Genomic DNA, 142,697 nt, shown 5'->3' on the forward strand with positions numbered 1-142,697 from the left:
TCCCCCCCGCCCTTCGCCTCCGGGGCTTTTCCAGGCGGCCCCGGCCCGGCCCCGCTCCCGCCGCCGCCCCGGCCCGCCCGTGGGGCGGGGGCCACGCGTGCCCCGGCGCCGCCCCGCCCCTCCCCGCCGCGCACTCGCTCGGCGGCAGCCACAGCCCGCCCAGCCGCCGGGGCCGCGGGAGCCGGCGATCCTGGGCCGCCATGGCCGCGGTGGGTGCCGGCCGGGGGGCGGCGGGGGCGGGCGGGGCGGGCGGTGGGGACGAGCCCCTGATGTCTTGGCCTCCCCCGGGGCAGGTGGCGAGGGGCACGGCGACCCGCCGCAGCCGGCTGAAGCGCTCCGACGGCAGCACCACCTCCACCAGCTTCATCCTGCGGCAGGTGAGGGGCGGGCGGCGGGCGCGGGCGCTGCCCCGGCCTCCGTGCCGCCGGTCCGAGGCGTCTGTGTGGGGGGTGGCTGTGGGATTTTGGATTTTCCTTTTATTCTTCACAAAGCGCCGCGGTCCGTGGGGTTCGGTCGCGCCGGGCGATGCTCTGGCCCCAGCGCCGGGGGCGGCAGAAGTTGGGGGGCTCCGCTCCCAAAGCCGGGGGAGTTCGGGCGCGGGTCGGAGCTGGGCGTAAAGCTCCCGACCCCGGGAGCTGCAGGGTTTAGGAGAGGGGCCTAACGCACCCGACTGAAGTCATAATTTGTTCCGATAAACGCGTGTATCGCCGTTGCGTCCGGTTCCCCGAGCTGCGGTTTAGACGTCGGGCCGATTCTCTAGCCCTTCCCTGTGACAGCGAGGGGAAGAAATCCACTTTTCTTAACGAAAGGAAGCTGAGACTTCACCGATCTTCTGACTCGAGGATTTCTAGGGGGAAAAAAAAAAAAAAAAAAAAGGCTTGTAAAGGTGTCAGGAGCATCGCCCATCTGAGTTCGGGGCTGGGGGCTCGTCGGTGCTAATTACGCAGCAGCCGTCCTTCCCCTGGCACCGCGGGAGCGGCGTTACCCATCTGGGTGAGACCTGCTCACAGTTCGCCTTGCCTCTTCTACTGCCAGCGTTCTGCTCTCGCCTGCCAGCTCTCCCTCGCTAAAATAAAGGCTAACATCCCGAGTCTCACTGAAGCACCGCTCGCTCTCCTCAAAGGTGCTTCTGAGAGCAAATACTAAATTTGCTTGAAAAGTAGAGGGGGTAGAACAGTTCTTGGAGCTCAAACCTGCATCCCACCCCCCCCCCCCCCCCCCCCCAGATTCCTCAGTGACTTTAGCGGAAATTTAAGGCAGCGCAAAGGAAAGCCGAACAGGGCCCTTGACAAATTCGGGGACGCTTGGCACGCGTGGACGTGTGTTTTGCTCAGGACGTGGAAGTTGTGAAGCCGGTCTGTCGGAGAAAGAGATTTAAATAACCCAGGGAAGTTTGATGTTGCTTTGCGGTGTCTCCTCGCCACCGGAGCAGAGCCGCGGCGGTGTCGGGCTGGCAGCCCCCGTTTCCAGCACGCAGTAAGAGTCTGACGTTTTAATGTGAGCTCGGCCACGTAAGCGAGAGCTGAAGCAAGGCTCGGTGAACACAAAGGTAGTTTTAGCCCGCGTCGGTCTGTCGTGGCGGCTGAGGAGATGTTGCAGGCGGCTGTGGGCCCTTCCTGGAGACATCCTGGGGAATCTTTCAGCCTGTCAGAAGCGTTGCAAGAGGTGGATTTCATGCCATGCCCACGCGGAAACCGAGGGCTTGTGATTTTGGCAAGTGAAGGGTAACGGGCATCGTCCGGAGCGCTCGGTGTCTGAGGGAGCCAGGATGCGACGTGGGATTTTGAAAACCTCGCACGTGGAAGCGCTCGCACCGGCCGCCGGGGAAAGCCGCCGCGCGTGGGGGGGAGCCTGGCTCCTCAGCCGGGCGCGCTGGGCGTCAGGGCCGAGTCAGCCGGGCGGCAGCGCGCGCCCCAGTCGCGTGCACAGCGCGCGGGCGTGTTTTTGTGCTTTGCGCCTTTCCGTCCTGTGCCTCGTGCTGCGCGCTTCGACGCCTGGTTGTCTGTCGTCTTTTTTGGGGGAAGATGGGGAGACTCGCGTTTACTTCAGCTCCTCCCCGCCCCGAGGGATTGCTTTACGTTCCATGACACGTTCGAGGGGCGCTGCCCATTAATAATAGGAAAATGGGGTGGTGGGATGTTCTTCCTTCCGTCGCGGTTGCAGAGCCGAGGGGTCCCGCAGTGCATCCACGCCGGGGCTCTTTCTGCACCCAGCATCTCTCTGCGCTGCCCTGGCAGCGGACGATGCTGCGTGGGCTGAACCTACCACATCAATATCATTTCCTCTCCGTGCGATATATAGTAAAATGAATTGATCCGCACCGGAACCTGCTTATCCCACATGAGAAGGGAGCAGACAAATTGCGGTCACCTTGTAAGGTGACGTTTCAGACCAAGATTTAAAACAGCAAAAAGTCCCGAGTGATTGACTGCCTTGAGACCTTTCGAACAGGCAAGTGCAGTAGCTCTCTTCGTGATACCGGTGCGAAGATTTAATTTGAATCGCGTGAGCTGAGCAACCGAACCAACTCGGGGATCGCCTCCCCCTTGCTGGGGGGAGCGCGGCGGGCCTGAGCGGGAGATGTGCCGGGGCGACGTCTCGCTGCTCCTTCCCTGGACTTCACGTGACGTTCCTCGCCGGGGGGTGATTCGGCTCCTCAGGACGGTGTTTCCTTCGCACAAGGGTGTTTCTGCCGCTCCTTTGGTGCGAGAATGAGACCGTTTTCGTGACCTTTGCGGTTAGTGGTTTTTCTTTGAGAGGGGGATTTTGGCTCCGCAGATGTAGAGCAGTTCCCGCTGCCTGGCGTTGCTGTCCTCTCCTCCCGCTGCGAGGTTTTCCCTAATAACAGTCAGGCTTCTGAGCCATAAGTGGAAAAAAAAAAAAAAAAGCCCTAATAGCAGGGATTAACTTCAAGTAACATTGTGATGGTTGTGTGTGTAATTTTTAAGAAACTGAAATTCTGTCAGTAAGATGTGCCATAAGTGTCCAAAAGAGTTTAAAACTTTTCATGATCTGGTACGTGTTAAAAGTTGTGCGCCGGCTTCTTGCCCAAGTCCAAAATACCGATGGAAATTTTATCATGGGTTTCCTTTTGTGTCAGGAGAGGTGCAGGTCCCCCCGATTTGAACTCTAAAGAGTTGACTTGCATTGACTTTGACACTTGACATTGACTTGACTTGACTTTGCATTATGTTGCGTTTAAGTTTTGGTTTCAATCCATCGGTCAATCTAATTTAGTAAGGGAATAATGTTGGGACGAGCTTTTGAATTGGCAGATTTGTCAACACCGCACAGCGATAAGCAAAGACGGTCCGTCGTGCCGAGTGCCGTGCGCGTGTCAGCAAGGGCAGAGCGCGGGATGCTGGCAGTGCCCGAAATTGCCTCTTGCTGTGGGAAATGCTGCGCTGGAAGGCACAGGTCGAGTGATGTACAAGTGGGAACAAGTAGGTATGTGCTGAAAATGATGAGGCTGGTATAAAAAAAATTTAAAAAAACCCCAACGACCTACTCCAGTGAGTAAGATCACTAGTGTCCTGGAGCGACCCGGGGTGCGGGATGTTCCCAGGTTGGTGGATGGGCACCTCTGTCTCCAGCGGCATGGCCAAGGCTGCGAGTAAACCTGGCGCCGAAGCTGTTAAATGTGGTATTTGAGCAAGGAGCGGGTGTACAAAATTGTTCCTCTTTACGTGGCAGGTGCCGCTCAATTATATTTAAGAAGCCCCTTAAGGGACAGAAGTCAATTATAAGACAATAAGTAGGTCAGCTGAAAACATATGCTTATAATTTTGCAAAATGCTGTAATAATAATTCATTGTTGGGTTTTTTTTTCTGGAAAACTTTACTTTTCCACCACTTATTTTGACAGGGTGTGACTTGTGAATATATGGGTTTTTCTCTTTTTTGTTTCCCCTTCGACTTCTGGTAGCATCGGTTTTGTTGCTTGTGGTTTTTAATAGAATTTATTTCACTGAGAAAAGTTAAGTGACCTGTGAAGAACAGCAGCAGTCACACAAAGATCATGTGAGAGCATCACTTCTTGTCCAAGGCAAGCGCGGCGATGGCTGCTTTTTACTGCAGGTGGTCCCGGTGAGTTAGCGGGACCGCGGCTGCAGCTATAGTATGCGTGCCAGAAGTCATTAAAACCTTCTGTGCCTGTGACGGTCCAATTTTGGGAGGGAGAAGCCACACGGTAAATGGCTCCAGCTGCGTAACGGGACTGGAATCCGCAGGGGAAGGCCAGCGTCTGAGAGGGGCTTTTACGCCGGGAGGTGGGCTGGCGGGGGGCTGAGCCGGGCTCCCGTGGTGCTGGAGGTGGAGGTTCGGCCTCCTTCCTCCTCTACCTCGCTCCTCAACTCGGCCGGGCGTCTGCCCGCGGCGGTGCCCGTCTGCCTGCTCTGACCGGGAGCGCGTGAAATGTTGATGCATTTTGTTAACCGAACTGCAGCCCTTAGCGCCGGCACGATTGCACGTCTCCTTATTCTAGGTCTGCCTTCAGCGTGCCCTTCCTCATTTAAAGAAGGTTTTGTGCAATTAAGTTTCAGGAGGTGATGAAGAGGTGTCGAGTCAGAGTAGCTCTGCTTCTGAAGATGCAACGAAAGCTGAGGTTGGGTGGTGGACTGATGGTTTGGTCCCTAGCGGGGCCGTTACTTCTCTGCTCGTCTGCCTCGCTGTATAATTAATATATATATATATATATATATAACACGCTCAAAGTGAAATACAGAGTTATCTGCTCTTCGATATCAGCAGGGCCTTGTAACAAAATCTTGCAACACTCATAGTATCGGTGGAAATCCTTTCCAGCTCATGCCAGAGACTTGAAATAAAGCCACCGAGTGTACCTGTTCCGTCCAAGCACGTTGAGCTTTACATAAAATTGTATTTAGAGATGCAGTATATTTCTGGAAGGTTTTTGATGCTTATATTTAGAGCTTACATTTAGAGATAGTTGAAGTTAAAGTCAATTTCCTTTTAAGACGTAGTTACACCTAGTGTTGCATCTCTGGCAATGCTTGTGCTTTTAAATACCAGTTTTCCTATGTAATACTGAGAGGAAAAGAAAACCAGCATTTTCTGTTATTAGACCAGCTCTCAAGCTGTAACTTTAAAAAAGTTAATGACATTCTGACCAGAAAAAAGCAAAAATCTTTCAAGAGTTTTGTTGCTTAGTTTTCAGATGAGGTTTTTTGTGTGTGTGTGGAGATGCGGTGTCCTTCCCACAGGACCAAGCGGTGGACTCTAGCTGGACGTTGGCATCTGCATTCAGATACCTTCTTGTTTACTCGAGAAAAAAATAGTTGTAGGTCAGATTTGGGAAGCTTTAAGGGTGTCTGAGTTTCATTTATAAAGTCTGAAACCCTTTCCCTTGGCACAGGGGACGTACGGCCGGTTCCCACCTCAGGTGTGCCTTTGCAGATGCAAAGCAGACGAGGTTGCTGAGCGGCTCTGGCAGACGTTAGCTTAATTACGTACACCGACGTTTTCCAGAGCGATGCATGGCCTGAAGTACAGGACTGAGTTCTGTAGCTGATGTGTTTTGCTGACCGTCCTGTAAAGGACTGATGGGAATTAGGGGGAATCAACCTTTGGTCTTTGCTCGTCAGCGATGTACGTAGGCAGCTTCAGTGACCGTTTCTTCACAAACTTTTTAATGTGCATTTGATTTCTTCCTTCAATTCTGCATTTTTTCTCTGTTGAAATAATTTTCCTCAGAATGAAATGAGACCTCAGTTGATGCTCTTGAGATTTTGGTCTTCCGTTAACACAAGTTTTCTGGTACGCAGGAGGTGGATGATGCCGAGCGGCGTTGTCCATTCCAGCCTAGGTATGCAATGAACCAGGCATTTCTCAAAATCAAATGCTGATTAGATTGGTAAAATATATATCTGCAAAGGAGCAGATTAGAATTTCAGTAATTTACCAAGATGAGCTCAATTCTACGATGAGTCATTAATTTCTAAAATATAACTTACTGTCACAGAATATGATTATTCCTTAGACACAGGACTGGATCGTTATTTTTCTCCATAAAGCGTTTAGAAACTGTTAAAGCGTTTGACAGGTGAATAAAAGATTCAGCCCTTTCTCCAAAGAACATAAGCCTTGTCTGCATGGCAGGGTGACATTGTTTTAACTCGCCTTTCTTCTTAAATCGATGTCGTTAACTAATGCAACAGTTGAGTCTTTCAAGTTAAACTGTGCTTAAGACCAGTTTACTTCCATTTAACCTAAATATGGAGATTTACAATAGGGCAAAGTAAGGCGTGCTTGAACTGAAATAACTGTCCGCGGAGCATCTAGCTCTAGTACCCCAACAGCCATTTGACTTTGAGGCCGGTTTGCAGTTTTCTCTTGTGTCCAGCACCATGGAGTAAATTTACAAAAGGTCCTGTGAGCGTCGGGAGAAATCGGTGTTTTCCACCGATGTCATTGTGGCCCGAATTTCATTTCCAAATCACAGAGGTGGTTTGTGAGGACAGCCTGCTCCTGGAGGACAGCGATGAGGCCATCCCTTGTGTCGGCGTCGGCTGTGCGCTACGTAGGGGCTGCACCCGGGTCGCTGCAGGAGCCCATGGATAGTCCCGAGTGGTGCAGCGTGGCACTGGGACAATCTGAGCCACCACAGCTGGATTTGCTTGCCGTGGGTTGGAGAGCTTGCATGGAGTTGTCTCCTGCCAGCTGGAGAGAGACCGTCGGAGTGATGAGCACAGCCGGGTTTGGAAGACGTGGTCTGTTGCGACCCTTGCTGCGGCTCGTAATGACAACTGCGATTAGGAGAAGTACTGCAACGATGAAGGCTGTCAAACAGAACCACGCTTTGCTGCTGCTGCGCGTTTCAGTGATGGACGGTGCTACATCTGAGCAGCTTCTAACCACCGGGCTCGCCGGTGCTGATGACTGTTAGATGACATCTCTCCTCTCCGTAACTTCCTATGGGATGCTGCCTGTGCGGATTAAGTCAGAGTCACGGGCTGCGCAGCTGAGAGCTTTTCTGGAGTAGTCTTCTGATACGGCTTGAGAGGCTGATGGACTTGGAGCATGTCCCCCGTTCTCGGCTTCCCTGTTGGTAACAGCTGGTGGCGTGTGGCTGTCGGATGTACACGTGCATGTCCGCCTTCCCGAAAACTGCCTTGTCCTATCTGACGGTGTTGCTTTGATCCCAGGCACCCCAAAATCCTGCCTCGGTTGGGTTTCTCCTTGCACGGTTGGGAGGAGGAGGTGGGTGGGGAACAAGCTTCACAAGGTTGAAATAACAGTAGAAGGAAACTTAAATGGACTTTTTTATTAGAAGACAAAGAGTAGGAATGTTGGCTTCTCTCCTTAATTCTGCCATCACTTCATCTGACCATAAAGAAGCCAGCAGACTTCTGCGAGTTTCGTTTCTTCATCTGGAAAGCGAGTGTAGCGTGTATCTCTGTGTCACCAGGAAGCTTAACTGAATGTTTCTTAACGTACTAATTGAATCTCAGATTATGTTCCCACTTACTTAATGTTCCGTTAGAAAAGGAAAAAGATTTTTTTTGTGTGTGTGTGTGAGTCTGTTTGCAAGCAAATAATGATCATGATTGCGTTCTTTAAAAAAAAAAAAAAATCCCCCAGTTGTGTTTTTGTTTTTGTTTGGAGCCATCTGTCAACCTTTTAGGCAGGTTCACTGGATTATGTTCACAATAAGCTGTTGTCCTCACCACTCCGAGAGCGTGGCCGGTGCAGCACGTGGAAGCGGAAGATGATTCATCTCCTCAGCGTGCCAGTGCTTGTAGCGCTGCAGTCTCTGCGAGCGGCTCCTGGTGCACAATCACAGCTAATAAGATTGTCAGAAACCTGGCAGGTGACAGCTAACTAAATTAACAGGATCCCTTATGTGGATTTGATGGAGTCATTGGCGCGGATTCATGAAAGTCTGAGCCTTTGAAGTTCTCACTTTAAAAATTTTATGTCCTGTTCTTCAGCAGATGTGCTGACCGGCTTATTGTCTCCATGGTAACAAGGTTTCGTTTTTAAAATAGCCTAAAGTCACAAAAGAGAAGTCAGATATTAATAGCATAAGCAGCGTAGGTACGAATAAAAAAATAGGATTTGGCTATTCCTCATCCAAAATTTCTTGTATCTGGGAGTTGTCTGTCTCTTTGTACATACTGTGGGTGTTTGTTTAAATGTATTTTTCTGGTGTGACCTATAAAATTAATTCTCTTTATTCCTGCAGTGTTGTTACAAGGAAATATTTACATGGCACTTAGAATACTAGCACAATACCAAATGCATAATATTTAACAGGTAACCATTAAACAAATATCTTTACAAACACGCACGGCGTACAACGGTGTAAATGCAAGGTGCTCCTCCTGTCCCCCTTCCTGTGACGGGGAGGCTGGAGGCAGGAGTGCTACGTAACTTGATAAAACCTGTGTTAAACCCGGGGCTCCAGCGCCTTGGGCAGCTCCGTTCCCGCCTCCCATCGTCCGCCACCTTCCACCAGTCTCACCGGTCTTTTTTTACCCCCGATATTTTTGCTGTACAGTCACAGAATGTGCAAAACTCCAGTTGTGCGATTATAGTGTAACACCACACGCTAGAGCCATTTTAGCAGATTTCGGGAGCTCGAGCCACGCACAGGCTCTGCCTGCGTTCGCTGTCATGCAGTTTCTATGGACACCAATGGTTTGTGTCAAATGCAATCTTGATGCGATTGTCTGTGCTGAATATAGAGGAAGCAGAGATGATTACATGGGACTCCAAACCTGTATTTGCTAAAATACGTTCTGTTGCTTTGAAAAGAATATGGTAGAGACAGAAATAGCTTTTTCCTAAAATCCCTAGGTCTTGGGTGACCTGCAGAGTTGGAAAAATAGCTTCTTAACTCCTTTCTGTTGGTTTCAGGGTTATATGGGAAAGCCTGACGTGTATAATCTCCACAATTCTGCTTTAAACAATAATAGAGCTCTAGGAAAATAAAATCTAGATGGGAACTTCTTTGGCCACTTGCGATGTTAAAAAGATCTCCTGTTAAAGACAGTTTCTGGCTAACCGTCAAATGTAATAAAAACAATCAGAAGGCGACGCTGATAATCTGATAATTGAGAAGGGGTGTCAGAAATGTGTTTGGAGAGTCTGCGTAACAACGTGTCTCTTGTCTGTTGTATGAGTTTTTGGCTGCTTGTAATGAGGTCTCCAGGTGTCCCCGGTGTTTTGGGGCAAGGTGGGACGGGTGATAGATAGGGGTCATGGGCTTTCCCCTATCCCTCTAGTCAAAACTGGAAGCTTTCTTAAAACACGGGGAGGAGGGACGGAGATCCCTTCCTGCCCCAGTTCTCTGTCCCTGCAAGTCACCTGTGGTGTGTACAAAGAAAGAGTAGTTTTGCCGCTGACGGACTTGGCGACCTTTCACAAATCGCGTGGCTTGTAGAAGGGTGCCGTTCCTGTAGGGCTGCCGGGAGTTTCGGTGTCGGCATTCCCAGGGGTAACTCCTTGTGTGAGAGCGGTCCCACACCAATCTCTGTGGTTTCTGCTTTTTGCAAAGCGACTCGCACGTGGGTTTTGTGAGATCTGGGCCGTAGCGTGTTAAATGCTTTAAGGTACGAGGGTAGAAATACATCTTAGTAGGTACACTCCAGCCACATTCCCTCTTAATAATAAACCCTCTTTGGACGCTGTTCCCTTGACACTTTTTTACAATGAGGATCAAGGTTTTTGGGAAAACCTTTTTTTGTCCTAAACAAGAGATTTAATGTTCTTAAGTAAGAGTCACTTTTGAATTCTGGATCCCGACGGCTTTGTGTTGCTTGGGTCTGGGTTATGACATCTTTTCTTGCACAGAATGAGCAATATTCTAGCTGTAATCTTCATTTGGTTTTACTTGGATTCTGTTTCTGCTATCATTTTGTATTTTTATGACGGTCATTCTCTGCACTGAGGGTTTCAGTGCTTAACTAGCGACTTTTTCCCAGCTTATATAATAGATCATTTTTCCATTTATACGTACGGACAGCAGGAACTGTCCCTTATGTCTCGATATTTCTTTAGGTTAATACACTTAATGCATTTTTATATCCCTTGCAAAATTTGATATCCTGATTCAGATAATGCAGTAAAATACTGCAGGTCAGGATTTTGAAAATGCCTTTTGAAGCGCTTGTTTCTTTGAAAGTCAAGATCATCCTTTTATTGGGATAATCTGGTGTCACTACCCAGTGATACTCCATGAATTTTGCGCACTTCACCTGTAGAAAGATTTCCAGTGGCTTATTCTCTGGGAGGAAGAAGAGGCAGCGCGGGGAGGCAGCGAGCTGCACGTGGGCAGCTCTGTAATCCAGTTCCCATCGGATCTGGGAGAAACGTGTCCTGCTGAAGCGCTCCTCCTGCGGTGGTTATTTTGTGCGGGGAATTATCTTTCAGCTGAAGTTGTAGGGTTCTGCTTTTTCTGGCAAAATAGCGAATTCTCACTGTGTAATGCTTACAACAGTTAGTTCTTTATTATTATAAGCATTTCATGAAGAAAATGCATCTTTGGGGTTTTTTTGCGTGGCCTTAAGCTTACATCCTACCGGGTGTTTTGGGACATTCCCAGTATTGCTGACTGTGCTTCATGTGGCCCTTTGGTTTTGTTTCTTGCGCTTTCCGTGAAGAGCTGCTCTCGTACCACTCGTTGGGTGGGAATACACCGGGTCCTGTGAGCTAAAACCCTAAACCCAAGCTTATACCTGAATTACCGTTGGCAGGAGAGGCTTGTAAGGCACTTATCTGTGTGCTGAGAGAGGAGGTGGCACTTCTGGCGTGGTTTTGGGAAGCCGAGCTGTTTCACGGTGCACTCTGCAGTGGTGGGACACAGCGGGCAGGAGTCACTTGCCTCAGCTCTGGTGCCTGGTCCCACATTGGACATCCCAGGCTCTCCCCGCTGAGAGCATCCAAGGACAGCATGCTGTGGCAGGTAGGAGGTAGGGTCTGGGCACCTGTGGAAGACCATCACCCTGCTGCAGCCCCACGGGATTTGCTGGGTGATCTGAAACAACCTTAGACACCTGAGTTTAAGCAGGAGAATCCCACCCACCATGTTACGGAGGAAAACCTACGTCAAGCTCCTCACTTGTGACTTCAGTAAGCCTTGATAACTACAGGGTTCCATGTCTCTTTCTGAAGAGAAAGGTAGATTATGATTTTCCAACCAAATTATATCTTCGATTTGGATTTTGCTTGCCCAAATTCTTGTGGTGAGATGTATTCTTCACTTCCTACCTTATAGGTTCAGTGGTACCTTGTCCTGTACAAGACCTTCCTGGTGACAACACGCACGTCATACGTAAATGTTCTACTCCAACTTTTGTAAAGTGTTTTTGGAGCCTTTTATGACAAAGGTACTATGTACCTTGAAGTTCATGAGTGGAAGTTTTGTATTAGGAATTAGTTGAAATCAAATTCTGCTGAAATTGGGCTGCAAGTTCTGCTAAAGCATCTATGGGTGTTATGGCCATTTTTGTGATCGTGCTTTGAAGTGAAGGATGTATCTATAAATAATGCAGAAGCACAGTCGTTATACTTAGAAATGGAGATCCCTTTCCCCTGCCTCCCCCAGCTAATACAACAGCTCAGACACTCCTGAGCCCCTCCAGCGGCAGATTTTCCGTGGCCAGCCAACAGCACAGCCCTGGTCACAGACGCTGAACCACAAAATGGATGGTTTCTTCTTAAATACAGAAGATGTGGAGGACTGAAAGGAAACCTAGTCCAAACTCAGTTCTTACTGTAGACTGGTTGGCCTGGCCTGCTGTGCCTGGAGGGGTGTTCGTTCCTTGGGTGATCTCTTCTTAGCAGTTGAAACTGATTTTCCCATTAGGAGACATTTCATAAGCTGGTGTGGGTTTTTTTTTTCCTCTCTTTTATTCATCTTAGAGTGATAAAAATGACCTCGGCACTAAGCATTTCCTAGGGCTTAATGACCAGTTGGGGTTAATGTCCCGAGATATATTAAATGCCCAGCCAGTCATTAATCTTCAAAGTGCCTGGTAGCAATTATGGCTTTAATATTCTTCTCCTGTTTTGGCTTTGATCATCTGGGGCCATTAGGAGCATCTTCGCCTCCCTCTCCCCACTCCCCACATTGGGATCATGGGGAGAAAACATCCATCCCGCGGGGCGATAACGCAAGCGGCTCCGACACGCTGGCTGTGGATGTACGAGATGCGTGACCTGGGGGAGTTAAGATGGGAGAGCTGGTGGTGGCAGTGCTGGTGGCAGCAGTAATGAAGCTTATCTTCACGTTTCTGCAGACTGTGATAAGAGGAGAGGGAATCCAGGACTGCCGAATGTAACCTACTTCCTTGGAGAAAAAGGTCAGGTCGGAGACACAGAGAAATGAAGAATGAGATGGGGTTAAAAAGGCATCGGGAAGGGGAAAGAGGAGGAGATGGGAGAGCCAGGACCGCAGTTGGAGCATGGGTTGAGTGGTGGGTGGGAAGGATATTTGTGAAATGAAGGGCGGATTGAGCAAGTTTGGAAGTGAGATTCTGGAGGTACGGGTGAATGGGCATCGCCATGTGCCAGAAGAGACCTTTGCACCATGCTTTCCTTCCTGCCACATTCACCCTTTTTTAACTAACATCCCTCTTCTGCCGTTGTTCCGCCTCCCTTCGCTGAGCTGCCGGCCTTCCATGGCTTGCCCTTGTAGTGCTCCTGCACTGCCTCCTGCAGCTCGTGGCCCTGTTTCTCCTCTGTCCTCTTCCAACTCTGCTGTTGGCATTCTTGTCCTCTTCCGAACGCTCGCTCTGGTCACCGGCCTTGGCTTGTCTGTCTCCTTTCTCACCCCATGTGCCCCTCATTCTTCTGCGCTGAATTTCAGCAGCTGCCTTCGTTACCCAGTTTTGTACAAGACAAAAAGAGTAGGAAGAGGGGAAATCACAAATTTTTACTGAAGTAACTATTTAAATTTGACTAAGGACAGTATGTGGGATTTTTTTGTTTGCTTTTTTCCTGGGAATGTTGTTATTCTCTTTATCTCACGTTCCGTATGTCACATCTTGTATTCCTCTCTTAAAACTGACAGTGGACTCAGCGTGTTGTGACACTCGCTCCCCGGCTAATGAGAGCTGCCCAGTATACAGGATGGCAGCTGTCAAATTAGCCAAGTGAAGAGATAAAGAGGTTAAAAAAAAAAAAAAAGACACCCTCCCACCCCTCAACCCCAACAAAAAACAGGGGCAGAGAGAAAGGTGAGAGGAAGTAGAAAAGGGGGGAAAAGGAGAGACTAAGAAGAAGAGGCACAATATGTCTCTAGCCGGTTGGCAGAACAAAGACTATATGAACTAAAAAAGTTACTAGCGGCTTGCCAGAATGGGTGGCTCTTGTATAACTGTCGTCTTCTATGCCTTTATTCTCCCCTGTTCATAGGTATTCTGGAAAAAAGGTTTTCTCTTTTCCTTTAAGGGGCAGTTAGACGCATCCTAGCCACGCTAGCTGGTACTGTAATAGGCTCCTCTGTTTTCTTCCCTGTTTTTCTTTCTCTTTTCTTTTTTTCTTTGATCCCTTGTCTTTTTCTTTCTCCCTGTACAGTTAGGGAGAGGATTGGTAGAAATACTGGCAACAAGGAGAGAGCAGGAAGGCCTCTCTGCCATGTGATGGCCTTCTTAAGGGCACTCTTGATGTCAAACCTCTGCTATTCTCTTTTTTCAAGGTATTTTTCCAGGCCTGGGATGTAGTTTGTAAGGCTTCTGCAAGGCACTCTGATTTTTCCCAGCAGGCTTGACATCACCACATATGGTCCTGTTTTCTCAGAGGCGATGACAAGGTTACTCCGTGACCAAACCTTCGGAAAGCCGAGCAAAGTTTACTTGGCCCAAAAGCCTTACCAAAACCAGCCCCCTCCAATCAATACGTGCCTATATTGCATGCCTGCCTTCTCGGGCACTCATCCATATTCCCCATGAGGGTCTCTTGGGATGACTCCAGTGCCTCACACGCTCCTTTGGGGTCTGTCCCCACGGTTCCATGTTGGCTCACTGTGCCGGGTGTTGGTTTGAGCAGAAGTCTCCTTTCTTCTCAGATCATAGAATCATAGAACCATGGAATGGTTTGGGTGGGCAGGGCCCTTCAGAGCCCACCCAGCCCAGCCCCTGCAGTGCCAGGGACAGCTTTAACCAGCCCAGGGTGCTCAGAGCCCCGTCCAGCCTGGCCTGGGATGGTGCCAGGGATGGGGCCTCCACCGCCTCTCTGGGCAACCTGGGCCAGTGATGGTCATTTTGTTTTGCTTCAGGCTCTTTGCCTTGTCACATGTCTCTTGTTCGAGGTAAAATTAACATGAGTAGTTTTCTCTGGGAGTGAGACCACAAAGGGTTAGGTGCTGCTGCTATTCCAGCATTGAGGATTTACTTGAGTTATTTCATATGGACTTCACCTCTTGAAGGGAGGTCACCACTCAGCCAAGAATAAGATCCTTATTTACCACAGAAAGATTCGTTATGAAACAAAATGAAGATGGAGTAGGTCTTAAAAAGTTACTGCAATAATCCTAGAATCCTGGCCTGTTCCAGCCATGTACTGTCCTGGCGCAGAACTGGCCCGGCATGGAGGATCCAAGGGTGAGCTGCATGACTTTCAGTAGGCTGCATGGCAGAATGGTAGGATGCAGAAGGAAATGAAAGACAGAAAGACAGCTGTTGCTCTTTGTATTACGCTTTTTGCCATTCTCTTTTTTTTCTTTGGTTTTTTTTCAAGTGAAAGCATGAGTTACCAATCTTAATGTTGAGCCCCCAAATGCCAACCTCAAGGAGAGAAGACTGATTAGGAAAGGGTGCTTTATTCTTAGCCATATTCAGTAGTCAGGAGGTAGACAGCAAATGCTGTCAAACAGATGATTTTCAGAGCCCTGAAGTACATTAAAAAAAAAAAAAATTAAAAAAATGATGTAAGCATTGCCGAGCAGAGCACACCCATCTGTTTGACTGAATACCCAGGCCCTCCTTATGATTTTTATAATTAACTTGCTTCTCATGGTAAATGCTGAAATAAGTATTACGTTGGCTGATTTTGTCTTCTGAAGAATGGTATGAAGAGTAGCGTACACACGGTGTGCCCCTGCTGTGCAGCGCGCCTCCTTCATCCTCATCTGTTTCTCTTTCCGTTCCTTTCCAATGCACTGTCCTCTTGCCAGATGTGGTGGCACAAATGTATCACTGATGTCGCCGGCGTATGTCTTGGTGCAAGCTTCGTATTTCCTGTCTATTGCCCAGCTTCTCGTTGAACAACTGGAACACGGTTGCTTGTCTCTTCTCCCCATCTTTGCTTAGAGGGAAGGCTGGAGGACTCAACAGAGGCCGTGCTGCTCGTATTGCAAGGCAGCGGCTGTGCGTTTTGCACTCCCTTCAGTCAGCTGGGTAATTGCTCATAACGGAGCTTTTATTCTGTGTATCAGATTCATGTGGGCTTTATTCTTGTTGGAAGCAAAGGTGTTTTACTTGTTCATTTAATGCACTAAAGGATTTTTTCTGCTTTAGACCATTAACAAGTAATTGAGCTGCTTACATCCCTCCATGACAAACGTCCTGATTAATTTTAAACTTCTGCATGATCTTGTGCTTTGGGTCCTCTCTGAGATTAGTGCTGGTGATTTAGAAAGACTTCTCTATTCTGTTGGTAACTGCGGTCATTGAAAATGAACTAACTGAAAGGTCGTCACACAGCCAACCCCTCGCAGAAAAGGGCACCTTTCCAGTTCTCTGGACCACGCGCGTGTGTCAGACTTGCAGTGCTTTCATCTGTAAATACTTCACCTTCCTTGTTGCAGATGGCTCTGTTTTCTCTGATCGTTAAATGAGAGGTTACCACTTACATGCAGGAAAAACAGAAGTGTGATGAATTACAAGCCAGTGTAATTTATGCAGAAGCAGTGTGGGGGAAACTGCAGCCCACTCCTGTTCCACATAAATTATGCATGTACCTCCTTGAAAATAGCTACAGAGGGTGTTCAGGTTTTTTTGGCTAATGAATCATGCCCTAAATTTCTACAGTACATACATTGACTCAAATGTCTCCCTTTTGCCCCACCTTTATTTTTAGATCATCTGTAAACTTTTGCTGAACGTGCAGTTCCGGATGTTTCTTTATTTTCCTTACAACAGACCTGTTCTTTGAAGACCCTGTTTTGAAAAGGGGCTCCTAAATTTACTACTTCTCCCAGAGCCCTCCCACGTGAGAGTTACATCTTATGCTTTGGAGATCTCTGAAGAGATCCCTTGGCTGTTGTAGTAAGGATATACGTGAATAACTGTGGGCTTATGAAGATGCAGCCTGCTCTTGTGTGCAGTCATCTCCCTGCAAACCATGGCTGTAGGCTTCTTTGGAGCTGTAGCCTTCTCTCGTGGGTCATGGGCGACACGAAACCTTTGAACCTGAGCGCTGAAATGAGGAAGTTGCAAAGAATCCACGAAGAAAGCAAAGTATGATGCTGTCCACCATATAATAGTTGCTTGGCATAACATAAAAAAAAATATTTGGCCGTAAGCTAGTGAAGCTTGGGGATGGTTAGAGGAACGCTGCACATAGCCCTAGCCACTTAGCCACCAGTGATAACTGGGGAGCAGCAGGGCCATGGTCTGGTCTTCTCCTCCACCTCGGGAGCAGTTGCAAAGCCGGAGCTCCCTCCACAAGACAGAAGTAGTAAGAGCACCAACCAGCAGCAAGAAGCAATTTTGGAAGAGCTTGGAGAAGAATAGTGCTTTGAGGGGGGTTTGGAAGGTAAAGAACGGTTGTTTGGAACATGAGAAGATGGAACAGCTTTGGACCTAAAATCAGCTTTCTACAAGGATACAGAATGTTACGGAAAGAACGAGTCAAAGAAAGAGAAGTGTGATTTTCGTTGTAATAAAGGTGTGGGTGGACCAGCGTAGGCAAGCCTGGGAGAGGGGGTGGCACGAGGCTCCGGCTGGAGCGCAGGAGCAGGGATGTGAGGGAGCAAAGGCTTTAGTGGTGAGGAAGGCGGGGCAGTCACGGGAGACCATTTTGATTTTGTCACGGATGCGGAAAAAGGAATTTCGAGATGCCAAAGAGAGATACTCGGTATATTTTATTGTCGTATGTTAGGAGCCTGCCTAGGCTATATATAGTTGATCTCATGTGTGCTTTCTTGAGGATTTTTCTCTGTTTTTTCCCGTTTTATGTTAGTTTTTAAGTACAATTATTTATCTTCCTTTGATGCGTCTAAGCAAACAGTGATTGCATATTTGGGTCCAAATCTCTCTTGCCTCTGTCCTGCTCCAGCTGAAATCAATGAGTGTCTTCCATGTGCAAAGCGAGCAGGATTGCATGAGCTAACAACACAAGCAGATTTTTTTTTCCCCCCTGTCTGCCATTGTTGGTAAAATTGAAGTTTGCTGCCCCTGCACATCTATGTTTTGATAAACGAATGTGGGAATGGCACCAAAACCAATTTGGTTCCCAACAGAAAAATGAAATATGATTGGCCTGGGGGAATGATGTACGACATCAGTTGGCTGTTCGTATTTCAAAAGTGATGTGGTTAGAAAAAGTAGTTTTCATGTGGTCTGCTCTTCTAGGTAGCACTAGGCTGATGAACCCTTCTGTTGATGATCTGTGTGGTAAAAACAGCGCTAGGTCTTGCAACTTGACTTCTAAGGGCTCCGTGTGGATGGGTAATACACCATTTTACTCGGCGGTGAGAATAATTGTCTTTGGCAGTTGTTGAGCGCTGTCTTTCAGGCAGGGAACTCCTTGCCACAGGGTGCTGCAGATGCAAAAAAGCCTCAAAATAAATCAAATCAAAAAGGGAGTGGACAAACCAGCAGGAGAGAAATCTTTTCACAGGCTGTCAAGTACTTGGCTAGAATTCCCGGCTCTGGGATGGAGCCAAATCCCGGGCGCTCTGAGCACACGGCGGCGTGCTTGGCCTCTTCCTACGCTCTCCCTGGAAGGGCGCTGGTGGTCACCAGTACAGGCAGGGGACTGGGACAGGCAGATCTTTGTTCTGGCCTAAGGCAGCTTTTCTTCCCTGTGTAAGAAAGACATTTCTTGATAAACTAATTAAACCGTATTTCATACCTCTCTTCTCAGGGCACATATGCAGAGCTTTTATGATTTCTGTAGTTCATTTCTGGACTCCTTCTAATTTTTAGCATCCTTCTCCCAGTGTGGATGACGGAAGATGGCATGCCCAGGAGTGACCTCAGCCATGCCCTAAGCAAGGTCATGCCGTGTCTCCCCTGTGGCTACTTGATGCTCTGTTTTTGCTTGGGGTTTGGGTTTTTTTTGTTCTTTTGGTTGTGTGCAGGCCCCCGGGGGCTGCGTTCCCCAGTGTTGTGGAGCTGCTTATTCAGCCTTGTCCTCCCCAAATCCCCCCAATCAGTGTCGCTGTGTTTTAGAGTTTGTCTCCAGTCTTACATAGGCAAATATTACGTCTTGAAGGCACACAGACCTTTTGCCTGCTTATACAAAAACAGATACTTGGAAGCTGCATTCCCTCTGTGCTTGATACTCATGTTAAGCAATTTTACAGCAGTTTACACGTAATGGAACGTTATAATATTTTTGTCACAACCTGTGTTTAGTACAAAGAGAAGGCGTATGGCCGTCATTAATGAAGAGGGTGCTACAAAAGGGAAGTTAAGGGAAGGTCTGTTCTGACCGGAGGCGTGCGTGCTCAGTGAAAGCAAGGCAAAGGCTTGGAGCGTGCGGAGGAGAGGGCTCCGTGGGTTGGGAAGAGGTGAACGTGCTCCGGGCTCGCACTGTCCCATGGCTGCAGCATCTCTCCTTATAGGTGTTTCAGTAACTTTTAACAGCGACGTTACTGAGATCTGTGGATTAACCATTTTCTCATCTCTTTAATGTTAGACTCTTGATTTTTGGACAGAGCAGCCCTTTTACCAGAATGTCAGGCAGATCTCAATCAAATACCAGTATATCTGAAAGAAAATGTTATCAACCTGTTTTTACAAGTTGTTTGATGAAAACCATTCACAGTCTGTTTTACTTTCAGTGAAATCATGACGATTTACATTATTGTGCTAATTCTCTTCAATTCTTCAGTGATAGTGTTGCACGTCAGGATTCCCTTTGTATGTTTTGGAAATTATCCCTGTTTATGTATTTACACAATGCTACTTTTCTCCTAGTCCTTAGAAAGCTCTTCAGTATTTAAAGACTTATTTTAAAAGAAAAAAAAACCCAAACCAGTCAACCTTTAACAATTCAGGGAGCCCTTTAGCCAATTTTACTAATATCTGGGTGAAAATCGTCTTTTCCAACTACCTGAAAAGTAATAGGTGTTGTTTCACTCTGTTCCTAGATATTCACAGAGGAAAGAAAAGACGTATTACTGTGCGGTGTGAATACATCATATCACTTATCTCCAGATACAAGACAGTAGTTTTTATTAAATAGTCATATCGTTTCTGCCTTAGGACTCCGTTGCACCGCAACATCACCATTACCGCTTTTACTATTATTAAAGCTACACGGTAAGTTGTTTTTACAATGTGTTTAAATATCTGTTCTCAATATACATTGAAATTGCTCTTAAACCTAGGTTGGCCAACTAGCACCGTTGCCCTTCCTTACAGCCTGCCGTTCTCTGCGGGTTGCCTCTGCTTCTGGCCATTGGTTTCACGATTTCTCATCTGCTTTGCTTCCAGTTGCCGCTCCCACTCCCCGTCCTCCCTGGGCTGGGCTGGGTCTCCAGCCTAAGATGCTGCTCGGGCAGCTTCAGGCTTGAGCGTTCCCCGCTCCTCGCTGTTCACGTGGTTTTGTTCGTGTCTTATTCTCGCTTGATCCCAGGTTTGGAGGGAAGGTTGCTGCGGCGCAGCAAGACTCTGCTCCTGGCTGGGGCCGTGCTGGGTTCGCGCAGCACAGGCAAGGAGAGCACGGCCACTCGCGGGATGCCAGCCATCACCGTTTCACTTCCACATCCAGCGTAGTCTTTGTCATATACTTAAATACTGAAGTTCAGGCCCTGGAAGTACGCTAATCTAACTGCTAACGAGCATTCAGAATGCATGGTATTAACTCACAGCATTAATTCTGTGGGGTTTTTGGCGTTCAGCTAAATATGGCTTTTAGAGGTGGATAAAAATTACTGTACGCAACAGTTTCAAGCCATATTCTTTTTTCCTCATTCAATTCTATTATTAGAACACTTACTTGCTACAATATAGTTTAATGCAATTGCAAAACAAAATGCACTGTACAGGTGGTTACTGACTCTCCGGTATCCACGTTTGGGACTATGCCCGTTAATTAGTTCTGCTGTGTTCACCTACACGTTACTGTTTTGTAGGAGGAAAAATGTTATCTTTTGTACCTAAAAAGCAACTTCTTAGGGTTGGACAAACTTGCGTTATTCCTATGGAAACAAAATGCTGTGCAAAGAAAGGAAGAAAAAAAAAATTTCCAAACATCATTGGAAATTTGTGACCATCTGGAGGGCGAAGCTGTGTAGCGAGATGGCCGTGCGTTCACACGACAACGGGAGCAAGGCACAGATGCTGCCGCGCCTTGAACAGCGGCTCCCGGGGGGTTTGGCTGCTCCCTCCGGGGTCTGCCTCCCCAACTTGCCACGGTGCTTCTGCGCCATGGGGAGCATTGGGGACTGCCGACGTCCTGGGGGCTGGCCCGCCGCCGGAGTTGGGAGCGCTGACGGCAACGGCTGCTTCGTCCGGCTCTGATTCTGCATCTTCCGGGGCCAAATGTTGCTGGCTTCGCCTTGGCACGCTTGTCTCGGCACTGGATTTGCCACTGGGGTTTCTTTATAGCTGCAGTGTAATTAGTGGTGTTATTTGACCCCAAATCCAGTGGCATCCAGCTGGGCTTGGAAGATCGCAAGTCCAGCTTCCCTTTACGAGTCTTTGACATTTCTAATAGACCACATGACCCCTTACGCTCTTGGATATCGTATTCTATAAGGTGTCTACTGCATAGTTCTTAATCGACCAACCTTCCCACGCGGTGGGTATGTGCTCAGGCCGCAGCGCCCAGCGCTGCGTGCTCCGTTACAAGGCGTGCAACTTACTGGATGGCCGTGCCGCAGTCCTTGCCGCTCTGCCCATCCTCCTTACGCGTTATCCCTGCCGTGGCCGGTGCGAGTCGAACCCGTACATACCCTCTTGTAATTACAGGGGGTGATTTGCAGGAGTCACCTCCTGGGGCGTAAGCAGGCTTTTAGGTCTTCTGCGCATGAGGGGGAGTGGACACAACGACCTTGCTTTTCTGACAGATAGCCAGCAGTAATAATAATCTTCCCAAATGTAAGGTTTTGACAGAAATAAATAATGTGCCTTCCCTGTAATGGGGGCTGGGACCATTTGGGCTGTCGAGGCAGAATCGTAGGGTGAAGGCTGGGGGGATGCTGCTGGCTCGTAGATCACGCAACCGGCTATTGCCGTGCTCATGTCCTCGTCCTCGGTCCCTTGTTACTCGGATCCAACGCAGGAGTTGAGCACAAAACAGCTGGGCTGTTGTATAAACATCAAATTCCGATTTAGGCTTCAGAAATGCTTTTTTTTTTTTGGTGGTTGTTGCCGATTTCTATCTTGTCGCGCTGCAGGTTGGAAGACTGGCTGAAGCTGGGTGCTGTCAACAGCGCATCAACTCGGGTCCCTGCCCTGTGGATGGGCTCAGCTGGCAGTGAGCTTGTGTTGATGCTGTCTCGCATTTTTGTAGTCTTTCCACCCTAATGCCATCAGTCGAGGTGTTTTGTAAGGACAGACAACACCAAATTTGGTGGGAATGAAGTATCTCATCCTAGGAAAAACTGGAGCGGTGTTTCACATAAGAGTTTTAGACCTCTGGGCCAGCTGTTCACTTACATAGAAAGTCATTAATTATTACGCTTACACATTTTAAAAGCCTCTTTTGACAAAATTCTTTCTTAGTATTTCAGGCAAGAATAACCTGGAAAATCCTGGTTCATCTGGTGAGTACGGTTTTTGATAGGCGAATGTGAATATAGTTACGAAGGGTATTCGAGTCCGTCAGCGCTGTACGGACAAGTGGTTGGGGGTTCTGCGCTCTTGTATTCTTGCGGCAGCGTTAAGATGAAGATAAAGATCCTCTTGATTTACTAAAAGGTGTTTCGCCACGTATCAAACACAATTCCCATTTCTTTATAACCTCAGATAAAGTCATATAAAAATACTTTTCTAACAATTGCATGCAGGAAAACGTGCCATGTGTCTTGACGCCGTTATCGGACGGCGTGAGCTAAAAAAGGTGGGCTAAAAAATCTGCAGTTCTGGTAAAAGCCACAGGGTGGGGTTGTTACTTTAAAGTAATACTTTAATCCTTGAGCACCAAGTTTGGAGTCCTGATATGTCCTTTTACTAATTTAAATGCGGTTCGTTATACTTCTCAAGTTTTTCAGAAAAGAGCTTGGCTCAGGCAAGCCCAATATAATTAATTTCCAAAGAGTTGCTTCTGCTGATTTTGGGGGAATAATTTGCAGTGCTGGATGTCTGGTAAGACGCCTAGGTTATCTCCAGAGAAAGGAGTTAGCTGGAGCTGCAAGGAGTGCTGCTTCCAGGAGTTTCTGATTTTTGTAGCCCAGGTAAGAAAGATACAAGTTCTGACTCTTGCTTTGAATTTACATTTATAGGTGTTGAGCTTGCAGGCTGCACGAGACAAAGCGACCGCTCAACAATTACGAAGCATTTGTTAACTTCTTAAATGAAATATTTCCCGTACCATTAAGCCACAAAAGGGAGATGTCGATCAGAATTTCTGGGCGGGATTCACACCACTTTGTGGCTGCGTGAACTGAGCTGCAAAAAACCCCAAATAAATAAAAAAACTCCACCAGGCTCCCAAACTGCTCCTTTATAGCCACGCTTTGGCCGTGGCCAGGCCAGGCTCTGGCTCCCAGCACACAGAGCTACCCTAGCTCTTGTGACTTCTGAATTCTGACACCACAGCTGCCGCCTTCCTCTTCCGACTCCGTTTCTACCCCTACAACTCTAACGGGGATCCTAATGACAAGGATTTTGCTTTTTTAGCACCTCTCAATAAACGCGTGCAAATGACTAACACGTGCGGTTAACTGCGCCTGAGCAGGGTGGGTTTTTACCTTCCATATGCAAAATGGTACATAAGGGATAGTCGTAGGTCACATTTGCATATATTAAGGATTAATGTTCTATAAGGAATAGTCAAGATATTTTTGAGACATCTTGTTTTGACGATGGGACCTGTAAGAGGCTAGACCTCTTCCCCTTGCCTGCCTTCATCCTGAGCCTGCTTCCTCCTGCCTGCGGGTTAAGCTGTCGGATAGAAACCTCGTGTTGGTACACAAATGGAAAATCCTCTCGAGCCACTCAGGTGGACTCTTCTGCTCTTCTTTATTCTCCATATTAAGTCTTTTTCCTGGAAAGAGCATTTTTTTCTTAGGTACTCACTGTTCACAACAGACCATCGCGTAAGCTGTGGTCTGTTTTCTAGGTGCCTAGGAAAGCTGATCCTATTTCAACTCAAGTGGGTAAGGAGCCTGGTTCTGATTACTGTCGTGTATCTCCCAGAGACAGGTTTGATTGTTGTTGTTGTTGTTGTTTTCTTTTTTTTCCCCCCTTTCTTTCATTTGTACTCTCTGTTTTCTTCCCATAGTTACTGGACAAACTCACAGATTAAAACCAACCAAACAAAAAAAACCCTCTGCTTGGATAAAGGCACTTTAAAAGGTGCAAACCCAAATAAACATTGGCGCTGTGCTGTCTTTGGAATGTGTCCTCTGAAGGGGAGATGTGTTAAGAAACATTTTCTATGATTGATTAATGTTCTTTGGGCATGCAATAAAAATTGCTTCTTCAATTCCACGTTTAGGACTCCGCTGACATGCGTTCCTGTGTACATCTCTTTCTCAGTCCCAAGCAAATATAACCCCCTTGTCTTCATGCCACCAAGCCAGGAAACATGAAATTAATTATTACTTCACCCTTAATTGGTCTAGTGGTGGATTTGGCAGTGTTAGGTTAATGGCTGGACTGGATGATCTTAAAGGTCTTTTCCAACCTAAATGATTCTAGGATTCTACGCCAAGGGCTCCTCGCAGCATGTCCCCACGTTGTCATCTCTCGTCCATGGCCAAGAGTCCCACTCCTAATGGGATGTCCAGCGCTCTGCCCACTTGCCCAGCTAAGCCTAGCACCATATTTTAGACAGCTGACATCTGTAGCAGCAGCTTCCCAAAGCTCTCAACCTCCTAAAGCTTTGCTTGCAAAAACCTGTGGTGTTTAAGCCACTGATGAATGGGAAGTGAGGAATAATCTTTTGGTTTGTACTCCTCCGCATGCATGGCCAAGCATTTGGCTTTTGTTTTCCTATTTATACCACGAACAACCATTGCCTTATTTTGATGGGTTACTCAAAAGTGCTTATAAATTTCTTTTTGCTGCCTTACAGTGTCCGCGCCCCGCGCGCTGGTGCTATGCTGACACAGTTTCATAACAACATTTGTTCCAAGAGTAAAGGATGGGAATTACAGTACACACTTTTAGAAGAAGAAAATTACATGCTATCAGACCACAAATATACACCTAATTTACCATTAAACCTCTGCATTTGAGGCGCCTAAAAGCCAGGGGCTGGAATGCAGCACTTGTTTTGCCTGGTTTGTTTAGCTCACGGCAACGGGATATGCTGATGTGCTTAGATATATAAATACCCACCGGGCAACGCGGTAGGGAGCTGTAATGTAGGGTGACACTGCTGAGATTTGGAGTTATGGAAATTAAACCCAGATTATTTGGTTTTTTAACTGTAAGGTCTTGGGTTTTCTTCCAGGTTAAATGGTACAAAAGTAATTGGTAAAGGCAGCCAGATTTGCTACCCTGTTTCAGCAGTTTTAGCGAAACAAAATGATGAGAAATCTGATAAAAGCAGTACGTGAGAGGCGTACTTTTCCCAGTAGGCTGCAGGCCCATCCCTTGATGTGCCGTACTGGAAACTCATTAACAGGGAGAAGGAGGTTATTCCCACCATGCTGTGCCTGGCATTTCTGTGGGGAGGGCTCACTGCCTTATTTTCACCCTGGAAGCCGAGGGAAGAGCGCACTGCTGTGTCTGAATCACAGCGTTTCTCCCCCAAGAGATTTTCTATGTTTAGCTATCTACTCCCCATCAGGTGGTTTTTGTTGTGGGTTTTCTTGTAGGTTTTAGTTCTTGTTTTTATTTTCTAAATCCGAGCTTGCTGGGTCATGGACAATGCACGTGGAAACTAGCAGAGAAAAAGGTCTCCTGAGGTTTCTGCATGATGACTTTTTAGATTTATAATTAAATACAAAAATCTATGCCCTTACTGTCCTGGGTTATATCATGGCCTTGAAGGCTCAGAGTAATGTGGTGGCTCAAATTCAGTGATTTATTGCTTTGGGCACCAACTAGTCCCTTCAATAAAAGGTTATTTGATTGGGAATTCATGAGCCCTGTTGATTAAGTGCTTTCCAGCTGTGTGTGTTTGCACGTTTTTAGGGCAACTCGTAACGTTTCCAGCATCTCCTGGGAGTGTGGGGTAGGGCCATCTTCTCTCTTGTGTCCTGGACTGGGAGAACTGGGCAGACTGGGGGGTCTCGGAGCTGGCTCATCCTTTGCTTCTGTCTTCTTGGAGCCCCAAACACAGTATGCTGATGTGCAAAATTTCTCTGCTTGCTCCCCAGATGTCGTAGAGCACAGAGAAAATCTTGAAGATGCTCTGAAGATGGAATTGGTTTGAGTCATGAAAACACTAATAAACACTCCTACACGCTTGCTGTATTCAGGCTCGGTTGCTCTAAATAATTATAATTGCTTTAATTCGTCATAGTTTGTGATGGCTTGTTCATTAAATCATGAGCTTCATGAAAGCTCCAGCTACTGAGTCGATCTGGTAGAAATAGTAAGATAGTATTTAGCTGTTTGCACAAAATTATGCAGCAATTATGATGAAACAAATCCATTCCAGATTCTGCTGATTACCATGGTAACCCACATTCAAAACAGCAGTATAAGGCCACTTAGCATAAGAAAAACAGGGGTTTATCCCTTATTAATGGATGCATACTATAGATTTTGATAAAGAAATCGGTAAAATGGAGGCGCTTCCCTTTTTAATTGCAGTCGTGTTGTAACACTGCGAATTCTCCCAGGAAAGGGCAAAGAGTGATCTTGCTAGGAGCATCTCTCTCGCAGAAGAGCTAACCTTTTGCTTTGCCTAACACGTGCTGTACATTTCTGACTTTTCTGACTAACGGCAATTAGTAAGGGAGGACAAGAGGCTGTTACGGGCAGAATTCCCAGGTTAGCAAGGCAGCCTATTTTTAGGTGCATCTTGAAGGCACAGCTATTAAGTTCTATGCAGTGCTTCCTGTAGCTCCAGTTTATAGCTCTGGACTCGGAGAAACTTGAGCTGGATGATCGATTGGGCTAAAAGGATCTCATGCAGATGTAATCTGTGAGGGTTTGACAGCCCCAAGAATTTTGGGATTGAGTATCGATTCCCTAAAATAAAGCTGACTTCAGTTGTTACCAAGATAGCTGGTTTGGATTCACTTTATGCCTGTGCGTATGGTGTATATTTGTTTTAAAGTGGTTTGAAGCTGTGATTTTTTTTTTTTAAGGCAGTTTTCCCCAACTGTGTTGGCCAGAAGCATTTGAATTCAAGCTGAGATTTTTTTTTTTTAATTTTATTTTATTCTTTTTCCAGAAATTGAAGTGTTAAGGAAAGCATTTGATGTCATAGCACTCATGGTAAAACTGAAAGACCTTCTCATCTTGTAAATATATTACTCATCATTGGCGTAAAAATACGAGCTTTCTGCTATGAGTCGCACCCCAGCATAACCGCAGAGGAAGGTATCAGGGCACCCCGATATTGCCTTGCTGGCTTTTTGATTAAGAACATGAGCCTAGCCTATACAGACCCAACAGAGAATGATGTTACCTGCAGGAGAGCTGGTGGTGGGGGGACAGCTCTGGTGAGAAAGGCTGCGGCAGGGGCTTTGGGGATGCTGCCATGGAAGGTGACGTAGAAAACTGTTCCCTTGCCCCACAGTGGGTCCCAGGTTCCCGTGGTGGAGAGGCAGGCAGAGCACGGGGAGAGGTTGGTAGCGCTGAAGCCGTGAATAAACATGGTTTTCATGCTGCAAAGCAACTAGAGTCTCCCGTGGCAAGAAAACAGCTGTAACAGATGTGGCTCTTCAAAAGCGTGGACGTGATAGAAGTGTTAGTGCTGGGGACGTCCCGTGAGCTAGGGGAGGCCTGGGAGGCAGGCGGCAGGGAGCCGGGCTCAGTCGGAGCGGTAAACCTGAGCCCTGGGAGGAGAGGAGCCAGAATGCAGCAGAATTACCCAGTGCTTTAAAATAGGTGGTGAAAAACTTCATTGTTCTAGCAGGAGGAGAATAGGAAGGATATGATTTCACTGATGACTACAGAAGATTACTTTGATGGGTGCATACTTGAGTATTTTTATTTATCTTTTTGCTTCTGCTCAGTGAAGCGTAACAGGAACGCGTTCTTTCTTTCATGTCCTCCAATTACTGTACGTGCCAGTCCGTCCCCGAGCAGTACAGAGGGTGGGCTTATGCGCAGTTCTCTCTGAGGCAGTGGATGCCCACAAAACGCTCAGTGAGGTTGAGACGTAGTTGTAAGACTGCAGTCGATGAAGCCTTTGAAAAGTCACTTTTGCGTCACGTCTCTAAGACTCGATGCAGAACTGGAACTGAAGTTCAGGGTATGTTTTCACTCTGCCCAAAACACTGGGCTGGTTCGCCTGTACTTCCTAACGTAATTGAAACCACATGGTGCTCTTCTTCATCAAGAAGAGATTCTTGAAATACTTTCCTCCCGTGGATTTGCTTGATGAACGATACAGGGCAAGCACAACGCTGTTTTTCCCACAATACACTTAGTGTGGTGCCGTTCCCTCATTCTGTAAGGTTATTTTAAGTGATTCGTATTGCTCTGGAATAGCAGAAGCAAGTTAGCAACTTAGTGTTCTCGCAAAGACTACGGCTTTTAATTTTTTGGGTGACTGGACCAAATCCAGCCTAGGCTGGTAAGCACGTGTGTCTTGCTCACGCATACGTTCAGTGGCCTGTCAGAAATGCTGAAAAAATCAGAGTCCAGGTCTCTAAAGCTGGTAACACTGCACCTACCACTAACTGACACTTGTTTCAGGTGTCGGACTTCAGGCCTCAGCGGAGACCAGTGACAGCTCATTTAAAACAAGACAGCAGCATGCATGAAGTATCCCTGTGCCACAAATGGCCATAATGCGCTTATTCCATTCATTAAACGTATTTAAGGGGCTTATGAATGGGTTGCCTGTGCTGTAAATTACCTGGGAAGATGATACCAGCATCTGACAATACTTTGGGGCTGATTGGTATTTGTTTGTAGTTGGCAAGCTATGCCTGTGAGTCTTGCTACAACAAAAGCTTTTTCTGGAAATAGATTCCCAATTTCTTAAAATTGACGGTTTAGTCTGCATTATGGTCATTAGAAAGATGGAAAAAAATCTGGGGAGGTAACGTCTGTTCATGCTCAGAGGGGAGAGGAAAAATTGTCTGCAGGTAGAAGGAATATGCTCATTACCCCTACATCACGGCTCATTTAAGGTAAAGGCATTCAAACGTCTGTTTTACAATCTGCACAGAATTAAAGACGTTTGGTATTTTAAGAAAATGTTCTCATGAATGTATTGGACCCACCGAGCTTCACCTGTTGAGCTAGATGTTCACAGTTCAGAGCGTAATTCAGCTCGCTGCTATTCCTTTGTCACCTGTGTCTTTACCACCTACTTTCCCACCCCCAAGTTTTAGGTGGGTTCTTCAAAAGATGAATAAAACCGTATTAGCTGCACGAAGGAGAATTCAGGGCTTTCAGATTCAGTGGGGAGAGCGGGCACGCGCGCGTGTGGGAAGGAATGAGTCCACTGACAAAAGAACCTATTAAATCTTTAATGCTTGCTTCCTGCTACTATGAAAAGTATTGAAGACATTTAATAAAAAGTCTTTTATTTTTTTTTCCCCTGACTGAGTCTGCAAGGCTGCTATACTGAACTTGGGTTAAATTCCTCAGCTATAAGATGCTGCGCATTAAGACCTGCTTGAAGGACCCGTTCCCTGGTCTGGCATCAGCGGTGTTTGGCTGTATTGCTGCTGTAATCTATGCTTGCACAGAACCTTAGTTATAACACATTTTTAACTTGGCTGCTTCCTGTACATCTGCAAAGCAATTACATCTTACTACCTTCAACAAGTCATAGCAGTGTCTCCTCCATGCAGTGAGAAGATGCATAAATGGAGCACAGGGCTGGTGGGGAGCGGCTGAGGGAGCTGGGGGTGTTCAGCCTGGAGAAGAGGAGGCTGAGGGGAGACCTGATCGCTCTGCAGCTCCTGGCAGGAGGGGGCAGGGAGGGGGTGCTGGGCTCTGCTCCCAAGGAACAGCGATGGGATGAGAGGAAATGGGCTCAAGCTGTGCCAGGGGAGGGTTAGATTGGATATTAGGAAAAATTTCTTCACGGAAAGAGTGGTCAAGCATTGGAACAGGCTGCCCAGAGAGGTGGGGGAGTCCCCATCCCTGGAGGGGTTCAAAAAACGGGCAGAGGTGGCACTTTGGGACAGGGTTTAGGGCATGGGGGTGTTGGGTTGATGGTTGCACTGATGATCTTAGAGATCCTTTCCAGCCTTGATGATTCCTAGTTTTACTTTCATTATAAATGATCCAGCCACCAAGCCAGGAGTCGTGGGGTTGCTACTCTGCCCTTAATTGGTTTAGTGGTGGACTTGGCAGTGTTAGGTTAACGGTTGGACTGGGTGATCTTAAAGGTCTTTTCCAACTGAAACGATTCTATGATTCTATGAAATGATACACCCTCAAACTGTGAAGCAAGACTGGTGTGCGTCTTCCTGGGATGGGGTTGTAGCCAGGCAGCTAGCGAAAGTGGAAGCAGTAGCAAGTTATTTTGAGGAGTAGCTGCGGGGGCAGGGATTTATGAAGATCCAGCTGTGCTGGAATACCAACACAGAAATACAAGGAGCATCGCACACAGAGGCAGCTGAAGAAGCAGGAAAATGCTGATTCTACATTCTCATATTTGTTGCTTTTGTGCTCAAAGATATGCAGTGCTTCAGCCTTTGTTTCAATCCATTCGTCTCTTTAATTAATCACTGGAGTAAGCAGTGGGCCCTTCTACATCTTTCCATTAGGCAGGAGTAGTGCTATTTCTTTATTTTTCATTTTCCCCGCTTCATTTTCTTGTAACACATACCATGCCGTGTCTTTGCATTTCAGTTACTCAGCAGTTATTTAGTGATTTCTGCTTTGTGTCTTTTGGTCGGGGATGATAGCCGCATCCTTCCCTGTCACCTCCCCCTGCCTCCGCTACTTCCGCAGTGCCCTGCTTCCATCCCACCCGGATCTAGGCTGGAACCCCTCGGCTGAGATGATCCAGGCTGAGTGGGAGGCAAAAGGAGTTCAGCTTGCGCTGGAGAGAGACGCTGTATCGTTGAGAAGGGGGTGAAGCAACGCGTCTCCCTCTGAGTGGCGTGGAACTGGGGTGAGCATGGAAGTCCCTTCACCTGGACTGCCCGCCTTCACGTGCGATACACAAGATCAAGTCAAGAGCTTGTAGGATTGGATGGAGAAGAGCCATAACTAAAGACTGAATCTTCCAGTGGATCTTCCAGTTTTCTGAGAAATACAGTCAATCTGAAATGCATGATCAGGAAGACCAGTGGGTTTTGCTGGATGCAAGACAGGGTAGCTTTTGGGCGGGCTACTCCTGAGACAGGTATCTGATACTTTCAGGCCACGTGTAGACTTGAAGTGGTCGCTGTAGCCTGTATCGCATCGTGGTCCCCAGACGTCCAGATTGAAGACGGTCGGAGGGAGTGATGGCTGGTGTGCCCAGGAAGCAGTGCAGCTGGGGAGGAAGGGATGGGGAGACTGGCAATGTCCGAGTGGATTTCATTTTGGCATGAGTTGACCTGAGGGGAGGAAACACAGCTGGGACCAGGAACTAGGAAGCACTTTCTGATCCTTAGAATAGCCGCAGTCCCAGAGCTTTCTCAGGAGGACTACTCTGGGGCTTGGGACTTGGTGCTGCCATGGGCAGGCTAGCTGCGCCCCGCCACCGTGCTCCTGTTTTGCCCCAAGCCTGGGGACTCTGGAGACCCAGCAGGTCAGGTACCAGGTGTTAAACCACACCACGGCTTCCCTGGGCGGACCTCAGGTCTGGGAGCACTGCCTGTGTGAAACCAGAGACCTTGGGAGTCCAGACTTGCATCCAGCAAAATTGATGGGCTCTTCAGTTTCTCGATAAAAAATTCTCATTATTATCTTGAAATCCTCCTGCTCGTTGGCCAGCCGCTGTCACACTACCTGTCAGGGCAGAGGACTAATTGAAAGGGATCTTGGCAGGTTATGAATGTGGGCAGAAAATAAAATGCTAATCGGCTGCAAAAGTACAGTCTGAAGGAGAGAAATCTTAAACATACATTGAACAGATGGATGGTGAGAAAAACAAGGCCAGAAGTCATCTCACAAAGGTGAGCATAAAACATACATTGTGTTTCTCAGAAACGTCTTTTGTTAAAGCGTGAAAGTGCCATTTTAATGCTCCAAATCTTGTCTCTGTAGTCAAACAATTAGAAAAACAGAGCAACTTTCAGTGGCAATTTTACTAGTGAACGCCCAGCGCTATACTAAGGCAATAACTATCTTCAGTAACATTTCCTCAGGTACTTTAAAAAAAATGAAGCCAACTGTTCCCAAAAAACAGAAGATAAAAGTCTCTGAACTGAGCTCTCTAGCGGTAGCTGTCAGCGGCATTTTAATGGTGAGGATGTTTAACCTCTGGTGCAAAGGGAAGCTGTGGATTGTCCTGTCCTTGGTGTCTTCAAATTGAGACCAAATGCCTTCCGGGGAACTTAGCATAAATTATTTTTCCTAACCCAGATTTGTAGGTCTCAGTTAAGGGGCGTGGTGGGTAGGTGAAATTCTTTGGTCTACGACTTACAGAACGTCAAACTCGATCACTGTCTACTCTGAACTTCTGAAGGAGTCCTCTCTTGCTTCCTGGGTGAAGCAGCTGCTGGGTACGGCAGCGTACTGCTATGGCTTCTGATGTGCCCTTGTTTCCACACTCATGCTCCAGATGTGAAGGAGCTGCGTTTGTTGATGCAGTTCCAAGGAGATTTTGAATGATCAAATAGTAAAACCAAAGCGTGGCTTTCCCCCGCCCCAGATTTTCCCCATGTCCACCCAATTCTCTTTCAGTCAAGGTCAACAGAAGTGACTTCAGAGTATCCTAGTACCAGCCAGGTTTGGAAAGCCATCCTAAACCCACAGGTTTCCAAGGGCTCAATTTCTGGCTGTACAACTCATGTTGGAGATGAATGAAAGCTCCTCATACATACGCTCCATCTGCAGAACACTACTCAGTAATCTTATTCTGCTATTTTTATTCTGCTGAACCAAGAGGTGGCAGCAATATTCACTACTAAGACATTTGACATGTTTTACTGTAGTATAATGTTTAACAGCAGTAATGAGGGTTCAAGTTGTAATTTTATTTCTAGGCTGAACTGGAATAAAACCAATTTTTCATCGTTGCACCAACATGTCTGAAAATAATGCGTATAAGTTTCAGGTCTAGACCTAAAAGGTTGGGTTACCTTTGGCTGCACAGGGGTCAGCGTTGTAGAAAATAATAACTACTGTATTTGAATAGAGCGAATATGACTCTAATCTAGTATTCTGTCCATCACAGCAGCTAATGGCAGATATTTCTGGAGAATAAAATGCAGTGGAAAACAGGTATTGAATAAGCTGTCAACAATGTTAGGTCTCTTCCTAAGCCTGTCCCTGCCAAGGGATCAAGGCTGAAAGCAAAGCTTGACTACATCCCTTCAAATTTTGCTAAGCAGAACGAGCAGAGCTACAGTAGTTGTAGTAATCAAATAAATGTCCAATCCTTTTTTTTTTTAAGGATAAGCTTTACAAGTTTTTGGTCCCATTGTTTATTTTAATGGAGTCTGGAATTTTGCTACAGTCTGGATAAATAGGTCCTTTTATAAATTTTGATTTTTATCGCCTTTTAATTCTGTGCTCCCTCATCTGGATATTGAATTAAATTCCGAGAACATGGGGTTCTGATCTGCTTCTCTATTGCTCATAATGATTATAGGCAAGGATGGCAGAGCTGCCATTATTTATTATTCTCAACACTTCCAATTCTAATATTCTGTTTTCTTGATGCAACTCTGTCAAGCTTAGCTGTTCAAGCTGAATTTTTCCGTGCTTGCTCTCAAATGACTTCATTTCATGTGAGAATGTTGTTATTGTAATGGAGCCTTTTCTTTGGACCATAGCAAATATTAGACCCTATATATTGATCCTTCTCTGTTTATTCCTACATTTTTTGTTTCCTGTCTCATAGGCAGTTTTAGATCTAGGACAGAACTTTCCTCTCAGCAGTCTATTTAGGGCTTGGGGTTTTTTTAAGTAGTGTCTGTAAGGATGTTGTCAAAGGCCGGAATAAACTAATCATTCTGTTCTTATTTTATGCATGACTGTAGGGTTTGAGAAATTGGGGAAAATACATGTCTAACAACTGCATGAAAGAGTCAGGGGAAAAAAATGTTAGTATTTGTATAAGCGTTCAGAGCATCAGAAATTACCTGATCGGATCAAGCTTCTGAACTATACCTGAGCTTTCACAGAATTGCATCCTAACATCATGTGCATTGGTGCATCATTTTAAACTGGGAATGTTGAAGGTTTACCGATGGGTTCAATGTTCTATCCTATTTTAGTAGCTCCTCATGCATCAAACCCCTTTTACACACAGGGCTTTTCATACCTGTTCCATGAAGATGGGCTCTGCTGCTGCAAGGGTTTTTATAATTATGATTGTTCTCTTTTGTAAGGAAAAGGCAGAAGGTATTTTTAGTCGTTTCTAACTGCCTCGGATTTGTAAAAGGACTCATACAGCGCTGCTGGCATGTGGACTATTTTGAGATGCTGAATGAATTAAGTGAGAATTGCAGGTGTTTATCACCCTGGGTGGAGCACAGATGACTCAATTCATCCCAGATTCCCATCTGATTTTGCTAGAGGATGGCAGTGCCCGGGGATCCCTGAATTCTCGTCCCGTCCCAAGTCACCGCTGGACCTGGATCTGCTGGTGCAGACCCCACCTGGCACGAGGTCTCCCCGCAGCCAGGGTGGACTGTGGAAGGAAGAGGGGAGACAGTTTGGCTGCTCGGTGTCTGTTTTGAGCCATCCTACCTAGCACAAAGTGGCTGTTGGCAAGCTCGACTGAGGCTTAGTCCTCCTCCTGGAAATGGTGCCATTTGTTTCCTTCAAGGAGACTCACAGTAAGAATTGCCGACGGAAGGGGGTGAACCTCTCAAACAGAGACACATTAAAAATATGTTTTAGGCTAATGATGATAGGCAGTCATAATTTTCAGGATTTTTTCTTTACACAGATTTTGTGTTCTGCTTCTGGATGGTGAGAGTGTCACAAATCAACTGTTTCATCAGGTAGATAAGAAAAGGCCTCCCAGAGACTTTACAGGCAAGAACTCGACTTACTTAAATATACAGAGCCAAATCCTTGAATGTTTGTTTTTCTCAACTCGGCTCCCAACTCTCCTGACTAAATATTTAAAGAAATCCGGTTGGATAAGTGGTTCCTCATTCATTGATCTGTTGTTTCTGGATCAGTTTCTCCACTTGGACAGGTGTCATGGAAATCTACTGAAATGAAGAGTTTCCTATAGTCCCTTGCCATGAAATTCAAAGTGCTGTGTTGCAGTATGTGGTAATTGGATTATAAAGCATAAGAAAATGCAATTAAATCAACAGGCTAATCAAGCCATCCCTATAAAATCCCAAGGAAAAGCAGCAAACTATAGATAAGTTTGTGTCACGTTTGCCTAGTTTCATTTATTTATTTTTCCCTTTAACCTCGTAAGAAGGACAACAAATTCTCCTTAGCACTAGGACTTCAAAACTCTTTGTCTGATTCCTTTTAAGACACCCTTTGTCCTAGTCTAAGTTACTCTAAATACAAAACAGAAATTGTAGTTTTACTAGTTTTTCTAAAGAAAAAAAAAATCTCCAGTGAGATCATGTTTTTCACAGAAGCTGGCATTTCATTTTAGCTAGCGGGGTCGTTTGTCCAGCTCCAACTGCTCAGTCAAGGCTTTATTTTCTCTAAAGAACTACTACTTGATATTTGTAATTTATCAAAAATATATTTCAAGTAACCTTTTTATGAGTGTTTCCTGATAAAACTACAAATATTTGAGCGTATCTGGAAAACTAACACTGACCAGGAGCTTTCTGGGCTGTATGTCTTTTATGAGACTGGAAAATCTTTCTGTTTGTTGCTCTGTAGCCTCTGTGACATCCTCCATCTCACCATGACAACTTTGCTTTTATCAGCCCCAGGTGGATGATTGCCGCTCGTGTGTGTGTTTCGGTGCTGATGAGGCTTTCCAGAATGCAGTGGTGACTTTTCACTACTTGGGCAAAACAGCACCAGCTTCCCATAAACTTCGTAATGGGCTTTTTTTGATAATTTCCCATCATTTCATCGGTTGCAGTCTAAAGTGGTATACAGCAACACTCAGCATCAGCACTTAGGGCAGTTAAGGAGATTGATTAACATTCATAAGAAAAGAAGAGGAGCTTAAAATAAGAAATAAAACAAACTTTTAATCCTTTGGCCCAGATGGCTCTTGGCATGGAAGATAAAAATGCATATCTTCTCTAAAAACACACCCCCTCCATCTTCCTTCCAACAAAGAAATATGACACGGTTCCAGCCATAAAACCACTCTGTCTTTTCGAGCTGGCACCGGTAGCGTGACTCGGTATTTTGGACCTTCAGCCAGCAGCAGCCTGGTGGCTGCTGAGAGCTGCTGTCAATGGGAGTTTTGCTGGAGGGAGATCTCTGCGTGTTCAGTGTCCGTGAATATCGCCGTGACCGCTCAGCTGCCCACGCAGCAGTGTAGGTACTTCATTTCGAGTTCCAAGTCTTTAAAAGGGAGAGCCGTGTTAATACAGCGGTATGGCTATGGGCTATGTCTTGCAACATTTTGCAGGTAATTTCAGATTTGCTTCGCTCAATACTGTGCACCAGTGGAAGCCACAATTAGAGTTGGCTTGAGTTATTAAAACCTCGGAGCACATTCATGTCTGCCTCGGGAGGTGGACATAATCAACTCTTCTTTATCAAAAACACTCTGGAAGGCCGTAGCTATGGTTCCGAGTTCGCCACTGCTCAGCTTCTTGCAAATCTCCATAGTGCCTGTAGGAGAGAGAAATTTCACAACTAGTTAAATATAGAGGATACCTACAAATGTAGCCCAGTTACCTCTCTCATTGTAGGTGCTTTAAACCCAGTGAAAGTGACAATGAAGTCTTCACACTCTTTTTAATTATAGCAGCCTTTATATAACAGTGTCAGATAAATGTGTTTTAGAATAGGTGGCACCTCACTTCCTCCAGAAGAACTGTCAAATTAGACCCTACCAGGCTAATTTATTACTTGAAATTCAAAGAATTAAAGCATGCCATCCAGTAGTCTCTTTGAATAAAACCTTTAAATGTGCAGAATCCTCTGTGCCACGACACAGCCCAAACAGCACAATACTTCTTTCTTTGACATACAAATACATACTTATTCGTCAGATAGCTTCAAGGGCTGCCAAAGACCACAAATGTCATCCAGTTCTCATTGCTCGTGAGATGTTGGAAAACAGGGTTAGTGGGGATCTCCAGAGGTTATCATCTTATTCATACCTCCACCCCAAGGCAGAAGCTGTTGTCACTGAACCAGATGCTTATCTAATCTATGTTACAAAACAGAGGAGGGGAGAGAAAGAAAGAAATTGCTTTAGAGCGAGAAGGGGTAAGCAATTGGGCTATGCCAAATAACTTAGAAGAGTGAGACACTGGACTCCTTCCAACTGATGGAAGCAAGTTCTGCCTTAGGTGGATTGCTGGAGAATGCTGACGGTCCTTTTCCTTTACATTAATGAAATACATACTTGGGCTGTTGTGCTGATTTCAACAAGAGCATATGGGGGAGAGCAATTTTCTTCGACAGGTCCCGGAATTCAGGCAATGGAAGATCAAAACCAGTGCTTACGTTTCATATGAAGTATGCTGATGAAGACTGCGGGTTTTGGGAGTCTTCCGTGTGCTCAAATCTGCTAGAAGGAGTGGGTTCATATCCAAATGTGCTATTCATGTACCCGCTAATGTTATTTGTTAATATGCCCTCACCCGCTGCGGGGATACTGTCTTGTTACTCCTAAGTAATGGTGAGAGTCCAGGATCATAACCTTACTCTCAGAGCCAGAAGAGGCCATGAAGAACTTCTCTACCCTCTTCACTGAGTTGCTCTTTGGTTTTTGTTGCTTCAGGGTTAATATTCCTGTCGATCCTTCTCTCCTCCACAGTAGCAGGAAAAGAGGCATTGAGGCCTGCAGTCCTGCTGCACAGCTCGCGGGGAGTTAGTAACAGTGAAATCCCAGGTGAAAGAGAAATTCGTTAAAGTATGGAGAAGAGAGAACTTGCTGACTTACATTCTGGCTTTGCGCACTGCGGTGCTGAGGCGTTTACTTGACTTGGCAATCTAGTTACTGCGCATTTATTCAAATAGCACTGTAGTGTGTTTATGCAAATAGTTCGTTGCTACATCTCCTAAAAGAACCATAGAAGTGCTGTCATTTGATTGCGTAATCATTAGATTGGGCTTTAAATACAGTTTCCTATGGTTTGGTACAAAATTCTTGCCCTGGGAAAAAAACAGTATTCCCACATTTGGATAGCTCAGAAATGGCTAAATAATTGATATTCAGGAATATATGGATGCATGTCTCAAAGGGACTTCCTTTGTACTTCAGAAAGGGTTGGCTTTAACAAAAAAGGAGAATATGAATAATCTCCAGTGGGATCAGAGTATTTGGAGGAAGCCAAGTGTTTCCGAGGTCTGTGGGATGCTCAAAATATTCCTGACTTCCAATCCCTTCTCTTACCCCACCCCCCAACAGGAGGCAATAAAGTCTTGGCTTTAATGTTAATGCTGGCTCAAAATGTAAGGAACAGCTTATTTATCATGGAGCCCGGTCTCTTGTGTGGCCCCTAACTTCAGGAGGAATTCTTTCTTTGGAATAATTCTTGTGTTTCATTGTGTGGCTCCCATTTCTGCTCAAGAAGAGTTTTTGGTAGGTAGTATTTGTGGGCAGGTATAGTTAATCACTGCTCTTGTTTTATGCAGAATTTCTATGCATTGCATTTATTTGAGGCCAGAAGACAACATGTTCATCTGTGCTATATCCCCAGTGACTTCCCGGTCATTAGAGGTCTTAGAAGGCTCTTTCCAAATGCTAATATTATCTTAGGTAGCCATGTGGCAACAGCAACTATAGGTAGTGCTGTCTTAAGGTATACGTTTGCAGGATCGTTCTCTGACCCCAAGATTAAAAGGAAGCACAGAAAACCAGCTTCCTCCGTGTAACAGGTCTGAGACCAAAGACTTTCAGCCAGTTGTGATTATGCTACTGTATATGTTCGCCTGTGAGGGGATGCTCGGGGCACAGGCGATCCAAAGCCCTTCAGGTACGTGCCCAGGGACTCCCAGGTTCCCTGAATGGCCCTGCGTGCGAAGCAAGGGTCGCTGTTAACAGGGAACGGAGTAATTGCATTTCCCTTCATGAGATCACTTCCACTTTGGCTGCTGCCGAGTGTGGGAAAGGAACAAGACTGACTGGACTTTCATCTGCTAGCTGTTGTTTCCCATTCTGCTCCGAGCCCAGCACGCTTTTCTGGCAAGCCTGTCCTTTTAACTTAAGACTTCTTATGAAGCCCACAGAAAGTCCTGAGAAGGAGGCGGCGGCTTCTAAGTACCAAGCAATAACAATTCACGGCCCTTAAGGTGATTCCAAACGAGAGCTTTGTTGTTAAGCCACGTGAACTCATGTTACACGTCTTCAGCGATGGGACGGCCTGGTTTTTGACAGACGCATTGGGTAGGTCCTACAGAAACTGGATTGTTTTGTGGTCTTTGTTTACATCTCCTTCAAAATCTCCTGTGCCCTTGGGAACATGTGGAGTTGTGGGCTGAGATCAAAGGCCAACATACGCTCCCTGCATGCAATATTGCAGTAAATCCATGTGAGTCCTACTTCATAGTGGTCCTGCCGACACCATCAGAGGATGGCAATCCTCCGTGAGGAATATCCCACATGCTTATAGAGATTGCAACGCACCCTGATTAAATCCTGTTAAAAGTAGAGACTGAACTGTTTGACAATGCCTATTTACCAGTCTTTGAAGATTAATGTCATAAATGAATGATAGAAACAAAAGGTATAATGCAGCAACTGACACCATTAAAAAAAAAAAAAACCCACAAATATTTTAAAGGGTTTGACCTTAAAAAGACTCAGTTCAGCTCATTTACCCATTACATGTTTTCATCCGGTCTCTCATAGCTATGCATGCACACGCACACAAGCACTGATGGGTTTTTGGATGCTGGTTGCTTTAGAGTTAGCCAAGTGCAGACTGAAGATGACAGGTACCGGAGTCTTTCTCTGTGGCCTGAGGCAGTGGAATTCCTTGCCTAATAAGATCAGATCATCTGTATTCTCTTTCAGAAATAAGCCAGGGACGATTCTGATCTCTCAAACCCTTCAGTTAATGTGTGACCCTCATCTGTTATTGTAGTGGATTTTTTTTTTTAATTTGTTTGAATTACTTTTTGGGAAGATCACCTAAAAAAGATGAAGCTTTTAACTGTCTCTCCCATTGCACTCTCTCCATTTTGCCTGTGCTAAGCTATCCCATGAGTTTAAACCAAAGAGATTTGACTTTCTGGAAGCCGACAGAGATGACCACCCATATATCCAGTGTAACACGGTGTCCCTCACTGTAAAAACATCACATGCTTTTACTGAATAATGCCCCGTACTGTAGCAGTCACGTATAGAGATACCTGCATGACATATAACAGTAGAACAGCGATGGCTTGTCACTGAAATAAATTTTGAGATATTTTCCTTAGCCTGTATATCCTCCTCCTTGCAAGCCTTTCTTTCTCCCTGTTTCCAAGCTCCCTCCAGCCTCCTGTTCCTTCAGTGTATTTTGAGAGCTTGATTACTTTTCAGACAACTTCCGAAGGCCGGACGTCGTCTTCTCTCGCTTGGGCATGCTACCTCTGTTGGTTTGCGTTGCGTGTTTCTTGGATAAATTACCTCATAATATTCAAAACGGTCTTTGATTTAGAGTTTCTCTGTATTACAGGTATTTGTATTTTTTCATTTTAGGCGCACGCCTGGGGAAAAAAACCCCTTATAAATACAGGGGTTCCTGTATTTTTTTGGATCTTCTAACAATTTTCTCCAACTTGAAGACCATGAGAATGGGTGTTACACGTGTATGTTTGGGCCGACCGAGGTTTGCTGTGTCGCAGGGGGGGACGGTTCAGGTGTCCCCCATGTCCCGGCCCCGGCGCTGGCGCAGGGCTGTGTACCTGGTGGGCAGGGAGGGCAGGGACAGGACCCTGTGCCGGTGGCCCTGGGGAGGTGTCGGGGGGCAGGACTGCCAGACCTGCCCGCAGCCCTTCAAGCAAACCGGGATGAAGTAACTTGAGGCTCCTCGAGGGTGATTGAGAGGCCCCAACCCTAACTAAAAGGCCTAAGCACAATATTTTAGGCACCTAAGCCAAATGCTTGAGGTAGGTTGTGCGACTGACCCGTACGTTTAGATCTTTTCAAGTACAGTCCCTATTTAATGAGCTGTGCGTATTTTTATAGCATCTTTTAGGAGCCTTTCAAGCTGAGTCATTAAATGTGTATTTTTAATAACCTCTGCGTGATCTGTAACATCACAGATCTTTAAGGTGGGGGGAAAGGGACCTGCTCCTTAGCACAGGCCCTAAAAATTGATCCATTAACTCCTGTATAGGGAGTTTAATGAGAATTTTAAAGATGATCTCGGAAGCTGAAATCCATCTGAACAGCCTTGCTCAGACCACCATGAAGTGTCCCAAAACATGCCAGCTGTGTTCTCCAGCCCCAAAGTAACTGGAAGGATAACTCCAGGAGGAGGAGGAGCCGCTGCTCAGGCTCTGGGGCTGTTCCACACTTGGTTGAGGTGCCCAGGAAGGAGCCAGTCAGCATCAACCGTAGAAGTAGTTTCTGTCATCTGAACAACTGTTCCCCCAGGAGTGGTTTGACAGAAGCGCTGTCTTCTTTGAAACAGACCACTGAAAAGCCATCAGAGATTCATTATTAGTTAACTCCTCACTGTGTTTTTGTTTGTTGGTTTGACGTTGGCAATGAGCTGGTTGCACGAGGCTAGAGTTGAAGTTGCTGTTCCTTGGAAGATCTTGTAGACTTGAGGACTCAATCCTGAAAAGCACTTCAAGAGACCTAAACTTTAACCATGAGATTCTTCTCTTGATCATCAGTGGGACGGTGCTCCCTCTGCATGAAGATACATAAGCTCTTGCAAACCAGGAGGTTATATGCACAGAAACAAAGAATGCATGGAGGGCATAGAAGAGGTAGTAAATTGGGAATAAGACTTACCAAAACTCTGGGGAATCTTTGATGAAATTTGTAAGAAATTGTGAATATGGGGAGAATAACACCTTTGGCTCTGCTTCAGATGTCTGTTGGACACTTTCCAAGTGATTAGTGGTAACTTTGCAGAACTAAATTAAGCCTTTGGAAGGAATGGTAGATGAAGCAAATGGAAAAGACAAATAGGAAGTGGTTGTGAGCACAGAGATGTTGGATCAGACTGCACTGAAGATGAGATTTAAAATAATTGTTTTAATAAGGGTAGGAAGTTAATCGTAAATTATTTCCCTGTAACTCTTGTCTGTATTCTTTATTTACTTTTTTATCACATAGGGCTATTCTCTAGTGTTACACTTGCCCACTGCAAGTTCTGATGTTCTGGGGAGGAGAAACATTCAGTGCTTAAGCATGTGAGATGGGAAGTCAAGAGAGATACACCTCAAGGGCTGGCTTTGCAGTTTACTCACTGTGTGACTGCCTCCGTCAGTCAGTTAGCTTCTCCGGACGTGGTTTCTTCACCTGTGGAACGAGGTTTGCCTGTCTGGTCGGCATACTGTGAGGTACAGCGTGCGTGTGTGCGGCTGACGCTCCTCAGAAACACACTCACCGTTACTTGAAATGAGAGCTGGAACCAGAAACTTCAGCATTAGAGCTCCAGTAGGACCTGGTTTAGAAATTTGTTTCTTAGTTTAGTTGTAAATAAGGCCCAAACTTAGGTTCTTTTAATTCTCAGCGGTTAGGGTTTGGTTTGTTTCCAGACCTGGCGGGGGGGAGTGCGGTGTTTCTCCTCAGAAACGAAGGGCTGTTCTCTGGGATCTTGAAGAAGTGAGGCTGTGGGAAAGAAAGAAAGAAGGAAGGCAAGAAAGAAGGAAGGAAGGTAAGAAAGAAAGAAGGAAGGAAGGAAAGAAAGGAAGAAAGAAAGAAGGAAGGAAGGAAAAAAAGGAAGAAAGAAAGAAGGAAGGAAGGAAAGAAAGAAGGAAGGAAAGAAAGAAAGAAGGAAGGAAGGAAAGAAAGGAAGAAAAGAAGGAAGGAAGGAAAGAAAGGAAGAAAAGAAGGAAGGAAAGAAAGGAAGAAAGAAAGAAGGAAGGAAGGAAAAAAGAAAGAAAGAAGGAAGGAAGGTAAGAAAGAAGGAAGGAAAGAAAGAAAGAAGGAAGGAAGGAAAGAAGGAAGGAAAGAAAGGAAGAAAGAAAGAAGGAAGGAAGGAAGGAAAGAAAGAAGGAAGGAAGGAAAGAAGGAAGGAAGGAAAGAAGGAAGGAAGGAAGGAAAGACAGGAAGAAAGAAAGAAGGAAGGAAGGAAAGAAAGGAAGAAAGAAGGAAGGAAGGAAAGAAAGAAAGAAGGAAGGAAGGAAAGAAAGAAGGAAGGAAGGAAAGAAAGAAGGAAGGAAGGAAAGAAAGAAAGAAGGAAGGAAGGAAAGAAAGAAGGAAGGAAGGAAAGAAAGAAAGAAGGAAGGAAGGAAAGAAAGAAAGAAGGAAGGAAAGAAAGAAGGAAGGAAGGAAGGAAAGAAAGGAAGGAAAGAAAGAAGGAAGGAAGGAAGGAAAGCAAGAAAGGAAGAAAGAAGGAAGGAAGGAAGGAAGGAAAGAAAGGAAGAAAGAAGGAAGGAAGGAAGGAAGGAAAGAAAGGAAGAAAGAAGGAAGGAAGGAAGGAAGCAAGGAAGGAAGGAAGGAAAGAAGGAAGGAAGGAAAGAAAGGCCTCCGTTATTCGCCTCCCCGGGCAGCCCGCTCGTTGCTCTGTCAGGGCCGCGGCCGGGCGCCGTGAGCGCGGTTGCCGAGGCGGCGGCAGGGGGCAGCGGTGCTCGGCAGCGCTTCGCTCGGCGGCGGCAGCAGCGTCGCGGCGCAGCCAATGGCGGCGCGGCGGCGGCGCGGCGCAGCCAATGGCGGCGCGGCGGTGGGGCGCCGCAGCCAATGGGGCGCGGCGGCGCGGGGAGCGGGCCGCGGCGGGCGGGAAGGCGGCGGCGGCGGCTGAGGGGGGGCTGCGGGGCGGCGCGGCGCCGGCGGGGGCACCTGCGGCGGCGGTGGGCGCGGGAGGCGGCGTCCGCAGCGCTGAGAGGGCAGGCTCGGCCCCGCCGCCGCACAGGCCTTCGCCGCCGCTCGGCTCCCCCCCCTCCCCTTTTCCCCTTCCCCGCGGCGCCTCGCAGCGCCGGTTCCGCACCGAGAGAGGCGCCCGGCGTCAGCGGCCCTCCATGTACGACAATTTGTACCTGCATGGATTTGAAGACTCGGAGGCGGTGAGTGCCGCCGCGGAGACGGGGGTCCCGCAGACACCCCCACACACACACCACCCCCGGCTTTGTTACCGGAGGTTCCGTGTGGCGGTCGGGGCCACCCGAAACGCTCCTCCGTTATGTAATTGGGGGGGGGGGGGGGGGCGGTATTTTGGGGTCCCGGCGGGGCTCGGCGTCGGTCAGCCGCGCTTGTGCACCCCCAGCCGCGGGCAAGGCGCCTCCCGGGGCGGGCAGCGCCGGCTCCCGGCTCCCGTTTGGTTGCTCAGCGTGGCAGGGAGAGCGGCTCGTTACCCGCTACGGCCTTGGGCCAAACAGCGGCAGAAGTTGCTCGGCTGCCATCCGTACCGCACGGATCCCGCCCCGCCGGGCAGCGTGGGCGCCTTTGGGCTGGCTTCACGAAGCAGCGGTGCAGGTACCGTGGTGGCCAAGGCATCGTCGGGGTGACGGTCCCTGTGTCGCCCAAAAGAAGCCCGGACAGGCTGGCCTTGCTCCATGAGAAATGATCTCCCCATCGCCTCCCCCCCCCCCGCCCCAAATCTGCAAGAGCTTTGCTAGGAAAGCGGTGACATCCCTCACAAAATGGTTCTCTTGCAGCGCAGAGGCCTCCCCACCCGTTACCGTGGCCAGAGCTTTAACGCCCAAAATAAGAAATGTCAGCGCCGGTTGTCCGAGCGGCGTTGCCTTCCAGCGGGAGCTGCGCAGGAGCCCTGCGGGGCAGAATTACTCGGGGCAAGGGAAACTGCTGGGCTTGCCGCGGCGAGAAACACGCCGTTCCATATTAAACGGGGCTCTGTTACATAAGGCACCGTGGCCGGCTCGTAAAATACACAGATTATACCATAAAATAGAGCGTACGTCAGTGCAGACGTATGTATCGTATGATGTGGTGGCCCCAGGAGAATGGGCAAGATCCTGTACCGCTTCAGAGGAGGCTTTTTTTTCCCTTACCTGGCAAGGAGGTCGTGGCGGTGTAGGGCTGGGAAGTGTAATCTGTCTACGTGTTGCCTCATGTCCTAGCAACTTGTTTTAGCATCTGTTTATTTCAGAGGGAGAAGGACCACAGCTGTGCGGAATTGAAATGAAATAATGCGGTACACCATGCTGAGAGGAAACCCCGTGTATTTGAATCCTTCAGAACTATGTATTTGAATTCTTTCAAAACTGTGCTTCTTTGGGTCAATTTAGAAATTCCTGCCTCTTTAGTATGCATGTGTTAATTTGTGTTTTGTGTTTTCTCTCACTGCTGCTTACAAGCTGCCATGCCAAGTGCATATGAGTGTGTTGGTTCTTTTAAGGATGTGTTTTAGGATCCAACTGGATGTTTCTGTAAACCAGGCGTTTGTAAGGCAAAGCGTGAATTCTTGGGAACTGTTCTCAATCCTGAGTCTGTCTTGTGGTGTAATGTCTTTCAGCAAAGTATAAATATGCTCTTAAAAAGACAACTTAAAAGTATAGTAGCATAAGAAGGCTAACTTGCTGGATAGTGGTTGCTGTAGAAGAAATGTTTTCTCTAGAAAAGCCAGCTTTTTAAAGTTCACTAGAGAATGCAGGTAAATGTCTAGTGGGATTCAGGGGTGCTTCTGAGATGCTTAACTTCATGTATTTCATTCAGTAAAGCCCCACTGATTTCTTCCAACAACGTTATTTGGGAAAAGCAGTTTTAATAGAAGACCAGAGCTACCTGTTACGCAGATGCCTGTGTTAGGATTTGTACTGTAAGGCTCACATCAGTAACAGAAGAGAGGAACTAGGTCTTTAGCTGTCCCCTTTGAAGGACTGGGATGAAGAAGTAATTTCCAGGTTCCTTAATACTCTCTTAACGAGTTCATGATAAAGCTGTTTACAGCTTTTGTAATTTTACAGTCTCTCAGTACTTGAGAATGTTTTTCATAGACTTAACTTCTGGAATCGTGGGAATATGTGAGAATCTCAGCTTTCATTAACAAAAAAACCCCCCAGAACCAAACCAATGAACGCTAAAAGCAATCCAGATCTCACAGTCCTATGGAAAAGCTAGAGGCTGTAAGCCCCAAAGGCTCAGACACAAAGTAGATAAAATTCCCCAAGTGTTTGTTTGCCTTATGCTCCTGAACCACTTGCTTAAAACATTATACCTTATTATTATTTTGGATTCTGACTCATGAATTGAGAATGCCTGCTGAGGCAATATTCTGGCAAACAGGTAGCGTGATGGGTCATATGAGTATTACTTTCAAGCCAAAGAGAGACAACGTAATAGAATTAATATGGTGAAAAACAAATCAGGGGTAGAATACCGGTTCCCTGTGGTTAAGAGAAAATAACTGTGAGCCTGCAACGATTAAAGAAAAGGCCTCTGTATTGTTCTGGGGTTTAGGACCTGGAGGGCTTAGCCCAGATGTTGTGCAGCTAGTGAGCTGAAGGAACTGCGAGCTTGTGTACTCTACGTGCTCTTTCATTCCCTGCAGCACGGGGAGATGCGATCGAGGACTTGTGCTACTTGCAATGCTTCTTGCATAAAATAAACCGTATCAAGATGAGTCATTCCAGTACAGTAACATCTTCCTAAAGTAGGCATTTGCGCTTATAAAACCCATACAGCAGTTTTCTATAGTAATGGCCTAATAGTCGTGGCGAGAAAAGCTAACAAATCATTGTGGTTTTTAGCCCAGTTTTCATTATTTTGCGCGTGGACTGTGTTCACTCTGCATTTTCTCAGAAGGAAATCCTGGTTCATGTCCGAAGTAGCAGAAAGCTGTTGCAAGCTGGTGGACCAGCAGCGTTCTCTCCGAAGGTCTGTCTCAACCTCCGGCTCGGAAGGCAGCGGCTCTGGAGGGAGCCTAACCGGTGCAGCTGCTGAGCGTGCTCTAGGCGCTCTCCCAAGCAGGACTTGTGCAGGGATGCGGTGGGAGCTAAAGCTGTGCCTAGCTCTAGTGATAGGGCCAAAATGAAAACCCGCTCGCCCCCCTTTCTTGGGGTTTGTCCCTGCAACATAAACAGAGTAGCTGGTGGGCTGGGTTTATCACGGTGAATCTGTTCCTTATCAATGAAAGCGGAGAGAAGAGCAGTTGTGATCAAGGGTTAACCTTTGTCGATCTTCAATGGACAGAAATAGATGTGTGTTGCTGAGTGCCTCTGAACTGCTTCAAGCTCACCTAACGGTATTACAGTTAGGAATCAGCTGAATGGCACAGTGACTTCAAATAGCCGTGATCAGGGGTTTTTTTAGTAATAAAACTGTACCCGTTATAAGTCCTACGTGTACATGCCAAACTTTAATTTGCATTAGAGGAAAAGGTGAACGATCAGTGTGTGGCACTTACCCAGAGTAAACATGCTCACTTTTGGAAAGGTACTGTAAAATCCCAGCATTTAAAGACAGGGAAACTGAGGTACGTACTGAATTTATACCTGATCTCTTCTGGTAGATAATACACAGATTAACTCATCAGAGAACACTCTAGGAGGAGTGTGCAGGTAAAATTTTCCTGTTAAAACCAAGAACACACATGACATTTTTTTAACAGTGAACAGATATATAGATGACTCTTGTGATTGAAGCTGTTATTGTAGTGTGTGCATATATAAAAATATATGCAAAAATACATATTTTTATTTCTATATATATATAGAAATAAATGAGTTCAATGTGTGAATGAGTATTACAATCCGTTACCAGCTGTGATGATTAATGTGAAGTAGATGGTGCATTAGGTAGTGTGAGGCTTTTTGGAGGAGGAAAATTACACTGTTGAAGCTGAAAAAAGCTACCAGTGATTGTAGACAAAAAGTAGTTGCCACGTTGAAGAAAAGAGGTGCAGAGATAGGGAAGCAAACAGCTTTTGCAGGCACAAGTGCCCTTGTAATGAACACACAAAGTGCAGGCTTTTAGGTGATGGAAGGTGCGTGACCATAGAGAGAAACATCTTCCCAATGAAGATTTTTGCCTTGTTTGTTGCCCTGCCCCGTGATTCGGGGATTTTTGGGGGCTTTTTTTTTAGTGCTTTGGGTATTTCTAAGCAGGGTCACCCTTTTGGGAGTGAAAGCTTGCTTGCCTTGTAGGGAATTATGTCTTACATTCTTGATAACAAGAGAATAGGATGCAAAACCCCATTAGCACAGGGGGCTTAAGACAGCGGGGTCTGTTGGGTAAGCAAATGATACTGTTTTACCTTCACATTTGTGAACTAGTAGGTGTGTGTCTATTTACAGCAGGGAAAGATCTGAATGCTGCTTGATACGTCAATCCAGGATTTCCCAGTGGTTTCAGTAAAGACTCCACCTTTTTCAGAAACAAATTTCAATGAAACCTTCGTCTAAGAAACTGCGTTTTCTGTAAAATTACATTTTTCCATTGAAACAGAATTTCTTTGAAAAATTCTCTCCAGGAGTTAGCAAGAAGTACCCTCTAATGCAGAGTCCTTCCCAGCCCCAGCAAATGATGGGGGACGGCACCCGCTGCAAGTGCGCGTCGCCCTTTTTGCACCTGTGGAACTATCGGACCAGTCACTTTTAGATTGTTTATATTTATACCCCAAAAGCAATCATTTCAGAGCAACTCCTGAGCATGTGAAATGGCTTTCCTCACCTCTCACAAGGTGTAAGTTTAACGCTTGTCAACGCGTGAGAGCCTTTATCTTGCGTACTTGAGTCGGTTTATCAGGGCTGTTGGAAATAGCTGCCTTTGGGTCGGTGCTTAGAAGTCCAGCTGGGTTTTGCGTGGGGCGAAAGAGCAGAGGGAGCGTGAGGGGTGGTCTGGCACGGGGTTAGCAAGGGCCTGGTGTGGGCGAGAAGCCCCCCCGTTGCACGGCCGCGAGGGTGCTGCGCAGCGTCGCCGCGCAGCCGGAGCCGGTGACAGCCTGCGGCACTCGCTCCGCGTGCCTTTCTGCTTCATAATGCCCGTGTTTCCCATTCGGGCCATCTTCTTCCTCCTTGTGGTCAAGTCATTTAAGATGGCGTTTAATCTATGCCTTCATTTATGCTTGTCTTTTTGGTAGGGAAGTTCATGTTTAAATGTTGATTTAAATCATGTTTAAATATTGATTTCTGTGTGGTACCTCTCTGATCTCTAAAGGAGGAGGAAAGGTGGTCTTTTCTTGCCCTATACACCTCAGTTGTAGTAGGTCTTTTTGTTAACTGCTCTTACCTATGTGCTTTTTCTCCAGCATAGTCTCCACCTCCAAAGCTGTGTACGCACCTTCTTTTCTTGACTTCTCTTAGCCGTTTGGCCTGCATCCAGCCCTGTTCTGGTTTCCCTCGGGCTCTTCTCATCCCTGCATCCGCAGCTTGCCTCCCGCTGCCGGTGCTGGAGGGGACTCTCGGTACGCCATTCTCTGGAATGGAACTTTTCCTGTCCCGGTTTGTAAAGCCAGGATGATGTGCTTCAAAGGTACTATGCGAGTTCAAACTCTGTCACCGAGAATTAGACAAACGCTTTCGCTGGGATTCGTGCCCAGATCCACAAAAGCACTTTAGATTCCAAAAGTCCTTTGGTGTTTATAGGAACTGAACACCGCTGATACTCACCCTGGCAGCTGATGTTCGGAGTTTGTCGTAAAAAGGGCAGCGAGAAGGAGCGTGCGTGCAGAAGCCTGCCTAGACTCTGTCGTGGTTTCCACAGCCCTGGCACGTCAGGGCTGTAGCAGGGAGTTGGGAAATAGCGGCTGGCAGTGCAATATATAGCATATCGTGACAGCGTATAGCATTGTTGTGCTGGCAGTATAGGTGGTGATAGGTGTGCATTTCAGCTGCAGCGTTAATGGCTTTAGGTCATGTGTTAGGGTAGAAAGCTCTGCTTGGAGTTACGCCGGTGTATTGTTAACCAGCGGTACAAGTGGTGGTCTTACACAACTTGATGACGTCATTTATGTGCTACAGGAGCCAGAAAGGAGACTGCTGTGACGCGGGGCGATAGCACTGGGCATTCATTCTGCTGTGCAAAAGATTGATGTGACATCTATGTAAAAACTGTGCTGATCTGTATGTTTTGTCTCCAGTTATTGCACAGAATTCTTGAGAGAGCGTTGGTGAGAATTTGTAGGGAAGAGGTGACGGGAATAGTGGGACAACGCGCTTTATTCACCATGCAAACGGTCAGTGTTTTGAGGACGGTGTACTCCACTCCCTTTCTCCAGTTTGGTGATGTTACTCCTCACACCAGTCATTCCTTCTGTTGCTGGTGTACACTTGTTCTCACGGCAGCTGAGACAAGAAGATCTTTGGATGCTGCTCAAGTGAAAAAACATGATTATAGAAACACAAACCTTGGTAGGGAAGTTCATGTTCAAATATTGATTGGGTTTCTGTATGGTACCTCTCTGATCTCTGAAGAAGAAGGAAGGGTGGTCTTTACTTGCTCTATACATCTTCTCAGTTGTCGCAGGTTGAGAATAAGGAATAAATAGAATGTGTATTTTGAAGTGCGTAGTCTAGATCTGATTGTCATTTTATATGGCTTGATGGATTTTGCAGGCAGGGATGAAGGCTCCTAGTGAGAGTCAACGCATTTTGCTTTTTTCCAGCATGCTCGCCAGCAGTGGGCTGAGAGAACAGCATTTGCAGTGCTCTTCGTTTGCTGATGACCCTCGGCTTCTCTTCGAGCAGAGCTGTTCTTTGTTTCTCCATTTGAATTAGTTAAGTTTTCTGATGTTTAATCCAAAAAGGATGAGTAATGTCAGGACCTACTCATTCCAGGATCCTTTGTCTAACTGCTACCAGTTATCTACTTGCTCTTTGTTTATGTAGGATTTGTAGTTTCAAGTGTGCACTGAAGTCTGTCTTGGCTGGGAACATATTTGATAATTTCTGAGAAAAAGAGATTATCCTCTGCCCATTAAGTCTTCTGAATTCTCATTGAGATTTGGCTTTTAACGGTCAAAGCATTTGTGTGTTTTTTGACACTTCCAAATGTGTTTTCATTTCTACTAGTTCTTAATAGATTGCCTTGACTAATGAATCATGATCTGCCTAACGTTTTTCTGTTGTATAAAGGGCTGTCTGACTGGGGTTGGAAAGTTAGCTTGTTTTCTGTTTTGGGGTTTGATGGGGTGTTTTTGCTTAGGTTATTCCTACTAAAATTTCCAGAGTCCTAGTACTACGACAACATTAGCTATACTTACCATGTCTTTGTGCTCACATGAAAATGGTTTTCTATCTGACACAGATTTTCTGTTTGTTAAATATAATGTTGTGATTTGATAGTCAAATAAAACTTTGAGTAAGAATCACAATTTTTATAAATTGCTACCTGCTGTTTCCACAGAGGTACTTTTTTCAGCAAAAATACATTAAAATGCAAGGGGGGGGGAAGCTTTGAGTCGTCTAAACAAAAGAAACATAACGAGCAATAGCTAACAGTGTTACGTTTTTCAATGTCAACTGCAAGTGCGCGCTCGCCTGATTGGGATAGTGTGTGTTTAGTAATATTGTTTGGTCATATGAAGGAGTAAGGTGTGTAATTAACTATGGCTTTACTCCTGCTTTTGGATTCCTTCTGGTGAACTCTTCAATGACCACAGAGTGCGGCTGAAATGACAGGGGCTTCGCACAAATGTGCTGATCCTGGATTGCAGATTGCTTTCCAAATTTCCCAGTGCTTAAGAAAATGCTGCTGCTAGGAAGCGTAAATGGCTCTCCCTGGGCTCAAGGGCATCTGGGGGAGGAATGTGGCTCTGGGTGCTGAAGGAACACATCATAGGAGTAATAAATAACAAGGGGAGAAGCTTAACCTAGGATTTGTTGATGTCATGGCTTGCTTCCCTATCTCCCTAAAACATGTTCTCCTTTTGAGATACTGGGCTGTTAGATGTTTTTCCATTGAGTATGCATTTACAGAGATAGTACAGCCTGGTTTTAAAAATCAGCAACTTACACAAATGCAGATTAGTTTACAAACAGGACAAGCCTGACAACTGTTCATGGTCATTTGGAACCCAGTAATTAATTTCAAAATGTCATTTAGCTGGCTGAATGCTGAGTTCTGTAGGGATTGCAGGTGGTGTCAAGATTTGCTTACAAACTTTGGTCAGATCCTGGTTTGTATTTTTCCCCACAGTGCTTTGTTGCTGATTTTCACCCCAACAGTGAACTGTTTTCAGCTCTCGAGTGTCTCATTTTGCAGTGTCCCTTCCTTCCTCCCGTGTCTTTAGCACGGAGCGCAGCGAGGAAGTTAACAGGCACGGCCTTTGTCCAGGTAGCTGCCCTCTTTCAGAAGGAGAGGCCCGTCCTGGTGAGCATCTTGGTTCTCTTCGCTCACGACATCTTTCAGGTCACGGACCTGTGCATGCCAAATGAATTTAGCTGCCTGCCAGTCACTCCCAATATAACATCGTCTATGTATGAAACTGTTCGGGAGCGTGGCTTAGAGGGAAATTTTCATTGTTTGTTTCATAAACCAAAGAAAAGGAAGATTGGATTGGAGCTCCATTGCCCCGTTAAAGCTTACTGGCTCGTGCTGGAGCACTGGTTCGTGGCCATCCTTCTGTGTGTTACTGGGCATCAGAAGGGATTTCTCCTGGAAAAAGACATGAGAGCAGTTCTTGAGAAATGAGAGATGTGGACAGCCAGGTGGGTTGGAGGAAAGTGCTTCCAAGCACAGGTAGGCAACGTAGTTTAGCATGTGCTGAATAACTTTGGGGCCTCCACTTCCTCGCTCCTGCATCTTTCATTACCTTCCCTTCCTCTAAGGTTCTGTCTTTCCTTAACTTGGCTCGGTTCCTAACATAACTCGCTTTAGGCAGATGATGGGTTTGTGTCTGTATATACACATACATATGTGTGTATACTTACATATGTATATAGGGAGGGTTGGGCTCAGGAGGTCCCCTCCAGCCTCAGCTATTCTGTTACTCTATGAATATCAAAGGAGGACTTGCAGAGCAGAAAGGGAGGCAAGGGGGGGGGGTTGTCTGTCCAACTGCAAGTTCTGATGGCTCTGTCTGTGCCCACTTATTTTGTCTGCCCCATGGTGCTGATCAGGAAAATGTGATTTTTGATTTGGAGGATTACCTGAATGCCCAGAGTCAGCCAAGCTTTTCCACCCAGCACAGAGTGCTTGATAGTGTGCATGCATGGCACAGGACGTTAATCTGCATTTTCTGTTTCTCTCCAAGGCTGGCCTTGTCGGAAAGGGGCTTAAGTGTTTTGAGGAGAGGGGTCAGAAGGAGCAATGGTGGGCTCCAGGGTCTACTCTGCTCCTCAGGGCTGTGAAGATTTTAGCTTTCGGAAGGGCATAGAAAAGAAGAAAACCCTGGAGGAGGGGGACAAGGGGCTACTCTTCTGTTTTGGGGTTTTTTTCCTAAAAAGTCAGGTAGTACAAAGGCTATATAAGTTACAGAGATGGCGCTATTTGGTTGTGCTGTTTCACCAGCATGGGGAATGCAGCCTGACAGTGATTTGATTTATTACAGCGACATGGAAGAAATCATGAGGAAAAAATACTCCCTATCATCTTGCTGGGTACTGGAGTGGTGAAGTGCGTGTTTGAATGAGCTGCTAACACTTCATATAAAACTTCGCAAGCCTTTCTATTTTGAGAGAATTCTGTTTATACCAAATGCATTTTCTCTGTGAGTCCTCTCTTGTTTTTTTTTTTCTTCCGTGCTGGGACATTTCCCCACAAATCGACTCTTTTGCTGCTCAACTCACTTGTGCTTTCTCCTTCCTCCTGTGGGCTGTTTGTCCTTGGTACAATGGCATCACAGTTAGTGGTTACATTATCATAAAATCAGGTTTTCTTTGAAAATGTGTTGCTGTAGATGCTGTACTAGGTGCTGGTGTATGAGGCTGGAGGATTTTTTTTTTTTTTTTAATAGCTGTATCCATTAATGGCCATAAACGAGCCCTTTGCACCTCTCGCCCCCATGGGATGAGCTATAGGGTGAGGTGGCCAAGGCATCCTCCCCATTCCCCCTTCCTGCTCACGGAGCTGGGTACAACCTGAAAACCTCTGGCCTACTAGTTCAAACTAAACTTTTTAATCTCTTAGTATACTTAGTATACTAGGTATACTTAGTAAACTTTCTAATCTCTTAGTATAAGAACCCTGTGAATAAAATCATGTTTCTAATGGTTACCCCCCTATTCTGCTTCTTTACAAACTTCTCCTTTCCATGCGGGATTTCCTGACAATATTTTTAAGCGACGTTCCTTCTGTGACTGGTGTATCCACTGAAGAATGTATCGCTCTTGCCTGGGAAAATAGTGTATTCTGCCAAATCATCAGTTAATCTCTGCTAGGATATATAGGTCATGAGATACCGTGATAAAATTTTATTTTCCAGAACAATTAGTGGTGATCTCATCAGGCCCTGACAAAACAAGCCCCAGCATCATTCTTGGGCAGAGAAGTTTCAGTTATGACCAATGCAGAGAAAATCTCATCAAGGAGAAAAACCCAGTGGCAGCTAACTCTGTCTTTGTCAGCAAGGGCTGCTTCTGGGTGAGACCTAGCAGCAGCTCCCAGCACCAGGGGCTCTGTCCTAAATGGTGCGATGAAAGCTCAAGAATAAACCCACCGTGCTCCAGGAATGACAGATACCACGGAAATATGCCTCCAAGTGACACCAAGCTGGGAAAAGAAGTACCCGTGATTCAGCAGGCTGTGATGGTACTCGTCCTGCCTCCACCAAGGCAGTCCTTGCTGCTGACTGGAGCTGGATTCGTGAAAGGTTTGGCCATTGTGGGAACGCAACCAGCACGAGCACGATCTGCAGCATCAAGTGTGACAAACGCTGGCGCTGCACCTAGAAGGAACTGTCCCGCTTCCAGCTACCTCCTGGTGTTCGCCTTCCCTGCTGATGAGCAGAAAACTGCGTCTGCTGCTGTGCGTGGACTCCCCTTGCCTGGCTGAGCGGTCGGCAGCTCTGTCGAGTCTGGCGCTGGGACCAGTGTATGGAGGGTCAGACCCTCTCCTCCGGTATTCCAGTTCAGCCTTTCAGAACTGGGACACTGGTGCAGAAAAAAGTTTCAACCCCTGGGGAAAAGGCATCTCCGTCACTGTTTCATGCCTGAATACCAGAATGAGCCAGATCTGGAGGACGTGCAAGTTCCCCGAGTAGTGAGGATCTCTTCTTTGACCTGCTGAACGGCACCTGCACCGTCGCTGTAGGACACTACAGTATTTCAGGATTTCCAGGCAAAGACTGCCAAGACGCGGAGGTGGGACACGAAGTGTTCCTAGCGTGCCTCCCGGAAGGCAGGACAACCTTCTGGGCTAATGAAAGAGCATTTGACTTGGCCAGAAGCAAGCAAGTGGCAAGCGCTAGCTGCTGTAGGTCAGTGCCGAAAGGAGAGTAAACAAGCAGGAGCCCAGGGTGTGATAGTCTCTCTACCCTCCAGATGTCTTGACCAACTTTGTTCGTCTTAGATGTTTTTTCTTGCGCAGTTCCTATCGCCGCTTTGTTTCCTCATAACGGAGCGTGAGGAGACAAGGGAATTGATCTGGCCCTGCATGAAAGCTGCTTAGCAGAGGTACCGATGTCACTTTACGTGTCTACCGGTGGGTCTGGGACGATGGCATTCTCTCACCTCGCAGGAGCTCTTGTTCTTTAAGCAAAATTACCTCACTGATATGCAATTCTAAGAAAGTGTACTTCCTGAAGTGTCTGTTTAAAAAAGAGAAGTGGGCAAAATTATTTTGAAGTATATTTGTTTTCAAAGTTTCTGACAAGATGAGAAGTAGCTTTATCCCCAGCGTAGTGCTTATTCTAGTTAAAATGTTCTCAAGATGTTTTTGCACTCCATAAAACAGGGATATTGAACCTTGCACTTTTAATCGATCTCGTATTATAAAATGAACAGGATATTGACAGATGGAAAAACAGATAAATGAATTATATTTTGCCTCCCTACATTTTTACAGGCTAGTTTCAGTTGTCTGTTAGTTTTTACTTACTGTCCTAAGGAGCAGAGTGGTAGGAAGTCTTTTAGTACCTTGTTGAGTAGCTATTGTGTTACACCCTAGAATGGATTCATTTCGGGAATGCATTAAGTAATCTTTCTCTCTAATAGATTAGGTCTACTATTTGTAAACATACAGTATGAGTGGGAGTGTAAGAGTGGAAAAGAGTCACAGACGGGAATATTTCCTGTTATACATTCATAGAGCGTGGTGGATACGTACAAGTTGTTTTGCTGAACTGCATTACGAAGTTGACTTAGGCTTTGAAACTTGCCACTGAATGTCACTTCTAGTGCTGACACTGCCGGTAGTTACAAGTGTGCCGAAGATGTTTTATCTATTATAATATTTAAGGACCTTGTTAAACTTCTAGCTCCACTACTCTGCTCTGAATATGTCACGTATGAATGTTTCCTTTTTGTTGGCTTGGAATCAAATTTGCACCTCTCCATTTCATTGGAAAACCTTTGTGTCCCATATTACCCTCCTAGCTCCTTCAGTTACCATATAGGCTTACGTTGTGCCGGAATTTGTACCCAGGGTTTTGAATGATGTAGCCCCCCCCCAGCCCTTGAGAAGGGAATTTCCCTGTAACTCTGGTCTCTCTCTGTCCAAACACTTCCTTGATGTCTTTGGTTATTCTTCTTCTTCTTTCTGAGCCTCTCATCTTCCAATATTATTTTTTGAGAAAGGGAAGTTGTGGCTGGTGCTATATGTACTCTGCAGATGGGAGAAGTGTTTGCTTGACAGCTCCGAAGTTACTTATATTTCAGTGTATTTCATGTGTAAAGCAGTATGCTTCATGAAAGAGGTGTTATGCCTCCCAGTGACTGGACTATCAACATTTGGAAGGTAGGAAAAAAAAAATGCATACTATTGAAAAAAACACTTGCAGCATGAGGGCTTTGCTGACTACGTTGTTACTAGTTGAGAGTGGTCCAGGCAGAAGATTACTACATCAAACATTTCCTGTGTGTACAGCCCCAGGTTCAAAATACTCAGGTTGGTCCCTGGCCGTTCCTTGGTTTTATACTTTTTAAGACCATAATGTCTTAGGTCATTGACTACATCAGGCCAAGTGTGTCCCCAGTGTTGACCACGTTTAAAGTTATAGTCATGACATCTAAGGGATGATTGTGACAGTCACTTTAATACGAAATATGCTCAGTACTCAAATCTATTTCTCAGATGCCTGGGTATAACACACAAACCCATCATACTTCCATATACTTTTTGTTGTCTGCAGGAGGAAGCTTTTGTTCACAAGATTTCTTAGTCTGGTTCTCTGCATGCAAGTGGTATCTGCTAAGCTAGGAAAACACATTCAAAGAAACGTAACTTTGCTCGTATATTTTGTGTTTTCCTTTATAAGCAAGAATCAAATTGCTAAAAGACAGGTGAGATCTATTTGGCATCAGAACTGAGTATTTTACATTCCCCAACAAAAAAAAAAATTGATGAAGCTAGGCTACCTTTCTTCTAGATGGTCTGATCTCTTACAGATAAAGAAATCCTAGTCTGTAGCCTCAGAGTAACAAAACCAAAGATGTAAATAAATAAAAACACTGCAGTGTTGTTTCGCTGAAAACTGATCTGTGGAGAGGTATGTCCAGAGTCATTACAGCCTGCTTTTCAGGCTGATTTTGCTGAATGTTTTCAAACCTGTCTGGACTAAACAGAAATTACGTATGCCCAATAACTCTGAAATCCGGGGCGAGAACTGAACTGAGGGATAAAACCAAAATGAGAGCCTGGGTTGCAGTGGAGCTAGACTAATGTATTTTGGGGAGGTGCAGCCCAAAAGTCCTGATTCCTTCTCATTTCTTCCAGGCATTAAATAATTTCTCCCGTTGGTCGTATTGCCTCTTAACCCAACTGCAGTTGCTGCATTAGTTACAAAAAAAAAAAAAAAAAAAACAAAAAACAACCAAAAAAAGTGCTGCTTCCCAGCAGCTGGAATATTCACCAGCTTTCCCCCATCAAACCGTTTCGGGAAGGAAATCAGCAAAGTGGTTTCCCAGGTGGCCGCCTGCCCGGCTGGATACATGCCGCAGTCTCTGGAGATCCTAGAGGCGTTTGGGGTTGTATTTTTTTTTTTTTTTTTTTTTTTTTGGCATTCATTTTATTTTGCTCCTTTCTCCTAGACCAAGTCTTCGCTCTGAATTGCAGCGGTGCTGCTGACACAGAGCCTGGCTGCGAGAGGTTCTGCCGGAGAGGAGCTCTGGCTGCCGGGGGAACAAGCCGGATCCTGCTCTTCCCCGTTTTTCTCTCTTTCAGCAGCTGCTGTTACCATTCCTTCCTCCTGGCAGAGTGGAGGGAGCTGGCCAAGCTGCAGGAGCAGCATCCCGCTGCTCGCTGCTTCGGGATGATGGGGCAGGGGGAGGAAGAGGAGTCGCTCCTCCCTAAGGCTCAGCACTTTTTTTTTTCCCCCCTTATTTGGTACCTCTGACTAATTTGGTTAATTTATTCACATTTCAGTAGTGTGGCTTGCACAGCTTTTTTCCAACTTGGAGACCGACGTAAGAGCCGCAGTATAGAGGGATGTGGAAGGGGCTGCGCTAGGGCAGCGGGGCTGCAGCTCAAGATTGATACGGATACAAATGTCCGCAAGAAGCAGCTTGAATCCTGGCTGTGCCTGTGATGACAGCATGCTCGCTCTGCAGTTCCCTGCCCGTAGCATGCCCTGACCAGACTGTGCGGTGGAGTAGGAACGTAATAAGAGCCCGGGATTTCCAGGCCCTGTTTCTGGAGAGGAGTACATGGAACGGCCTCCAAGGAGAGAGGAGAGTCTGGGATTTTGCACTTTCCACTCTGCTGCGCACTGCTGGTAGAGCTGGGTGAAAATCCTCCTTTAGGAGGTCGCTCTGAGCAGAAGGGTCGTGTAAATCCTCAGCGGGATGGAAGGCGAGCGTGGGTGCTGCACACGGAGGTGCTCGGCTTCTCCGCGCACCCAGGAAAGTACAGCCTGCGCTGGCTGGGGTGCCCGCGCTGGGGACGGAGCAGGCGCGCTGCCACCTCCCTGGCCACGTCTCAGCCAGCCTCGGCTGTGCGTCCTCCTCGTGCTTCTGCAGGCCGAGGGAGGACTGGGGCGTACGTGGCCTCTGCCACCCCCAGCTGTCACTGGCAGCTTCTTTCTCTGAAGACGGCCCTGTGCTGGGCCGTCCCTTCGGCGGCGAGGGCTGGCTGAGCTCCCCGGGGGGCTCATCAGTTCTGCAGCGTGTGGGTTGGAAGAGGTTGCTGGAGCGCGGCGTGAGGCCTCCTCCTCCTCGCCCTGCGCTCCTCCTCCTCCTCGCCGTTTGCCATCTCCGCAACCCTCCCACCTGCTGCCAAGCCGGGGACAGAGATGCTGGGCGCAGGATGAAGCGCTGGTGTAACAGCCGAGTACAGCAATGCTGTGCCCTCCGCATGGAGCTAATGGCACACGAGAGGATTTACAAAACAGACTGGGGGAGAACTCTTTAGTAATTGAATTCTCCTGCAGGTTTTGTGCTGCGGAAAGTAGGATGCACACAGCAGCCGCTGCAGCTAAACACGGACCTGATCCCAAGGAGCGTTCAACCCTATAGCTTCCAGGGAGCGAGCTCCTGGCATGGAAAACTCTCTGCAAATGCACATAAAGAATGAAATACAAAGCGTTTAGTTAATGATATGTCGTGGTTTAGCCCCAGCCAGCAACTCAGTACCACGCAGCCGCTCGCTCACTCCCCCTACCCCGATGGGATGGGGGAGAGAATCGGAGGAGTAAGAGTGAGAAACACTCCTGGGTTGAGATAAGAACAGTTTAATAATTGAAATAAACTAAAATAGTAATGCTAATAGTAACAGTATAATAATGATAATAATAATGATGATACACGAAGCAAGTGATGCACAATGCAATTGCTCACCACCCGCCGACCGATACCCAGCCAGTTCCCGAGCAGCGATCGCTGCTCCCCGGCCAACCCCCCCCCAGTTTCTATACTGAGCATGACGTCATATGGTATGGAATAGCCCTTTGGTCAGTTTGGATCAACTATTCTGGCTGTGCCCCCTCCCAGTTTCTTGTGCGCCTGGCAGAGCATGGGAAGCTGAAAAAGTCCTTGACTAGCATAAGCAGTACTCAGCAACAACTAAAAACATCAGCGTGTTATCAACATTCTTCTCCTACTAAATCCAAAACACAGCACTATGCCTGCTGCTAGGAAGAAAATTAACTCTATCGCAGCCGAAACCAGGATAGTAGGTTAAAAAGTTACACTACGATGCAAACTATATGCAGCTTTTGACGCTAAACTTCATAAACTGTCACAGCAGGCGTCACCAGCGCAGCTGAGTGCTGTGATACGGGACCCGGGGAACGTGTGATTGCGGCATGGCGCCTGCAGCCAGCGCGGAGCGTCGCCATGGGGAGGGTCAAACGCAGACCCCTCCTGTGCTGGGAGCAGGCTAACCACCCAGACACAAATTAGTCAAATGCTGGATTGACCGGAACAGTGCGCTGCAAGGCCAGAGGCTGGCTTAAGCAAAGGCCATCATTCACCAGCCAGACACATTAATTTATTAGTAAAAATTCCATTTGCTCGGGAAATGGCTCAAATGTTGAACAGGAAATAGATGTCCCTTATTACCTTGAGTGGAAAGTTAGACCTAGACTTTAGGATTTTGAGATCTTTGTAGGAGTTTCCTCCTATAGTGAGAATCTACTTCACCTTTTGTATGAATGCCCAGTTGTACACGCCTCCATCAGTGGTGCTCCTTGAAGTCCAGGTTCCAGTCCTTGTCTTGCTAGGCTCCTTCCCCTCGTCCTTCTCTTTCTTTGGAAGTGCAAGGAAGGGTTTTGCATCTGACTTCAGTGAGATGCGTACCTACCCGGTGGGAACTGACTCGGAGTAATATCAATGTAAGAGCAGTTGTGAGGAAGCAACCATCTTCCGTCTTCTGGACTTTAGTTCCTTACTTGTGATTTTCATATTCTGGGTGATGATCTTTGAACATTTTTCTTTTTTCTGCCAGGTATTTTTCTGTACCTTTGACCAGGCTTTGACTTCACTCTAGCATCGTACCCATTCCCTGCCTTTCTGGTTATACTTCGGTGCAGATTTGTAGGACGCTAGCAGAACCCTTGAGAGCACTGACATTTTTTTTGAAGCAGACGTACCTCTTCTAGAATATCCCAAAACAACGGCAAAAGCTTTAGACCAAAATACAGGTTTTAAATCTTGACAAGCTTTTGACGGATTCCACTCCTGACAAGGCTTTTTTTTTTCTTCTTCTTTCAGCAAAGAACAATATCCAGGTGCTTAAAGTTGTCCTGATTTCTTCTGTAGATTTGCATTACTGATGCGTGTGAGAATTTTCATAGGGAAGGAGCTTTTTGCACAGAATGAGATCTTCAGTGTCTTTCTCTTTTACTGCCTTTGCCAAATCAAAGAGGTGGTGGGTATGATAGTGATTCCTAAAGGATTTTTTTCTTGGTTGCAATGCTTATTGGATGCTGGTAAGAAGGAATATTAAACTGTTGTTTCTCCTAAGTCATTTAATTAAGAATCCATTTTGAGATAATCCTAGAGGCAAAAAAAAACCCTATTTTGTTTTTGAGTTTCTAATTTTTAACTCTCTTTAATGATTGTCAAATACCATTGTACTATGTAAAATTGAAATAGTTTATCACAAGCTCATGGTATTCATCAGAATTTATATGTTCAGACCATGCTATATTCTGAAAAAAAAATGTACGTTGTCTGGACTTCAGATGTAGACTAAGGTTTTGGCTGTTCCCGCTTCCTGGATTTGCATTTCTACCTAGCATAACTTAGTACCTTCCCATTTATCCCAGCAGTCAGTATATGGAGAGACTATTTAGCTAGTGGCATCCCAAGATTTGTTTTAAATCTTTGACATTTGTTTGTTCCTGTTTCTAATCTCCCCAAAATAACCTGTTGTTTGTTTGTCCTGTGTTTTGTTGGTCCTTCTTACAAACCACCTGAGAAGAGGTGATAATAACAAAGTCCCTCTCAAAACACCGGTGTGTTTTCAACGCGTGAACTAATACCTGAATCAGAACAGATATGGTGGTAACGCTCAACAAATATTATCTGTGGGGATTTTTTTTGCCCCATTTTATGTAGTAGTGATAAAAAACCCCTCGTTTGTTTGGGGTACCTGTGCTCCATCACTACTCGGCAGTGCTCTCGGAGCTGCGGGGATAGGTCAGCGTTGCTGTAACTGGGCACGCTGAATTTCCAGCCCTGTCACGGTGAAATCCCATCCAGCCAGTGGGCAGCAAAGTACAGACTGTAACAACCCTGAGGTCCTAGAAAGTCCTTGGAGTCCTGCATTGATTACAGCAATTAAGTTCCATAAAGCGTCGCTCAGATATTACCTCAGTCGGTGATAGCAGGATGCCCTTTCACTTGTATTTAGCGCTCAGCACGTACGGCTTTTAGATTGCGAGGCTTTGGGGAAAGGAGTTGCTATTTACAGAGTGCATAGTACTTGGAAAATTAGGGCTTTTTCGTACTAAGATATTTCTAGCAGTATATCATAGCTTATTGTGAGTTCAGCAGTCATGTGATTTCAGAATTTGGTCCTTGCAGGAAAAATAATAAGAGATCATGGCAGCGGAAAGATGGTCCCCTGAAAAAAAAGAGAAGAGTGGAAAATGTAAAAAGAAAAAAAAGTAAAGTGCTCTGTAACCCTCATTTATTAGTGTTTAAAGCTGCTTCTAAGCCTCCGAGTTTGGAAGCTTTTGGAAGGAAGAAACTAATTAAAAACACAGTACAACACAACATAACTAAACCTTAGCCCAAAGCCTATCAGTTGCTTGGCTTAAATTAAGCAGCATGAAATTCATTTCAACAACACCGTAACAGCACGTCACAATTCTTTCCCATTCACTACACAGCGTGAATATTTTAAACAAACTAATTTTCCTGTAATTACACTGAAGATGTAAGTCTGGTTTGGGTTTTTTTGTGCCCTGGTGAGACCCGGCGAGAGGTGGGCAAAAGCAAAGTGGATGGGATGACTTCAGAGGAAGTCATTGCCACCTAAATATAACTTGTCACAGCAGAGAGCTGCAGTCCTCTGTGTAATAAATGGAATTTGGCTGCCCACCAGGTTTCTTCCCTGAAGGATTACAGAGCATGTGCTATCTGGAATTTGAGTTCTGCGAGATGGGGGCCTGGTACAGAGCTGGAATAGCTGGTCCCCTGCAGACCTGCAGGGCTTGTTTGTGTCTTACAGACCAGTGGGTGAATGGCAAAGCCAGCCTCCCATCTGCTTGAGCACCGTCGGTGAGCACGTGGCTTTACCACATCAGCTTTGGGTCCAATTGTGAGACAGTTCGGCATGTTCTAAACCACTTCTGTTTGAAAAAAAAAAAAAAAAAAAAGAAATATTCAGGGTTATTTTGGTTGTATAAAAGCTGAAGGTGTGGGAAGTGGTGACACCACGCTAGAAGAAAATTGGGACGCTGTAATCATAAAAACCCTTAAAAAATGTATGTTCTTTAATTTAACTGTTTGAATTAGGAAAAGCATGCAGTGAAAACAGGCAGGTGGCTAGGATCTTCTTGACAACGAGGTCTCAAGGAAAATTCCACTTCTTTCCTCACATGTATAATACTTGGAAGGTGATTGTATTGAACATTCCTGCTTCGGGGGCTGAAGTCTTCTGGCTGTGTTTGCAACCCAAGGAGAGACGTACTGGTTTTGGACAGTTAAGAAAAATGGTTTTAGCCAATGAATGAGAGAAAAGAATTACTGAGAGCCTTCATTTGACACTTCTTACCCTTTCCAGTAACGCCAAGTCAGCGTTAAGCGCGTTGCGCAGGAGAGACGCCAAGGAGGGAGGCGATGGCGAGGGTCCTGGCGCCGGTCCTTGCCTCTCAGCCGCTCGGCGGTGTAATTCCGGAGTCTCCTCCGCACAGACCATATTGGGAGGGCAGCAGCTTGAAACGGTGGCAGTCTGGCTCACCCTGCCTGCTTCATTTCTGTGCCATCAACTTCTGCGCTCGGGTCCCGTTTACTAAAATAAGGTCTTGTTATGCACATAATCTGTGAAATAAAAACCGGAGGTCACCGCACATGCTGAGGAGAATAAATGTCAGATGGCCACGTGCTGCTGAAAAATCCTCCAGGAACATAAACTCACCTGTTGTATCTGAGCTCTCTAATGTTTTTCCTTTTTTCTAAAGGAATTGGCAGAAATACCAGCCATCCTCAGGCACAGACGAAAATACAAGCAACAAGCTTCTGCTTGGTCACTTCCAGCTCCCTCTGTGAATTAGCTTTTTGGAAACAGGTCGCGGTCTGTTCACCAGAAGAAAAATAGAGGCAGAGGGAGAAAATAAATTTCAAATACTTTAAATTTTCAGGGCTTTTTTTTTTCCAGGGAGCGGTTTGAAGTGTTGGATAGCTCTTGGTCACTTACTAAGTGATCAGAAACTTAAATTCTAATAGATACGTCTTTCCTTGTCTGTGAAAACAAGGCTTCTAGGTAAAAGTCTGCTGTGTCCAGAACTCCTAGCTTGATTTGTGCCACTAACTGAATGAAACTCATTCTTGGCAGAAGGTTGGCGAAGGTTTATCCACGTATAAACCTCACACAGAGTAGGGCTTGAGGTGTTGTACGGGCTTATTCTGGTCTTCTGCACAGAGTAAATCTCGTCCAGTGGAAGGTAGGTAAGGGTGGGGGAGGAGAAGGGAAGAGATTCAAGGATGGAAGGACAAAATTGCGACTGTGACGTCAAATTGGTGAACTTCGGTGAACCGTGAGAGATTGCTGAAGGCGGGTAGGGAGGGAGAGGAGCTGGGTCTGCTTGGGAACCATCTGGGAGGCGAAAACTGGCTCATAATGTAAGACGACATCCGTGGCTTCTCTCAGCTGTACTTATTTTGCGTATTGATATTTTGGAAAGCTCCAAGCTGCATTAGTAGCCTGATGGATAAGTGGATTGATGGGAAATACTATGTTTAAGTACCCCACATGCCTGTTACTGTGTTTAGATTGTTTTTTTCTTTTTTAATCTATCTGCTTGACAACAGTAAGCTAGTTAAGAACAACTGTGTTGCTTTAAAAACACTCGCTTGTTCGGCACGAGCGGGAAGTCTCTCGTCCCATCGCGTGTGCACGTCCTTCCGTCCCGTTAGCGGCTCCTGCGTCAGGCGGCTGGTGTTGCTGCCTCTGCGGCTAGATACTGAGTTCTTCAGCCAAATTTTGTGCTGCTTTACCCGGGCAAAACAGGTGAGGGTGGGGTATTTTTAAAGCAGTGACTAGGATGTTTTGTTGTTACTCCCTTTTTATAAAGATCTAAAGATTAAAATCTCAGAGAAGTCCTGCAGAGGCAAATAAAACAGCAGTGATGATCCCTAGAGTTCATCGCTACAGAAGCATTGTTGCTGGTCTATCTACAAACTTACGTTGTCACAAAAAAACCCAAAAAAAGCAGGCAAGTGACATTGGCCTTATTGCCGGGCGCTTCGTTGCCCTCTGAAGTCCCAGGGTGTGATTTTGAGGGTGGTGCTTCCTGTACCCTTGAATGGTCCTGATAATAAATGCTGATTTATAGACGTGCCAAAAACCCGCTGATGGCCTCTATTCAAAGGTAAAATAAGTATATCTGAGAGCAGGCCGCGGGCAGGGTGCGAGCAGGCACGGCTCGGCACGGGGCAGCCTGGTTTTCACACCGGCGACCTGGTGATGTGGGTGCACCAGGGAGAGGAAACAAAGCTAAGCTAGATGAAGACAAAAGAGGGACGGGGATAAACTTGAACATAAGAGGAGAAACGGGAGCTAATCCTCTGCCAGATTGCCAAGTTCAATGTCTGTGATGTGCCAAGTTCAATGTCTGCGGTGATGTAAAAAGGAACTAGATGTAGGTGCGGTTAAAAAAAAAAGGGGTCCACCCATGGCAGCAAGAATGCTCCGTCACAGCAGCACAGGAAAGCATCCGTACTACTCAGACGTGCTGTTTATTTGTCCTGCGTGTCCGCCCGCTCCAGGACGCTGCGCTTGGAGCGGAGGGGATCTCCGAGGGTACTCCGAGGAGGCAGGGGGAGAGGCCGGGGGCCTAAGGAGTGACTTAGCAATACACCACATTATTTCAGGGCTTTCTGGCTGAAGGCTTCATGCTGTATGTCTGAGGAAACGTTGTGGTAGACCACATATGGTAAACACAGATGCTTGTGTAGTTGGCAGTATGATTAAGTTTAGTTTGGGGGCAATATTCGTCTTTTTTCTTAATTTTTTTTTTTTTTTTCCTTTCCCTGAAGACTTATGGAACATTCTTGACTTGCTGACGTGTTATTGGGGGCAGACACAAAGCATCATCTTTCCCGAAGAGCTCATTTAGGATAACACGTGCAATTTAGTAGCTGGTGTAGTATTATCAGGTGTCGTAAAACCCAATAGTTGTAGCTTCCCCAGATTGCTCAATACTTTCAAGACCCAAAGTAATTAGAAAACATAAAGCAGTGTCTCCGTACTGCCGCAGCTTTAGTTTGGTGCCTTTTATCACTGAATTCACTGCATATTGAAGCAAAATTCAGACTAGAGGCGTTCAACTGTTGATTCAATCACATGTCTGACTACAAGCAATTGGAATAAAACACAGATCAGAGCATTCCCAGACAGATCTTTGCTCTTTTACAGTTGAGCAAAAAAATTGAATTTGAAAGGTTTGTGTATTGTTCAGTTTTGTGGTTCGGACACATTTTTGGAGAAAAGCAATCTGAGACGGTAGCTACCTACCTGGCTGTGATCTTTACCTTTCAGTTTGCTTGGAGACTGCAGAAGTGCTTTGGGTGTTACTTTGTGTGGGAAGATCTGAATTTAAACTTTTTTGGAGGGGGAGAAAAATCCTTCACCCCAAAATAAAAGTGATAATTTGGAGGGAGGCGTAGAAAAAGGATAAGCAGATATTCATGTCTGTCGTTGTCCGGTGCTACTGTGAAGCCGCAGGCAGACACATTGCCGATTCCGGCAGGCTCCTGTTGCGAATATTTCAGGTTAGAGGTGCCCCAGAGACAATCTTTGTGTCTTTCTGTCGTGGCTCAGCCCCAGGCAGCAGCTCAGCACCACGCAGCCATCGCTCACTGCCCCTGCCCCGGTGGGTTGGGGAGAGAATCGGAGGAGTGAGAGTGAGAAACACTCCTGGGGTGAAGCAAGAGCAGTTTAATCATTGAAATAAAGTAAAATAGTAATGATAATAATAACAGTATAATAATGATAATAACAATAATAATACACAAAGCAAGTGATGCCCAATGCAATTGCTCCCCACCCGCCGACCGATGCCCAGCCAGTTCCCAGCAGCGATCGCTGCTCCCCGGCCAACCCCCCCAGTTTCCATACTGCCCATGACGCCGTATGGTATGGAATGGCCCTTGGGGCAGTTTGGGTCAACTCTCCTGGCTGTGCCCCCTCCCAGCTTCTTGTGCCCCTGGCACAGCATGGGAAGCTGCAAAGTCCTTGCCTGGCATAAGCAGCGCTGAGCAACAACTGAACCATCAGCGTGTTATCAGCGTTATTCTCCTCCTAAATCCAAACCACAGCACTGTGCCTGCTGCTGGGAAGAAAATTAACTCTATCCCAGCCAAAACCAGGACACTTTCCTCGGGACAGAGAGCTCCAAGGCTGAGTGCCAAGGGGGACCTGGGCAGACCTCACCTGGGAGCCGACTGATTTAATCGCAGTTAGCCAGCGGCTGCGGCAGGAGGGACTCGTACCAGGCCTTACTGCTCTTTCCCAGGATGGGTTGTAATTCCCGGCGAGGCAGCGCTGGGACACAGCTCAGCCGAGTCCTCGTGCAGGTGCTTGCAAGGACTTGGGTTACACGGCCGAAGTTGGAGGAACCTGATGTGCTTTGCCGAGCGAGAGGATGGATGTGGGCAGGTGCTTAATTGCTTTGCTGAATAACGGGCCAAACCGATGCAGCAGCTAAGAACCGTTCTCGTGAAGGGGAGCGGGTAACTTTTGGTACCCTCGGCTGGTTTATGTAGTTGTTGCCAGCAGAGGTGAGATAGCTGGAGCAGTTTGACTAGTGCCGCAATGCATTTAACAACTTGTTACTAATACTAGCGTGTAAACGTGTTTTTATGGTCAAGAGAACGGACACACTCGTGGGCAAACTAGTGAAACATTTTGTCCATCTTTGTACTTCACATAGTTTATGCTGTCCTTTTTGCCACTAAAACATCTAAGCTTTGTCTTGACCGCTAGCATTTGAGGTTCTGACAAAGGCAAAGGCAAAACAACATTTGAGTTTACAGTTATAAATAACGTAAGAAATCACATCTGTCAAAATGTGGAAAGGAAAAGTTTAGAACAACTAGCACATTCAATGCCCGCTATCTCAGGCTTCTTTTTTTACTCTGCGTAGATCTTTAGGCTGTAGACCTTTTCCATGTGTAACACTTGTACTGCATGTCAGGCCAAGTCTTGTACGTCCTGCATGTTCATTTGAACAGTACGGAAAGAGATGTAGCATTTTGGCAGTAAATGTATGTATTACCAGTACTTTTTTTTTAAACCAAATTTCTTGGATGTAAAACCACGATCTGTGCTGAACTGAAGGCAACTTGAGAAAGGAGATGTGACTGCAAGATTTTAAATTCAGGGGAAAAAAGACATCATGAAAAGAAACGTTAGAACAATTGCCCTATTTTCTAATAATTAGTATTCACAAAGAAAAAAAAGATGTTCTAACTACCTAGCAATTTCCAAATTGCTGAGACACCTAATGAGTTGTCTTAAATAAATTTACCAAACATATAGAAGGAAATAATTACCGAGCATTTAAGTCTGAAATCACAACTCAATGCAAAATGGTTATGCAGCTGGCTTGTGTGTTTGTCAGTTATTCAGCAAGAAAATTATTTGGTTGGGAACTGAACCTTGTCCTGTTTGGACTTTCAGTGGCACATTCACATTGTCTCTTAGATGTGAATTTTTGAAAAAGTCCTGCTGAAATGCTTGCCTACAGCTCTGCTGGACCTTGTTATTTACCGTTGCAACAGCTGTAACAGATTTTGTAGTTCTAGAGGGATATTAGTAATTCCAGAAGATATTAAAAGCGAAATAGGGGCTGCGCTTCCAGGGTAATCTCTGCCCCTCATTCTGCAAAGCCTTTACGCATGGGAATAACCCCTTTGGATTCATCAGTGCCGAGGGTTGCTGCTCCTCCCTTCAGCTCCCACGGACGCCTCGCGCCAGCGCTTGGGCTGGGACCTCTCCGCAGCGTTTTACCGGGGTGATTGTTCTAGCAAGCGCGGATTTTTCTGGCCCCGACTCTGATTGCAGCACAGTAGTGTTTTCATGCCAAATGAACAGATACCCGCTGGTTTGTATTCGCCTCTTAATTACATCACCTGCCCAGTAATTAAATTTAGCTGCCTGCCCTGAGTGCTGAGACCAGGTGAGCACCAACTGTGGCCACTGTTATTTAAAATGTGGGGGTTTTTTTAGAGTCCACAAGTTTTGGCTCCTGTTTTCATGTAAAAAATATATTTATACTTATCCTCCATAACACCTGTCTTCATGCCATTACTTACAGTAGTAATCTCTGTGAGTTAAACCTACATTTTCAGGTGGTGGGAACACTGCAGATACTACAACTAGCTTGTGTAGAGGCTAATCTTGTGCAGAGGGACCGCACGATGCACATGGAGCAGCGAGACGGTTTATGTTGGGTCTTGAAGTGAACTGCATCTGCAAGGAATAGGTCTTCTGTTTTAAAAAAAAAAAAAAAAAGGCATCATTCCTCGAACGCCTGTGGCATATGGCAGCATATGGCCCTGCAGCCATCACTGTGCCTGTTTGTTCTCCTTTTGCTTTGTCAAGAACTTTGTCACGTTTCTGGGAACTTGTTAAGGAGGTACGTAGACTGGGGTGCGATGCGGGTTGACCTCAATTCTCGCTGAAAGTTGCAGAGGACTGAGGACACTCGGTCTTTTTTCAAGCTGAGGCTGTAGTTCTTGATGAATACATAGGCTTTAGGATCTATCTTTTGCTTTTTTGAGCAGTGCTGGTGTCCCGAATCACACTGAAGTCTAAGCTGGCTGTTCTTGCTCGTTATTGAAGACGGGAGCATAAATGATTACATGGGCGTTTATTATTCTTTTTGAAGTGAATGAATGGAGCGATGACTGCAGTGGAAAAGAAGTGACAAAGCAATGAGGAAAAACAATCTAGTAACAGTAAGAATAACAATAAACCAATTTTGAGTTGCTTAAACCTAGCAATACGTGGGAAATATATGGAAATAGAGCCACTTCTCTTCTGGCCAGAGCTCAGGGCAGAGTGGATTACAGCAGGGGTTTTGAGCTTTCTGTTCTGGTTTGGGAGGATGAAATCGTGGGATTTCACCTGTGTGACAGGAAGAACGCTTCCTGCCTGCTTTTGTACAAAGTTCTGTTCAGTACTCATGCAGATAACTAGTTATCACGAGACGTACTGAGTGCAGCTAGAACAAAAATGGTACTGCTTTAGAATGAACTCTTCCCTCTTTTGCTGCTCCATAAACTGAGTAGTCGTGCCTGGTGTGGGTTGGAATATGGTTTGGCTTGAGAGCAAGGGTTACTTTGCTGTTTTCTGTGTTTCAGCCTAAGACTGAATTTCTTGGGAAGTTAAGAAGTGTCTGGAAGCTGCCAGTTCTGGTGGCAGGCCAGCCGTGAGTGCTAAGTGTGGCATCCTAGCACCCTGCCAGCCCGTTCCAGGAGCCCCGTGTTTCCTGGGCAGGTCCCTGGTCAGAAGTTTTGGCAGCTGGAGGAACTACAAGCGCTCAAGTGCCCAGCTGGTCATGAATGGCTCTATTCAACGGGAATAAATGCTTTCTGATTCTTGCAAAGCAAAGATCCTAAAAAATTCCAGCCCTGTGATATTACGTATTTAATCCAGCCAAAGTGACTAGTAGTAGCCAGTCTCTCCGTGATTCCATGTCTTAGCCAAGAAATTAAATTTCAGCTTCTCTGCATGCAAGTTTAGCATTTCCTGGCAGTGCTGTAACGACAGCTCCAGTCCTGGGCGTGGTACTGCCCTGCTTTTGTGGGAATTGGAGGTAGGGGAGAGAGCCTAAGTGACTGCGTCCAGTTTTATGTAAGGACATTTGAACGAGCTGGATATTAAAGGACACGGCAAGACTGCACCCAAAAGTCTACTTTTGATGCTTTGATTCTTGGTAACATGGTTAGTTAAAAAAAAAATAATAAAATGACCCAGTAACAAAACCACCGCAGAAGGCCAGATCGGCTGTGTTGTCCCTCTCCTCCAGGGTATGTAGGAGTCTGCAGTTCCTCCCAGCCTGCGCGGTTCTGATTCTGCCATGCAGCGTCAACATCGTGCAGCAGAATCAACGTGGAACAAATTGTAACATAAGACAAGTTTCCGTATCTGTACATCCATCCGTAAATGTAAATTTTTTTCTTTTACTAATTATTGCATAAGTTGCGGGCTTCCTGTGCAGCAGGGCTTCTGGGCGCTGGCCTTCAGTGGGGATTTTGCTGGCTGTCCCCAACCTCGCAGAGACGGGAATATGACAGCGCAGGCTGAGTGCGAAAAACAGCGTAGGAGAAAGTCTCATTGTGCTTCACAAGGTCACGTTTGTCTCTTTTCCAGTATAAACCAGCTAAACAATGATGAGCAATCTTGTTTTGTACAATATTGCTCTCTTAAACCTCCATTGTGCTGTGTGTGTGCTCACACACTCGGCTGTCTGCTAGAACATTTTTAGTTGAGCTCCTGACCGGTTTAAAAGCATTGGAGTGGGCTCTGGTTCAGCTCTTGGGTCTGCTGTGTAACCTCTGTGTTCAGCATCAGGACGGGATCTTCAGGATCTCTTGGGGCCTTTGCATACTGTGTCTTGCAGGAGGTGAAACTGCCTCGAGCGTCCAAAAACCTGTATGGAAGCTTGAAGGTACCAAGTGGGATTCCTCTTGCGGGGAGGAACTATGAGGCAGCACAGGAGGACAGACAGACGGGGGAGAGGACAGGATGGGACAGGAGTGATCTTTTTTCCCTCTTGGAAGCATTTCATGCTGTCCCTAGCTCTGATATTATTCAAACTCCAGCAAACCATTCAAAATAATTGGCTGCCTCGAGGTGTGCTGCCACTCCTGATACTTTGTCATTTTAAAGTGCTATGGATTTTCAAAGTGAACTTGCTGTTATTGCAAGGTATTTTTCAAGTGTGGTCAGCAGGTTGAGGGAGGGGATTCTGCCCCCCTGCCCCGCTCTGGGCAGACCCCCCTGCAGCCCTGCGCCCAGCTCTGGGCCCTCAGCACAGGACACGGAGCTGCTGGAGCGGGGCCAGAGGGGGCCACAGAAATGCCCCGAGGGCCGGAGCCCCTCTGCTGCGGGGCCAGGCTGGGGGGGCTGGGGGTGCTCAGCCTGGAGAGGAGGGGGCTGCGGGGAGGCCTGAGTGCAGCCTGGCAGTGCTGAGAGGGGCTGCAGGAAGGGGGGGGCAAGCTTTTAGCAAGGCCTGTTGGGACAGGACGAGGGGTGATGGGTTTAAACTACAGAAGAATAGATTTAGACTGGCTATAAGGAAGAAATGTTTTACAGTGAGGGTGGTGAGGCGCTGGCCCAGGTTGCCCAGAGAGGCGGTGGAGGCCCCATCCCTGGCACCATCCCAGGCCAGGCTGGACGGGGCTCTGAGCACCCTGGGCTGGTTAAAGCTGTCCCTGGCACTGCAGGGGCTGGGCTGGGTGGGCTCCGAAGGGCCCTGCCCACCCAAAGCATTCCGTGATTTGCTGTTCTCAGCTAAAAACTATGTGTGCGTACGAACACAGATACTAGGGCTTTTTTCTCCAGTGGCACGTATGCTTTATTAAGCAGAGTGATTGCCACGTGTACTGAATGTCTGCTTGTTCCTGGGTAGAGGGGTGCACTCCAAACGCCCGTAGCTAGTCCTTCTGCAGGAGAAGGATGCCTGCAATTAGACACTGCTGTCCTGTTGTCTTGCTTAATGGATAAGGCAGAAGCTTTTTCTCTAAGCAGGGTATGTTTTCAGAAATGCTTTCTGGGTTGTGATGGACTGTGCAGCACCCTAAATCTTTTCAAAAGAGACTGCGTGTCATCTGGCTTATTGGAGCTCCTAATGGATTGATGCTTTAATTGCACAGGCTGTATGAGAGAGCATTACGAGTTATGGCTGGATAGAGAGCAATTCAGATCTGTATATTTATGGCAGTTGGAAAAAAAAATTATTTGCAACCTCAGTGAAGCCTTTTTTTTTTTTTTTTTTTTCCCCCCACCCCACTTCTGAAACCAGAACAGCTAAAGGTTGCTCTTTTCTTCTGCTCTTTTCTTCAGCAGGCAGGAAGGCTGGACCTGGCTGGTTGGTCGTAGTGTCCAGGAGGAGGATGCGTGTGAACTTTTCCTCCCTAAACAGGCTGGGGCATAGAAACACCACGTTCCCTAGGAATATTTTGTTACCCTTTCCAGTCATCCGGCCGCCTCGGGAGGTATCTTTCAGCAGTCTCAAGTGTAAGACCAGTCAGTGAGCGAGAGGGGATGACTGATTTACCGTTGCTTTGTAGGTGCTGAATAAACAGACCCACTGTTCTTTCTACTTTACCCTTTTTCCCTAGCATTTTCAGGCTTGCTTCAAACCTCAATGTTTTTATCAAAGCTGAATTATATTAATTGATGAGAGAGGAAAATGAATGAGGGAGAAAATAAATAATAAATTGCAAGAAAAATGAATTAACAGACACCCAAAGTAAAAAGGCTGTGAAATATGAAACGAGTCTTTCATTGCCTTGAATAATGTAATTTACTAGCAAAGCCTGTTTCCGTCAAATTGTCAGATCTGGTGTGCACTTGAACTCATTGCATATGCTCGCACTTCACAAAGTTCCTGTATCTCCCAGGGGGTCGTGAGGTTGCGGTTAGGTAACAGCGTGATAATTAGTCCTCGAATATTATGTGCAAATGTGAAACTGGGCATATGCGATACACCCCAAATTACCAGCTGCTGCTGTAAGCAGTGGGAAAATAAAGACATTAAAGGGTCTTTTTGATGAAGTTTTGGTGTACAGGAGAAGGTGGGAAATGCCTTCTTCCTCCTCCTCCTACTCTCACTTCCCTAGGACTACTAACACACAATTTGGTTTTCATTGTGTGGTCAGGCAGTCAGCTATACTTTCGCAGGTGCGACAACAGCATGGCTGCATCACAGTATTTAGTATTACCACATCTACTGCAGTTTCAAAAAATATGACCTGTCAGTCCAGAACTTCGTTGCACTTGGTGCTGTACAGGCATGTGTGTTCCTGTTGGCTTGTTACACAATATTTTGTCAATATTGCACAATACTGCTGTCAACATTCTGATCTTCAATCAAAAATTTTAAACCGAACCGAAAATTAAATACAAGAAGTGATACTTCTGTCTGTGCACGGTTTTAAAAAACAGTCAAAAGCTGGACTTCTGAGGATAACAAGGGTTATTTTTAATTTATGGACTGCTTGTGTTATAGTAGCTCCCGGAAGCCTTAATCAAATTCTGAATCCCATTTTGTGAGTGGAAGTCACTGCTGCCAAGACTCCAGTGTAACTACAAACACATCTTGGCCGGTGAACGTAGAGTGCAGAAATCAAGGGTTGTGTTAACAGAAGCATGAGAGATGAGCGGGAAGTCGGTGGGATGGCGTGCAACGGTAAATGTGCGTACCCGGTAGGGCTGCGTAGTCTTCCTCACTGTAGGGCAGTGACTCAGCGGGGAAAAGTAAACCTTAATCTTGCTCAGTCTTCTGCTCTGACCAAATGTGGACACTGGTGTTCCTTGGCCCATGCGTACGGTACGTTGCAGAAAGCCAGTTCTCGTTACGTACCTTGGACTGCTTTTTCTGTCCGTCTTGCCGCTATTTGCAGAATCGTGCCTTGTTTGCAGTGTGATGCTGCAGTTCGGCGTCACATGAGTCCCAGTCCTGGGGCTGCATCTTTCAGATAAGCCACTTGCTATTTGGCATAACTTGCAAGAGAAGGGATCATGCGGCTGCGATTGTACCAATCCGTATCGTTTGGCGTACAGGCAGCGATTAGCATTGAAGAGCAGCCTGGGGTAGCCTTGCAGTATCAGCTGCTTTGGTTAAGACTACTTTGTTCTGACAGCGTTAAATAGGTCAGTGCTCAAACATAGACCGCTAAAAGCCAGTATGGGAAACTGTGCATCCGGCAGAGATATCTATTTCTATTAAATTCTCTTGCAGAGCTGCCCTGAATCATATCCAGAGGACTTGAATAAATATATAGATATGAGCCTGTGCACTTTTTGTTCACCATTTCCCCGTACAGATGGTCTCTGCGGTCCACCTACGCGTGTGATGCTGGTATCTGTCCTGTCGGTGATGTGGTCTGTGCCTTGTTCTCATACACCTTTTGGTACGTAGAAAATTAAGGGGGAAATGACAGGGTCAGAGAGCACGTGGGTGAGGAACAGCGACTGCTACTCTCGATGACAGCAGTAGCGGCTTTGTCTCGGGCTTCAGGCATGCCAAGATGTGGTGCGTTCCTCTTGCGGTGTGTTACGCCAGGTAGGGCTAAAACCTTGGGAAGAAGCCCGTTCCTACTGCAGTATATTATTTGTATTTATTATTGTGCCTTTTGATTTATTATCTGGAGAGTGCAATTACTTTTCCTTCCTCCTTTCTGCTGCTATTGAAGCTTTGCTGTCTGTAAGTTAAAAATGGGATGATCAGCAGCTATAAAGCATTTTGTATCCTCAAGAGTGTTTAGTGGACAATAAATGATGAGCTGTGCTTCTCTACCACAAAGTTGGCCTGTCTTTGCAACTCCTGGTCTGGGTGGGTTTTTTTGGGTTGTTTTTTTTTTTTTTTTTCCCTCCCCATTGCTTTGAACAATGCAGCCTCTAGTACGGAGGACAGGCTATAATTTTAGGACTAGAATATTTGACCATATAAATTCAGTCTCTCACTGACAGACTTCCCCTGCAGTTGCTGAACAGAGATGTAGGTTGGAACAGTAGACGAGGCGGGGGGTCTCCTGCTGCCCGTTTCTCCTAGGTGTGACGAGCTGGCACACTTTGCGCTCCCGCGTTTGATCAGGGAAATGTTCTTATGTCTCTGTTGGTGACGCATTTGGTAGCCAAAGTTTTAATCTTGCCCCCAAGATGGGGAGAGAGGGACAACTGGCAGGCGCTGCGCTGCGCCTAACCAAGTGCCGCGGCTGGTGAGTTCCCTGGTCTCGGCTACATCCCGAAGGAAGCAGAAGGAAGAGCAGCATGGCTAGCTTCCGAGCTAAGAAAAGCTTGCGCCGCCGCCAGCAGCTAATGCTAGTTTTCAGCCCGTTGATGTTAGACTTGTTCCAGACCCTGAAGGCGTGTGTCTCCGCAGGCACCCCGCGGCCGGGAGGCACTCTGCCCTCTCCGGCTCACCCTGGGGCAGCGACTGCAGCGTGGCCGGCCGGCCTGGGACGGAATTCTTCTGGTCCACGGAGATCATAGCTGTGTGTGTGCTCGCGTTAGGCAAATCCTGTTCTTGACATAGAGGAAATCTGCCCTCCCTAGCGACAGTGCCGTGCTTATGGCCAAGTTAGGAGTTTGTGACAAGAAGAGAGCATATGCTCAGCAGCGGCTCGTTGCCAGAAGTCTTCTAATGGCTATGGATTCACATCAATATTTAAGAACGTGTTAGTTTACACGGGGAGTAAGAATATTGACTTGTGTGGTAAATTACATAGAATATGTGTCCCTGTGCTGTAGGATATAAATCAATTTAAGGGGGGGGAACCTGAAGGACATAATGCTGTAGAATGGCTCTTTTGGAACATGTATAGAGTTACAGGTTTTGGAGCTCTATAGCAATATAAATAAATCTATATATATGTCTTCAATTTGTCGCTAGAAATGTGATGACTTAGAAATTATTTGTTACACTGGTTATATATACAATACAGCATACGTAGTCCATCGCATTACTCCTTTCCCTTATTTAAAAACAGAAATAGTGTCTCTTAGCAGTGCTCCAATGTTCCCTTATTTTCCTCCTACAGAGTACAGTACTGGGGCCGGATCCTTCTTCAGCTCTGCGTTATCCTGATCCTTTTGAAATGCTCTTTTTTTCTTTTTTTAATGATAGTGTTTTTGTGTAGTTATTTTCCCTAAGACATGCAAAGTACGTAGGTGTCGTGGTTCAGCCCCAGGCAGCGGCTCAGCACCACGCAGCCGCTCGCTGCCCCTGCCCCGGTGGGATGGGGAGAGAATCGGAGGAGTGAGAGTGAGAAACACTCCTGGGCTGAGATAAGAGCAGTTTAATCATTGAAATAAACTAAAATAGTAATGATAATAATAACAATATAATAATAATGATGATGATGATGATAATACTATCCAAAGCAAGCGATGCCCAATGCAATTGCTCCCCACCCGCCGACCGATGCCCAGCCAGTTCCCAGCAGCGATCGCTGCTCCCCGGCCAACCCCCCCGGTTTCCATACTGCCCATGACGCCGTATGGTATGGAATGGCCCTTGGGGCAGTTGGGGTCAGCTCTCCTGGCTGTGCCCCCTCCCAGCTTCTTGTGCCCCTGGCAGAGCAGGGGAAGCTGCAAAGTCCTTGCCTGGCATAAGCAGCGCTGAGCAACAACTGAACCATCAGCGTGTTATCAACATTCTTCTCCTCCTAAATCCAAACCACAGCACTGTGCCTGCTGCTAGGAGGAAAATTAACTCTATCGCAGCCGAAACCAGGATAGTAGGTTAAAAAGTTACACTACGATGCAAACTATATGCAGCTTTTGACGCTAAACTTCATAAACTGTCACAGCAGGCGTCACCAGCGCAGCTGAGTGCTGTGATACGGGACCCGGGGAACGTGTGATTGCGGCATGGCGCCTGCAACCAGCGCGGAGCGTCGCCATGGGGAGGGTCAAACGCAGACCCCTCCTGTGCTGGGAGCAGGCTAACCACCCAGACACAAATTAGTCAAATGCTGGATTGACCGGAACAGTGCGCTGCAAGGCCAGAGGCTGGCTTAAGCAAAGGCCATCATTCACCAGCCAGACACATTAATTTATTAGTAAAAATTCCATTTGCTCAGGAAATGGCTCAAATGTTGAACAGGAAATAGATGTCCCTTATTACCTTGAGTGGAAAGTTAGACCTAGACTTTAGGATTTTGAGATCTTTGTAGGAGTTTCCTCCTATAGTGAGAATCTACTTCACCTTTTGTATGAATGCCCAGTCGTACACGCCTCCATCAGTGGTGCTCCTTGAAGTCCAGGTTCCAGTCCTTGTCTTGCTAGGCTCCTGGGTCAAGTGTGTGTTTCAGCTTTTGGAGAGATGGGGATTGCTGTTTCGGATTCATCATGAGTAAACGTTCCCTTTACTTATCTCTTTTGCAAGAGTAAACCCCTGTCTTTCAGTTGGCGCCACGCTAACATAAAGATCAGCTGTGTAGGATGCTGGAGTCAGGTTGCTTTAGAAAAAGAAGAGAGAAGCCACTGCATGCTTCAGATGTTGCCAGGTGTCCTGAATAATGTCCCAGACAAAAAAAAAAAAAAAATCTGTGGCAGTACCTTATTTCCCCCCTTACAGGCTGTTGCATGCTGCTGCTGCTTCTATGTGCTGTTTTTTTATTTCATATCATTGTACAGCTTTGTGTTGCCCTGTTGAGTCACTTTTAATAATGTGACTTTTGCTGCTTTTTTTCCCTCTTGAAGCACAGAACAAAGCTTTATGTGAGTGGCACCCACGGCAGGGAGGGAAGTACTTACACAATGGTACTGTATTTACAGGGAGGGGTGATTCTAACCAAGCTTTATAATACCTTAATTATATTTGATGTGACCTAGCCCTTGACAATCTTGAATCTAAGGTTGTCAAACAGGATTTAAATATTATAAAGATTTCTGGACGGTGCCCACAACTGAGCTATATTTCGCTGTGTCAATAAGAAAGTGAAGAGATGCTGTGAAAATGGAGAGGGAGGTTTTTCTTGGGATTTCTGTCTTTGCCTTAGCGCACCTGATCGGTAAACCCAGATGATTTCTCTGCTAAATTCAGCACGTTTTTTGTGCTAATGACAATATGTAAAATCCACTCAAAGAAATTAAGAAGCAAATATTTAAAAAGTATTTTATGAACCTGAGTGGGGAGGGGTTTTCTGTTTCTTACATATGTGTTTTCTTAGTGACATGAATTTAATTTCAGGGCTCAGCAGATTCGTACACAAGCAGACCCTCAGACTCTGATGTCTCTTTGGAAGAAGACAGGGAAGCAATCCGCCAAGAAAGAGAACAACAAGCAGCTATACAGCTTGAAAGGGCAAAGGTGTGTTCTTTTCAACTTTAATAAGAAGTTATGTGGCATTTGTCTTTTGCCTAGTGTTAAAATTCACACTGTTGGTTTATGATGACGATGCTCTCTTCTGAAATAGTTTGGCAGTTGAGTCAAGTTATCTTCAGAGAAGATGTTTGGGGGAATATAGTGTAAATATTCTCGTATAAATGGGGATCTTCTCTAGGGAGCTGAACTCTGCTGGCTTGTGTGAAATTATTAAGTCTGAATTTTGATGTATTTGGCAAATGGCCTCTGCTAGGTTTTTGGTAATTTGATAACAATTCTTGATTCAGAAAAGTTTCCGCTGTTTGTGATGTGTGTTTCTATTTGTAGTCCAAACCAGTAGCATTTGCTGTTAAGACTAATGTGAGTTACTGTGGAGCTCTGGATGAAGATGTTCCTGTCCCGAGCACTGCCATCTCTTTTGATGCCAAGGACTTCCTACACATTAAAGAGGTAAAACCAAGACGTAGTGAAAAGGAATCTTTTTACATGCCAAGGGCTATGATTTGAACGGTCTGGGCTGAGCCATCCCAGGTGAAAAAGAGAGCCAAGAGTGGAGGCAGGAGAGCACAGCACATCTGTCTGATGAGTGATGATGTGGTACTTCAGCCTTTTTAGAGTTCCAGCACCCTGGGGTGGTTGTCTTACGCTTTTTAAATGCTTGATGTTACCAACTTCTCGTTGGATTTTCATGTCACAGGAAGGAAATAACGTCTTGCTATATTTTAAATCCCCTTCAACATGGTAGATTCAGATTCTTTTCATCAAATGAAGTTTGTGATGGATCAGAGATTACGTGATAGAAAGGGATTCTGTTGATCAGAAAGTGGAGTAGCACCAGGTTACACCAGGCCTTCATAAAGGACCGGATAGGCTTGTAAGGGAGGAAATAAGACTTAGAATAATGCAGTAAGAAAAGAAAATACTGAAGAGGACAGATGCAAAAATAAGGAAAAAGGAATGGGAATAAACAGGCCCTGAGTATGGCTTTGGTAGAGAAAAATACATTTTATTGCATATTGAGCATATATTCTGCAATTCTTTATCTGAAGTGAGCCCTCCAAATTTGCACAAACCCCTGTTGTTTTGTAGATTTGTACATAGGCTTGCAGCTTGCAAAAACACTTTTTCATCTCTGGGTTTATTCAAGGGTGTTCAGTACTCATTTGTCTCTTTCTTTGAACATGTCTGTCATCGCTTCAGAGCCCTGACCTCCCTCAGACTGAGCATGTTTAGGAGGAAAACTCCTGCTTCTGCACCTCTAGAGGCAGGGACTGGTGGTAGAACAGGGGGGTGTGCTTTAAATTCTTTCTCCCTGAGAAGGACACGGGAGAGGCAGTTGATTCCCTTGTTCCATTTTCTCAATTGGCTGCAAACAGATGGAAGTTTGATTTGGATTTTTGTGTTTGTTTCTTTTGTGTGTTTGGGTTTTTTTGATATTTGTGTGGAACAGTGCTTAAGTGCCTGCTGAGGAAGTGGAGCACTGAATCTGAATCTGCCTATCTCTGCATGCAGAACTGATTGCCCTCCTCTTGGTTCCCCAAGACTCTGTTCTGCTCCGTCTAGCACCACACCTGAACTCCCTCGATGTATGCCACTTTCTAAACCTGCCTTCCATCAGGAGAAGATCCTTTGCTAGCACTCAGAGTTGAATGCAGACAGCTGCATCCATTCCAGCACTCAATCACTTTCTCAGCTACCTTCCCCAACGTTTTCCCACCCACACCAGAAATGTACCCTACCCGACACATTCTAGTGTACGTTGTCCTGTGTAGCTGTTGAGGTAACTCTGTGCATCACCATTAAAACGAGTATTTGATCTTGGGTTTCCTAGGATGTGGCTGCCTTTATTGTCAGGCTAGTGATTGAATTTAATGCGCTAAGCTCCTGTCATGCTGCCCTGCACATTTTTCCAGAGAAGTGTCCCAAGTCCATGTCTTGGCATTCTGTGAGTTTTTTTCCAAGATCTAAATGGCCAGGATCACGCTGCCACTCAGCTGTAAGCCATCTGGCTTACTGGTATCTGTCAGCTCTGCTAAGGGTTTAGCATAGTTTCTTTGTTAACGCTGAAACCTTCAGCTTGCCTGATGCTGTGGCTGTAACTCAGCAGGATTTCAGGAATTGCTCCCTATGCTGGAGTCTAGCTGCATGGAAAAGGGCTTTGCAGAATTTGTTTTTCAATGATCTGGCAGGCTTGCTTGAACTAGAACCAGCATGGTTACAGATTTTTAGAATGCTGCTAAACTAGGTAAGAAGTAAGGTCACCCTGCTGACAGGATGAAACAGCAGCAGTAACCGATGAGTTGCTATATTGAGAATGTGTTCTGTATGTCTCATCTGTCTCCTGCAAGACTATACATTATGTGCTTACTTAAAAGATGAAGTGGCAACAATTACTGACAATGCAGAAGAAATCATGGGCATGGCAACCAATAGGAATGAACTCTAGTCCTCCCACATGCTGAATGCGAAGAATAACATATGGGAGGTAATGACCTAATGCAAATAGCCCTGCGTTCCTCGCTGCATCGTTGTCATTTGTATTGTTCAGATACTCTCAGCATAACGCTGATTCTCATCTCATGTCTAGAGGCATCGCTCAGAGGTCCGTGACCTGCTAGCGGAAGAAAGATTCCCATGTTCAAGCCGTACATTTAGAACCAAAATAGAATGGGTAATGCTCATGGGACTCTGTTTTTACAGTGGTTTAAATCCATTGGTTGATTTCACTGATTTACAACAGCAAAATGCTAGATCCTGAGGAATTTGGCTATTTTAAAGAATGAAATAGTTCTGTCCACTTAAGCAGAAGCAACATATTTAAAATTAAGCTTTGCTTACTGATGTTGTCTGAATCAGGGTCATAAGGGCATGAAGAATAGATACTTAGAAAGTTGAAATGATAAAATAATGGGACCACTTGCATGAATAACAGCTGTATAAAAAGGACAGGTGTTCAAGATGAGGGTATAAGGATTGCATTTCCCTTAGCTGTATATGTTAATATTTGTGTGTATGTATGGGTTAATAAAAAGGCTAATTTATTTTTCAAAGATATTGAGGCTCTGTACGTTTCAGAGACTTCAGTTAGGCACTGTTGTACCTTTGACAAGCAGAACACGGTATTTAAGTGTTTCTGCAAGAACCTAAGTGCTTGAGAATATGGAGCCAAGAGAACTGATCATTTTTGAGACGAGATTTCTGTGATAACTTTTTCCTTAAGGCATGCAAACAAAATTGGTACACCCGTGCTGCTCTTAATGACATGAAAGTCGGTTGTGAAAAGTAATGTTTCTTTTGAACACTGAGGTGCCTAATGAAGCATAGCAGAGTATAAGGTTTTCAGCTATTTTTCTTCAAAAGCTCTGCTGGCAGCCAGCTACAACAAATCCTTTTCCACTACAATACCCCTTTTCATCTTTCCGTCATTAAAGTTGGGCCAGACTTTCAATAATGCAGAAAAATGTATGTTACTAAAGGCTAATGATAAAATCAAATTTGATTCTTTCAGGTATGTGTCAAAGTTTCTTCCTACAGGTGAATTTTTCTTCAGCTGTCGTAAATTTAAAAGTGCATGCCTCCAAATTGTTTAGCTACTTCTAGGCAGCGGCACTATAAAAGCCTCATTTGTAGAGAGGTGTCGCGACTTTGGGTAGAGCTCTACCATAGGATTAACCAGATACATGTTTGGTTCATTGCTGGAGCTGATACGTTTTCTATGTTGTCTTGGATAGCTTGGTCTATCTTTATTTCACTTTCTAGGATGGTGTTTGTAGAGCTTTTCCACCACACAAGGTTTTTGCAAAGGGATAACATGTTGATAACATCCGTACAACTACCTGGAGAGGAGGAAGGAAAAACGGCAGCAGTGGTGGTGGTGGTCTTTGGTGTAGACCATTAAATTTTAGAAGGAACCAATAACAGTGGTTTCAGTGGTGATCTGAAGGTGTTATTTTTGACTGCTTTATATGGCCACTGTGAGGTAGTTGGTGGCCCCTTGGTTCGCCAGAAATTGGTTCCTCTCACTAAATCACCATTACACTCGGCACCGTAGTTGGTGACATCAGAGGAAAAGTCACAGCAGGATGTGTTGGGCCAGTTAAGAGATAAGCCAGTACCACCACAGATAACACCACTTGCCACTGTCCGGCTGCAAAGACGACATCGACCTTCCAAATGCTGCCTAGCACCTTTTAGCTTCACTTAAATTCACACGGACTGTCCAACGTTCAGACGTCAGCGTGAGTCTGGTTTCGTTGACCAGTATGGAGTTAAGGATTGTGGATAACAATATAAGGCAGTTTCAGACTTGGAGCATTTTGGACGGAAGCCAGTAACCTTTCTGTGTTCCAGAAATATAATAATGACTGGTGGATAGGAAGGCTGGTTAAGGAGGGCTGCGAGATTGGCTTTATTCCAAGCCCGCTTAGACTGGAGAATATCCGCATTCAACAGGAGCAGAAGAGAGGACGTTTCCATGGAGGGTAAGAATGCTCATAACCTTTTAAAATAATTTAAAATCATTTCTGACACCAGGCAGTATTTTCAAAGGTCACTTGATTCTCTTTTTTATTGCAGTGTATTTGGAGAAGTGTTTGATTTGGGTTTCCAAATGAAAATACATATTTGCGGAGAATAGGCATGTTAGATATTGACGAAGAGAAACAAGAAAAAAAATGTGTATTGAATTTAGGAAAGATCAGTAATGCACTGTGAGTGGTAATGACAGCAGTTTCTGAAGGGCTAGAGAGTTTTACGTCCCCATGGGTTTAAGTCAGCTTGGTGCTCAAAGGCTGCCAGATTTTTTTCCCCAACTGTTCTGTTCTTAGGGTTGTGGTTTCTTCTTTCTTTTTTTCTTTCTCTCCATTTTGCTCCAAACCAGACTTTTCAGAGTTTATAAGATGAGCTTTGTCGTTCACTTCCTTTTTTCTTCATCTTCCAGCCTGACCATTCTGTGTCTCCACTCTGCTAGAGCTGGAGGTTGCAAGTCCCTGGTAAAATAGAAACTCGGTCACAGGTCTAGGAAGTAAAACTGATTTCTCATAATCTCATTCAGACGCTGAAGTCACTCTTCTGTTGGCTGAATACACAAAATACTTTTCTCTTTTTTAAAAAAAATTAATTTATTACTAGTGTATTATTCCCACTAATTGAAAACGAAATTTAAATGTTCACACAGATAACAAGGAGACCAAAACCTTTGGTACTGCAGGGTAAAGAGACGTGAGCCAATTGAATCTGGACCTAATAGATAGCAGTAAGAGGAGCATAATTTAGCCGTATAGTGCTGTCAGGGAACTGGCATACTCATCATATACTTAATCAAGGTCAGGAATCATTTCAACTATAAACCATCTGGGGAAATGTTTTTACGATGATTGAACAGCATTAACTGTGCTTTTTCCAAATTGCTTTTACAACTTTTGAAATAGCTGCAGAGGAAGCCAGTGTATCCCGAGGTACAGAAAGAAGATTATCTAATTCAGAGAGATGGACACGAACAGAGTATTTGGGATGCTGTTTTAGATACAGCATACTAGAAAAACTCTCTGCTTGTGTGAATGGGCATGACTCCACCAAATCACCAATTCTTGCAAAGATTTTGTCTGATCTCACCCATGGAGAATATTAGGAATAATATCAAGTATCAAAGAGACGGGAAATATTGTAATGGATACCTATTAAGAATTTAAGTAGTCTGCACTAGCACTCCTGGATTTGTATGCTAAAATTGAAAGTAATGTATAATGGTAAAATTGAAAGTAATGTATCATGGTGAAAGAGCTTATTTTTGAGCACCGTTGTTAGATACAGTCATACAGTGTCTGTACCTTAAGATTTCTTTAAAAGCTGTGACTAGCTGTGATACTGAGGCTCTGTGTGACGAGGAATTCTAGTTTTGCCTGACTAAGATGACTTTTCACTGCCTATGAAAGAGCGTTTCTAGAGTCTAGTATATGTTCACAAAGGATTTGCCAAGTCCAGGAGTAAACAATCCCTGCCCTGGAGAGCATAGGGCAAGAAAGCAAGGACAAAATACTGATTGGGACTAGTAGCCTCTTGCCGGTCAGTCTGCGCGTAATGAAAAATAGTAAAAACTATGCTGAAGGTGTGGATTGTACCGTGGGACTGTGTCACCTGCAGTAATCAGGCTGCCTAAACAGCCCTTTCTGCCCTGAGCTCCCCTTCCCTCCTCCCATCTCCTCAGCTGCTTGTGCAAGGAGCTGAATTAGGGAGCTGAACATCTTCCCCTTCCCCAGAGCAGTTTCCTGTCGCAGGGTGCTGCGGCGCTGTGCTGGGCGCATCGCACGGGGAGAGGAGGGCAGGGCACGGGGCAGAACTGCGTGGCCGCAAGCAGGGAGGCGCAGGAACGGCAAAAGGAGCTACTTAAACCAGCGTTACCACACAACAAAAGCTATTTAAACCAGCGGTTAGGACCCCAACCCTCCCGCGAGATGCGCCTGGCTAGTTACGTACGCTGGTAGAGGCAGGAGTGCTGGGTGGGGGATCTCCTGCAGAGCTGGGCTGGGCGTTGGGTTCAGCACACGTCTCTGACTGGAGCTGCTGCGTTTCCCAGCCTACGGGCAGACGACAGAAACGCTTTGCTCAGCCTGTAGCGGAACCTGCTCTGCCCTCCTGCAGCTCTTCCAGATGTGGAGGTCTACTTAGAATAGAATACAATCGTTTAGGTTGGAAAAGACCTTTAAGATCATCCAGTCCAACCATTAACCTACACTACCAAGTCTACTCTAAGCCAATCAAGGGTAGACCAGACTGAACCATGTCCCCAAGTGCCACCTCTGCCCGTTTTTTGAACACCTCCAGGGATGGGGACTCCACCACCTCTCTGGGCAGCCTGTTCCAATTCTTGACCACCCTTTCTTGTGAAGAAATTTTTCCTAATTTCCAACCTAACCCTCCCCTGGCGCAGCTTAAGCCCATTTCCTCTCGTCCTATCGCTAACTACTTGGGAGAAGAGCCCAACACCCCCTCCCTGCCCCCTCCTTTCAGGTAGTTGTAGAGAGCGATCAGGTCTCCCCTCAGCCTCCTCTTCTCCAGGCTGAACACCCCCAGCTCCCTCAGCCGCTCCCCACCAGCCCTGTGCTCCAGACCCTTCCCCAGCTCCGCTGCCCTTCTCTGGACACGCTCCAGCACCCCAATGTCCTTCTTGTGCCGAGGGGCCCAAAACTGGACACAGCATTCCAAGTGCGGCCTCCCCAGCGCCGAGCAGAGGGGCACAATCACCTCCCTGCTCCTGCTGGCCACACCATTCCTGACACAAGCCAGGATGCTGTTGGCCTTCTTGGCCACCTGGGCACACTGCTGGCTCATGTTCAGCCGCTGTCGACCAACACCCCCAGCTCCTTTTCGGCCAGGCAGCTTCCCAGCCACTCTTCCCCAAGCCTGCAGCGCTGCATGGGGTTGCTGCATGGGGTCTGTACTTAAGTACAGACGCTTTGGTTTCCCCATGTCCCTGCCTGGGACTCTTCACCTCTCACTTCAGAGGAAGCTTTCTTGCAGCGCGAATGTGGGTGAAGACTCCTTTACCGTGTGATTTGTCATGGGGCAATTCCTCGTAGCTGCTGCCTAAAACCTCGCACATTTGCATCTCTGGATGCTTGGCTAATGGGGCTCTTTCTGATACCATAGGAAATCGAGCGGAAATTCTTCTTCAAGCCTCGGAGAAATGGTTTCTGGCACATTTCGAGCCACGCCCACTTCCACGGGTAAGACAGAATTTTATTTAAGGAAATGCTTGCTATTTCTAATACTTCTATTTTAAAAACCATATGCAAAAAAAGGCAGGTTTCCCTTCTTTCCTGACTTATTAAGACGTTCTACAGAAAAGGGCTTGCGTGCAGAGGTGGAGAAAGACATTTATTTCTAGACATGTGGTAGTTGCTAAGGGACTGGGAAAAATCTCGGGAGGAGTGGCAGCTGCCCCCCGAATGGAAGGAATGACCAATGTAACAGGGCTGACCAAAAGGGAGGTGCACTGAGAGAAATCTGAAAGTGCATTAGCAAAGGGATTTTTGTTTGCAAGTTTTATGGCTGTTATACACAGCGTGTGGTTTTTTAACCAAGTTCTCGTTTGGTCTTTTAGCAAAACAGAAACAAAAAGTGGTAAGTAGTACTTTTCATTTTCATTTAATTTTATTTAATTCTAATCCATAATTCCCAGGATTTTCATATGGATCTTCTTTGGTTAATGATCTGAAGGATTGTTTTCTTCTTCTAGACAGAACATGTTCCCCCATATGATGTAGTACCATCAATGAGACCTGTTGTCTTGGTGGGTCCATCACTGAAAGGCTATGAGGTATGTATTTCTATTCGCAATTAGTATTTTCTTCTCTATAATCTTCCTTAGTACATTCAGCGAGTGTGGTCCGGTGCAACTGTTCTATGATAATTTACAGTGATCTGAGCTTAAATAGTTGTCAAAAATGGGTCTTAAGAACTAAGAGCATAGTTCTTTGCACCATTTGGGTGAGGTACCAGCTGAATTTTTTTCTGCCTTGCAACAATGTCTGTTACTTGTGGTGTCTCAGCTGAAGGGTAGGTAACATAACTACACCAGCGTTCTCGCTGCAGTTCTACTGCTTTAAACACAGTGCACATCCATTGTTTTCAGAACAGTTATCCTTGATTAAATCAAGTAAGACAGTGACAATTTGTGTCCCCTACAAGAAAAAGTTGGAGCAGTCAAATTAACTAGCTAGACTTCTGTATGCATGTAAAATTTTAGTTCAACTAGGACACGCTTTAAACTTAATTAGCAAAAATTTTGAAGAAGCTTCCCCGTTGTTCTCCTTTTTTCACTTATAAAAACTTTATGTCTTCCCATGAAATTCAGTGTTGGCAAATAAAGTAGCTGGACAATTGCAGCGTATTCAGTTGTGTTCTCCAGCACCTGAAACTGAATATGGGAACTAATTATTATTATTATTTCAGCATGTTTTCTTGGTTTTTTTTTTAAAGATTATTAGTATATTGAAATAAATGCATAAAGAAACCTTCAACCCTTATAAATTATTTGCCTCTGTTCAGCGTAGAAGCAGGTATGATAACATGCACAGATAAACAGGACACCCATTTTTCAAGGCTGCTGCAGATTCAAATGAGCATTTAACACGTGCTAAACGAGCACAGGCTTTTAGCAGGGCGTTTTAGTGAACTTAACCATCTGTTAAGTGTTTTGCTGAATTAGGAACTAAATGAACATGAACATAAAATCAAAGATACACTTCGTTTAGCTTAATTAATGTTGTTGGTACTTCATAGGATATTATTAAACGTATTGGAATGGTTCTTTTTGGAAGATTACAACATGGTACCATTACTAGCATAATGCAGTGTTCTTGCATTGGGTTTTTTTGTAAGAATGATTGAAAGTGTAGTTTAGCAAAGCAGGTACTTCATGTTCTACTCTCTGCCTTTTAATTTTATGGTGATGTTTCTTGACAGGAGTAAATTTCATCCATTGACTTCCATGGTGCTGCACCACAGATTAATTTGCCTAGGGACTCTCAAGTTTGGAGGGGAGAGAGGCCGTTTGTTAATACGTACCTCCACAAATATGCCGTCCTGCCTTTGTTTAAGAAAATAATACTAAACGTGACATCTTGAACATTAAAGTGTATAAATGGTAACACAGTTAGAACATTAATTTCAATTACAAACAGTGGTCTACGTAACAGAAACACGTTGATCTTACTTTGTGACCTACATGGGAAAATTCTTTTGACTATTTTTTTTCTGACTAAATTCTGAAGGAACCATTTCGAAAGACAGCCTAGTTTCGCAAGACAGCCTAGGAGAAATAAACTGCCAGAGGCCTGGGGGCTTTGATTAAGTTCCTGTCTAGACTGGCAGATAATAGGTGTCAGCCTGAGTTGTCCTGAAAAGGACAAGGAGCTCATTCAATAAAGTAGATGACAGCTGTTGGGGCTGAGCATCTCTTGGATGCTTTACTGTGTGCAGGAATGGAAGCATCCATTTTTTTCTGCTTGTATGCCTCTCTGAGAATAGTTTTTTCTCTTCTGTTAGAACAGTCATTCAACACGATAAATCTTGTCTCTGAAGTTTTAGGCCAGTTCTAATAATGTTTCTGTAGGGAAAAAACAAATGATCTATTCAGCCCGAATAGTCCCATATGCTTCTGACGTGTTCTGAAGCCTGTTGGGAATGGGATTGCTATGGAAGGTGGTGAGGTGTGCTCTAATGCTTCAGTGCAAGTCAAGACAAGAGCAGTAAGAGTGACAGCTCTCACATCCTCCGTTCTGCATTTTGGAGAATGAGTCAGAAAACTTGCAAGTATTTATTACAAAGCGTGCTGCCAAGAGTGTGAAAATTAAATGATTGCTACCTATAAAAGGTATTGATTGTTGGCAGTATCCTTACCTTCTACTTACCTCTTTTCTTACTTTTGACTTCTTTTTCTCCCTGTCAATCCTCCCTGTCCAATCTTCCTCACCTCTGCAAAGGTGACAGACATGATGCAGAAAGCTCTCTTTGATTTCCTGAAGCACAGGTTTGATGGGAGGTGAGAAATACTGTCCTTTTCATGCTTTTTTTCCCCCATGTGTTACTATCATTTTAGTGATTTTTTTTTTTTTTTTTTTTAAATGCCAGAAGATTGATGCATGTTCAAAACTGATTTACTGGCTTTGTATCAACACTGAAATGCAGCCAGCTGTGGGGTGGAACACAGTTAATGTATTGGTAGAAGTGCATGTATCTTCATTTCTGCTATGTCTGTAGTAGGATGTCTTGAATTTAACAGAATCATTCTGCCTTGATATCTTACCAGCCTTAAGTTACAGGAGAAATCTAGATGAAAGGTGACCGGGGCACATGGAAAGTGCCAAAATACCTTTGAAGATGGTGTTACCAGGCTCAGGTTTTTAATGTTGCCCTGGGAAGCAGGCTGTACCCCTTGTTCAGCCGGGAGTCGGAGGGAAGGGTGCTGCCCAGTGACCAGCCTTTTCGGCAGAGCCCGGCTCCGGGCTCGCTGCTGGCCCTCTGTCCTCCAGAGCTCCCCAGCCACTGCTCTGCAGGCCAAGCTGATGCACGTTGGGTACATTGAACTGAGTGGATTGCTGGTTTTTTTCATTCCCAAAGAGCTGTCCAATTCCTTTCATGTCATGGAACAGTTGAGGGAAGCATGACTGATTGCATGTAAAAGTACAGTTTTATTCACAGTCCTTCGAGGATGTGAAAAGTTCTTCGCCATTGGATACAAAAGTGTGTACTGCTGGACCAGCTCAGCCAGCCGCTGAAGCGTGCAGACACCAAATATAAGTGCCTCTTGACTTTATTTTGAAGCTGCTCTATTTGGGCGAGGTTCATTCCAGCACCTTTTGTGAAATTCCAGGCTCCTTTACAGCAGGATGTTCCCTAAATAAATCTAATCACACCCTAGCCCTGAAGTATCGGAAACAGCGGATTTCAACAGGGTGCAGTAATGGTGCTTCAGGCCAGCACCGAAGAAAGGTCAACTCTTAAATATTCTTGGTAGTCAAAAATACTTAAAAAGGTAGTTTGAAGAAGGAAATGCTGAGAACCAAAATGTAGAAAAAAGTGTGTCAGAACTTCAGAAATTGTAAGGAGGGTTCATCTTGTTTGGCTGGAACACAGAGAATATTTTCTGATGAGCTGTGAGAAGGATAATTTGGATTGCTTTGCTAGGAACACGGGCTTGGTCCGTGGCATCTCTTGCTTTCCAGTGGAGCTCGTCAGTAGTCGTAGGTGTCTGCTGCATCTTTGGGATGTTCTGCCTTTCCTTCATCCTAGTTTGTTCAGTATATTCTAACTGTGAAAAGGAGCTTATACTGCGCTAGCTAGTATGTAACAGTAAGTCAGGCTTGAAAATACCTAAAACATTGGCACTAGGACAGTGAAGATTATTATAGTGTCTGTTGTTTAGAAGATGTGGAGTAGGTTTTATGCTCGAGGTACCTTTCAGGGTGCAGCGAGGAGATGGCAGTGCTGAACTAACCCATAAACAGCTTAGATGAAATGTTTCACGATCAACTTTTGTGCAAAACATCTCATCTCCTCCCCTGCTTTTAATTGCCCAGCTGAAGTGATTTTAGCAGATTCTACAAACGTAGTGATTGAATTAAAACCTGACAGATGAAGCACTCTACGTGGCAGCCTGCAGTTAAATTTGTCATTTTTGTGAGCTGTTCACGCGTCCTGTCAGTGCCTCCTCTCCCCGCTCCGAGCAGTGTGACTGCTCTGGTTCCACTGCAGCTCACTGCGTGAGCTCCGCTGCCCCTTTGCATTACGCGTAGGTACGGAACCGCAGCCGATGTTCTCTTCCAGCTGTTGGCATCTGTCTGTCCGCTTTGCGTATGCCGGGGGAACTGAGGCGCATTGTTTTTGGTAGGAAACCATGGCAACGGGAAGCAATAAGTCATCTCAGTTGCCACGACGTGATTGCTATGAATATACCCTCTATGAGGTATATTTTTATACCCTATATGAGAATGTACTCAGCAGAGGCCTGATCCACGAAGATCAGCAGTGCCTAAATACAGAGAAGAAAATGTAAAGCACACTTGGACGCTCCCATGTAGGCTGCTTAATCCGATGGGAGGCAGGACTGCTCCTTGCCTTGCTCTTCTCTCTTTTCCCCCACCACGCACAGAGGTCTTGGTCTGCACAGAGCGGCAAAAGGGAGAGACTCTGCCTGGAGTGAGGTATTTTTTGGAAATCCTGTTGCCATTAGCAATGTCGGCAACGAGATCAGGTAGAAGTTTGAAATTTCAGCATTGAAAAAGTTAAATGCTGCAAGCAAGCTGATACTATTGACTTTGGCTCTGAGTAACTTTAGAAAAGTGAATTAAATTTCTTTTCAGGCATCTCAGCTGCTTCTTGGTCATCCTGCCAACTTTTATGGCTTTGCAGTCTTTTCCTCGCTGCTTTTCTGGTTTTTTTTTCCTCCATCTCTTCTGCGATTTTGTGACAGGTCCACGTTACCAAGAAGGAAAATGACTGTCCAAGGAGGAGTTTTTCAAAAGGCTTCGTTAAGACTTGAACTAGCAGGACTCCTTCCCTACCTCGGAATACACGGCTTCCGTCAGCTCCTTTTGTAACTGTGCCGTGCTCTTCTGGGCAGCGAGCTAAAGGCAAGGCCCGAGGGCTGTGTGCGCAGGCCTGCTGGAAGGAGCCTGCGGAAGCTCGGCCGGCACAAGGCATTCGGGGAATGGCTGCTGCAGAGGCTCTAACGGCATCGCTTTCTACATGCGTTGTGTTTAATCAGAGTTGCGTAGACCAAGCCTGGCTCTGTACATCCTGTCAACATAGCAAAGGCACATTTTTTTCTTAACATCTTTCAGCAGCAGTGATACTTAGGGTTACTTCTTAACTCAGGAAGAATGAAATGCTGCTTGTATCTGGCACGGCAGGTGAGCATTGGTGGTGCTTCCTCTGTCACATGTCTCCAATTCCAGCAGTCGGAGATCTGGGAGCTCCCTGAGCTGCGATCTGGACCACCGTGTTTTATCATCACCTCTAGACCCACGATCCATTAATTTCTCCCATTTCTTTTTAAACTCATTTATACTTTTGGTCTCTGCTATATTTTCTGGCAATAAATTTATTTATGTATTATGTAAAAAAATACTTGCGCTTCTTTTTAACCCACCATCTGATAATTTCACTTAGAGCTGCATAAATCTTACGTTCCGTGGAAGAGCTGCTAGTCCTTTCTAGCTTGCTTTCATTATTCACGGCTCTTTGGCTCATCACAGTCCTGCTAAATGGATTTTACGTGAAGCGACTGTGTGTTCTCTGTTCTATAATCTTTTGTCTCTTCTCAGCTCACTGACAGATCAAGTAAAAAAAAAAAAAAAATCACCCTCCTTAAGTTAAAGAGGAGGTTCCAGCAGTACAGGTAGCTGTGGCTCAACTTACTTTTCTCCTGTGCAACCCTGAGCCGAGTCGTTTGGCCCATTGGCACAGCTCCCTGCCTGGAAAAGGAAGGCGTGCGCTGGAGCACCGGTCTCCCGAAACGAGCAGCTCTGTTCAGGGACTCACCCGCGCTCAGATGGGAGTGACACGGCCTGCTCAGATGTCCAAACGTGGCCCGTCCTTGCCTCTTGGCAGCGGCAGGTTTAATCAACGGGTTAATTATCTGGGAAGAGAAGTGCTGGTACTGTTAGGACTCTCTTGTTCTGTATGCCCTAGGACTCGCATAACTTGTAGTATTTGGTACTGTGTAAATTCACGTAGGAGATGAGCGAGCTGGCGAGCAGAAAAGTTAACTAATGCATTAAGCAGACTAGCAGAAACTATATGCCAGTCTACAGTAGTGTAGGGAATAGAAAATACTTTACAGTTACGCAGCGTTTCTCTTTAGTTGTTCTTTAATGATGACGTAGCTCAGCTATAAAACATGTCTGAGTGGTATTTTATTGTATTTGCACTTTGGAATGGAATGTAGCTGTAGATCTTGCACAGCGTGCTGAAAATTTGACTATGTTTTTGTTCTGTCCTGTGTTCTTACTCCTAGGATATCAATAACTAGAGTGACAGCTGACATTTCTCTTGCTAAGAGGTCTGTTCTAAATAATCCAAGCAAGAGGGCAATAATTGAGCGGTCAAATACAAGATCCAGTTTAGGTAAGACATTGACACAGATGGAATTCTGAACATGGTTACATACTGGTGGTGAGTGACAGGATTTCAACCTTCAGGATGTCATCAGTTCTGCAATTTTAAATGTGTCTACAGCGTTTTAATGTGTAATTCTGACTTTCACATACTCAAATGGGAGACAGTTTTTTCCTGATTGAGGAGGGGCAACAGCACAATGTACTGCATTAGCCTCGCGTTAAACAATTACCTGGGCTAGAGCAAGCAGTATTAGAGCTGCTATTTGCAAAAGACGCCTGCAGTCAGAACATGGGTTCGGTGCTGTTTCCTCCCAAGGTGAGTTGGCCTCACAGCTCCCTCTTCACAACCCTGTGCTTTTAATTCCGCATCACAAGGTGCCAAAGAGCTTTCACTTTGTCCGGCCAAGAAGGAAGCGTGTTGTTCCTGACCCTGGGACTGATTTTGTATTTAATGTTGAACAGCTACAGCTTAATTTTGCTGTCTAGCCATGAGACTCTGGGTCTTCCCGCTCTCTCCTCACAGTGTCACGACTGCTGGGTTACACTGGCCTCATGATTTTTTTTTTCTTCACAAGGGTGGAAGTTTGTGTGTAGTATACGCGTGCCAATAACCTGGTCTCTGGGACACCATCCTAGGACGTAGGAGGAGTTAGTTTTCAGTCTTCTCAGGAAGAAGGGGCTCTTAAACCCAATTCTCTGACATCCTGAGTGACTGAACTAGAGGTGGGGGTCGTAGGACGCTTCACTTCTAGTTGGCATTCGAGTACAGGAGTAGGCACCCCAAAATTAAGTGCTGCAAATCATAGAATCATAGAATCGTTTAGGTTGGAAAAGACCTTTAAGATCACCCAGTCCAACCATTAACCTACACTACCAAGTCTACTCTAAGCCAATCAAGGGTAGACTGGACTAAACCATGTCCCCAAGTGCCACCTCTGCCCGTTTTTTGAACACTTCCAGGGATGGTGACTCCCCCACCTCTCTGGGCAGCCTGTTCCAATTCTTGACCACCCTTTCTGTGAAGAAATTTTTCCTAATTTCCAACCTAAACCTCCGCTGGTGAGTACTAAACTGTCCTGTGCCTGTGACCATGCGTTGCTCTGTGGGACAGCTCTTAGGCAAATGGCAAATTGAATGCGTGCGAGTTGCTGATATACAGCTCTTTTGTGCTTTGGTGGTGTAACTTACAGGCTTCAATTTGTGTTGAGTTTATCTAGTTAAAATTCGTCACATGCATGTGAATGATTAAGAAGGGTCACAACAGTGAATATCAGAAATACAATTCACATGGAAATAAATCTCTCCTTTTTCTTCAGACAAAAGTGCTTTGGTGTGAACATTGCCATCAGCGTCTTTTTAAATAATACCCTGTCAATTATTTAACAGAAACAATTTTTTGTGGTTATAGAATTAGGAGGTCACCGTTCTGCTTTTCATACAGACTCTTGTTTAAGTTAAATCAGAATTACAATCTGAAAACAAAAAAGGTTTTAAGAAATATCCATACATCATTTGCTGTCGAAAATAAAAAATCTTACGAATCCTAAGCTATTTAGCAGATTCGGAAAATACGCTTAAGTCTATTTTGTGTTAATACAGAAACATGCATTTCATTGTACCCAGTGTTTAAATACACTGATATTATAAAGGGACATAGTACGTATGTATTTTCAGGCAACAGAATTGTCTCAAAGGTAATATTTATTTAAAAAATTGCCTTGAGTAATAGGTTATTTTACGGAAATTACATTAATTCACATATGGAGTTCATATACTGAATGTATACAGTCTAGGAAAATAAATGGGTGATGATATTTTTGTCGAAGTAACGCTGGGGTTGAATGGCTTTCACCTCTTTTGTTTTCCTTTACTAGCTGAAGTACAGAGTGAAATTGAAAGAATCTTTGAGCTGGCAAGGTCCTTACAACTGGTTGTCCTAGATGCAGACACTATCAATCACCCTGCACAACTTATCAAGACATCTTTAGCACCAATTATTGTCCACGTTAAAGTGTCTTCTCCAAAGGTAATGTATCTCACCCTTAAAATGTGTGCATTTGAGAGGGACCTGGAGGGCAGTGTGGGAGTGAGCAGTGTGGTGGCTGCACCTGAAGAAATTAAGAGTGAGATGAAGAGGAAAAAAAGTGAAATTTTTAGACCAAGGGCTTGACAGGGGGATGTCTGATGGAATTTCTTTTTTCTGCCCCAAACCTTAACCTAGCCTTGGGCCGAGCCTTAGACGAGGCACCCACCAATTCAGTAGACAAAAAGAATTCCTGAGGAGCAAATTCTTTCTGTAGCTCTCAGTTGCCCTTGGCAGTGCCTTTGCAGCCCCCCTACCCTACTGAGCTGTAGTTCAAGCCCTAACCTTAGGCTGAGCTTCAGAGAAGACACCCAGCCCTTTGCCCGCTTCCCAGGCAGTTAAAGGTGGTCGTCTGTTGATCGCAAACAAAGCCTGTCTGCTTTTGTCTGCGGCTTCTGCCTGGGGCATGCTGGTAACACCACCCACAGCTGGGTCTGGACCAGTGTGGCCAGGCTGCTGGCCAGCTCCTGCCGTGGAGCGTCAATGTGGCTTGCTCGGGAGCGCAGCGATTGGGAGCAGCCAGCAGGGATTTACCAAGGGCAAATCATGCCTGACCAACCTGGCTGCCTTTTGTCATGAGGTTATGAGCCCAGCGGACAAAGGAAGAGTTGTTGTTAGCCTTTACTTTAGCAAGGCTTTGATGTGGTCTCCTTGTAGTATCCTGATGGGCAAATGGGTGAGATACGGTCTGGGTAAGAGAGGTGCAGGATTGGATGGACTGCCCAGTTCAGGGTGCTGGTCAGAGGTACAGAGTCCAGCTGGCAGCTGGTTACCAGTGGTGTCACTCAGGGAGCTGAAATGGGGCCAGTACACTCCAGCATTTTTGTTAATGACCTTTGGTAATGTATGAGGTTGTGGGGAATAGCTCATTCTCAACGTGCCAGAGGGCAGGGCTGTCATTTAGAGGGACCTTGGCAGGCTGGAGAAATGAGCTGTCAGGAAGCTCTTGAAGTTCAGCAAAGGCAAATACCAAGTCCCCGGGCTGGAGTAGCCCCGTGTGCCCAGGCCAGGCTGGGGCCGGCTGGCTGGGGAGCAGCTCTGCAGCCGGGCACCTGCGGGTCTTGGTGGGTGACAGCGTGGACAGGAGTGAGCCGTGTGCCCTGGCAGCAGAGCATCAGCCGCATGTCGGGCTGTACGAGCACAGATGGGTCAGTCCTGGCTAGGAGAGGTGGGATCTCCTTGGAAATGGTCAAAACTCAGCTGGACGAGGACCCCAGCAATCTGATCCAGCTGGCCTTTGAGTGAGGGCTTGGCATGGAGAGCTCTAGAGGTCCTTCTGACTTAAAAAATACTCTGTTCTATGATCCTATAATTTTCTTTGAAACTTTACAGAGAAATAGTTTAGGATTCCTAGCTTTTCCGCCCCTTAAATTCTAGTAATGAACATAGTGGAAGAGAAAAAAAAAAAAGTAATATGAACTGTGTGTGTAAAATACCTTCTGTACCCAAAATGCACCTCAGAACAGATGAAGTTATAGCGTTATTGCTACACAACTTAACGTGCTGCTACTGTTGTGCCACAGTCAATCCAGAAATCCAGTATAATTCTGTATATATAGAATTTTTGTGGTCCTCTAGAAGATGACATTTGTCAGAAATAATCTACTACTACAAGTAAAATAAAGCAAAATCACCATTCACCCTGCATTTGAAATATTTGCAAGGGGTCAAACGTGATGTAGAGGGAAATGCGCACGGCTGTCGGGATGGGTATCAGAAAGGTTTGTGCTGGTATTCAAGGACAGGATTTTATCCATTTTGTTAAATATAATGGAGAGCTGCTGAACTTGGTAATCCTCCAATGGGATGTCAGGCTGAGCTTTATGGAGATACGCGGTTCTTAAACTCACCTTTTCCTCTTTTCCTCTGTCAGGTTTTGCAGCGACTGATTAAATCTAGAGGAAAGTCACAAAGTAAACACTTGAATGTTCAGTTGGTGGCAGCTGATAAACTTGCACAATGCCCACCAGTAAGTACGGAAGAAAGGCTAAAGAACTTGTGATACGTGGAGTTTTAAAGATTTCTGCTGTGTTGGTCCTTGATTGTAGCCGAGTTCATACGTTATTACTTCACTTTATGGCAATTCAGACAGCCCTGCAATTGCAACCCTCGATCAGCTTTTATTGCTAAGAAACAAGTTGTCGGATACTATCATCCTGATTATGTCCTGTGCTGGGTTTATTATGAACTTTGGCAAGGTGACAGGTCAAAAATGAGGTGTATGGTAAAACCGACCTACTAGCACATTAGCAAATTACATCATTTGTGGAGCGGTGCTGTTTTAAGGTCCCAAAGGGCCAAAGTCTCAGACTCCTGGTTTGCGAGGAGGCTGCGGAGGACGTTCCTTCAGCCGCGGGGCGAGTCCACACGCACCGTCTGTATGGGGCGAGTCCTGTGTCTGCATGCACGTGATCCCCGAGCCTCCTGACACAGCAGTGCCTGCAAGCCATTCCAGTTACCTCATCGGAGCACAGTCACTGCTCACCAGCCATTTTATCAAAGATACTGATTACTCACCTTGAATAAACTGCTGCTTAAGGAGCAGAGGTCCTGGGTAGCTGATTAGGCAGGCAGATGCTGTGCGGAAAAGCTGTACAGGTGTTTGGACAGGGCAGCTCAAACTTGCTTTTAGTTTTGAAAACCACGCCTGCTTTCTGCGACAGAGAGAGGCACTCCACGGAAACAAGCGTGGATGTGGACTTGCTTTTACAGTGTAATAGCTGTGCCTAAGGTTGGTCTGGTAGCGCAGAGACTGCTGTTCCTACCAGGGGAACGATCAGGCAGTCCGGCCTCTGGCTTGCCAGCTGCCCATCTTTCTCATGCCAAAGAACTGTGAGTAGAAATCAGATTAATTCAGAGAAATTCAGAAGAGACACTGGGAAGGTTTCCGTGATCCTACTCTCAGACTTAAAATAGGCAAAGTGCTGACAAAAGAAATATCTTGGAATAATCTAGGAACAAATTAGCAGAACAAATGCCTGACCCTCGTGGTCAGATAATGCTTCTAGAAGACTTTGCCTTGTGTTATGTAGACCTTAAGGAGATTGTCTCCATTTCAGATGGCTTTTATTCTCAATTCAGATGAAAGTAACAAAGTTCAAGCAGCTTTTGTTCTGGAGTAATGATCCACAAGGATTTATTTCCATGCAGCTTAACTTGGTTTTGTATGCTTCTTAAGATACCAAACTTCACAGCTTCCTCCTCTCTTGTCCCCACTGGCCATAAAAAGATAATTCAGGCATTTCTGGGCACTCCTCCTAGATGATAGTGATAAATGTTGCTTTTTAACTGTTCCCATTGGTAGGAATTGAGGCTGAGCCACAGCTCCTTGAGGCCAGTGCTCTCATGCCCCTCAGATGTCCCAGAGCTACTGTTGGTGGGAATGGCGGCACTCCATCCAGCAGAAAAGGAGGCCTGGAGAGAGCTTTCTCTTCCTCTCTCCTCTTGCTCACTGGTTGACCTTTTAGGTTAGCGCTTGCCATCAGGTAGACCTTGCCTAATTGCTCGCTAGTGCCCGGAGACCACCAGCCTCTGCTGCACCGGGGTGCCCGCCCTTGCCCGTCTGGAAGAGACCTCTGTGGCCTCAGGTCTGCCCAATAATTCTGCCTTGGCTTAGCAAGAGAGTGGGGTAATTCCACATGTACGGGTCAGCTTTCTGAAAAATACTGTTTCAAGCTGTCTGACACTGCTAGTGAGTTCAGGTTATGTTTGCTCAGTAGTTTCAGCCAGATACAGAATGGAGAAATACTTAACGTGGATCTGTGAAAACTTTGATTTTTGGCAGGTTCTGGTAGTGTTTGGGTGTATGCTCAGGCTAGATTCACACTGAAATGTTAGAAAGCAGAGAAAAAAGGTAATAGGCTTCACTGAAATGTCTGCCCTCCTTCTCTAAAAGTGGAATGGTTTAAGAACGTGTCCAGAATGAGAGATCCAATTCAAATTCCTCCTGTGCCTGACACAGAGCAAGGATTGCAATAATGCCGAGAAGTGCTGGTGGTGGTGTGTGTATGTGGCAGGGCTGTATCTCGAGTTCTCCGGTGAAATACGCTTTTTGCCGTGCCCGCTGTGCCCCAGGCAGCTCGCAGTTTCCCTGGCGGGTGTGGATTTCGCAGCCTCCCTCCTGCCGTCCCTCTTGCCCCGTCAGCACCACTTGCAGATGTCCAGCCGTCGGCGGTGGTAGATGGTGGCTGTGTATGCATCCAGCTGCTGGGGTTGCTGCAAAGACCTGGCGGCTTCTGGTTCCAGTAACCGTAGATCGCTTCGCTCACCGTCTCATCCTTGTTTTCCGCTTCGAGCAGCACTGAAAGATGTTCGAGCCACCTCAAGTTCTTCTGGCGAGCTCAGCTGTATTATGTTTCTCCCACGTAATTTCCTACCGAATTGTCACCTCTTAAAATGATGACGGAGAATTCCTGTGAGCCATTCAGGTCCCGTTAACTAAGACAAAATTGTACACTTCCCTGTAGTACAAAATAATTTCTGTAGAAGCGTACACCTTCCTAACTCTTACTGGGCGTGAGCCAAGTTAAATGGCGTCGCACCTGCACCCGTTTGAATACGGCTCGTGGTATTCACGCCGGGCTGTCGCTGAGCTCACACACACAACAATCCGCTGCACGTTCTTCCCATCTGAAAGGTGTATTTGTTTTTCCACCTGCACGGAGAAGCCCTTGCATGTTTCACAGCCTTGTTTGCTTTTTATACAGCGATTTCCTCTTATTCCACTTAGGTTTGCTCACACCAGTTGAAATGAGGCAAGTAGCTGCGCTGGTTGGAATAAAGAGCGTGCAGCAGCAGGATGCGCGTTGTAGCTTGTTCGTTGTAGATTGTCCACCCCCTGGATCTAGTAAGCTCTGCCTTAACACCCCATCCTGTCGTCGTATTTTGTTGCCTAAGGCAACAAAGTGAGACCCCACCTGGATAAGAAAAATATTTCCAAATTTCAGAGTCTCCAGATTTCAAACCTGTAACCGTACTTGCTCAGAGGCCGCCTTCCGCTCTGACTTGCGCAACAGCCTTCTGCGGAAACCATCCGGTCAGTTTTGCACTGCCTGATTTCAAGAAAGTTATTGCTGACTTAGAGCACTCGAAGGGAGATGACAGTCTTGGCTAAGTTTAAATTAAAGGACCAAGTTGATCTGTGATTTAATTAAGTAAAAGTATACTGCTAAGACCAAAGACACTGCTGGCTGTCTCCTGCACTGTGACCTGCTTCGTCTGTTTCGCAGCTCAAATTCGTGCAAGAGGAGTATTTGTTTCAAGTGAAGATCCTTGAAAACCATAAAAACCTCACTTTTTTTTCATTTGCTGAGAGCCAGCCTAAAGTAATCAGATGGTGCTGTATGTCTAGACACTTTAAAAATAGCTGTCTTCTTGGGCATATTTAAGTTCAGGAGCTGCTTTCATTATTAATTCCTTGCTAATCTTTCACCGGTGCTGCTCGAGCCAGTGCTTAGCGTGCCTATCGCTGCATGACTCCGTTAAGCAGGAACGTTACATGGCTCAAGGAAACATGAACCGTACTAACCATACAGCTTTAAATACACTCATCGTGTGCAGTTCGTTATGATTTTTTTTTTTTAAACTTTGGGATTCATGTCAATGCTAAGAGAGGGTACGTATCCCTCTGGTCTGTTTGACATAACCTAAAAAATACCAGAAATTACACTCGAGCGGAGCTAAGATGCATTGGTATAATTAAAAATAGCCAGTACACCAGATATACCTACAAGTTCACATTCCTCCTCCTCAGGTACACCTCCGTCCTTGCAGTCCTGGCTGGGGCATCTTTTCCTGCAGAGCCTGAGCTTGCCTCCCCTGACCTCAGGGCGCGAGGTGCAATTTGGGATCGCCCGTAGCTGTAGCGACTCCGGGCTCTGCCTGCGGCTCGGTGCCTCTCCCCAGCATTGCCGGGGGGAGGAGGATGCCTCTGGAGCCCTGAGCGTTTTATTTTGCATTGCTAACATGGGGTAACGCACCTCGAATGTTTCACGGTGGTCATACGGTAAAGCAAAAGAAATGGCAGAGGACAGTGGCAACTAATTTTATCTCCTCTTCAGGAAAGACCACTGCTTTAATGTATTATCGCTTAAGAAATACTAGTACATGGAAATGCTCATATGATAACTGTTACGCATGGTGTAAGAAAATATTGCAATGCGTAAAATGCGTTGTAAGCAGAGCTGGGAAGAAACTGCTTTACTCCATGACCCCTGCAAACAAGGATGTCCTGAAAAGATTCTTTCCTCCCAAATACATAGAAATAGAACAAACACAGTTTAGCTATGAGCAGAACTGTTAATTGCAAGAGAAGACCTGAGTGCTTTCTCTGTAACTTCTTTTCCCTGTAAAACACTGCAGAGCTCTGGAATCAGGATCCTGCCAGTTTTGCAGCTTTCCCAGGTGCCCTTCAAATGACAGCCCGAGAGGCTCGCCGTTACCGGCCCTAGTGCTATTTTACAGTTAACTGTTAAAAAGGTGACACTTCTTGCTGCAGCTGTTAAAAGTTCTTCTTCCCTCAATTCAGTTTAATCGAGATCACTGTCAGAATGCTGCGCGAAGCTCCATACCCATCTCAGAAGCGGGTGGTTTAGGTCTGTTAGCTAGAGTGTTAGCTGGGCGTTTCTTAGAAGTGCACGAAGCTGTTACCCCGTGAAGAAAGGCAGCCGTAGGCAGCGGTACTGGCGTTCCCACCTCCCAGCTCTTCGCCTTACCTCCACCTTGCAGCACGTTTAGTTCTGCCAATACAGCATTTCGTCAGCTCCCCGAATCAACTGATCCAGGCTAAAAGGCAACTTGAGCAGCCGTTCCCTAGCTTAGCAGGAGGAGGTTGGCGGGTGTTGGGAGAGTATTCATTGACCTGCTTGCTGTTAAAGCCCCATGCAGCTGAAAATACGCCTCGAGACAGAATTACCTTGCAACCTGCAAAGCTGAGTTTGCTAAGACAGCCAGCGTTGCCCTCAAATCAGTGGCCAGCTGCGCAGGAAAACCGCTTACTAGTCTCAGACCAGAAAATGACAATATTCATTCTTCATTTAAGAAAGCACGCGTTATATTCCAAGGGTAATATTTTAATTTCAGTATTTTCCAAAGCAAAGTATATGTAAGCAAACCACATTCTTTTATTTCCTGCCTTAACTACGTTTGAATTACTAACTTCTTCCACAAATGAGCGGTATAATGGCGTATGTAGCGTATCAACACGTGTTTAAATGGCAAAGGAGGGTCCAAAGGGTATAGATAAATAGAGGAGCAAAACAAGCAGCGATAAACGCTGAATTCAACCAAAGGATGCAGTGTTAGGAGTTTATTAGAGGAAAACTCCGTAGTTGCTGGCAGAGGAGGAAACATTTCTCTCCTGTGCTGATAAGAGAGAATAAATTATAAATAAAATGGCTTTAGTATTGAAGTAAGTTCTGGACCAGACTTTTGGGCAGAAGTTAGATGCCGGATCAAGATTTATGATAGATTCATCCTGCAGTTTGATACCTTATTCTAGAGACGCCGGCTCTATGTATATTGGATAGATCTATAAACATGCATGGAGGAAGAGCAGCCTGTGGTTTGTATCGGTTACTCTTTTAACACCTGCACCACTTGCACTTACTTTTCATTTCCTGTGCTATTTTCACAGTATTTTTTTTCCGCTAAGGCGTAATTTAAGATTAAAGATGAGGTATGCCATGTCACTGCTGAAAATACGTTTATATTTCTCGAGGGACTCAGTTTATCATGGTTTATTATCAGCTGTTTGTTATCAGCACTCGTCGTGCTGATAATCTAAAAGCATTGTCTGCAGAGCGTCCCTTTGACTTCTTGGGTAGCACAGAAGCCGCATGGCTTTGAATTCCTTCCACGGTCACTGGTGAACAGCTGCTCCGTGGAGTGCGTGGTGAGCAGGTCTGAGGCAGGTACCAGGACTTGCAGGAATGGTCAGGTGCTGTCCCCTTGGAAGGGAAGAAGGTCTTGCAGAATTGAGCACAGATAGGCGAGGCTATCCAGACAGGCATAAACGAAGGTAGTTAACAAACAGAGCATGGAGAGAGCCTCTGAAGAGTTCCCAGCTGTAAGTATCTGAACGGCTGGATGTCCTGCCCGTAGCCTTGCCTAAGCAGGAATGCTGCTGCCGGCAGAACTGCACGCTGCCTTCACTGAAGTGGAAGTGGTTTTAGGGGCATCATTCACTCTGGAAACGTGTTCACAGTTAGGATGAGGGAAGTCTGCACGAGTCCTCGGGTCCAAAACCAAGGCAAAGCACCCCTGCGTTACTCCGACATCTAGCTTCAGTTCCTGTCCTGGAGCAAAAGAAATTCCTTGAAGGAGTCTCATGCCTTTGAGCGTGGTAGGGCTCGCGCAACGCCTGGTGAACCTCGCTGAAAGGATCCGGTGACTTCTGAGAGCTTGGGCGTTTGATCGCCTCAAACCCACTTGTATAATTTTCTCTTGCAACCCCGTGCTCTGCTTCTTATTTATTGACCTTTAAAGGATTAGCGTGATGAGAATTGTTTAACGTCTCTCTTTTCACCTGTAACATTGTAATGAACCACACTTTGTTGTTGTGATCAGGAAATGTTTGATGTAATTTTGGATGAAAATCAGCTTGAAGATGCTTGCGAACACTTGGCAGAATATCTTGAGGCATACTGGCGTGCTACTCACACCACCAGTAGCACACCCATGACTCCTCTCCTTGGGCGAAATTTAGGATCCACTGCACTTTCACCATACCCTGCTGCAATCTCTGGATTACAGGTATGAAAACACATTTCAGCCCCAAACGCCACTGCAGATCAGGTGGGTTTCCTTAATCTGTGGGACAATAGCGTAATATGTTTCATAGAGCATAACTTGTATTCACTTTGTTAGTTATTATTCGCTGTTTGGCCACTGCCAGCAGTAAGAGGGCAAGCTGAGGCCCGCAGTCGGTGAAGCAGCAGTCGGTGCTGAAGCACGGTGACTGCTCTGGCTTTAATGGGAAATAAAACGGCCGTAAGTTTTCTGGCAAGCAGCGAGTTCTTGAGGAAGAGCGAAGTGCCGCTCTGCCGAGTGGTATTATAGCCGTATTAGAGAACGGCCTTTTTTTAATCTGGAAAAAATGTCACTGCAAATGAGCCCCTGTCAGGTCGGGAATAAGCATGTACAGTATGGCACAGCAGTTGGGCTGACAGCGGCTGTATTTAAGAATGCAGAACGGTGTCTCTGATGACCCTTTTCATTTCTACCCTCGTAACTTCACAGAACGTTCACTTTTGGGTGAAAAACTTCCATGCTTGTCTCTTGTATCAGCAAAATGCCTTCACCTTTTTGAGTTTTGAGTGTGAATAAAATAATTTTTTTTTAACCCGTTGAAAAAAATTCTGACCATTTTTTTCCACAGGGATAGCTCAAAAACGGCTGAACTTTGAAACTTCAAACGTGGCATGTAAATAGTCCTTAATGAGAAGTACGTGCTTTACTAAGTTTGAAAACAGAAAATGTTTTTGATTAATAGTTATGAATGCTTGAGAAAATCAGGATTGCAGCGAACTTTTAAGTCTGAAAGTTTCAGAAGGAGTTCTGCGTGTGTGTGACTTTCTAGGAGTGTGCACTTCCTAATGTCTGTCAAAAGTAGAGTTGAGCAAATTGCATTTAATGAATAATTCACCTGACAAATTTAACCTCTGTTCTGCTTGTAGAGTATCTGGAAGCAGGTAACAATTTTGAAGGAAATGATGCGTTGTTCAGTGTTTTCAATTAACATAAAGCTGGTTTTCCTGTGAGTGAATTGCACTTCGCTGAAGGTGCATGAGACTCGACACTCACATTTCTAATGCTGTGCTTGATTTTATTAGGATCAGTAAGTCACTGTTCCCTGACTGGCTGAATGCACAAGCACTGTTCTGTTACTAATAACATGCACATGTAAACCGTTGTTTCCATTTTCACTTGCCTTAAAATTTCAGTTTTCCATCCCTTCATGACAATAAAATACCATCTGCAGAACTTTCACCTCTTCAGTTTCGTTTTGAAAACTGGGTGTATCCGCAGAATTTTTTTCAGGCATTTATTTCTCTCTGATCAATGGACACCAGCAGTAACTGTGAAATGTTGCTCCATTTACTTAGGGAAAACTCACACTGAAGATGAAAATCACCCCTGTGCAGTGGGCTGGCTGAAGGTACGCATCACTTAATCCCCACTTCACCCGCATTGTGAAGGCTTAGGTGGGACTTGAATGGTGCTAGTTCTCTGCAGAGGGGTAAATTTCTCCCTGAGCGAATGACGCCCAGCTAGAGACGGCAGGGTTTGCCTTTCAGTGCCACGGAAGCGTTCAGGCCCATTTAAAGATTTCTGACGTTGCACGCGGTTATCTCGCGGTAAAGGCTTCCGTCATCATCATAAGGAAGAAATGTTTTACAGTGAGGGTGGTGAGGCGCTGGCCCAGGTTGCCCAGAGAGGCGGTGGAGGCCCCATCCCTGGCACCATCCCAGGCCAGGCTGGACGGGGCTCTGAGCACCCTGGGCTGGTTAAAGCTGTCCCTGGCACTGCAGGGGCTGGGCTGGGTGGGCTCCGAAGGGCCCTGCCCACCCAAACCATTCCATGGTTCTGTGATTCTATGATCTGAAGGCTTACCCACCTAGAGGTTTTATATTAACTTAAGCCTTCAGAAGGATTTGCATCAGTTTGAACCGTAATGATGTGGTACGGTAATTATAAAGCACTCGCGCGAATCCTAGGAATTAAACTAGCTTAGGCGCTTATGATATATTAAGAATTTATGCTTCTTATGACCTTGTGACTCCTTCTCGCCTGATACCTTGGGGAACTGAATCCCAAAAGCCCAGAGCCTCGTGTCACAGTCACACCTGAGAAGGATGCAGATTTGCTGGGACAATCTGTACATACTTCACCTAATCGGGACTTTAGGAGTGTCCCTTTTTTTACTTGATTGTGGGTCGGACTGTAGTTTACCGAGAATCGAAACTTCTGATTTAACTCAAGTCTTTGGGCTTCATGAAGGTCATCAGGGTGAAGTTAAATGGCGTAGATACAGGAGAGTCAAAGAGAGGGCATACGCTGCGCCCCGTCGCAGCGGGTGTGGCATGGCTGCCGAAGCCGGTGGGCATCTGGGCCTTGGTCATGACCTTGCCTAAAAGGGGAAGATGTCGACGCCGAGCTGTGTGTGTTTGCAGCCCTCAACAGGAAGAGTCAATTTTGTCGTTGCCAACTCCCGGGGGCCAGTCGTTGGCCTTTGTGGCTAATCCCTGGTTAGCTCTAAACCTACGTAGCTTAGTCTGATTTCAGCGAATGGACTTAAATCCCGTAGCTCACGTTTTGGGGATGTAGGAGTTTCTTAGGCTCCAGGGGATTTGCATTTTAAGTCCATTACTGCAGAAAACATAATGCTGCTTATCGTTCCAATTGCGCTGCAGGATCAAAAGTTAGTTGGGGCGTAAGACCTGCAGGTATCCACACCAGTTTTGTGCCATGCTTACACCTCTCAGGAGGTAAATAGTGGGATCAGGATGACTACACAATGGAGGCAGGGAAGCAGGAAGGCTTCTAGAAAGGAGCGGGTTGCAGCCAAGAGAGGTCGGTTGCTACAAGGAGGATAGAAGGTGTGAGCACAGAAGGTTGAAGTTGCGATTGATTAGGTGATTATATATCAAAATTGCATGCCTAGGTCAAATAAATGTGAGAAGTATAATTTGTTGACATATAATCACTACTGAAACGTGATACTATAAGGAAAACTTGGGGGTAATGTGGTAGAAGTTGCTGCCCAGTAGCTGAGTGTGTGAATTTGCAGGGCACCTTTTCCGTGCCAGCTCGTTACGTGGAACCTCTCAGGGAGTAACCTTGGTAGCATCGATCCGCAGAAAGAGATGCGACACCGTATCTGCTGTGCTGTAAACCTATACCCACCTGCACGGACGCTTCCCCGTGCAGACAAGCCGTCTGCTATGAATTCTGCAGCTGAACAGTTGCCGTACAGAGAGGGTGCAGCAACAGGAGGAAGGTTTGATAGCGCAGAGAGCGTCGGCCAGAATTTCAGAACCGAGAGGAGCAGACGATGCTGTGCGTGCGCGGGGACGTGCGGCCGCAAGAGTGCAGCCATCGCGGCAGCGTTCTCGTGGCGATTAGAGCATCAGAAGGATGACGTTGGGTGTGTACTCTGGAAAAGGAAAAGTATCGACCGAGTTGGTTCTGAGTATGGATGGCTGTACTCTAGAGAGGTTTAATGGGCGATGACAGCAAGCTAAATACATTTTTTTAGGCTGTTTCTTCATTGTGCCAGTTTACTGGCAAAAAACATGAAGTAACTTTGTTCGTGTGACAAATGTCGCACATGATCATTATGGGAACGTGAGGATAGCAAAGGTGAAACCTTTTAATTAATAAATTACCTTAGAAAAGGGTTTTCTGTCAACATATTTAAAATATTTGTGATGTTTTAGTTGAAAGAATTTGTTAGTAGCTAATCATTGTAGCCACCCCTTAGCTGCCTGGTTAGCAGTCCATCGTTTGTTTGGTCATATGAAGGTTTTTAAATAGGGTTCAGAACCAGCCCTTTAAAAAAAAACCCCAAAAACCAAAAAACCAAAACCACAAACATCTTCAGATGTTTTCTAAAACCGCATAAATCAATGCTGATAATTTCCTAAGCAGAACAGAAGCATGAATGTTATGTTCATGATCAGAGAAAAGTGATAAATGCTGAATACATCAGCTCACTTTTCATGCTGAGTGGCCTGTAGCGTTTAACAAGGTGAATACCATGAGGTACCCACTGTAATACCGCGTTCGGTCTGCTTTCGGCTCTAGGAACCAGACAATTCTTGTGACCCATTCCTGTAGCATACAGAATTTAATATAAAATGAGTAACAGAAAAGTGGATGGATTCTGAAAGACCTCAGAATAAGTCTGAAAACAAGCTAAAAAAAAATGTGAAATCCTCTTTGTCGGTATTAATGCTTGGGTTCTTTGGCACTCGTAGAGCCAGCGTATGAGGCACAGCAGCCATTCTGCAGAGAACTCTCCAATTGAGCGACGAAGCCTAATGACCTCAGATGAAAATTATCACAACGAAAGGGCTCGGAAGAGCAGGAACCGCTTGTCTTCCAGTTCCCAACACAGCCGAGATCACTATCCTCTGGTGGAAGAAGAATACTCTGACTCATACCAGGACACTTACAAACCCCACAGGAACCGAGGATCCCCTGGAGGATATAGCCATGATTCGCGACACAGGCTTTGAGTTCAAGAACCTGGGGAAAAATAGTATTCATCAGTTGATAACTTGCCATAACGTAGCTAGGAAGAAAAGAAAAAAAAAAAAAATCATCTTAATTTGGCAGACGTAACGCGGTGATACCGCAGTTGCACTCTGCTGTCATTCGATGTTAAGTAGGGGGCAAAAAAAAATTTACCATGCCCTTACATTTATGCCCGATCATATAGGTTGATTTTTTTTTTTTCTTTAGTACAGCATTTGCATTGATAGCCATACTTTTTCTTGTCGTTAGATATTAGACGCATCCGTTTGTAATTTAGGGTACTTATCAAGGCACTTATAAAATAATTTCCTGTGCTGGAAATTCCAAATGACCAGTTCCAGTTGGAACCAATTTATAAACCAATTCCTGTTGGAATTTGGGTGAATTGACTGGAAAGTCGACTTGAGCATGTTGCAATCAATTGAAAAAAAAAAAAAAAAACACCAACACCAACCCACATGAAAAATCTGAAAATTACCAACCACTAGAAGCCAGAAAGTCAGCTGCAGTATTTGTTTGCTGGAAGCTCAATTTACATTTAAAGTTAGAATAAAAGGTTTTATTCTAACTGCTTATTTCCAGAATGGCTTTTTCGGACAAACCAAATGTAAACTAGCGATAGTGCCAAATATCACAAACTATTGCAGCAGTTACAAAATACTTTCCAGTTTGAAATTATTTTTAGACCTGGCATGAATGTTGCAGCAAAATGATTTCTTTAGTTTAGCCAGTACTGACATTTTCGTTGCGGTCAGCAATGATGAACTCTGACAGGAGAAGGGGAAATAGAAACAGGAAAAGGAACAAATTTAAGAATAGTTTGTATGGTTAGGGGTTGAGAATTTATTTTTTTTTTTCTCTCATTTACCTGAATACAGCTAGTAGTCCCAAAATGGAACATTAATGTATAGATACATAATATTTTTTCTCCCGTTTTTCGTATTCTGCCTTTTTAAATGGAAAACAATACGCTCTTCTTACCCAGTATGTAGAGTACCTACATTCCAGTACATCCAAGTACCTACCTGTATGTTACATCTTTCAGAATCCATCTTTGAATGTCTGAAAATTCCAGCATCGCACAAGAACTCTCCAGAAGATCAGTTTAAATTACAGTAAAGAAATCTGAGGGCAGGGTTAAATACTCTTAAATGATGAACATTTCAAATAACGTATTGGTCAGAATTAGCTTGCAATAAAAATGGAGCATCAGAAAAAAAAAAAAAAAATCTGCTCCCAGTAAAGTCGTAGAGCTGACATTTTTGATTCAAAGAACTATGATAAATGTTTGGAGATACTGCTGCCTTACTTCCTAACAATCGCTTCTTTTCGCCTCTTGAGTCTCCAGTTCCTTTAAACAGAGAAACTTCGTGGTTGGCCCTTATGTCTTACATGGTCAGTGAAGCCTTAGATCCACTGGGATTGGGAAAGTTACCGTCAATGACCGTTTTGTACAACCCACTAATGTCTTTAAGCAGAGACTCCTGAAGTTCCCCACTGCATGTGCTTTCTAAAATTGACAGAACTATGCTGAACATGCATTTTTTGAATGCAGGTTCGCGTCAAAACTATTTTTTCAAAAATGAGGATCATTAACTTTTATATTTGCTTATTTTCTTCCCAAAGCCTGTTAAAAGTAGGCTTTAAAAGCATGTAGCACTAAATGGATTTCCTGAATATTACCGTTTCTTCTACTTTCTGGACCAGTTAGCAAAGATCACTGGCATTTTCCACCACCGTCGAGTCTGGTTATCTTCTCGATGTTAACAAAGAGAAAAGTTAATTCATCTCATATCTGGTACAGCCGAAAGTGATGTACATCTCTAGCAGCATTAAAAGATTGCGGATGCACGATTAATTTTTTAAACAACTTCACTGCCTAAAAGGCAGCCTTCAACGCCACTAGATGATGCGAATGGGCCAGTTACCAAGAAAAAAAAAGAAAATATCTGCATCCATTGGAGTAACAGAGTTGAGAATGGATGTGACAGACCTGATCCTGTTTGATTTTCTCAGGCCGAATGCCCGCAGGTTCCAAAAGAGCGTTCAGGCTGCGAAAGCACAGCAAGATCTGGTCTGGGAATGGTAGCTCCAGCTGCCTTCTCTAGTATTTTCTGCTATAGCACAGTGGAGCATTCTCCAGTAATTTTTACAAACCTTTGTTACATGTACAGCACACATACCTGCATGAGAAAGAAGGCATTAGGCAAAACATTTTTTCTATAAGCTTTAATAAGTTTCTTGTTTGTGTGCATTAAAGTATTAATTGCAAAGGATGCACTGAGATGTATAAACCTAGATTAGACAGCTGTTTATCTTTATTCTGTAGTAGCGTTAGGGATCGGATCATTTAACTGCTTGAAGATATTTGCATTTTTAACGGCAGGTAGCTGCGAAGCACCTACGTATATTTTCTAGTAAACAAGGTTACTGCTTTATCATTTCCTAGACAAAAATGTCATTAATTTCTACAGCCTTTTGGAGCCTTGTTTTTAAGTCTTCCATGTCACGCTAGTAAAGGGAAAAGATCTACACAACACGTATGCACAAATTCCATCACCTGCAGCATCTGAAGTGCCAAAACGACTTTGTTTGTTCTAATAAAAACAGGCTTGTGAGGGAAGTCGTGTATTGCCTTGAACGAACACACTGAGTTCCTTTATTACGTGGGTTTAAGTTTACTTTACTCTTGTGTGTAATTAGTTCACCCTCTCCTCTCCCACTGCCCATTCCATTTTAATATAAGAAATCAGTTATAAGTGAGCCAGCAGGTCCCCTTGCTTGCTGGGTTTTTTTATTCTTTGAAGATAGATATGTCTTTAAGTACAAATATACCGAACATGCTAATATATTCTTAATTTATTCTAGGCACAAGCTATGGGAACTCTTTATTTTAAAAAGTAAATGATTTTTAGGAAACACGGTAATAGCAAAAGCTGCGATGTTGATCAGGACATGTTAACTCATAGTATTTGTATTAGAACTTCAGCGATGCTAGCCAGCTGTATTGTGATTTATTATGCAATGGCGCTATATAAAATTGTGAAGTTCCTGTATTCCTGAATGAATACAAGTAAGACTAATTTTCCAGCCCTCACACCGTTTCTTCTTGTTATTAAAATATTATTGGAGATCAGAGTTCTGTTCCTAAGCTCTGGCTTAAACAGAGGATTTTTAGAAACGTTTATAGAAACGTGGTTTTTTTGGTTGTTATCCGAGTTTTTCACTAGGACTCTTTTGGATTAATGACAATTTAGCCAATAAAGGTGATAACAACTACCTTAGTATCTAAAGACAATATATGTCTGTGCATTCATGTTTGTGAATGAATTAACAAAGTATTTCAAAAATCTTGAAGCCACTTTAAAGACAATTAATTGTTAAACTTTTAATTTAAAACACTTTCTCTTTGGCAAGTTGTATGTAACAGATGTACAGGTTCTTTTACTAGTTCCGTAGATGAACATTGACCCCATGGGATGTGCAACTCGCAACTGATTGTGTTTTCTAACGGAGTATATTAGGAAATTCTGTGTAAAGTAATGCACGTAAAGCTGTTCTGTATCAAATTTGAGTTGATAAACAGTGGGCCACATGAGATGATCAGTGTCTAAACGGGTCGGGCTGGCAAAAAGCAGTTCCTCTGCTTGAGAACTGATAGCGCAGTATGGCCCGACACCTCGACTTGATCCTGAAAAACCATCTTGCTGTGGAAATCAGGCGGCGCCCAATTTTGTACTGGCCAAGCGCGAGCAGTTTCTGAAGCAAGCGCTGTTCTCTCTTGCTGATCGCCCTGCGTCTCAGCTACTGGGCTGCTTCCCATACCGTGTCTTTGTGACGTAGCGCTGGTGGAGCCAGATAAATTGAGCGTGCTTGGGATTGGAGGTGGCTCTGTGACCGCCAGTGATCGCACTCGCAGCGCTAGCATTGGGTTGGCTGCAAATAGGAGAAAAACGTTTTGCTGTGTTTTCGCCAGGTTTGACAGCTGCTTCTGAAGTTGATATTTGGGGGGTTAATCTTTTTGTGCTCCTTGCTTTTAAAATAATGTTTAATACGTACTTAAGAGAGTGAAAATTACAAAAAGGAGAGGTGGCTGTAGGAATAACCAGGTGACGGTAGTTCCTCCGGATGTGCGTAGGCCCGTAACCAAGTTCAGTTGGACTGCAAATCTGAATTCAGTCGACTGCAAATCTTCTGAATTCAGTTCGCTCTCAATACCATAGACTTCTCTGAAACGTCCCAGAATCTCATGTCTTTACTGACGTTACCAAGCTCAAAATAATAGTGCTAATACTATCACTTTATAGCATACTGATTTGGGTAAGTTAGGGCTTTCGTGAGTCATTTTTTTCCTTAAGAATGTATTAAATGTGTCCCCTGCTGTATTTTCTTTTCCAAGTTCAGTGCTTATGAAGCCCGTCCTTGATTCCACGGTCTTCATTTTTTTTTAAGGCAAAAATAATTAGAGACCGCAAAAGAAAAAAAAAACGGATGCGTATTCGGTAAAATACCATTTATACACATCTGGTTTTGCTCCCAGAAATCTGTATTTTAAAATCGGGTTGTATTACCCCAACTGGTATTAATACAAGTTTGGATACGTGGGGTTCCACTGTCATGTATTTTGTTGCAGCTACCCCTCATTCCTTCAAACAGCAGTTCTGCAAAGAGTAAGAGGACTGCAAGATACCGTAACGTAGCCAATTTTAGTTCTGGGGGAATTAAGCTCCCACTATCTTTAAAATGATGCCAAAAGAGAGTCTATTATTTGAAGAGTCGTCATTTGAATAACCTCTGTTAGATTGTTATTCAAGTCCAATTTATTTTATATAGAAAAATAAAGGTACAGCTTTAAAAATAAAGGGACATTTTAATAATGTTATAAAATGTATGTAGGGAATTAACTCGGAGAAGGAGCGGAAAATGCTGCTTAGTATTGAAATTTGTGTTAAGATCTTTCATTACTTGTGGAAACCATTTAAGAAGTCGAGAGAAATACGATAACTGAATCCATATAGAGAATTTGGGGAGAAGGTAGAAATCATTTTAAAATGTTAATAAGAGCGTCTTATTCCTTTATTCCTTTGAAAGAGGTGAAACTGGGAGTAGCATTGGCCTGGTCTCGGTGATGTTTAGAGGACCTGCCTTTCCGCCTCAGATTTCTCGGCGGTGCGTTACTATCGGGACTCGATCCTACAGACACCCGCTGCCAGGCACCGTGTTTATTGGGGTCTTCTCCGAGAGTCAGTATTTGCAAGGCCTGACCATAAATGTCACATACTGAGTATCCTATGCCTTATTGGTATTTCCCGAAAAACAAAATATAATTCAGTTTAATGCCACAGTCCCCTTTGATATTAATTCTACTCCGTATAAGCAGTAGAAAATCCACATAGTGAGAAAATATATTGTACAGTACAGAATAATATATTTTGCCAACGATGTAAAAACAGAGCAAGGAAAAAGAAGCACATTTGTAATAGCACAAATTTACAGTAATTCCACTATTGCATTTGGCATTGTATTTTTGAAAAAAAAGGGGTAGATATTTTGATCCAGCGTCAGTGGATTTATTGCGGGTTTGATCAGTTTAACTTGCTGCCTGACACTTCAGCAGTTCATTTCTAAGCCTTGCATTTTGCATATGTGATTGATTTTCCAATAACTTGTATTCCTTCCATACTAATTAACAAAAAAACAACCCCAAACCCTTTTAAAACTAGAAAGTCCACTGCATTCATTTCTGCTAATTTCCTCCTCAAAGCTGAAATTCCATGAGTAACTTTGAATTTTGGCCAGTGTATAGATTTTGGCATATGACTGATGACTACACCACGAATACGCTAGTAGCCCAAGGTCCGGAACGAAATATTCCCAGTAAATAAGTTCTCGGGGCTACAGAGCTACTTGCTTTCGTGTACGGGGACGGGGAGGCGGGGGAGAGAAGAATGTTACGCCGGAAGAGCTGTGGACGAGTCCACCCAAAACTTCCGCTGATATTGCTGAGAATTTAACATGTAAAGTAAGCTTAAGGAATGCATGCTTGGGCCCAAGGTGTATTTACGTTTGAAACACGCCCGATTCTCTTCTCACGCAGAGAGGGAGGGAAAGTCAGCGACGTCCTACAAGAACAGCATAGGAAGAGAATCAAGCAAAATGCAAATTGTATGTACGCATGAGAAATAGAGGGGTGGAGGAAGAAGATGAAAACAGTCATTCAAACTGCAAACTACGGACCTTGGGCTTCTCAGATCCCAGAAAATCTCTGTTTCTCACCCAAACTGGTTCCCAGCGATAGCTTGGCAGCCTTGCCTCCAGCCTCCCTGGGAGCCAGTTCAGCGGCACGCTGGTAAAGACGTTACTGCCTTTACTAAAAAACAAAAAAACCACCCACAAATTTGTGTTTTCTGCTGATTTGCCCCTTTCTGTTTTTACTTCTATAGATACTGTATGTGTAGCATTCTACAAGGCATGCTGGGTAAAATATACTATGCAAATGTGTACAGTGTTGCATGCTCTGCTCTCCCTCTGCTTTTAGTGGCTTTCAAAGGAGAAAAAAAAAAAGTGTCGTTATTTTTGTGATCAGAATCATTTAAAGAAGAAAATGCAGACTGCATGCTGATAGTATCCTCATTTCTATGGATTTGTTTTATGGAATTTAGATGTACAAAACCAAACTGCATTACAATAACTTTTCTACAATAAATGAAAAAACTACAAACCGTTTCAAAGTCTTTTAAGTCTCTTTGTATTCTGCACTCAAGATTGGAAAAAAGCTCAGAAGAGTCACTTGAGAAAACCATTCGGAGTGTTGCAGTAATTTTATTGTTTGCCGATAGCTTTTGGCAGCAGCTTCACATGTTAGCATTTTTTTGTAAAAATTAATGAGGTTCTGAAGAAGGAGATGCATCTGGTCCGTGAAATGAAGGATGTTTATTTTTAAATCTATCTGCTCTTAAATAGCTGCAACTCAGAAGTACATAAATACAGAGGATATCTCACTATTAGATAGAGAAGTAAAATACTTTTAGCCGACTGCTCAGTTGAAGGATTCTCATGAATGTTAAGGGTCTTTGGATTCAGTCCTCTGTACGATCTCAGATTAATTTAAAATTGGTTCTTAGACAGAAACAGGTATCAGAATGATGTGAGGTAGTAAGGACTGAATGAATAATTAAAAGACAATGAAATACTGTTTATAGTATCTTGAAAACAAGAAAGCACTGAAAGATGCTACCTGTTCCAAAGAGCGAGAAACAGGAACCAGCAGCCTAACGGAGATGCCGTGAGCATCAAAAAACCGTGCAAGCGCAGTGCTTTCAGACTCGGTGCGGCTGGGGGACGGGAGCGGCTGTACGGCAGCGCGGGGTCGTGCTGAGCCCCACCAGAGCAGGGAGGGCATCGCGCTGCTGCCTCCCCTGTGCTACCGCCCTTCTCTTCGGTCGCTGCCAAAGAGGGAGAGCGGCGGCAGCCGGCGGCGGGGCGCGGGCACGTTTCAGCCCTTGGGGTGTTCCTCTTGCCTCTCTCCAGGCCTGGTGCCCCCCACGACAACCAGTTGCAAGAGTGTGCATGCTTCCTCGGTGTTTCTGTCGGGAGCCTGCCCTCGAAGGACACAAATACAGTTACCAGGTACGCTGCATGTTACACGTGAATTAACGTTGGCTGCTACATAGCTAACGCATGTGCAGGGCTTTTAAAATTCTGTTGAATTGAATTACCTTGTCTTAAGTGCTCAAAATCAGATACAAGCATGCCAGTTTTCATCTAAGCTGTCAATAAAGAGCTTAAGGTCTTTCAAATAAATATTAACAGAGCAAAAATGCATTATTTTGTGTGTTTTCATACGATCCTCCAAGTTAAAAAGTTCACAAGCCACGTATCTTGTCTGTCTTCTCTACACGTTTGGGTTTCTTCTGTGTAGAAATATTTTCCCCGCCACTGGCAAAATCCTGCTGTAGGCAGAGGCTGCATAGAAATGCTCCGACGACCCGCTGCCTGCCTTACGGGTGCTTGGAACAAAATGTAGGCAACCTGGAAAAGGCTTTTCAAATTTCCAGGAGGAAACTGTGCAGCTGTATTCAGGATAAGCTATGCCGATTTGATAGCTGCTCAGAAAGCTTCCACCAGCAACGGGAAGCCTGTTAGAGCTGGCACGTAAAAAAGCAGCAGGACGATACAAGTTCACCCAGGCTGCCATATGAACGTCTTAAAACCACAACTGAACTACCAGAGGGGCCAGAGATGAAAATCTCAACTTCCTAGTCCTAAAATACACCATGTATTTACTCATCTTGTAAAAACGTCGCTCCATTTTTGCAGGTGTCGGGTACAGTCGGGGGTGTTAGGTGGCAGGACCAAGGGGTGCAGGCTGCCAGCAGTCTGATGCGGCTCCAACAAGTGCTGGCCACAGCTTTGTAGAAATTGCTTTGCTAAGTCACAGAGTCTATTAAAAAAAAACCACAAACCAAAAAGCCTGCACGGGGGGAAAAAAACGCAACACATTTGTATTTAGAGAATCAAAATAAATGGTTTATTTGGATTTTGCTACCCTCTCGCATAGTTGTGCAGCCTACCTAACCCTGGAAAGAGCCCACGGGTTTCAGGCTCGCTCTGCGTTTACACCAGGAGAGCCAAGAATAGAAATGAATCGCGTGCATCTGAAACTCAGCTGAGGTACGGCAGAAAGGGGGCTAATTGTCGGCAAATGAATAATTAATTCCATCGCAGGCTGAACGCCAAACTTGTGGAAAGTGTACCGCGTCGGAGGAGCTGCTTCGTTTACCTGCCCGTTGCACGCTGTCCCAGTGACCGCAGCTCGCGCACGGGGACTGACGGCTCCTGCTCTACACCTCCAGTTCCCTTTCGCCTTCCCCCATCAGCTTCTCCAAAGCCACTGCCCCCAGCTAGCAGACTTCCTTGCTTGTCCCAAGAGGAAAATGCGAATCTTGGTCACGCCAGCAGCTGAACAGTACGGCCGAGTATTTGTGCATTGCACTTACGTATGATAAAGCATCGCTACTTTTCCAAAGTCGTGCTGATTGTCATGTTTGAGGTTAAAAATTAACAATGTAATTCTAAAACACTGGACTAAACCCATAAATGGTAAAAAGCCTTCATACTAAAAAAGACGCTTTTTTTTTTTCCCCCCAGAGTGCCTGTGGCTATTTAGCAAACGAAGCTTTCACAGCCTAGCAGGAAGGTGTCTGGGCTAACTTGTGTTTCTCCCTGCCATATTAGGTAGCTGATATTGCATCGCTATTGTTAATGCTGAAAAAGGTGTAAAGGTGGACGATAATACCTTATATGTAGTTATCTTAAGCCTGGATGACTACAGATCCGTTACTACTGCAGTGCGTGATTTTTTTTTTATCCTATTAAAGTTGTAACATGCCAGTTTATTATCAGGATATTTATTTTCTTCAACCGTTAAGGACCACATATTCGCCTTCACTGCAACAGAAAGTATGAAAGCCTGCAGACACAGAAACTCAGAGATTACTACTGGCCTTGCTGCTTTGACTATGGGCCAACATTGCAGCAGGGAAAACAAAACCAAGAAGCCACTATCAGAACAAAAGCTGCTGGAAGGAAAGAAGAAAAAAACACTGACATAAAAAAGGAGCGTATCATATGGGGAGGGGATGGGGAAAGATGAAAGCAGCACAGCACGCAGCAAGTTAAGGATGGCGGGGGTGGAAGTGAGCGAGTAGGTGTGCCAGCCTGCAAGGCAGGAGGGGAAAAGGGAGCCAGGGGTAAGTGCCTACGCAGGCAGGAAAACAGGAGGCTGTGATGCTGGTGAGGGGATGATACGGAATGAGGAGCAAAGCCTGTTACACGTACTGTCAATGACAGAAAGCTACGCTGTGGAATACTGACAGTTCTGAGGAACGTGAGCGTGTCCAGAGGACTTGAGGACTGTCCCAGTTTCAGCTGGGATAGAGTTAATTTTCTTCCCAGTAGCAGGCACAGTGCTGTGGTTTGGATTTAGTAGGAGAAGAATGTTGATAACACACCGATGGTTCAGTTGTTGCTCAGTGCTGCTTATGCCAGGCAAGGACTTTGCAGCTTCCCATGCTCTGCCAGGGGCACAAGAAGCTGGGAGGGGGCACAGCCAGAAGAGTTGATCCCAACTGACCAAAGGGCCATTCCATACCATACGGCGTCATGGGCAGTATGGAAACTGGGGGGGTTGGCCAGGGAGCAGCGATCGCTGCTCGGGAACTGGCTGGGCATCGGTCGGCGGGTGGTGAGCAACTGCATTGGGCATCACTTGCTTTGGATATTGTTATTATCATTATTATATTGTTATTATTATCATTACTATTTTACTTTATTTCAATGATTAAACTGCTCTTATCTCACCCCAGGAGCGTTTCTCACTCTCACTCCTCCGATTCTCTCCCCCATCCCACCGGGGCAGGGGCAGCGAGCGGCTGCGTGGTGCTGAGCTGCTGCCTGGGGCTGAGCCACGACAGGACTTTAAGGACAGAGGCTCCTCTGCCCCAGGTAAGGCATCCCATTGCAAGAGGAGCTTCTCCATCTCAAGATGGAGGCTTCTCCATCCCAAGTGGGGACACAGCATGACTCCAGGCTCAGCTGCCACCTGGCCACGCTTTTGAACAAACACCACCTCAGTTGGATCCTTGCGGTGACCAACAATGCCTACGACTCTGAACTTCAGAGGAGATGCCTTCTGCACTTAAAAAAAGAGACTTTCCACCAGTCTCACTCTTTCACAGTCTCTGTCCCAAAGTTAAATTTACTTTTTCAGTGAACTGCAGGTGTGGGTTTTCTTCACCATGCCCACCAGTGTTGTTTAAAACGAATACGTGTCCAACAGCTGTGCAACCTACCTGAGCTCCCTCGAGAATACTTTTAAGAATACAAATCCTCATGCCGAAAATACCCATTGCTTAAATTCACATCCACCAGCGCTGTCGCTGAAAGACAAAATGCGACCGACCCGTGTAAAATTCAGCTTTTGTACAGCAGTCGGTCAAGGCCTTGAGGCTGAAACGGTAGGTGGGGCTGGGCATGAGCCCCGCTAGGCAGCGTGCAGGTAAAGAAGAGGGAAACACTGCGGTGCTTCTCTTCAGTAAAATCATTGAATCATGGAATCGTTTCGGTTGGAAAAGGCCTTTAAGATCATCCAGTCCAACCATTAACCTAACACTGCCAAGTCCACCACTAAACCAGTTAAGGGGAGAGTAGCAATTTCGTGTTTCCTGGCTTGGTGGCTGGATTAGTTTTTAATGAAAGTAAAAACTAGGAATCATTAAGGTTGGAAAGGATGTCTAAGATCATCAGTCCAACCATCAACCCAACACCCCCATGCCTACTAAACCCTGTCCCAAAGTGCCACCTCTGCCCGTTTTTTGAACCCCTCCAGGGCTGGGGACTCCCCCACCTCTCTGGGCAGCCTGTTCCAATGCTTGACCACTCTTTCTGTGGAGAAATTTATCCTAATATCCAACCTAAACCACCCCTGGTGCAGCTGGAGGCCACCTCCTCTCATCCTATCGCTGTTCCTTGGGAGAAGAGCCCAGCACCCCCTCCCCGCCCCCTCCTTCCAACCTCCACAAGACAAACGAGGGCAGACATCCCCTGCCTGTAGCTTGTCACGCAGAGGCGTGTAAAACCTATTACCTCGGGCGGGGGGGGGAGGGTGTTTAAAAATCTCCTGAGGCTTTAAACGCTGAGACGGGCAGAGGAATTTCTCGGTAGGCAGGATGGATGCTTGGGGGAAAAGAAGTCAGTGAGGAGGCGAATGGCGCTCAGAAGCCCGGCTTTGGGCGGGAAGAGCGAAAGGCGAGCGGCGGCGGCGGCCGAGGCCGCGATCGCCCCGCCGGGGCGATCGCGGCCTCGGCCGCCGCCGCTGCTCGCTGAGGCGGAGTCGCGTAATGGCGGCCGCCCGCCACGTCACTGCGACGCGCCCGCCCCCGCCTCCCCCGTCCCTACGGTGGCCGCGGGGTCCCCGTCGGCAGCGCGGCCCCGTGCTCTCCCCGTTCCGCGGCCGGCCCGGGGCAGGCGGTGAAGGGAGAGGAGCGGGGTTCGGCGGCGATGTCCGAGCGTGAGCAGGCCCGGCGAGGCCCCAGCCCGCCTTTCCAGCGGCAAACGGGGCGTTGGGTCGGGCCCTGAGGCGCCGGCTGTCCGGGAGCGGGATAACCCCCGCGGTAGGCGCTGAGGTAGGCGGCGAGGCCCGGAGCTGCGGCCGGCTGAGGATGGGGATCCTCTTCACCAGGATATGGAGGCTGTTCAACCATCAGGGTGAGGGCGCGGGCGGCGGGAGGAGGGGGAGGCGGCGGGCCACGGACGTGGCCGGGCGCTGAGGGGCCGGGCCGGGCCGGGCCTGAGGGCCATCCCCCCTCGGTTCCTCGCCGCTTCCCAAATCGCTCCGGGGGTCTGGGCTGGCCAGGAGGTGGGTGCCGGCCCTTGGAAACCGGCTTCGGCCACCGGGGCTGAGGGGCGAGGTGGCGGCGTCCCCCCAGCCCCGGCCGGGAGGTTGGGGGGGAGGGGGACGGACGACGACGAGCCGCGGCCGGAAAAGTTGGGGGGGGGGGGCTTAAATTTTTTTTTTGTTTTCCCCTCTCCTCTGAGTCACTCTTCCAGCTCGTTTGCCGGAAGGTGGATGTTAACATTGTGTTAACACAAGGCTGTGTTGCCTTGTAGCGTGTAGTCTCACCTCCTCATCTGCGGAGTTCGCTTTCCTGAATGTCTTGAGCGAGCAGCCTGGACGGCTGGCAGCACTGCTCCTCTCTGGAGTAAACGTTATTTACACCTGCGGATTTGCAAAACGCCTGTCTCCTCACAGCAAGGCTTTAATGAGAGCTGTGCCTTTAACTGCAAAACGCATGCTGCTCCTACCCTGCCTATAAACTCCTTTAAATACCATTTTGAGTGGACTTCAGTACGCTTCCACGTGCCTGCTGATCGTCCCAACTACTAACACTCGGTGCAAATCCAACAACGTATTTTTGTCTTGTAGCCTCCAGCCCCACCTCAGATCTTCCGTTCCAACCGATTTCCTAGCATCCACTATGCTGGCAACATCCCACCAGAAACAAAAGTTCCTAGTTATGTGGGGTCAGGTAAGCAGATATTTTTACAATATTGTGCAGTTATGCAAAGTTATTAAAACTGGAATTTATATTTGATGGTATCGAAGACAACTCTGCAAAACCACACAATATTGGTAAAATGAAAACCGAGAAACCCCACTTACCTGACCCCGATCCCCTCCCTCTCCCCTCTGTGATAAATCGATGCAAGTGTTTGCTGACAGAAGGAATTGATCTCCGGTTGTCTGAAGCTTGGGCAGACTTATGGTGGCTTTTTGTTGCCCTGTGGACTACTGGGGAGGCGGGGGAAGAAAGCCCCTTCTCACAAAGCTTTTACTTGCCTGAATAGTCCCGTTGAAGCCAAGGTTATTTGTGCAAGTAGAAGTTGTGTAATATAGCTGAGAGCAGGCAGCGCTCGCTCGTCCTGGAAATCATAAATTTGAATGTGCTTGTCAACACCAGCTGTAGAATTCAAATCCAATTTTGTGATGTATAGGAAGGAAGGTGCTAAATAGAAACAATAATTGATTCTGGCATTGAGCTCCAAAATGTGTTCGCATATGTGTCAGGGTAGTTTTGTGTAGCACTCATTGGTTCATCTAAAACTAAATTGGGTGAATGCGTACTGTAAAATATTCGTAGGCAAATCTGTTCTCCAGGTTCCAAACTTGCTGAAAGGAAAAGAGGACACTGAGGGAGACAGGCGGATCGCCCTGCTTACAGCGCAAATCAGCGTCGTTGTGGCTTTTAACGACTCTCTGCAAAGAGATTAAGATGTTGCAGGCCACAATAAAAGGATGGCGTTGGAAATGAGCATTTAACATGTGTAAACGTGTGTTCTGGAGAGCTGCTGTAGTTGGGGAGAATAGAGAGCGGAGCCTGTTGCGATCTGCAAAAATGTGTAGAAGCTTGGGAAAGGATTCCAGCGTGAGAGTGCTCTAGCAGTTTAGAGAAGGAAAAAATCCGCATGTAATCTCTCCGAAATTGTTCCTGTAGGTGTGCAGACGGGGAAAAATCAGACAGTCACTTACCTGCTCAGAACAGTACATGGGTTTGTACACCTCCACAGACAAATGAACTTTCAGGTGCGGCCCGCGAAATGCGGCACCTGAAGTTTGGCAGTGTTTGCTTAGGAAATCGGTCAAAAATGCAATGCTAACCTTGTTTCATAACCCAGTTGTTACCGTGATAGCAAAGTTAACTATGTGATTTACTAGTGATATTTTTATTTCAGAGCACAAAGTAATCATTGTTGGTCTGGATAACGCAGGGAAAACGACCATTCTTTATCAATTGTAAGTATGAACTGCAGGTGATGTTTCACATGTTTCAAGATGTGCGTTGTATATATTACTCTAACTCATTGTCGCTGCTTTCCCCATTAGTTTTTACTTTGAGAGCTTTGCGCTGAAGATTACTGAACATTGCAGGTGGCAGTGGGGCAAAGCGTGTGTTTAGCATTTGGAAAGGTCTGTATTTTGCCTGATACATGAATAAGGTTTTGTTTGAAGCTTTTATTTATCAGATTACATTGCTATTACCACTTAATCACAACTGCCTTTGGTGTCACCGTGTAGGCTGTTTGCCAACTCCATAAAATATGGTTATATTGAGGGTTAGCCACAGGACAACGCTGCTAAACTGATCCAGGCCGCAGCATGTAAATACTAAACAAATTGTTCTGTGAGTAGCAAAGCAGCGAAGCCTGACCTCTCCCTGCCGCGACTCGCGTCCTGCGTACCAAGATGTACTTCCATGTCGTTTTTGGTAGGGGATGAAGGAGGAAGGCTGAGCGCTGGCTGAACCCAGGACAGCACAGCTCTGCGGCTGGTGGCAGCCCATGCTGTCGTGCAGCTTCTGCCTTTAATAGTGGCATTGACTTGTGTTTGTCTTGCCTTAACCTTGCTACTGGTTTACACGAAACTTGTATGAGCTTCGTATCTCTGGTCCTCAGCTGCATTTTGATAAAAGGGTACAAATTTGTCCGCAGACTCAGAAGCTTCTAGGTGGGACAGGCGACTCAAGGTCTGTTTATAATAGAAACACATTTGCGATTTCTCACATGAAGTAGCCTGGTATTAGGAATTGTTCCTGAGTCAGTATCAGAAATAATTTCCTGTTAAGTGATATGGCCGTACTGGTCCAATCCTACACTTAAAATAGGCTTTCTTAAAATGTTTGGGTTTTGTCAAATTGTGATCTGTTTTTGCCTTTCTGAAACGTGAAACTCATGCAGCGTTTCCAGCCACTTAGGCCCTAGCACGCTCCGCAGAGAAAGTGAAAAGATGAAGGTGGCTGTCGTTATTTAAATTGGGAGTGAGAGATTCTAAAAAGCATGAATAGAATGAAGAATATTTTTTTAAGACTAGTAGCTGCTGCAGCTGAGGACCGTCCTCGGTGCATTTTAATGCTGCCTGTGTCTTTCCACTTCCTCCACAGATGTCTCATGATTCTTCTCATCTTCCTATTTCTGCAGTCTCAGCGTTTTCCCTTTTGTACAGTGGGTCTCTAGATGGCTCCTTTCCCTTTATACTTGTTTTGGTTCCACAGGACTTCCCCTTCTCTCTTCTTGTATTCCCCTTCCTGTTTGCCGCTTTGACAGAGCTCTGTCTGAGTACTGTCCTCTGTTCCTCCTGCCTGACTTCTCCTTAAACCCAACCTCCATCTGAGCATATCCCATTTTTTCTCTTACTGTTTCTTCATGGCAGATAGGTGTTCTGAGCATGAATTAATACGTTTACCTCTTTTCATAAGAGACGGGCAGAGATAACTAGCAGGACAGCTAGTGTTGGTTAATGCAGTGGCTGTTACTTCGATGTCGTGGAGGGTCACAGCAGGTGTTGGAGCGCTGATTCTTCTAACAGATCGCAGCAGCTCCACAGCCACTTCATTTTTTCCCCGCTCTTGTACTTGGATCTCCTCCCTCCCCACAGATAGCAGTAGGATCTTGTGATCAGGTGTGTAGAAATGGCATTAAGCTTCATGCTTACCTTGTTTCAGCGGGGAGGAGGGAAAAGATCCACCTATCATATTGCAAACTGCGAGATGCCGACAGCTTGAATGTGAAAGGCTGCAGGTTCAGCCGAGGAAAGGGGCGTCATGATACGTCTCTTCCAAGCATTGAGAGAACTCCGCTAAACCCCTTTTTTTTAAATATGAAATCAACCACAGGCATCTTCTTACATCATTGTTATCCTTAATTTGATTTTACGGTTCTTTCTTGTAATCCTTCTCTTTCCCTTATATAGTTGCCTTCAAATGTGTGTGGTGAGAAGGTTCCTTGCTACATGCTGCTAAGACATTGGGTAGCTGGGATTCCTTTTCAGAACATCGGACCATCCCTTTATCTCCTCTGTTCCCTGTATCCTCTTCAAGAAATATCCAGCACTGTTACAAGTCTCAAATTGGTGTCACTGTAACTAAAAGCTCTGCTAAAGCTTCAAAAAATGTTCATACAAAATGAAAAAATATATCAAGATTATCAGAAGAAAAAATAAGTCCTTTGAAAATGGTTGACATTTTCCTTGAAGCTACTTTTAAATTTTTGCATATCCCATACAATAGAGTTTAAATATTGTGACCTGTAGGAGTATCCAGAGTACACATTCGGTTATCACTATTGATGATGTGAAACTGGTCGTCTTAATGACAAAGTTGCACTCAGTATCTCCTAAAGTATCTCAATATTTTTGGAATATTTAGTGTCTGCATTTGTCTCCAAAAAGTGGTGTTATTGGACTATGCTGAAGGGAGAGCGAAGAAAGTTTGGACATAAAGTAACTGAATTGTGAAGAAAGTCCACTCTTAGTGGCCTGTACTGGAAGGAGGGCCAGATGTAGTGTGTTTGGTGGAGCTGGATGATGAGTTGTTGTTTTTCTGCAACCTTGGAAATCTTGTGGCTTAACCACATTCTTGAAGCAAAACAACAGCTCTCTCCTAAGTGTGCCAAAATCAGCCTGGAAAAAGAAAAGCTGACTGCTTAAAACAGGTTCTGAAGCAAATACTGTCTCAGCTGTATGATTTAATTAATTCTAATATAGTTGGGTTCATGAATGCTCTCTCAGCTTTATAATTCGATTGTTATATATTTCACTGAGTTCTGTTTTATTGCTATTTTTATTTATTGTTATTTTAATTTTTACTCACCCTCTGCTGTCAAACCTTGTGTCTATTTGCTGCATAAGGAGCATTTGCTAAAATTCCCCCGCTAAGCTTTCTACCTTGGAATAACCATCACGTTTAGTTCTTACAGAAGTAGGTCGATCTGGAGTCCTAAGATGCTCAATTAATGCAGGTAACCAGCCAGTTTTTGCAGTTTCTCACCACGTCGCTCTCTTCCCTCTGCAGCTCCATGAATGAAGTGGTACATACCTCACCCACCATAGGCAGTAACGTGGAAGAGATCGTGGTGAACAACACGCGCTTTCTGATGTGGGATATCGGAGGGCAGGAGTCTCTTCGGTCTTCGTGGAACACCTACTATACAAACACTGAGGTGAGAACGAGCGCCTTGCTGGAAGACTTGGTGTAGCTATTGCTGGTGAAGGGAACGCAGCGTACCTGTGATCTGTCCCAGAGGGGAACGCAGCGTACCTGCGATCTGTCCCAGAAGGGAACGCATTAACTGTGCTTTAAATTTACCGTAGCTACTGCAGGGGACTCCCGTTTTGATTTTTGAAGTCTCCTCAGCAAGCTGCTGTACGACTCCCTTTTACATTTCTTACGTTAAGATACGTAATACGGAGTTGCAATTAAAACCAACTTGCTTGTAAGGATTGTATGTCTGGGGATCTGCGGCCGTAGGGCGGGTGCTCAGTTTGTCTTGGTATTGCAGATCCCTGTGTTTGTGGGTCTCCTCTGTGGGCCGTGACTGCTCTGTCTCTGTAGCAGCTACTCTAAAACCTACGTAACCCCTCAGGAGTAAGACTGAAAGCCCAAAAGTTTTCCTCCAAGACTCTGGCAGCTGTCTTGCAACTTCCCGTGATCAATTTACTTATGGACCCCCAAGAATTTTAAGAACTCTTTAGTGATGAAGTTGCAGCGCATCTACTGAACTGGATTAAAATAATGATTTAAGTCAAGGTTTCCTACGTGTTAACAATTGTGGTTTTAAAAAAAAATATTTCTTTTTTTTTAATAATAATTAACTTTGTTCTCCTGTGCTTGCTTCCCTATAAGATGCTATAATCTGTATCTGTGTGTTTGCTCTTGAAGTATGGAGCTTATGGGTTTTTTTAAATCCCTTACAAATAATCTATTTGCCTGATAGTATTTGAAGTAGAGGGAGAAAGCTGGTACAGTTTAGCTTTTTAAGGCTGCAACAAATTATTTGAGGGATCTGTGTGCTACCTCACTTACGCTAAGCAAAGAAACAGATCTGGGATTACAGAGAAACACTTGTTTTCAATATAAATTTTGCACATGAAATTGGCAAATGGAAAGACAGAAGATGTGTCAGAGCTACTTTTGTATACAAACCACGGCCTAAGTTGTAAACCGTACCAGCACTGCGGGTAATCACACTCTGGCTGGGAGAAGCGTACTGGGAATAGGATGATATCTGATAATCCAGCTGACTGTCTGGATAATGTGATGGGAACAGTAGTCTGTTCTGCTGACAAGTGTGTGGGCAGAAAGATAGAGTTTGTTCTCTAACTAATAACTTTTCACTTTTTAAAGTTTGTGATAGTCGTTGTGGACAGCACAGACAGAGAGAGAATTTCTGTGACTAAAGAAGAGCTGTATAAAATGTTAGCACATGAGGTGAGTAGACCCTATGTTTCCTTTGTTTTAATATTTATTGTGGGTAAGATCTGGGTGACACATGTTAAGAGGAGCAGATTTGCGTGCTCTTTGTGGAAGTTCTCACTTGTGCCTGCGAGCTGGAGACGGACGAGAATGGAGAGGCCTCTCCAGTGGAGCCCAAGGCAAACATTAACAGTGACATTCTCCCAGCTGCAGGTAGTACTGTATCAGAGCTGTCTTGCTCCTGCTAGAGGCTCTGTCTTTTGTGAAGCTCGCAAGAAAGCTGTAAATTAATACCACGTTACTGAAGGGGACTCCCACAAAAGTAGCTTTTCGACTTCTGAGTGCTTCAGTGAAACAGAAGTTCGGACCTATAATTGACTTTTGTGGGTTTTATACTTCAATCCATGTTAATCTCTGAATGAGATCGTTTTAAAAAAACATTGTTTTTTCTCCAACAACTTAACTACTCTTTTTGATAGCTTCATGGTTGTTTGATGTTTTCTGTTTCCACAGTGAAACAGATACAGCCTTAATAATATGTCTTACAGCAACCAGCTATAAAACTGAAGAAATGTACTGCCTATGGCTACAGTAGCCGTCATTCTATTTGTACTTGGAATTACAGAATGAGAGTATAATTTGCTAACTTGTAAAGACCCTCTTTAAAATTGAGCCCTGTGTCAGGTCTAAAACTGAGCTACCTGGGCGTGATCCAGAAATACTGAACAGACCCGTAAGCCCAGGAGCACCTATTGCATGACCTGAATGTCGCAAAGACTTTAATTTGTCTATGCAGTGCAGCAGGACCGGAGCCCTGATTTTTACTGAAGACGTGTTTATGTGAGCTTGACTGCTGCTGGGACTCGTAAGACAAGTTTAATGCAAACTGGATCAGTTGAGATGACACTGAGGACACTGAGCTCCCAAATTTAAGTGTCAGAATACAGAGATGTGCATAAAATTGGTGGCATTACATCCCAAAATATTACATCTATCTTTAAACTATAGTCGCTGTTTAGTAGATGACTGCAGGGACGGCAAGGACTGCCTATGTATTTCCTTCAAGTCATCATGGTAATCTAAAGTATGTGAGAAAAAACAAGTGCTTTGCCTAGTGTCTTGAATTCCTAATTTTTGGTATTGAAATTAAAATTGTGCTTACTCTAATCAAATAAATTCTAATAAAGTAGGTCTGGCTCACTTGGTTGTAGTGGAGTGTTAAATGTGGCGTGGGGGGACTGCTGCTGTTGGGTCTGCTGCATAATTAGAATTTCAGAGATGGACTCTTCAGTCCATTGCAGTTGCTAAACAAAATTTGCATCTTCTGTTTCGTAATCTATAAAGGAAGATGCAGAAGTTGTTAACGAACTGAATTTTAAATGAGGGAAGTCTGGAACTCCAGTCAGCGTGAATGCCCTTGCTTCGTGTTGGGAGACTATTTCTGGGCAATGAAAGCACCCATCTAACAGTAAATGTGCCTGCTGTTTTACAACAGGATATTTTCAGTGTATTCTGCTAACTCTCCAGATGCTATGACGTTTGAAGAGAGCAACAATAGGTATAAGCTGAAATGAAAGGCAGATATTTAGAATAGCTTTTCCTTGCAGTCCTTGAAAATCTTTTACTTCTGCTAATCAGTTCAATTGAGTTTTTGTTAAGGCAAAATTGAGTTGCTCAGGTCAGTTCCAACTATTTTCTGGACCAGTAGATCCTTTGGGAGTGAATTTTACTGCTTGTAAAAAATTAGTGTGCCTGATAGGCATTTAAGTGAATGAGTTGTCTTGGCTTCCTGGGAAGACCTTTTTACTTTCGGAGGGACAGATTTTCAATAATACATGCCTGTACCAGTGTAATTCCAAGCAGCTTGAGATAAAATAAGCTTGCCCCTGGAGTAGCTGTTCTCTAAGCTGTTAGTACTGATGTTTTAAATATTGCATGGGCACTATAAAGAAGTTTATTGCAATGTGCTTGTTCATGGAGGTGTCCATCCTTTGATTCTAAAGTAGCGTAAGTGATGATTTTCTACAAATTCGGTGTATCCTCTAAATAAAATATTACTGCAGCTTGCTTTACGCTGTCAGTGGCAGTCTTAATGCTTCCTAACGGGTGGGATTTCCCTCGCGGAGGGCTGCCGCGCAGGCGCAGCATACTTCTGGCTCTGGCGAGCCACGGTGCCAGGCTGGGTGCCGGCACGCACGCTGCTGGCGCTTCCTGCAGTCAGGCTCGGCAAGGTTTTACCAGTGCTTAAAAAGTTCTGGTGGGGTAACCCACCGTTGCCCCGCGTAAGAACTGCTGCACGGTCTACTAACTTGATGCTGAAATCCATCTTTACAGTATGGTACCACATAAAAGTCTGGTGTGTATATACAAAAGCCAGGCTGAGGAGAACGCGGTGGTTGGTTTGGATACGCAGGCAGGAGCGTCCTGCAAGGGCAGGGTTAAACGGGAGGCCTCCACCGTTAGAGGTGCACGGCGTTATTGCAGCTGCACACGTAGGGAGATGCAGGGTGCCTCTGATCCTCACGGAGCACAACGAAATACCGTCGGTGGTTTTACAGATCATCCTAGGCGAAAATAGGATGTCTGGTTGGCTGGATCAAAGGATTTTCAGAAGTTACGTGTCAATCAGCCTGCAGCGTTTTATAGTTTAGTGGTTGGGTTTTATTTTTCGCTAGGGCTTAAGGTTCTCTACTTTGGTATCACATCTTTTGCTTCCGAGCAATTTGCTGATTTGTAATCATCATCTTTTTTTCTTCTTTCTCCCTAGGACTTAAAAAAAGCTGGTTTGCTGATCTTTGCTAACAAGCAAGATGTTAAAGAGTGTATGACAGTAGCTGAAATATCTCAGTTTCTGAAACTGACTTCAATTAAGGATCACCAGTGGCACATTCAGGCATGCTGTGCTCTAACTGGAGAGGGGTAAGAGTTATTCTTGTCTGTAGGAGGGGGAATCTTGAATTATTTTGGTATTTTTGTTGTGCTGTTTGGTTTTAACACGCATTCCTCCCCTGTCAATAATTACCTTAAAGATTTTGGGGCTCAGAACATACTGACTTAGAATCAGTGTGATCTGAAAACCCAACTTTCGTATCAAATCTGCAGTCTCGCCTCACAGTGATAAAACTATATGATTTGGGCCTAATGAGGGCAGGGGTGGGAACGACCTAAAATCTGTTCTGGTTTATTAAGAACAATCATAATTAGAGAGAACTTCAGTGTACGTCTTGAAGTGCTGGGATCTGAAGTCTCTCGCCCATAGATTGTGTAAGAAGATCTAGGAAATACTGCGCTGGGAGTGAATTGTTTCTGGAAATGATTCCTTCAGTCAGAATTACAGAGTTCTTGGGAAGAATTTAAATTGGTACGATGGAATTATCTTTGACGTTATCCTGAGAAGTGCAGGTATTCCTTAAAAATTGTCTCTTTTGTTTACAGACTGTGCCAAGGACTCGAATGGATGATGTCAAGACTTAAGATCAGATGATTTTTAATGACCTCTTTGCACAGACATTGCTTAAAAAGAGCTGTACCCATGATTACTTTCACAGTGGCAGAATTAATGGGTTAGATGTATTTATACTGAACTGATTTCAACTTTATTTTCTACATAGATGCACACACACGTACGTGTATATAAATTAAGACCACTCAGCAAAAAGAAAGATGCGGTTGATGGCTTCAGTTTGGTTTCCTGTTTGTTTTCCTCTGAGGATGCGTTTAAAAGCTGTGATCAACCTTCTTTTCAAGATACAGCCACTCAGAACAGTCCAGTGTTGAGCGTGGTGAAGATGAAGTGAGAGGAAGGAGCTTTTAATTTTGAGTTTTATTATTCCGTTGTAGTCCTCTCTAGTTGAAGATGTTGGCTTCATTATTCCAGTAAATTAGCAAGCAAATCAATGGCATAGATACCAACTTTCCAGTATTTTTAAGGTTACCGATGTTACAAACGCAAAAATATTTTCATGTATGTGTACTGTACATATTTGTGTATATTTATACCTCAATTTTAGGTTAATTGCAATCTGTTCAGACCAGTGTGTAAAGCGGAATCAGTACGTTGACAGTAGTACTAATATTTGACATCGCCAACGTGTCACAACTTCTTTTCCTTTGTTATCTGTATGGCTGTAAGGTCCATCAGACAGTTGGCTTACCACGACTTTATAAAGCAAACTCTCTCAAGACCATTGCTTGTTTCTCACATGATTTTTCAGTTAGGGAGGATGCCATAACGGATCGGGGCGTACAGATCGAGCTTCAAATTACAGTGTCGACAAACAGTAAAAATTTGCCAAAGAGTTGAAAATGAAACGGATTTTCTTTTTTTCTTGTAGTCATCGTTGGATTAGGTGATTCCAAAAAGTGCATGTCATGCTGTCCTATGGAACTGCTTTCCTTTTCCTGCTGTACCGTTCATTTATGATTCTAGTAGAAGTACCTTTAGCTGTCATAAAGGGAAAAATGTCGTAATTTTTTTTTCTTAACCAAAGAAGAAAAGTATGTTTAGAAATCCCACTGGAATCTTAACAAAACAAGTCATACTCTGCATTAAGTGTTTTTCAGAGGAAGGCACACTTCTCTTGGATAACGTAAAATGTATATTTATCTATATGCAATGGATGGAACTGGGCTGGGGAAGGGGAACAAAACAGATTATACTACTTGAAGAGCTGTAAGTGACCCCTTGATCATGTTCCCACAGAAGTTCCAGGGCAGTACTTCTTGAAAATATAACTCCCTTGCATGCTCCCCAGGTGAGTTATGAAGAAGCATCAGAACACTATGTGGTTACCTTTTTTTACTGTAGTACCTGATGGGCTGGATGTCCCATACAGGAGTTGTTCAGAGTTACCGTTTTAAAGGATCCAGGCTTTTCAGCGGGGGTGGCAGTTGGATGGTTTGAAACGTCGTCAGTATTGTGAAAGCGTACGTAGCCTTCGTCGTAGGCTTTTACGTTGGAGATGTATGTTTGGAAGTATAGCAAAATGAAATAAAACTTCGTTTAAAATGTCCTTCCCTTTCTGAGCTCAGACACCTGGTAAGGATGGAAAAGACATTTTAAAGAAAAAGCTTAGTTTGAACTTTTTAAGGTGCTTATCTTTGGTTATGGGATAATCTAGTCAGCGCACCTGCCTTCCCACTGGCCTGCTGCTCTGGGGCTCACGTTGTGAATTTGCGGGGAAAAGAAGGGAGGCAACTTCAAAAGTCTGTATTTAACAAAGGCAGGTAAAGAATTTAACTTTTTAATATATTTTTGGTATCTCTTTATGATGCTCACTGGCTAGGGAATCTGCCGTCTTTGTTAATTTTAATGTGTACATGCATATATTTATAGTGCATGCACATAGATATTGGTATTTAACTGGTGTATTGCAAAATGTATAAATGTTTGAAGAAATAACAATTTAATGCAAAGACTCTCAGTTTATCTGACAGTATCTTCAAGAAACGAGCTCTGTGCACACTTGCGTATGAAATGGAATTGTACGTTTTCTAGTCTTAAAAAAGAAAAAGCAGACTTGCTTATAAACCTAAGTGTTCGGGTTTTGAGTCTTACGTCTTCCCTTTCATCCCTTTAAAATATTTGGCTTTAGTATTGTTAAATCTGAATCTGCACAGGCTGTGTGTGTTGGTTTTTTGTTTGTTTTTAAGAAAATGAGTTGTTCCTGTTAACGAAAGAAAAATCATGGAGAGTATTCTAATACCTGCTGCTTGCTGAAATGTGCTGCTTACTCCTTCGCTTCAATTTGTAGGACTTCGTACGTCCGTATAATGAAAGTGTGGTGTCTTTTTCCAGGTATGGCTTACATTGCAACCAGACATGTTTACACATAAGGAAACTTACGTTTACTCTTTTTTTCCCTCTCATTTATCCCGGCCACTTCCACTTTCTGTGGCCTCTAAGATACCGCGTGGTCATTTCATCTTTGTTTCACAAGTGGCAACAGACCCTTGTAGGGAGTTGGAAATAACCGCACGCGTGAAGGCTGCCTGTTAAACCAGTATCTTTTGTGCCCTAAAGAGTAAATCCTTGTCCGTGTGTTGGGCGGTGCGCAATCCAGCCTTAACCCTGCTACAAAAAAGGTGTGTGTCGTGTCACGTGTAACGATGAGTCCTTTTTTCTATGTATTTTGTCATCCCCTAGTATTTTAGAGGGCAGATGTGCTCTTCAGTAGCAAGAATTTGGTGGTGGCCAGCGGTTCCTGACGCATCGCCTGCCTGTAGCATTCTTGACTGGGCCTTAGGAGTCAAAGACACGCCTTCGGTTTAAGCTCTGGATTTGCAGTCTCTAAGAGTGATGGATTTTGTCTGTAGTAGCTGGGAAGCTCTTTGTCACCCTGTTGTAAACAGAGGTGACGATTGCAAATTCTCACCTCGCGTGGTCGGTGTGATGGCGCTTTCAGCGCAGCAAAGCGTAGCCGAAGCGCGGTAGCGTCATCCAGGTGTTGCCGTGGAAGTTTTTGTAAGAAAGTGTGTCTGCCTGAAGGCTCTTCATGAGAACAAGTGTGTGTGCTCAGATACTAATGAGGTGAAATTTGGAAGAAGACGCAAGTACGTACCCTCGCGGTAGTGCTGTGGCTGTGACGGTCCCTTCCTATGCACCTTGCCTTTTGTGTAACGTTAGAAGAGTTGTTAAATGTAGTCACGTAGTGGAGCTGCAGAAGAGCAGACAAACTTTTTGAACACGCAAACCCTTTTTGTATGTGCTTCTTGTTTACGGCGCTTTTTTCTTTTCCCTGTAGGACAATTCGCATTTTTCTCACAACTCTGTCCATAGAAAAGCAAGTTAACTTTGCATCAGTGCTGCTTTCAACTGCACTCAGCTATTGTTTGGAAGTGATTGTCGTGACCTTGATTTGTATGGCTTTTGTGTTTTCACCCTCTGCGTATTGTGTTGCCTTGGCTTTCAGCTGAAGCTTAAGATTACTTTGCCTTTGTTCTTCATGAAATTTATTCTTAGGATATTATACAGAAAAAGGGAGGGGTCTCTAAAAAAGGTTATTTAAGTTTATGCTGCAGATTGCCATTTTACTAGCAAAAAAAAATAGAGCAGTAACTCATATTTCAGTAATCTAATACTTAAAATGTTTCTTTTGGTTTAGTAAATAATAAATGTGGTAAATCAGCTCTCTAATATGCTGCCTCTATGACCTGAAAATTACACAGGTTTTTAATTATGAGGAAAGGTGGGATATATAGAACTTGGAAAATGTGAACAGGGATCTACCTAGCTTCATTTCCCCCACCACCCCCCACCCCAGGGAGGCTTGATGGCTGTTTTCCTATACGTTGTGTAGTATGTTAGTAGGTCTACGTGTGCATGTGTGAATGTTAAACGTATTTAATGGGCACCTACTACAGTCTATGCAGCTCAAGTGCCTAAATCTAATTCAGTAATCGGGTTTTTTTCTTCCTATGCTATAATTTCCATTTTCCTTAAGATAGGTGGAGTTCTATAAAAGCATCTAAATGTGTGTAAATGAGTGGGTTTTTCCCCCTCCCTACAAACTGGTTTTAACATGATCTGTGACAAAGTTACTTTTTACAGTTGTTTCTATCTTCTACATTCCAAGCACTTTTCCACTTACCACATCGCTAGCTTTCTTTGTGAGAGGAAATATTAAAGTTGTCCTTGTGTCCGATTGGTTAGCTGGAATTCTTTTCAAGGAACTCCGTTTAAATAACTTAATTCAAGAACACTTGGCCTTGTAAGCATCCTCATGTAAGCAGTTCCTTTTTAATTGGCTAGTAAAACATTAACTTTGCTACTGTCAGGCTAATTCTGTCTGAAACAAGGTTTTTCAGCTAATTCAGATGAATGTAATACTAAGCCTTTAAATGGTGCATCATTGAGCATTACGGAACAGGAATGAGTTGATGTCACGAAGAACGGCACTAAGAAAGAAAAATGTCTTTGCATATAGTTGTGATGTGTATTACAAATACAAACGTGACTTGAATATCATTGTTGCAGTGCATATATTAAATGTACAAAAATGAGAAGCTGTAAGTGGTTGCCACTGTAACTTTTTTACAATGTGCTTTAGAATCATAAGCAGAAATTATATTCTTGCCTTACTAGGATTTTACTGGTTAATTTTTATATTGTACAGAAACTTCTTTTGAAAACGCTCTTCACATCAGCTAGCAGCCTTTATTCATAACAGGATCATACCCAAGTACTGCCCTTAGCCTTTTCAGCCAGATTTCTTGTGAGTAAGGACACAAGTTGGGTGAGGCTTTTTTAAGCTTTTCCTATTTGTAAATTTAGAAAATATAGCTGATACTGAATTAAGTTCAAAAATGCTGCTTTACCTAGAAGGCTATAAATCATTCTTTGTAAAGCATCAGCTCGGTGTTACTCTTGTCTAAGGACTTCCTGCATTAAACACTGTGGAGGGTAGAAGAGGTGGCCAAGAAAAGATGTATTCTCCTGCAGAGAGATTCAAAAAGTAAAAATAAAAAACAAAAAACAAACCAAAAAACCTCAGATTGGAAAGCCTGAGCACTTTTATGGCTAATAAATTGAAGAATTGGTAGTATATGATGGAGGAATGGTAACCGAGCCAGTTTAAGCTGTGTCTATATTGTGTTTTCATGAATGTTTTCTACATGTCCTCAACTCTCTTACTGCATTCTTTTTCAAAACCTTGAATCCTGTCACCACAGTCCTGTACTCAGCCCGTACGTGCTGCTCGAGATCCCAGTCTGCCCTTCTGGCTCCCCAGGGAGCGGGGAGCAGGCGCCGGAGGGAACCGAGCTCCTTCTCCTTCGGCTCTACCAAATACCGGATTACAACACTAACCTCCACCACTAAACCTGTAATTCTTTGAGTATGAAGTAAACTTCTCAGATTAGTATACTAATGATGTACTTACGTTACAGTATATTATCTGCCTGTTTTTTACAAATGCAAAATCCATATGTACGTCTATTAATCTCATGACCAGGGTCGTACTTCTTGTATTTTGTACTTCTCTTTCAAAAAAAGTTTTGTCTTCTTTCTGAAAGAAATGCATAAAGTGTGTGGCTAACACTGATACTGCAATAAAATTTCATTCCAGAACGTACAAAATTATTGCTTCAAATTAATACTGAGGCTTGCAAGGGCTGCATTTCCTGGCTTGAGCACTTCTGTGTCTGAAATTAAAGCGTGTTTATTCAAGTAATTTAGCTAAAACTTTTTTCTAAAGCTATTTATTATAATAAAGTTCAGAAAGTATTTGATTAAGTAACTTTTCCTGAAATTTTATCAGAACATTCCTTGAATTGTTTCCCCCTTACCTCTTTCGGTCTTTCCTGGCTTTTGAAATCTGATTTTCATTTAGTTGAAGGGAACTCATTCAGTTCTTTTAATTCTCATTCAAGAGGGGAAACACAATTTGGTCTAGAATTGCTGGGGGGAGCTGTGTGCCAGCGTATGCACACATTTATAGAGAACTTCAGAATTGCTAATTCTTGAAAAACTACCAGTATTTATTCTTTTAAGATGAAAACGCGTGTCAAAACTTGACTGTTTGCACTAAATCTTTTGTGTGGATGTGCTGTGGTGAAACTTTTCAAGCAAAGATACGATTTCTGACCTAGCAGATGGGGTTGCCTCGGCGTTACTGGGGCGAAATGCGCTGTCCTGCCCAGCCTGCGATGGCCGGCTTTGTACTGGGAGATTGGCATCTGGGACGAGTTCGGTCCTAAGGATGTGTTGGCTGGTTTTAAACAGAATGGAAATTAAAATTCATGGTGAAAAGTCAATTAAAATTAATGGTGAAATGCTCTTTCCCTGTAGAAAATGCTGAATTCCAGCGGTGTGCCGCTCCTGCCTGTTCCCATCCCGCACGCTGGTATTTGCAGCCTTGGGAGTGGTGGCGGGGTGCAGGTAACTTCTCAGAAAGGAAAAGAGATGAAACCAAAGCTGGGTTAAAAAAGAAAATTATCGTGTTACTGTCCTAAAGGTGTGTTGCTGGTCAGCTCTGCAGCCCGGACAGTCTTGTTCCGCATGTGTTAATTTTGGACTCCTTGCTTTATTTCTAACTGCGGAATGTTTGTGTCCGGCTGGTGATCTTGTAGAATAACTGTTCTCTTAAGTAATGCAGAGGCAGGTGATGTCGTTAACCGAGTTTTGGGGAATAAGTAAATGCATCCACCCCGCTGTTGCGATGGCGTAATAGTTGGGAAAAGGCTTTTCCGCACTCCTTATCCTTCTGCCTCCGATTTTAGCTGCGTGTCCAGCCGAAGTCCTTTTCCTCTGTGACACGCTCTTCCCGTTTGGGTGGGCTTTGTCTCCAGCTCTCCCCGACGCGGGCCGGCGTGTCCGTGGTGCACGCTGCCGGCGTCCCGCTCCGTGCGGTTTTTGCTGGAGGCTGAAGGAACGGTGAGCTGACTTCAGAGCCGTGCCCGCTCGGGCTGCGTACTGTTTCGTTTCCTCTTAACTCTTGTTGCTCCTTGACTTTGCTACGACTTTTCTGAAAACTGCTCTTTGAATCCCATTAAATATAAGGTGATTAAAAAAAAAAAAAAAAAAAAAAAGATACCGTTATCAGATACTTATTTTTGTCTGGTTTAGTACAGGGATCCTCTGAACTGCTCATTCCTCGGGCCGTGGGCCTGTCGCCTGCCTTGCGTGCCCTTGGTGCTGTCTGATCTCAGTCTACGGGTCACCATGTTGGGCCATAGAAAATACGTACAAAATAAGTGTTTCCGAAGGTTTTTATTTCCGGTATGTTTTTAGCATTAAATACCTTTATTCTTTTTAACTACGCAGAAGAAAAGTATTTGCCATGGCTAAACTCTGCCCATTTTACTTCTGCGTCCAACAACTGAGTATCTTGTGTGGAGCAGAGCTGCTGAAATGAGCCTTGGCTTAGTAGTTTACACCTGGTATATGAAACTGTAAATAGGCTTTTTAACAGAAAATGCTGTTACTGTTCGGCTTTTTTTCTTGACTGTATGAAAGTTAAAGACTGCCGTGTTCTCTTTAATTGTTTTTTTTTTTTTTAAATTAAAACATAGTACTTTTTGTATCCTATTACTACTTTTAAAATGACAGGTCGTGTCATTACTCTCTTGTTGCACAGTCTACATTGATATATTCTCTCTGAATACGGCTCTTTAACATGAGGTTGAATTAGATGCAAAACTACCGAATAGTCAATGTCTTCAGAGTTAATTCTTGTTATTAACTTTTTCGTCCTGTCTTGCTTTTTGCCCCTGATTCTTCAGAATGGGAAGGCACTTCCCCCTTCCCCCCCAAAAAAAATACATCTCTGTGTGTGTATATATATGTAGGCAAACTATTGGGGTCATGCAAAGAGATGCAGATCATGGAATAGTAACAATGAAAACTGTCTACATTTTTTGTACATAAAGAAAGGTTTAGTCTAAATGCCCGTACTGTTGAAGACTCGCTTCTGGGGTCCTCGTACTGTTGAATCCGAACAGACACCCCGTTCTCGCCTGTATGTATCGCTTTGAATTAATGGATGCATATTAGAGCTGTGTAAACAACTAATAAACCAAACTGTTTGTACGAAGCTGGCCAGATAACGTCTTCATTTTAGACTCATGGTGCCATTTTCAGAGTCAGCTTGACGACTTGTTTTTCAAGGTGATATATATGATAAGAATTTTGAATTTGTTCAGCAGAGCATGTTTTGCCAGCGTAGCTGCTGCTTGCAGGAGTACACAAGGATTGTTTTTAAGCCCGTGGGCAATGATGGCTTGGGCATAGATTTGGTCTCATCCTGGTGCGACAGTGGCCGGTCAGCCGGGGGGATGCCGGCCTCGGGAGCGTCGAGCTCGCGCCACGTGAGGCTGTGCGAGTCAGTAGGTCTTCCCTTAGTGTTGCGATACGGGTTTTCTTGTGCTTTTAGAAATTAACTCACTTGTATACAGCGAGTACACTAAGCAACAAATAATCCAATTGCTTCGTTGGTTAGAAGTGGGGTGTGTTTGTTGTTTTGAAAAGCTTTAAATATATTTGACAACGTGTTTGAGCACAGGTTGCCGTTGTTGGTAGCGTGTTCCTGTAAGCACTATGCTTGTACCAGTAGTTAACAGGCCAGGTGTCGAATCTGCTTTGCTCCGAGACGCCGAAGGTGCTGTGCTATTTACGTGGCAGTGAACAGGCTAGCTGGTAAATGAAGGCAAGTCTTGAACTTCACTTGATAGACAAATCTTCGTAAGAACTTTCCCTATCTTATTTTTCATCCAGACTTTTGTAAAACAGGTCTCAAGAAACAAAGCGAGGAGAATGATTAGTTTCTTAAGAACGTGTTAACATAATAAGGGAAGGCTGCTTTCCAAAGCAGGTTCTTCAGCGGCAGATTTTCTCCCTCCACAGAGCAGCTTTTGCATGTGTCAGCCAGCCACTGAAGAGAGAAGTCAAAACTGCTGAGAGTTAATAAAGTAATAAATAGTCGCCGATCCTTGCATCGTGCCTGTACTCCTTCACAACGAGCGCGTGCAAGAAGCCACAAAGGAGCCTGTAGCATGGTTCCTCCACGCGTTGCTCGGTCGTGGAGGGTCTTTGCTGCGCTGGGTGAGGTTTCTGGTCGGTAACCGTTTGCCTGCTGCGTGGTGCGAGTTAATAATAATAATTTATTAAGACCAGTAAGACCTTCTTTTACAGGACCTCAGAAATCCGTGGACCTTCCTCCTCCACACACCCATGCTCTACCGATCACCTCTGGACCTCGGCACAGAACGGGAGCCCGTGCTATTTGTGCAAGAGACAAAGTGGCTACTTAGAACAAGTGGGTTTATGCAAACTGCATTAGCCGCTAGCTCTGAAGCTCTTCATCCGCTGCGGACACAAACTCTTAAGTGCACAGTGTTAGAGCAACTGTGATTTTTGAAGTTGCCCCTTTTGCATTCCTCTTTTAATGTATGTAATATGTAGAGATAAAGTGGCCTTCAGGTGGTCTGATACGGACATTTTTGATAGGAGATCTGTTTGGGGTTGGTTTTTTTGCTTCTGGCAGCTGCACCCCAAGTCCAGCTACAGATGGCGAATCCCAGCACCGCTTGCCCTCCAGGTGCCTCACATGAAGAATCCTTTAACGATGTGTGCTGATAACAGGGTTTGGCTACGGCAGTTTTTTATCAGTGGTGGACTGTTCCCTAAAGGTAAACTCCTGCAGAGAGGAACAAGCCCCTCTTTGCCATCCTATGGACAGAAGCAGCCTGAACCCAGGCAGAAGAGTTTTTCCACCGTGTGTTTAGACCATTAATTCTTACCTTTCCTGGTGCATTTAAGGAGAATCCTGGGATAACGCAAAAAAATGTGCGTATTGGTAAGTTAGGTAGCTCTTAACTGAGATAAGAATGGGATTTTCCCACCTTACATGGGATTTTTGCTGACAGCCACTATTCCGTGCTGAGCCCAGCAAAGGAGTGAGAGGTCCAGGATGGGGCGGCTGGGGCGGGGAGAGGGGGAAGGCGTTTGGAGGGTATCTGGGCTTCAGCTAATTTGAGATTTAAAACTAAACCTTATTTCTGTTTTCTGAAAGCAAGAGGTCCCTCTGGATTTTGACCAACGGGTTCCTCCTCCCCCTTCCTCCTCGTGGCCCTTGGGGCCGCTCAGCTCAGCTGAGCTCAGCTTTGCAGGCCAAGTAATTTTTTCAAAAGGCGTTTCTGCCTGGAAGCGGTGTACAGAATATGTGATGTGGTAGAGAAGTATAGAGGCAAAGTGAATAAAACTATGGGTTTTCTGTTTTTCGGCGGTGGGCACAGATTTACCGAGGGGACTATGGTTCCCTCCCCACACCGGCAGCAGATGGTGAGGCTTGTGTGTTCCTGTTCGCGCGGCACAGTTGGACCCATCTGCACCCCACAAAGCAACGATAGCATGACTGGAGCTGCTCCAGAAAGATTATAATTATCTCCGCTTTTCTGCCAGTCAAACCTTGATCCAAAACCTGAATTATTACCCGTTTCCGAGCACGGAGAGCGGCTCGGGAGCCAGCTTTTGATTTCTTGCGATTTCTTGCTCCAGCTCCACCTTGGGCTGCTTCCTTCCAGGGAGGCCAGATGGGGGCAGGATCCTCCTTTTTATTAGCAAATACTTCAGTCTAAAAGCTTTTTTTTTTTTTTTTTTTTTTTAAAGGGAATTTTGCTATATCCAAGGTGGTCAAACACTTTAAGCCTCTGCTGCCACCAAAAGAAACCCCCTTCCCCACCCCCTCCCTCACAGCACCACGAACGCTTGCGTGGTGCTTGGGGACCTAGTTGTGATAAAACTACTTTTATTTGTATCCTTCTGAATAATTTCTGGCTAAATCAGTGTGGCTCAGACTGCTCAAACAGCTTTTTTTTTTGGCGCTGGCGAGGGGTGGGAATAGGTGGTGAGGAGCAGAAAGAGGGACAAACGGAGGTGGGACGGAAAGAGCCGGAGATGTTGGGAGGGTCAGCGTTCCTCTGTGGCACTAGCACTGGTTTAGCACCCGAGCCCGCTTTCATACGCAGTATAATTTCAATTAATTTACATGATGCCTATGCCCAGGTAGTGCCTTGCTGTTAAACCGAGACACGGGCTGAGTGGCCCCGCTCCAGCGCAGCATTGCACTCGGCATCTTTTTCTGGGCAAACAAGAAAAACCTTCGTATGCAGAGCCAGGAATGTGTTAGCCTGGTGTTTTACCGTCTAACCGCAACAGCCCAGTTACACCGGTGAGACCAGACAAACTCTGAGACTGCGACCCTGTGCTGTTGAGGGGATAAAAAGCCTTTTCTGGCCTTTTTTTGTGGCAGTGTCCTATTTATCAGCCTACAACAGGTAACGTTAACAGCTGAAACCAGCAGTGGCAAACCCGGCAGAGGCTGTCGTCGATGTAGGGAGGCTACTGGGTAAAGAGCAGGGGCTGAAGTCGTTGGTGTGATACAGATCATCGCAGACTTCAATAGAAACCAGATCTGAATACTTGCATTAATTCACCTGCCGGTAGTGAGGAAGCCCAAGCACGAAGCTGTATGGCATATTAAGAGGGG

The 142,697-nt window shown here is 45.2% G+C and overlaps 2 protein-coding genes across 3 annotated transcripts; both read left to right on the plus strand.

Annotated features, from left to right (window-relative positions):
• Positions 1-200: 200 nt before the first annotated feature.
• CACNB4 (calcium voltage-gated channel auxiliary subunit beta 4) lies at positions 201-108,889 on the plus strand. Its single transcript, XM_075711416.1, has 14 exons — positions 201-209; positions 294-377; positions 78,812-78,931; positions 79,274-79,396; positions 83,297-83,427; positions 86,594-86,670; positions 87,048-87,067; positions 87,183-87,263; positions 89,431-89,489; positions 93,465-93,574; positions 95,442-95,593; positions 97,524-97,619; positions 104,216-104,401; positions 108,628-108,889. The coding sequence occupies exons 1-14, from the start codon at positions 201-203 to the stop codon at positions 108,886-108,888; spliced, it is 1,509 nt and encodes a 502-aa protein (XP_075567531.1). The 3' UTR covers position 108,889.
• Positions 108,890-121,091: 12,202 nt separating this feature from the next.
• ARL5A (ARF like GTPase 5A) lies at positions 121,092-132,039 on the plus strand. Of its 2 annotated transcripts, XM_075711418.1 has the most exons (7): positions 121,129-121,174; positions 121,893-121,995; positions 123,200-123,260; positions 126,313-126,460; positions 127,645-127,728; positions 130,481-130,632; positions 131,149-132,039. In XM_075711418.1, the coding sequence occupies exons 4-7, from the start codon at positions 126,317-126,319 to the stop codon at positions 131,195-131,197; spliced, it is 429 nt and encodes a 142-aa protein (XP_075567533.1). In that variant the 5' UTR covers positions 121,129-121,174; positions 121,893-121,995; positions 123,200-123,260; positions 126,313-126,316; the 3' UTR covers positions 131,198-132,039. The 2 variants fall into 2 exon arrangements, with proteins under 2 accessions (XP_075567532.1, XP_075567533.1); XM_075711417.1 differs by lacking the exon at positions 121,893-121,995 and having other exon boundaries at positions 121,092-121,174.
• The last annotated feature ends 10,658 nt before the right edge of the window (positions 132,040-142,697 follow it).

This window comes from Pelecanus crispus, chromosome 5, assembly GCF_030463565.1.
Source record: "Pelecanus crispus isolate bPelCri1 chromosome 5, bPelCri1.pri, whole genome shotgun sequence".
In the NCBI taxonomy this organism is placed as follows: Eukaryota; Metazoa; Chordata; class Aves; order Pelecaniformes; family Pelecanidae; genus Pelecanus; species Pelecanus crispus.

Excerpts from the sequence above, each read along its gene's own strand:
- CACNB4 (XM_075711416.1), top strand. Across the intron at positions 89,490-93,464 it reads AAGCACAGGTTTGATGGGAG|GATATCAATAACTAGAGTGA; the intron begins GTGAGAAATACT and ends TCTTACTCCTAG. Across the intron at positions 104,402-108,627 it reads CTGCAATCTCTGGATTACAG|AGCCAGCGTATGAGGCACAG; the intron begins GTATGAAAACAC and ends TGGCACTCGTAG.
- ARL5A (XM_075711417.1), top strand. The coding sequence starts at position 121,129 with ATGGGGATCCTCTTCACCAGGATATGGAGGCTGTTCAACCATCAGG. Across the intron at positions 127,729-130,480 it reads ATAAAATGTTAGCACATGAG|GACTTAAAAAAAGCTGGTTT; the intron begins GTGAGTAGACCC and ends CTTTCTCCCTAG. Across the intron at positions 130,633-131,148 it reads TGTGCTCTAACTGGAGAGGG|ACTGTGCCAAGGACTCGAAT; the intron begins GTAAGAGTTATT and ends TTTTGTTTACAG.